Here is a 144,179-nt window from a genome sequence, read left to right as displayed (position 1 = left end):
CCTACTCTACCTGACATTGTTCATTTCAAGCCAACATGTTTCCTCTCTCCTCACTGTATTTTCTTTAATCAACTTTATTGAGGTGTGACTTTACATAAATAAAACTTTTGCCAATTTTCAGTGTACAATTCAATGAGTTCTGACAAATGTGTACAGTCATGTAACCACCACCTCCATCATGTAGAACACTTACATTATCTCTCACCCTTTTGCAGTCAACCTCCTATCCAGGCCCCCGACTCTTGGCATTCTGTGATCTGTTTTCTAGGCCCCCGACTCTTGGCATTCTGTGATCTGTTTTCTATCACAAGTGTTTTGTCTTTTCTAGAATTTCATTTAAATGGAATCATTCTGAAAGTACTCTTTTGTCTGGCTTCTTTCACTTAGCATAATGTCTTTGAGATTCATCCATATTGTTGCAGGCATCAGTACTTCCGCTCTTTTTATTACTGAGTAGTATTCTACTGTGCAGCTACATCACAATTCCTTTGCCTAGTCATTAGTTGATGGCTAGTCCAGTTTTTCGGTATTACAAATAATGCTGCCATGAATACTGGAATACAGGTCTTTGTGTGGATGTATGCTCTCATTTCTCATTAGCAGAAAAAATTGCTGGGTCATAGCGTCAGTGTATATTAACTTTATAAGAAATTGCCAAACTCTTTTCCAGAGTGACTGTATCATCTTGCATTCCTATGAATGAGAGTTCCAGTTGCTCCACATCTTTGTCAAATCTTGATTTTTTTTATCTTTTTAATTTTAGTCATTTGAGCATGTATGTAGTGGTATCCCCTTATGGTTTTAATTTGCAATTCCTTAATGACTAATGATGTTAAGCCTATTTCCATGTGTTTATTTGCCATTTGCATATCTTCTTTGGTGAACTGTCTGTTGTTCAAATTTTTTGCGCATTTTATTGTTTGTTTTCTCATTAAGTTGTAAGAATTCTTTACTCCAGATACAAGTTCTTAATCAGATATAAAGTATAAAATATTTTTCACAAATATTTTCTCCCAGTCTCTGTCTTGTCTTTACATTTTGTTAACAGTGTCTTTTGAAAAGCAAAAGTTTTCAATTTTCATAATGCTCAATTTATCAATATTTTATTTTATAGTTTGATCTCTGTGTGTGTGTCCTATTTAAAAAGTATTTGTCTAACCCAAGGTCACATAGATTTTCTCCCATGTTTTCTTTTATAGTTTTAGCTCCTACATTTAGGTCTATGATCCATTTTGAGTTAATTTTTGTCTGTGATGTGAGATGGAGATTGAAGTTGTTTTTTTTTTGCACATGGATTCTAATTACTCCAGTTCATTTAATGAAAAGATTATGTTTTTCTCATGACTGCCTTTGCATCTTTGTAAAAATTCAGCTGATCATGTATGTGTGGATCTATTTCTGGACTCTATTCTGTTCTATTGATCCACATTATCTATCTGTATACCAACACTACAATGTCTTCATTATTCTAACTTTACACTGAGTCTTAAAATCAGGTAGTATAAGTCAGCCAACTTGGTTTTTCTCTTTCAAAATTGTTTTGACTATTCTAGGTAGTCAAAACATTTTGCATTTTTATATAAACTTTAGAATCAATTTGTCAATTTCAACAAAAAAACCTGCTGATCTTTTGATCAATTTCTCCCCCATTATGTTTTAAGCTCCTGGAGGACAAGGAACCTATCTTACATTTCCTCATGGTTCCTGAGTAATGGTCATTTATCTGCCTTGCTGGGGAAATGAGGCTATGATTGCAGGCAGGGGAGGCTGAGGGCAGAATGGGAGAAGGTAGATCTGAAGGAACACAGGCAAGGAATGGTGTGGCGTCAAATGCAGACATGAAGACAATGAATGGAAACTCTTGGGTGGGGTCAAAGTGACTATTGTCACTCCTAGTGTGTCACCCTAGGAGTGGCACAGGAAAGTGGTGAATAGAAAGAAAGGAAGGTTTCTCTCATAACCTAGGTCACCGTGTTTCACGGTCAGAAAAAGTTCCAAGATGTTTAGAACTTGGTTATTCTAGAGGGAGAAACTGGGGTTCCTGGAGGCTGGAATCTAGTAATCAATCACGGTGAAATGGAATGGAAGTTGACTACATTTCTATCTGATTTCCCCTAGAAAGAGTTAGAAAGGTCTTAGAGATCATCTAGTTCATGTTTTACAAGTGAGCAAAACAAGAACTGGAGAGACTGAAGTCACAGAGTTAAACAGTGAATTAGTAGCACAACTAGGACTAGAAAACAATATAGGTCTTCTGTCCCCCAGGTCAATGACCTTTCCACTATATCCCAGCCTCTTTAAGAAGTTAATCAGTTAATCAGCTCTAAGCCGTTCCAGAAATTCAGAGGCTGGTCTACAGGTCTCCCGTGATGCTTCCTCCCTTTCTGTCCACCCATCAGCAGAAGCCATTTTCAAGAAACCTTAGTGGCTTCTCCTCAAAATCCCCACTGGGACCAAGCTCCCTTTCTCTGTCATTCACTTCAAACCAGCTTTGTCTTTCCCAGGTACTTTGGTGAAATAGGAAGGGCTCTGAAGCAGAAGTCAGGAAACCTGGTCTCTGGACCACCTACTACAAACTCACCAATCACTGAACTTTTCCAAGCCACTGTTTTTCTCCTCCATCAAATGAGAATGATAACACCCACCCTCTCTGCTTGAAGGCATTGTGAGGATACAGTGAAAATAGAGCAGAAGTACCCTCAAATGTCTAGAAGGTGGCATACAGTGGAAGGTTTAGGGATGGAGATAACACACTCCAAAAACATGCTTTTTCTGAAAACTCATTTTCAGAAGTAGGAATTACAAAGGAGGTTTAGGGGCTTGTCCTGCATGTACACTATCTTCCTTCAGTTGAACTCCCTAGCCACTGTAGGAAAACCTGACTGAGTCCTTTCATTCTCAATGTGTGTAGAGGTTTGGGAGCGGGGGGGAATGTACATCCCAACTCTCTGCCAATCTCTCCATCTCCCTCTCTCCTTCTGGAAAGAGGCCTTTCCCAGAGATATTTGAGCTCACCTTTGCTCTGGTCTTGGGGGACCCCTCCCACTTCCAAGTAACTGCGCAGCTCAAGTCCTCAACTTGCAGCACCCCTACGCCACCTCCCAAGTCAGTCCAATGTCCTGGCCCATCTCTCCAGAGGCCTCCAGCTGTACCTCTGATTTGCCTCAACAGCTGCCTCAGACAACACAGGGCTTAATTCCCCACAAGCCTGCCATGCCTAAACTGAGGTTGTTCATCCCCTGAACAAAGTTTTGAGTGCCCCCCCACCCCCCAAGTATTATTTAATGGGAAAGAGCCATAAAATCATCAGTAATCACCACCTTGATACCAAGCATTGACCATTCTAAAAAATCCCAGATAAAACTCCATCTAGCCCCCAGACACATGCTCCTTTTGCTTGCCTTTCTCTCCCCAGAAACAAGATTCCCCCATCTCCACTGAGACTGAACACTGGTCTCATGGAATAGCCTTCTTCCCAGTGATGCAGGATTCCACTCCCATTCCTGGAAGGCCCCAAATTCAGTACGCCTGAAACTGACCCTAGGCTTTGTTGATCTCTCCTGCTTGGAGCAATTTAATTACTAAATTAAGGTAATATCATTGTTTTTCTAACCACAAATGGTGTTAAAATGATCAATGTCACTAATGGATAGCTGGATCTCCCTCCACCACCTCCTCGCCCCAACATCCTAACACCCCCCTCCCTACCAAGGAGAACCAAACTGTCTCCTCCTAGTGAGAGTGTCACATTTCCATGCAAATTGAGTGTCCAAAGTGAATGGGGAGGGGGCAGTGCCCAGACTTTCTCCTCGCTTGAGTATTTGCATAATAAAATGCGTTAACAGCTTGGAATTAATCTTCGCTGCTACCCTGGACGGTCTAAAGAACTATTTTCCAGGCCCTGCTATGTGAAAACTCTGGATGGCATTTGTAGGTAATGGAGCCTCTGTATATTTTTCTAATTACCATTACATTTTTCTGTCTCTAAAATGTGGCCCCAACCTAGAATATCATAAAATGTTGTAGGTGTCTTAGGCTATTTTTATTATATGAAAATACTTAAGCATTGAATAAATTACACCACGCATGCCTCTATGCATGAGGATTACACTGGGATGAGTAGAGGTTTGCATGAGTGGACAGAGCACAGGCTTTGGAAACCAAAATACCCTGGTTTGAGTCTTCCTTCATGGATGATTTAGGGAAAGTCACACATCCTTGCTGAGCTTTGGTTTCCTCTGCTGTAAAAAGGGGATGTGGTAGGCTAACTTCTAAAATGACCCCAATGCCCCAGCCTTCTGGCATCCACGCCCTTGTGTAATCCCCACCACTTGAGTGTTGGCTGGACCTTGCTGGACCTGGACCTTGCTTCTAACAAAAAGAAAATGGCAAAAATAACAGGATGTCAACTCCAAGATTAGATTACAAAAGACTGTGACTTTTCTCTTTCTCTCTCTCAACTTGTTTATTCCAATGGAGCTGACTGCCATGTTGCAGCTGCCCTGTAGAGGACCACATAGCAAGGAACTTAAGGCAGCCTCCAGCCAATAGCCAGTGAGGAACCAAGGCCCTCAGTCCAAACAGCTCATGAGGAACTGAATCCTGCCAAGAGCCACTGAGAGAGCTTGCCCGGTTGAACCTCCAGAAGACTGTAGATCTGTCCTTACCTTGACTGCGGTCCATGACAGACCCTCAGCCCAGCTAAGCTGCACCCAGATTCCTGACCCACAGTAACTATGAGATAATAAATGTGTGTTGATGTAAGTGCTAAGTGTTGGGGTGATCGGGTATCAAGCAATGGATAACTAATACAGGAGATCAAACCATATAAGCTACTTCACAGAAATGCTTCCTCCTATGAGATAATAAGACTTTAAATAATGAAGCACCACGCAGACAGTATACTATCATTTGTTTCAACACAATAAGTAAGTCATTTTCCTAAATGCTTAACTTGCTTTGTTTGAACAACCAGAGGAAGTTCTGCTCTCCTCCACATGTCCCCTTCCACATATTTTCCAGGAGGTTTTATCCCTATGACAATGTCCACTTTGGGGCTTGGGGTTTGTTTTGTCTGGATTGTGGGCAGTACCACCTCACAGAAGATAGTGAGTAGACAACAATGGGAAGTGAGTTGAGAGTAATAGGAAGGCTGTCCCCACAAAACTACTCTTACCTGAGCTTTGTCACTGACAAACTCTTACCACTAATAAATAATAGTGATAAGAATCATAACGATAATAGCTACTACCATTTACTGAGCAACCACTATGTGCAAGGAACTTTGCAAACATTCTTTCAGATCCTCACCACAACCCTGAAAAAAAAATTCACAGGTTTTAAATCACTTAGCATCTAAATGCTAAGCAGTTAGATGTCAGAGTTGAGGTTAGAAGCAAACTCTTCTTATGTGTATTTATTCATTTTCTTTTATGTATGTGTGCCTCGATAAACTATTTTTTAATAAAAGGTGAGAATTTGTTTTGTATACTTTTTTTCCCACTTAACACTGTATCATGAACATTTTCCCATGTCCTTAAGTTTTCGGGGAGAAAACACTATTTTTAAAGGCGGCATAGTATTCCATTATCAAGCAGACTTACCCTACCCTTATTAATCAGCATTTAGGCTGTTTCCAGGGGGTTTGCTATCATAAATTATACTGTGATAAGCATCCATGTACATACATCTGTCATCACATCTCTGATTATTTCCTTAGGATAAGGCCCTACAAGTGGGACTACAGGGTCAAATAAGCGAGCGTTTTTAATGCTCCTTATGCGTGTTGCCAAATTGCTTGCCCGAAAGGTTGTACTAATTCATACTCCCAAGGAGATAAACACTTAAATTCAAAAGCAAAGGGAGTTTTAAAATGTGAGATAAGCTATCACCTTGTTTAAAGGAACAACTCCTTAAGTTCCCTGCAAAGGCCCTCTGAAAACCCCTGTGAACCCCTGGCTGAGGATACATTGTTCCACCTTCCTGACTGGCTGGTTAAATTCCCAATGTCCCAGATGTCATTTCACTTACAACTGTAGGAGGGGATTGGGTGGGGTAAGAGGGGAAATGGAAGCATTTGCATGATAATAAACCTGAAACTTAATAATCATGCTTTTACAAAATGTGTATATGGTTCTTTCTTGAGGCAGCTTTTCCAGAATTGGATGACCTTCTCCAAGGGGATAAGGATATTTTTCCTTGCCAGATCTTAAGCTAGGGCATTGAAATTATTTCTATACACATACACAAAAAGGAGGGAGCTGAGGTGCAAATATTTAGTCACCCAAAGAGAGGAGAAAAGATATCACAGTGGCATTAATTATCTAGATAGTACTAAAGGCCAAAAGAAGATTCAGGAAAAAAAAATTTTAAATGTTAAAATTCTCCACCCCAATTTGTTATGCATTGACATAGCCAAAGACTCACTGGCCTATTTTAACCTTTGAACATTTCCATTTTGCTTTTGTAAATAGGGAGAGAGAAAGGAAAAGACTATTCACAAAGACAATGGTGGAAGGATGGCTATGAGAGAGAGACAGAAACAGAGGAGGGGGGAGAGGCTATTTCAATTCTCTGTAGTTACTTGGGTTTTCAAACCATAGGCTAGGTCTTAAGAAATGGAAGTCAGCTTCACACACAGGCCAGGTAGGACAGGGCCTGGCTGGTGTGGTTTTAAGAGGCCAAGAAGGTTTCGGTATTCTGCTATTATTTGAAACGCCTTGCGTTGGTCAGGGCAGGCCAACTGCTGTAGCAAACAACACCAATATCAGTGGCCTACCACAATAAAACAGTATTTTTCACTTATATCACAGTCTGATGCAGGTTATCCAGAGGGTGGCAGATGAAGGAGGGCCTACCTCACACTGTCATTCAGGGACCCAAGGAAACATGAACTAAACCAAGACCACATCATTCTCATCCATCCAACTGACAAAATTTGAATTTTTACAACAAAAAAATAACTGTATATAAATTGTATGATTCAAATAGATTTTAGAAATTATAAAATCGCTGCTCAGAGTTCTGTGCCACCAAAGCATAGAGAGAAGGGAGGCCCACGTAAGAAAAGCTAGGAGTAGAAGTAGAATTAAATAAAAGGGAAGAGACTTAAGGGAACCACCTACATTGCTCCCCAACTCAGAAGAAGTTTAGAAGAAAATGAGTCCAAGCCCCAGAAAGAAGTTGTCACATCCTTACAAAGAGTAGCTATTGGCAACAGGGAATAGTTGTGCCAATATAGGCTCTTCTAGACTCTTACAGCCACTCTCAGAACCCTCCCTCTAAGAATAATCACCTAAATCAGGACATCTTGGATCCTGGGCATGAAACATGCATACTCACCTCCTAAGTCTCCTGCTTTCTTACAGTCACATGTTTCTTACTTAGCAGCCCAGTCAGAGCATCAGTTTTGGAAGGGAGATTACTTATTCCCAGGCCTAGGGTGAGGGATGGGAGGGTATGTGAGAACTTGGGGAGAGGCTTAGTCCCATCAGACTCGTATGGATCATGCCTCCTGCACTGGGCAGGTGAATGCTGGACTAGGAGGCTGTGGTGAGCAAGAGGTGGTTTCAGGGACATTTGGTGCAAGATCAATTAGACCAGGGCCAAAATAGCCTATGGGATAGGAAGTGTCTCAGTTACATAGGCCTGGGGCCTGCGGGGAGAAGACATTTCATCACTTAAATTTCAGTATTTGTCTAACAGAGCCCTGGAGAGATTTCCAGGGAATACATAATTGTCAAGAGAAACTGGAGCTTTCTAGAATGTTTCTATATCTCTCAGTGATATCTTCACTGGCCCTGGTTGAGCAGCACCTTCACACTAAGTTGGTGGACACTGTCCTTCTCAGGGTGACCACCTCGTCCCAGTTTGCCCAGGACTTTGCCAGTTTTAAAACTGTCTCAGTCTCAGGCAAACCAGCATAGTTGTTCGCCCCGGTTCTTCTACACAGTTTTGCTGACTGCATCGACCAGGAGCTGTTTTACCTAAAATGACAAAGGATTTGTACTGAACCACTGACATCCTCATCTAGAGGAGTCCAGATAAGGGCAGGTGAGGGCCACTGTCTGACTGTGGCACAAAGCAGCATTATCTATACCCTGAGGAGGGGAGACTGGATTTACAACTTTAGCCTCTAGTCACAGACTTGGGAGGGAGCGTGAAGATAATCTAATACAACCATCCTGGATGGCACATAAGGAAATGGAGATGGAGAAATCTTAAGGAACTCTCTTAAGCCTACACAGCAGAACTGTCCAGGGCCAAGGCTTCTTTTGCAATCTGGCACTCTTTCCACCATACCACACGAGTCCGTCACTAGAACACCCAAGCAACTGAATTAATGGGTCCTAAGAGATGAACCTGGACACCCCTCTCAAATCCTATGAGATGTATGCCCATAGTCACCACCAGTGGCAAAGGAGAGGATGGTGGCGGCAGCCTTCTCTTGGGGAGAAGTGTGGTGGATAAGAGGCGACACCACCTTGAGCCTCCTTATCCTTCTGGGGCTCCACCTCCAGCCTCCAACCTCTCCTGACTAACGTCAGAGGCCCACAACACCCTGCGCTCTCATCCCATCCTAACTCCTCGGGGTTATCCAGGGATGGTAAACAGGCGAAAAGAGGGGGATGGGTGGGCATGGGGAGTAATAAGTCAATCACCACAACCGCCTCCCTGAGAATCTCTTTAAAGTTTATTTGCAACTTTTGAGAAGCCGAACAAAATACCTTGCTCAGGTTGACTCCACAGAAACGTCATTTTTGTCTTCAGAAATCAAGCCAGCAGCCAAGTAACTACTTCTTCAACCAATGAAGCACCTTCTTACAAGTGTCTTATTTTTAAAGGGAACAAAAACGGTTTTGATCACACACAGAAAGGAGTGTGCAGCTGGTAATACATGCCCCTTGGGAACACAGGGCTTTTAAAATCATTACTCTTATGGCTTTTCCCATTATTATTTCAGATTTATTAAGCCTCAGCTGTCTAGATGTACCTGTAGAAAGGTAATTTGGGTTGGGTATCATTTTAGGAGGCATATGGAAATTGCCATCAAAGAGTAATTATTTTATATTCTCACTCCTCCCAGTTCTCTTTCTGGACTTAGAGACAGGCACTATTAAGACAGATGGGAGTAACACAATGCAGGTTACTTCTACCCCCTCCAATACTGGGGGACTGAAAAGCCACTTCGGGTAGATATATTTCAACCCAAAAGGCTGTGACATTGCAAAGTTAAACCATCCATTCCTGTTTACCTCTGCACTTCACTCTCTCCCAAGTCATACCTTGTTCTAACTCTCCTCTCTATTCTCTGTCCCTGCAAATCTTTGCCATGCTCTGAGACCCAGCTTAAGATCCAAGCTAAATGACCTTTAACAAGTCACTTAACTAGTTCAAGCCTCAGTTTCTTTATCTGGAGAATGGCAATAATACTTCACGGATCAGAGGAGCAAATGACATACACGTAAGAGGTGCTCACAAACAGAGCACGCCCTTTACCTTCACCAAGTGCCCAGTGAGACGGCATTCATTTATTGTCTTAACCAGTTTGTATTCCAGAATCTTCTTTTTTAGAACACTGTTCATGCCATATTTTAACCAGTGGTCTACCATATTTTGATTAGGACAAAGTGTGGCCTATCAATTGTGAAAAAGTTTCCAGAAACCAAAACTAAGTCCTGCAGCAAAAAGGCACGTGGAGGTCATGGTGTAGGTATGTGCTGATGTGCCTTCTCATATGAGAAGGAAAATTCCCAAAACCTGTTACAGGAAAATGTTTGCATCACCTGCCGTGGCCCTGCTGTAGTTCATTGTTATTTTCCTCGAAATACCTCATACTGTATCCTGCATGTAGGAAGACATGTAGGCACTCCATTTGCGTTTGTAAACTGAATTATAGCCATGGTTGCAAAGTGTTGGGAATTTAACTAGTTGGGGTGGGAGGGAAATGTTTTCAAAAGCCATTTAATTCTTTGTGCTCTAAACTATATTTCAGTAAAACAGAACTCCAAAAGATCACCCAAAGCTGCAGCCAAAACAGCCCTGGGCCAAGGATTGTTGAATGGTGTCCTTTAAACCCTGCCTCATAAATACTCCCAGCCTAATGAACCCATGCCCCCAAAGAGCCCCTGAACTGGTCTACTAACCCCAATACATGTTAAATTTATTATTTCTAAACAAGATAAAAGACCCGATTGGATTTATTTCCTTAAAAAAAAAAAAAAAAAGGCACGCCTTTCCTGACCAAATTGAGACCTTGAGCTGGTTTATTTGCGCCTACTTGCCTGTCATTTAGGCAAAACCTCCTTCTATAACTTCCCTGGCGTTTTTAAGAATCACCTTCCTTCCCTGACTGGCCTAAGCCTACTCCTCTCACCACGGATGGCTCACAGCTGTGACAGCCATTCACTGAGTCTTCCTATGGCTACGCCAGGTGACTTCCTACCTGGCCACCCCTGAGCTGTGTTCTCTCAGGTTACCCTCCCAGGTTCTCCCCTGCAGGGAGGGTCACATAGAATCTTAGAGTCAGAAGTGACTTTGGAATTCATCTAGTCATTTTACAGATGAGAAAACTAAGGCCCAGAGAAGAAAATGAACCGAAAGAGCAGGGACTAGAGCCCAGGTGTCTTGGCTCTGAATCCAGCGCTGCGCCACCAAACACCCGGCCTGAAGGCGTCCCCAGCAGCCCCTCCCCCGGCACACATTCCAGTGGGATCGCTTAGGAGGACCGGGGATGTGGCCTTCAGTGCTGCCAGCCTGGCCTCCAAGCTGTCTGCCCGGATAAGCTTCGTGTGGCTGCCAGCCTCCATTGCCCATCGCCCTGCAGCCTCCAGGCTTGTCTCAGCTGACTTCCCAGCACCGTGCATTCTCAAGGTCAGACTCCTTCCTTCTTGAATAAAGTGAGCTGTACAAAATCTGACAAACTAATCCATCTGGGGAAAGGAGACTAATGACTCCTCCTAGATAATATGAGAATGTTAAAACAAAGGCCTTCTAAAAAACAAACAAAAAAAGGCCTTCCGAAGGAAATGGCTTGCCTGTCCCGACCAGCACAGTAACTTTAAAAGAAGGCATTTGAAACGTCAGGGGTGATGGAGCAAGCTGCCTGCCCTCTCAGAGGTAAGAGGTAGGAGCCGGCCAGGCCCAGACGTGGCCCAGAGGATGCAGGTGGTATGTAAATCCACCGGCTCTCTCAGCCTGCACGTGTCACCGGCAAAGCCCCCATGAACAATTCCTGGGAAATAACAATAGCATCTGGGTAATAAAATAACGTCTAACCTTGTTTTCCTTTGGGCTTCGTCTAGTTTCACTTGCTCAAAGTGGGCTGCGTGTAGAGGCCTTGTACCGGTCCCTTCAGACCAGAGCTCCCGGTAGGAAGCGACTGCCACACCTCAGCTCGGCCAGACGAAGCGCTGCGCACGACACTCAATTCAAGATGGCGGCAGCAGACCGAGTGCAGAGACGCTACGCCCCGCCCTGAGATCTGGGGCCGTGAGCAGCGCAGGCGCGCCGGGAGCGCGCCCCGGGAGAACTCCGCCCCCGCCCCCCGCTGACGAGATTCCCTACAAAGCAGCCCCGCCCATGGCCTTTTGGGCAGAGTATGTGCTCTAGAGCCTGAGCTTGCACCTCTCCGTTCTCGAATCAAAGAACAAAACTTCTGAACCAAACTCGGTCTCCTTCTATTGGCTAGACCAATAGTAGGTAGGAGGACCCTTCTCGGGGCCCAACTCGAAAGGGTCGGTAACAAAGGGAATCACTGAGAACCGCAGATCAGTATCATAACCCCAGTGCTCACAATTCTCCCTCCAGGAAAGGGTCTGTCCTCAATTCCCATCACCTCACAATGGCAGCCTGAGCACGTTAGCACTTTCAGGAGCCACCCCCTACCCGACACATCACACTGTATCCAACATTTATCCCACCAAGCACCTAGCATGCGTCGAAACCCTGGAGTGGGCATGTCCAGAAAGGACAAGATTAAAAGCCCCAAGGAAAGTCTGCAGGATGAGTCCTAATCCCTGCCTATTCTCCTAACCAGTTCTGTGGCCCCTAACAAACCAGTGGACTTCTCTGTGCCTCAGTTTACTCACTGGAGAAATGAGGCTAATGGCAATACCTGGGTAGCATGGGGACAAAATGAGAAAACTCTCCAACAAAGGTAAAAGTAGTTTTCAAAGGTACGATTTTCTCATTACGTTATTAGTAATAATATAATTACTTCCTTGCCCTCCTCCCAGACAAATACATTTATTTGGAATCCTTTCAGAGAAGTCCCAGATTTACCAGGTAGTTTGTATGAATTAGGCTCTCCTCCTGCTTAAATTCTCTTGCAGTTAAGCCCAGCCTGTACCAATTGATATTTTTATAAATAAGATAAAAAGGGAAGAAGATTTGACCAGGGCTCAGGACTCAGACAATGAAATCATTTGGTGAAAAACGAATTCCAATCATCTGCCTCCATCACCAAGCAAATGCATGCTGAATACCACCTGAATGCAGGTTACAGCAAGATCCCAAGGTGTGGGGTCCTTTGCCTTGGTCTCAGAATGTAACTTCAAGTCCCTTCAGTTCCTTTGCTTTTTTTTTTTTTTTTTTTTTTTGTGGCTCTAAGAATATGAGAAGGAATTATTATATACGTGTGTATGTGTGTGTGTGTGTGCGCGTGTGTGTATTTTATACCTTTTTAAAGCATATATTGACTTTGCCTCATCTTTTTTCTTTTTTCCAGGTGCAAAATATAGTGATTCAATATTTTTATACATTACAAAATGATCACTACTTTGTTTTTGAGGCCAGTTCTTGGCCTTCAAGTTCTTAAAGCCCAGTGGTGACCAGACAAAACTCTTGCCCATGTTCCGTTTTAGCTCAGTACTCACACCTCTTCTGTCCACAGACTTGAACCTTCAGGGTCTGATAGGTGGGGAGTTCTTCGGGCAAAGGCTGTGATTATACCACCTGTGGATTAAAGGCAAAAAAAGAGGGAATTCTAAATAAAAAAGAAATGACCACACGAATTAACAGACCAGGTGTGATTTAGAATCTGTCTTCCCTGATCCAGCCTGAGCACATCTTTGAAAGCCTGATCTTCTACTTTTCCTAACGGGCAGTATGGGCAACATGAAACTTTTAGAATGGTAAAAGTAGATTTCACAAACTAACAGTAAAGAGCCCGGCCCCAGTAGAGTACATTTTACCTGTCTTTGGAATGCCCCCATAACTTGAAGAGGCCCCACTTCTTACGCTTCCTTAATTCTCAGAAATTATTCAAAGGTGAGAATACAATTAGAGGGAGCAGCAAGCAGGAAATTTGATGATTTTTCCCAGTCTCCTCTCCAACAGAAATCTTCTACCAAAGCAAATGGCTCTGAGGGCACAGTTCATCTAGAAAGCACTCATATCAACCACCAGCCTTAAAATGGACATAAATATCAGGTCAGTTTCACAGCCATTTATCCCACTCTTGGGATAAAACACATAAATAAACTGGAAATGGACACTTCTCCCACCCCAGGGAGGTGATCCCGCCCCAGGGCTCCAGGCACACTCTCTCCTAGTAAAAGAAAACCAGCCCTCCTCTGGCGGAACCTGTCTGGGATGGTTTCCTGCAGTAGAGTCAGGCCCCGGAGATCACCCTTCTGCCCCCCACAGGCTGCAGACCCCTGGGTAGAGCACTTGCTTCTGGGCACTTTCCTTTCCTTCTGCCCTCTTCCATTTCCATGCCACTGTCTCTCCCACACCAGCCCTGCCCTTTACCGCAGCGGTCCCCAACCTTTTTGGCACCAGGGACCGATTTTGTGGAAGACAATTTTTCCATGGACTCGGGGTGGGGGGATGGTTTCGGGATGATTCAAGTGCATTACGTTTATTGTGCACTTTATTTCGATTACTATTACATAGTAATATATAATGCAATACTTATACAACTCACCATAATGCTGACAGGAGGCGGAGCTCAGGCGGTAATGCGAGCGATGGCGAGAAGCTGTCAATACGGATGAAGCTTCGCTGGCCTGCCGCTCACTTCCTGCTGTGCAGCCCAGTTCCTAACAGGCCACGGACCAGGGACTGGGGACCCCTGCTTTACCCTGTGCTTTCTCTGCTTGCCTTGCCTCCTCTTTTACTTCTTCTTATTTTGTTGTTGTTGTTTGTTCTTGTTGTTGTTTTATATTTGGGTTTGGTTTGCCTGCTTTTTTTAAAGTTTTTTTTTATTGTGGTAAAATATGTATAACATAATATTTAATCTTTATCATTTTAACCACGTGTAAGTGTACAATGCAGCGGCATTAACTACATTTACAATTCTGTGGACCCTTCACCACCATCCATCTCCAGAATGTGTTCATCATCTCCAATCTAAACTCTGTGCCCATTAAACAACTCCCCTCTCCCCTCCCCACAGCCCTTGGTAACTTGTATTCTGCTTTCTATCTATGATGTTGCCTGTTGTAGGTACCTCATATAAGCGGAATCATACAACGCTTGTCCTTCTGTAACTGCCTTGTTTCACTGAGCATAATGTTTTCAAGGTCCATCCACACTGTAGCCTGTGTCAAAATTCCATTTCTTTCTATGGCTGAATAGTATTCTATTGTGTGTACATAACACATTTTGTTTATCAGTTCATCTCCTGATGGACACTTGGGTTGTTTCCACTTTTTAGCCATGGTGAGTAATACTGCTATGAACATGGATGTACAGATATCTGTTTGAGTCCCTGCTTTCAATTCTTTTGGATATATACATAGGAGTAGAATTGCTGGACCAAATCATAGCTACCTAGCACTGATGAGATGCTTCCAAAGTTTGTTCCAGGAGAGGACACTGAACCAACTTATTGCCTTGGAGGGAGGAAGAAGCAAAGCAGAGAACTTGAACTCATCAGAGAAATAGTGGTCTACAGATCTCACTTTATGCCATCCTCACACAGTACTGAAACATCTACCCTGGGACCTGACTTGACTTCTAACTAGCTGTGTGATCAAACAGCTCTGAGCCTCAGTTTTCCAGTCCATGAAATGGAAGTAACAGCACCTGTCCTGCTTGTAACATATTACAGGGCTACTGTGAGCATCAAATGAGAGAATGCTTGTGAACTGTTTTATAGGCCAATAATTACACAAATGCAGTGGTAACAGTAGTAAGAAAATGACTGGGAATCTAAACAGAATTACAGACCTTCATGAGCTACTTGTGCCTCCTCCCAAAACCTGGGGCTGCTTCCCCGGCGATTCACTGCTATCATTTAAGCATTTCTCTCAGGTGCTCAGCAATCATTCCTTCTGATCCCACATGGCAGAGTCAAGCACCTAGGGCTCTCCTTTCCAAAGGAAGCACCTGGAGAGATGGATCCTCAAAGGCCAAACAGGAAACTGAGGCTAGAGCCTGGATCTGAACTATCAGAAAATCATGAGCATTTTAATCTGCACATTTGAAAGCATTCATTAACGATCCCATCCCCACGCCTTCGTCAATCCCCTGCCCATCTGAAAGCACTTAGATCAATCTGATGGTGTAATCTGAACTTCGAGAGCCTCATGAAAAGTATCCTCTTTGATTTTTAAAAATAGAAGAAAAAAATAAGTAAGGTACTCACTCCAGAGACCTGGATGCACATGGGCTGTCCTGGTGATAACACAATGAGTAAAATCCATCCTGGGAGAGTAAATTATCCCACCGAAGGTCTTGTTGCCCCTTCCAAAGGGCCACTTACATCTGGGCATCTCTACAGAGAAGTGTGTGCAGGCACTGTGCTCGCTCCAGGGAAAGGTGCAAGTGTGGGACAGGGACAAGTGGAGAGATAAGACATTTAAATGTAATGCTCCAATTAATAAAGCCCTAGGAGACAAACTCCTGGTATATGAAATAACCTGGGTTTAAAAACAAAAAACAAAACCATCATTGAATAAGGCAAAGTTGTGCTGTTCCTTTGCAGCTGCAAGACTAAAATACTTCCTTAGATACTTCCACTCCTCTTGCTCAGGGTGAAGTAAACTGGGCCCCACTCATAGCTAAGAGTGGAGTCTTCAAAATTCATGTTCTTCACCCAGCCCTCTTCTCTGTTTTAGTTGAGTTTAGTTGAGTCTGTTGGCCCAGCCAAACCAAGACAGGCCCATCTCTTTACCTGTCCAGATTTGAGGATTGATTGGCTGGTTATTCTTTTTTTTTTTTAATAAATTGATTGATTGATTGATTGATTGATTGGCTGTGTTGGGTCTTCGTTGCTGCACATGGGCTTTCTCTAGTTGTGGTGAGCGGGGGCTACTCTTCGTTGTAGCACGCGGGCTTCTCATTGCGGTGGCTTCTCTTGCTGTGGAGCACGGGCCCTAGGTGTGGGGGCTTCAGTAGTTGTGGTGCACGGGCTCAGTAGTTGTGGCTCGTGGGCTCTAGAGCACAGGCTCAGTAGTTGTAACACATGGGCTTAGTTGCTCCGTGGCATGTGGGATGTGGGATCTTCCCGGACCAGGGCTCGAACCCATGCCCCTGCATTGGCAGGTGGATTCTTAACCACTGCGCCACCAGGGAAGTCCTGGCTGGTTATTCTTCAACTCATTCACACTTAAGTGTTACCTCAACCCAGACTTTGCAGTGTAAGCATTTTCTCTCCTAATTGTGTTATGAAAGGATTTTCATCTTACTAAAGGAATTTCAGGTATCGGCAAGTTAGTGGGAGCGGAGTTAGCCCAAGAAGCCCCTAAAATCATTGAAAGCTTACCTGGCCGGCCTTGGGGTCAGCAAGTTTAATCATCTAAGGTGGCCTGGGGGGTCCCTGTCCTCCACCCCTTTCCTCTCCTCCCTGTCTCCCTAACTTCTGCTCTCAAGGAGGCTGCTGACAGCATATTTCTGGAGAGGGCTAGGCAGGGGCAAACCACCCTTATGTTCAAAGCTTCTTCTAGGGCTTCAGCCAACACTCTCAGAGCAAATGTACCCCCTCAACAGACCCTCTGTTCCCCCATGGGCTGGGCGCCCGTTCCATCTCCAGCCAACATCAATGGTATCTAAGGTAGTATTTAACAGTGTGTCATGCTTGTGCCCTGACAACCTCCAATTTATCCCTATGCTTCCTATGATATTTTTCCCCTCTAATCACAAAGATTTGACTCTTCCTGCCCCCCCCCACAAAAGAAATAAATGTTTGGAGGAACCTTTCTTCATTATACAAACCCTAAATGGTAGATGCAAAATGAGGGGCTCATGCAATAGGTCGGAGCATGGGGTTGACCATACTTCTCAAAAGTTAATACAGAACACGACTCAGTATCTCTGGGGAGGGGCTGTAGGTTGTGTATTTCTAATGGACTCCCAGGGGATGCCCACTGTCTGTGACAGCACTTTGATCCACTGATAGCACTTTGAGTCTTGAGGGGAGAGATCCCTTCCTGAAGAGCCCCCAGGTGAGGAAGGTGGTAAGAGGAGGGGAGAGCTGAGGACCAGTTTTCCCATCTATTGAGCCCCACAGGAATGGCCACCTGGGAGATGCGGGGTACAACCTCACAATGTCAGCTTGAGAGGGAAGCATAACTTACTGACTCGGTGGGGGGGGGAGGGGAGGGGGGCGGGGCCAGGCTGGAAGCAGTGGCAGGAAGTCCAAGTACACCCTGCAGGCTGTTTGTGCCACCCGAGGAAAGAGGAACTGACCTTTTTCTCACGGGGAAGTGCATCTTCTCTGCTCCAAGCCACAGGCTCACAACCATACTATCGTGAGTGAAGTTCCTGCGATGACCACTGGGCGTGGGCCTGCCTCTTCTGGCCCCCACCCACAGGAGCTCCCTCCCTACTGGCTTGGCTAGCCCATTCCACCGCCCTGCTGAGAACCCGGGCTTCCCACCCAGGAGCGCAGCCCCACTTGCCTTCCCATGCCAGTGTTGTACCTCTAAGCCCAAGCCAGGAAAGAAAGCTATGTACAGTGACACTTAAATTAGATCCTCACAATTCTCTCTCAGTCTTGGCTTGCCCTGTGCTTCTTTATCACTTTTTTTTTAATAGCTAAAGTTACTCGCCCTCCTTTTAAGTAGATTGTGCAAACGGCATAGGCCAACTTCTGATATATTCCCACAAGCAAAATTAAATACCAGTAACATGTGTTTTAGTGAATTGGGTTCCTCAATTTGCATCTTATAATAAGGATGTTATCATACTGGTTTATGTCTCAGCTCTTTAGTTTTTATCTCTCTGGGGCTAGATTCCCCCTCATGAGTTCAATATAAGTCTATGAACTAATGCAAGTTTTAAAATGCTTTTCTTCTGTGTTAACATTAACACCCTTATGAGTGAAAGGGTTTTACTCCCCAAAGTGTACAGAATGTTTGCATTCACTGGAGGATGGGACGGGATATTAGCCTCAGTGACACCCATGGCTGCTCTTAAGTGGAAGGAGTTGAGTCAGTAATCCGGTCTGCCCCTGCAAAAAAGCCTTTTTCACCTCTTTGCACTGAGACATAATCTCTGGTGTGTTCATTCCCTTACATTTAGATTAATTATAAAACATTGTCACCAGAATATTAAAGTAATGTTTAATACACAGAAGGGAATAAGGTATTCTGGAAAATGCATAATTTCTCTATGATGATTTTGCAAGTTGCATGCAATATGATCTTTTGATTGCCAGCTATAGAAATATTGTGACTAAGCTTTCACTAGCTTTTTATTTTTGCAACCATCCTGTCATAGCACTTTGAAAACTGTAAGCTTGGCCCATCAAAAAAAAAAAAAAAACAAAAAACTAAGGGTGCCCATGCTAGAGAGTTCTCTTGGCTTGGTTCCTAAAGTGTGTGGTGAAAGGGGAGGGTTTGCAGTGTACAGGGGCAACTTTCGCTTCACCAGTGCTAACATAGTTGGGGGGAGTGAGGGAATGACCCCCACCCTCTGTATGAGCCCGACACACACACACACACACACACACACACACACACTCTCTGTGTCCCTGGAAGGTGTCAACATTCCTAAATGGAAATCTTTTTTTTTTTTTTTAATTTATTTACTTATTTATTTATTTATGGCTGTGTTGGGTCTTCGTTTCTGTGCGAGGGCCTTCTCCAGTTGCGGCGAGCGGGGACCATTCTTCATCACGGTGCACAGGCCTCTCACTGTCGCGGCCTCTCCCGTTGCGGAGCACAGGCTCCAGACGCGCAGGCTCAGCAGTTGTGGCTCATGGGCCCAGTTGCTCCGCGGCATGTGGGATCTTCCCAGACCAGGGCTCGAACCCGTGTCCCCTGCATTGGCAGGCAGACTCTCAACCACTGCGCCACCAGGGAAGCCCCTAAATGGAAATCTTAAGTCCTCTCGCTTGCTTCAGATTTTACAAGCTCTACTGCAACCACACCCCCAGAAGGCAAGGTCTGAATCAACACAGAGCCACAGCAAGTGTTCCTTGCCGGCAGTGGCTGAAATGGGACTGACACTCCTTGGGGGGACTGCTCCTGGGGATTGGATACCTCAGCCATCTCCCTCTAGGTCACTGGGCTCCGCGTCCTTGGCTGTGTTGGTTAACAACCAAATATGGTTACCAGCGGAGGGCTCCTGTCCTTCGAGGTCTCACTTCTGGTCTCTGCAGGTGAAACTTTTCCACTTCATCATATTTTTCTAAAATAATAATGATAGCAGGAGGAACATTCCAGCCTCCACTCCCTCACGTGAGCCCTCACCGTGCAAGTCAGTGTCCCCATTCCTCTGTCACACCACCCAGAACGCTGGTAGAATTCTTTGAGCTTTTTAAAGCAGGAATGAATTTTTAAATATGTGTTCTATTTATCCATGCCACCTAACGGCAATACGCCCAACACCTGTCATCTTGTTTCCGTTCTCTTCAAGGCTTCCTAAGCCTTTCTGACCCCCACCCTCTGCTCTTCAAAAATATACTGGATGTATATATGAAAAAGTAAGCCCTCTCACCCCAAAAAGCTCAGAGTCTGGAGGCTTAATTACCTCTCCATTTGCAGCACAGAGGCCCCTTGGGTCAGAATTAAATGTGATTTCCAGTAGGAGAGGGGATAGGTTTACTCTGCTCCTGCCCTTCCCACATCTGTTCTGTAGACACAATGACTCCTTAGGCCCGGAAAGGATAAACCAAGCTTCTCTAGCCCAGCTTTGTCGCCTTGACCTTTAACTCCAGAAGAAGAAGGGTGGGAGCCCAGAGCGAATACAATTTCTGAAGATAAGACTCTAGAAACCTGGGGGTGATGAATATCAAAGATCAAAGCCCAATAATGTCCTTGAGATCATCACAGTCATTACAGACAAGGGGTGCTTTCCTGTCTGGCTGTGTGTGGACAGGCAGCACACACAAGATATGAATATGCATATGTTGTAAACAGGTGTATACGTAAGTAATTAGAGGTGAAACTGTACATGTGTATATGCTTCCTGTACAGACACCGTAATTCCGACTCCCAGGGAAAATGGAAAGAGCGATTATATGCAAACTATTACCTTAAACAGTTGTTTGGACACTTGTGTTTCCTAACCAAGTATACATGATTTTCAGTGATTATCATTTTGCTGAGGTGCCGACATGGAAGAGGGGATACCTAGCTAGAGAAGGGAGTTTTGTCCTCTGCTCCACAGGCTGCATCTCACAGAGGCCTTACTTTCCTCCTTGTCCCCCATCAAGGTCTGTAGGGAACACTTAGCTTTTTCAGTTATACTTTATTTCAGTGGGAGGGGAGATATAGGCCATACTGGTAATATCAAAATGTTTTCACATCTCAGGGGAATGTTTCCATGTGTGTTGAACCCTTTGGGAATCTCCTGGCCATTCACTTAGCATGTATTTACATCCTGACAATCCTCCTGAGGGGTGGGTCCAGGGCTGGGGCTTGTGGCTGTGGACAGGTCACAGGAGTGGGAAGGGGGTTCCGGGAGATACTCAAGGGTGAAAGGGAGAATTTGAAACCCAGTGCCAAAAATTATTCTTTATGTGCCTTAAATGTCCTGATTTATGACACCAGACAGTCATAGACCAGTCTTGCTTCCAGAAGGGACAGATAGGCAGGGGACATGAGGCATGGAAGGATACCAGATTATATGACTGCAAAACAAAAATACAAAGGTCTCTGTTTTTGAAATGTAAACTCCAAGAGAGTGAAGCCCCAGCCTGCTCAGCCTTACTTTATACAGAGAACATTTCTCTGATTCTGGGTAAACATGCTTGCTTACTTCTAATTCATGCCTTCATTATGAAATTCATCTAATTTTGTGGCCAAATGACAATAAAATCATATTATTACAGGACATAGCATGTATCAACAAGCATGCTGCAAAGAAAAAAGCAACATAATATAACTTTTACAAGTAGTCAAGAGAATTAAAAAATTTGTAAATCTTCTGCCCCGAAAAGGAAAATCCTTGGAGCCTACTCTTGTAGCTTTCTGTTCTTTTTCGAGTTGAGTTTATCATTGTGCTTGAGATGATGGTAAAGTACTAAATGCTTCATGAGACATGATGTTTTCCCTTTGTATTATAAACATGGTCCATCTCTAGGAACTAACTGAACTGCTTGAGCCTCAAGGTCTTCATCTTTAGGCTCTTCATTGGGTGGGCTTCTAGCAGCAGTCAACATATAAGGAAGACCTTTTGTGGGCTTCCACAGACAGTCTGGAACAGCTCTAGACTAAGGCAAGGGGGGAATTTAGATATACCATTGAACAATGTGGTCATTGTCTGCTTGAATGTGATGAGGATGACTACATAATTTGACCCAAATACTATACTCATAGCAGAGCCCTTCCTCTAGGAAATTGCCAGCACTCTCAAGGATCACTTCCTACTGGTCTCTTGGTCTCCTTTGCGTTCACCGTCAATCCATTCCATACCCTGCCACACTCTTCTTAAAACTTTTCTATGGACATGATTTTGAAAACCTTTTTACTGACTATCATACAAACCCCTTAAGCCTATCATTAAGGGCGCTCCATAAAATGGCTCCAAATTAGTTTCCAACCTTACTTTCCATGATTTTCATAGACAACCCTTCTCTTCCTGCCTTACTGGTCTAGCCCTCCAAGCACCACAGCACTGCCTTGAATTGCTTTGCCTCAACTTTTCTCTTTATCATCTAAATCCCAGCCTGCTTTTGATGACCAGCTAAAAGCCCAACGTCTTTGTGGGTCCCAGAGACATTATTTTCCTTCATATGCCTACAGTTCATGTCTCTCACTTCTGAATTAATCATATTGCACCTTTTAATTGTTTTTTGTTTTGGGGTTTTTTTAAAAAAATAAATTTATTTTATTTTTTTTTTAAAATTTTTGGCTGTGTTGGGTCTTCGTTGCTGCGCATGGGCTTTCTCTAGTTGCGGTGAGCAGGGGCTGCTCTTCATTGCGGTGCACAGGCTTCTCACTGCAGTGGCTTCTCTTGTTGTGGAGCACGGGCTCTAGGCGCACGGGCTTCAGTAGTTGTGGCACGTGGGCTCAGTAGTTGTGGCTCGTGGGCTCTAGGGCACAGGCTCAGTATTTGTGGCGCACGGGCTTTGTTGCTCCACAGCATGTGGGATCTTCCCGGACCAGGGTTCGAACCTGTGTCCCCTGCATTGGCAGGCAGATTTTTAACCACTGCGCCACCAGGAAAGTCCCTGCAGCTTTTAATTGTTAATTATCTGCTTGTATGTTTATAGTCTTTATCCCCTGCATTAGGGCCAATCATAATCCTTTTGAAAACAGGAGTGGAGTCTTATAGTTTTTATAGTTGCCCAAAGTACATAGAACACCACCTTGCACATGCAGGTGGAGAAAACAAACTTAGCTTCTGTTGACGTTCTGAGAAAGATCACAGGACTGCACATAGAGAAGTAAAGATTTCTTTGTCATGTTCCTTTTATATTGAATTAGAGGCAGGTAATCAGTTACAGATCAGCTCAGAGGGTTGAATACATGGACTTATCCCCTGTATAGGTCACTTACCTTTGATCACGGTACAAGAATTTTGTTTCTATTACTACCATCCTTCTAAATTATCTGCTGTTATTTTTTTCCCAATAAGACTGGGCCAGATGAAGAAACATCAATGTATACTTATCTCCACCGTCTGAAAACAACTTTCAAGTGTGCATCCTACTGATAAGGTATAAAGAATAACATTCCCATTCATTTGGGAGCTCTGAAGCCCCTTGCCTGGGACTGCTGTCTAGGCTGGCAAAGTGAATTATATATTAGCATTTTAAAAGGCCCACTGTTCTCACCACATCAGCTTAACTAAGACTAGTTATTTAGGAAGATTCTAATTAATTTAATTCTCCACTGGTGGCCATTTCTGATGGGCAGTGACTGTGTCTTTTACCTCTTTGCATCCCTTCCCCAGCACTTAGCTCTGTAGGTTGCTTATAGCAGGGACTTAATAAATATTTGTTGATTGAACAAGTGAATGAGCCTTACTGCAGATGCACAAGTGAATTCCTCAGATACGCCTCACAAAATCAAACTGGTCCTCCCAGCGCCAAGAACGGACAGAAATGCAAGCACCATGGGAAATACTGACACTGGCCTTGCTCAGTAGTTAACAGAACCAGAACCCATTAAGCAAAGCCACTTTGGGTATGCTTCCTAATCAGTTTAATTAGCACTGTTGTCATTTTTTTCATATGATACCCCCCAACTTTGGCATACATATGGTGACAAAACTGTAAAATGAGATCCTGGAGGTCAGTAGGTAGAGGATATGAGTGAAGATTCCTAAGTCATATCACAGTGGCAGGACCAATTGTATACCCTTGGACAGGTCACTTTAGTCTCTCTAAGCTTCAGTAAAATGGAAATAATGATAGTACCTACCCCACACGATGATAATGAAGAAGAAATAAGAACTTGAATGGAAAAGTCTTATTGTTGTACCTAGAACATAGTAAATTCTCAATAAACATCAGCTGATATTATTATTTCTACTTTAACCTATATTTTGCCCTTTACCAAGCTCTGGGCAGTCTGCCAGCTGAGGATGAGAAGAGTTAGGTTTTCAGTCAGAGGTCACATTTTGGACATGGCCTGGCCCTCAATCCCCAGGCAGCAGAAGATGTGTGGTACTTTGCGACCCTTGGTGAGATGCACAAGGCCTGTGGGAGAGGGCTGTCCTCCAGTGCTACCCTCCAGCAGGGAGAGGGGTAGAGAGGGACCTCCAACCCTAAGGTGCACCAAAGTGATAAAATTCACCCTGACCATTGCAAATGCAACCATTTTCAAAATTGGGGCATTTTTAAAACATGATCACAGCTTTAGATTTCAAACAAAAATCACTGCAGCTTTTTTTTCTGTGACATAAACTTGTAAAGGAAATGGGTCTACTAACCTAAAGCAAAGGAAAAGCCACTCTTAAGATGGACCCCAACCCCACTTCCCCCCAGTCATCAAGACTGGTTGTTGGTACCCCCATCCTACATAGAGTGTAGAGCCTTCGGATGGCTTGTACTGTGTGACTGTTCTGTGCTGCTCTTTGATAAGAGGTAGGAAGCAATGTGTGTCTTTGCTTTTTCGGAGGGAGAAATGCGGCTTGAACGGGGTTAAGCACAGAGGGAGGACACCAGGTGGGTGAGCAAGACGAAGATAAAGCCAGGATTACAACCCAGAGTTGCCAGCTCAGAGACCAGCCCCATTCACCAGCCTGGACCAAAACCACCAGGAGTCCATCCCTGGCCCATCAGCCTGTCAGAGGGAAAAGAAAATGTACTCTCAAAGAAGCCAAAAAATAAAAAGGACTCCACAAATAAGGCAAAGTAGCCAAAGTAGCCGCCAGCAAATCCATACAAAGGGGACCCCTTTAAAAGAAAATCTCCCGTGTTCCTGAGTTCTGAACTTTGGGTGAGTTTCCGAAGAGGAGTATTTGCATTTTCGTTTTTCCCCTTAGTGTGGGGAAGCCAGCAACAGGTAAAAAGTCAGGCACTCTGAAATAGGGCATGAGCAACACTTCACAGATCTTAGCACCAAAGGGAGAAAATCTTCATGCACCTCTCCGTAGGTTTGCTTTCTGTGTGTCGGAGAAGAGAGGACAAATCAGCAGGGACAGCAGAAGTTCCCTGTTTGCATTACCGTTTCAGGAAATTCAGGGAACTATCAGCAGGGGGAAAAAATCAGGCAAATTACTTCCTCTCAGACCATCCTCAACAGAGATATTTGATTTGCTGTTGCTCTCTTAGGCTTCCTGCTGTCCTGCTCCTATTTCAGGGATAACTTTGCCTGTGCAGGCTCGAAACAGCTGCTGCACACAGCAACTGCAGCCCTATCGCGCCCCGAAACATTCAAAGTCAACCCATGTCCATTCGAAGAAGTAAATGTGAATCAAAGGATGGTTGGCAAGAAGAGAAATGGCGGCAGAAGAGCTGAACAGAGCAGAATTTGTACATCTCTAAACAGAGCCAGGAGCCCCTGACCAAAGGGGAAAATGACTAAGAGTTCACCTTGTGCAGGAAAAGACTGTGCAGCCTAAATAGCATAGTAGGTGGAATAATCCTCACAACCCAGAGTTGTATACCATTTCAGTCAATCTTCCCTTTACTTCATTGTTATTTCACTGTCTTTGAACTCAAAATTAAATATCCCTAGTAACAGGATTCAGGTCATGCTATTGGCTATTTGAATTCTCTAACAGGATGTGATGAGGCCTCGAAATGCAAATTAAGTGGGTGTTTCCCTTAAATCCTGCCTAGAGAATGGAACAGATTGTGAGATCTATTTAAGACATTTGAGATGAATTTGGTTTGGTGAGTAGCTCTTTTTTATGCCCTTTTAACTTTAAATGCTGTCTCCCAGCAATTCTTGGTTCCTAAAATTCATTTCTACCATCAGAGGGGTGGATTAAAAGAGGAACCTTTCTAGGTAGTGACATAAATGTGCCCTGTCATCAGGATGCCGCTTAGAAACCCTTGAAATATGGGACACGCTTACATATTCCCCACTAGGACTGGCATCAAAACAAGCTTTTGATTTCATTCTTAAGTTCTTCTGTAATGCACACTTTTCCTGCCATTCCTGCTTCTGAATTTAGTAGGTCACAAGGGAGAGATTTGCCATTTGAATTCCTTTGCACAGGAGCTGGAGGCTTGGGTTCCAATTCTGGCTCAGCCACTAACTGTGTGGTTTCAAGCTTGGCGCTCACTTTTTTCAAGCTGTGTGATCTTAGGTCCTTCACTTAATCTTTGGGCCTCTGTTGCCCTGATCTGTAAAATGAATGATTGCTGTGGTTCCTTTCAAGTTTTAGTCTATTCTTGTCCTACCTAATTTCTAGAATCACTAGGAAAATTGATTCTATCATGTCTGTAAAAGTACTCTATAAACCTTAAGTGTTTCCTGGGAGCATTTTTTAAAATATAAAGCAAGGGGAAAGGTAATGGGATTTAACAATAGGTATCTTAATTTACACTAAGATAGGAAGGAAAAGAATTACTGCTTCTGGATTTTGCTGGAATTGAAACGTTCTTTAGCTTAATGTAACCCTGGAAAAGTGCAAACTGAAAAGCGCTGTCTCTGCTAGGAAGTCAGAGAAAAGCGACATAACATTATTGTTTCCCTGTTGATTAAGAACTCAGGATGGATCCTTGAAGAAGGAACGTGTGCTTGCAACACACCTTTTTTCTGAACTTCCAACTGAATTCCATATTGACTTTACAACCAATATGCATATTCCTCAAATCTCTTCCCTCACACTACAGCCAAAAAGGAGCCAAAGCTATGTGACATGTAAGAAGAGAAACAGCACCTGCAAAATACTTCCATTCTGATCCTCTCTACCACTGCTTTCTGGGGACCCTGCTTTATAAAATAAGAATTCTTCATAGGAATAAACATTAACACTGAGAAAAAATATGTTAATAGGAATGATCATCTTCAACATTAACTTCACTGTCTAGCCCTCAAAAAAAGAAAATTATGTCAGCACACACAAAACTTGAAAGGTATTTCTTACCACTCGATAGGTTTGGCTCTAATACAAATACTCTGGAAAACTCCAAGCAAAAATGCCTAGGAAACATTCTACCGAGGTTTGGGGCACTCAGTTAGACCTCAGTAAGATCCAAGTTTTCTCTCCTTCCCTAAGATTTTTCTTTACCACCAGTTTTGATACAATCATTTATTTCTCCAGCACCACCAGTATTCAAAAGGCCAGGTGCTGGGTGCTGTAGGAGCTACTGAGTCTCTGCCATCATGGACCCAAACCCAGCTAACAGATCTTTTTGTTTAGTGTGACAATCTGGACAGACCACAAAATTGATGTTCATAGACCAGGCTTGGGAGGGTAAGAACAATGTCCCATATTTGGTCCCTACCCTCCCAAGAACCCGGAACTCTGTCCTCTAATCCGTGCTCGGTGCATGCTGGGCAGCCAATTAATCTCTCTGCAATTTGAAGTTTCACTCTCGGGAGAGGGCACAGTGAGGACCCCAATCAGATTTGTCAGTCCCTTCTGCTGCTTCCACCATTCACGGAGAAACATGACCTTGACATATCACACGGGGAGATGTCTTCCCAAATCATCAATCTTGCGTGGGTTTTCAAAAGTTCTAGCCCTCACATAGCACCATCATTTCATAATGAATTTTTATTTTCTTTCAACTAAAAAGGATATGGGGGAAGCTATGTGGGGTTTGGAGGTTTTTCGTTTGTTTGTTTTAATGAGGGATCTTTCTTCTCCAAAAGGGGGAAGAAGAAAAAGATATCCTTTACCCACTCCCCCTCTCCTCGCCCCCAACCCTCCCCCTGCCAAGCCCACTTCTAGAGATATCCATTTATTTACAAACTGACTCCAAGAAATAAGAGGTGGAGGTGGAAACACAGACCAGAAATGAAACTGTAGTGAACACCAGGGCTGAAGGTGTCCCAAAATCCAGGATTGTTTGTTCTGTTTCAGTCGGGTCTCCCTTTTGAAGCAGAGTCACTCTTTCTAGGTAATGGCAAGGAGCTTAGCATGTTCAGTGAGGATGCTGTCAGAATCCCTAATAGTCGTAGGTTTCAGTAACACAGAGGCAGAGCATGGGACAGGGAATGTTCCTTTAAGAAGTAACACTTGTCTGGAGGTCCCATCTCACCTAGATGAGAGGAACTCTCAAAAACTCATCCAGGCCACCTAGTTAATCAGGGTTATTTATTTGTCATGGAAAAGCCACTAGGGAAAGGAAATGATGGCAAGAAGGGCTGCTTGCTCCAAACTCCCTCTGGCAGTGTGCACAGCTGTTGGTAGGAAGAGACACTTTTGTGTGCTTTACCAGTGGACATCCTTGATCTCTGTGTGTGAGCCATACATGTGTGTGTTTGTGAACATTTATGGCTTGTGTGCTAACACGGGGAGAGACAATCCCCTTGACCAGCCACAGAGTTCAGTGGAATTAACTGGATGAGACATCAGAACATCTGGCTTCTCTGCTCTCCTTCTCATTGACGTGGTCCTGGGCAAGCCATTAACTTTGGTGAGCCTCAGTCTCCCCATCCGCAAAGTGGAAGTCGTGAGATCTGTCCCAATGAGGATCAGATGAAATAATGCACGTGAAAGCACTGTATAACCTATAAGGCAGCACACATCTGTGAGGAGTCATTGTTTATGATGAATAAGCAGGAAAGAATCCGGATGCCAATTATTTTTCTGTCTTCTCACTAGGCTAGGTAATCTAGCCAGAGGGTGAGTGGGTAAGATTTTCCCCACTTACGTTCACAGCCAATATGTAAATCTATAATACACAGGTGTCTGAGTTCTATTATTTATAAACCTATTTTAATATGCTATATTGTTTCTAGTTCTCTTCTGGATCTCCAGGCAATAGAAAACACCAAACTTAGAAAAGTTATTTGCAAATTAACTGGGCCAGAAGGAATTTTTATCACTCATTTGTAGACCTAACTTATTTGTGTCACTAATTTCTAAGGAATGGGGCACTATTACGATTACAATAGCGTGTTCTGATGTGGACCTCTTTCCTCCTATCATTTTTTTCCCCTTATAATTCCCCAAATTTCCTGGTGTGAGTAATAAAGAAGTTTTATGTTTGTGTGTTTGTCTGCATTAAGATATATTTGCTGAAGTTTTGGGAACCTAAAATTAGAATATTTAATAAACAACTACTGATATTCATCACCTTCTTTGGGATTTACCACTAACCCAATGACATTAGCTTTCTTGAGCTAGATTAAAAGACAAATTCAAATCCTGCATGGTAGCCACCAAAAGCATATATTTGAAAAACAGAATTCAGCATGCCATATTATGCATTATTTAATGGTATGCAAATTATGTCAGTTAGGAAAACCACACTTTAGCGTTAATAAACAGCAACACTACTACTACATTAATTATGATATTGCTATGATTTATTCCCAAGTTTTGCATTTTGATTCTCCTTGAAAATTTATGCCATCTGATAAGCAGTAACCTATTTCCCCTCCTACACCTCCTACCCATTCCTCAAATCTGTTCCTCCTTCCCACCCGATGGGTGTCTGCAAAAACGGGTACAGAAATACAGTCTTAAGCAGCTGCACTGCATTGTCTTATAAGCATTAATAATTAAAGAACAAGCAAACACCACCTAAAGCTCCAACATTTATTGTGTCAATGTTAAGCACACTTTTTAAAAGACAACATAGAATGTATAGAAACAAGGGGTCTGGGGGACTCATGCTCATTTCCACAATACGGGGAATTAGGTTGGCTGGTCTCAGAAGGGCCAGGACGGCACTCAGGACAGCGATGGTCCATGGGCCCTCAAAATGGGACTGATTCACTGTTCCAATGTGGGTCTGTTTTTTTGTTTTTACTTTTTATTAAAAAATATAAATAAAATGGCACTGCAGGCCCGGGCAGGAAGGACGCTGCAGGACTCTGTCTTCGCACAACGGCTTCTTGGAGGCTACTGTCAGAAAACATCACAAACTAGCAGGATGACAGACCACGCAGATGTCGGCTGGGCGGCACGCGTCCACCCCGCCCCTGGGGGTTCAAATTTTCTCAGAACTTAAGGGCTCTCGAGCTTCCATCCGAAAACTGCCACACATCTTGAGCTCTCTGGGTACTACGCCGAACGGGGGTGTGTGAAGAACCTAGAAAGAGGTTGGAGACAGAGGAGGGGGAAAAAAAAAGTACAGGTGTGACTTGGCCCAGTCATTTTCTGTTCTCTAACTAGCTTTTTAAAATTATAACTTAAATCAAGCACAGGTTGAGCCACCGGCATCTTAAACATGATTTCAAACTCAATCTCCCCCACCTCCCCCAAATCTCTGACCTCTGAGTGCCTTCCCCATGCCTCCCTCCCCGCCTTCCCCCAAAGGACCCAGACCCCCTCCCCGATCATAGGACAGTCCTAATAAGCTGGGGACACACCTGGAAGGAAACACTTTCCCTTATGACTGAGAAAACTGAGTAGGAAACAGTCCTTTGGTTGAGGAGAACAGGGGAAGGAGGAGGGAGGGGGACATTTCCTTAAAATAATAATAAAATTATAAAGAAACAAAAAAATCAAAATTGATGTAAAAGCAGCACAACGAAAACATGAAATGTCATCAAGTTCAACGTCAAAGCAGCCAACGATTTACAAGAGGCGAACAAATCTCTGAAGAGGAAACCAGAACTCAAAATAGTTGCTCCCAAATGGCACCAAAAACTGCCTGTAGTTTCTTTCAAACATGCAGTTTTCTTTTCTTTTTTTTCTTTTTTGTAAGGGGACAAGGCAGTGGTGAAGGGAAGAAGGGAGTGGTTATTTTCCTCCAGGGTTCCTCCCTTGCTTTGTACATTGACTCGAAGCAGCAGAACTGGGAGTCCGGATGTGCCGAGGAAGAGGGCTACGACTGTGGCATTCCAGGCCTCGTTGCCATGGCGACCCGAAGCAGGGGCCTGGGGCCTCCTCTCCCCTGACTTGGCGCCGCAGGAGGCCCAGGGTCTGGAGCTCAGCTGCTTTCTCGAATCCCCCCCCTGAGCAGTGGAGACCTGGGCTGAGGGGCCTGCTGTGTCCAGGTGGGCTCCTGGGAATTCCATTCCCAGCCCAACCCTAAGTCACTGTCGTTGAGGCCCCTTTCGCTGATACCCCCATCAAACCCCTTTGTCAGACCTGCTACCAATATTTAAAATCCTAACAGACAAAGTATAGCTAGCATGGGCATGTACCACATCCACTGTTATTTAAAAGCACAGCCCCCCTATGGGTTTGGGGGTCCTGCTTTAAAGGATAGACTTTGGGGAAATGGCTTAATTTGCCTTTTCTGCCATCATAAAGACCTGATAAATGCTCCCTTTATCACTTTACAGAAAGGGAAAACAGTATTTGGATCAACCATTGAGTTGCCTTCAGCCAAGTTTAGGTTGTTGAGTACAATGGACCCACGTGAACTGTATTGGTCTCCTCTCCCATGTGAAAGGGAGGAATTGATCGCATCCCATGATCATGAATGACACTGGGAAATAGAGAGAGAGAGAGAAATAGGCCCATCCCCTTAAAGGCTGATTCACTGGCCATGTGTTTTACTAAATGAAACAGCGGGCTAATGGGATAACAAGATGACAGCAAGCAAAAGAACAGACCCACCAACCCATGTCTACAATTTGTAGCTAAAGCAACCTTGGAATAAATGTACATAATCCCAGCTCCATCTATGTGTTCTGAGGTCCATGTCTCTAAAAACGGGTTCATTTATTCTTAATTGGGAAAGCTGCAGGGCCTTAGGAGACACTTAGGAAAATTTGCTAAGTGGCTAATGCCTTTTAAAAGTTAACAGTCTTTTAAAAAACATTTTTCCAAGCAGGTTTAAAGAACACTGCCAATCCTATCCTCATACCAGCAAAAGTCCCACAATTTTTTTTTTTTTTTAAATGGGAAGTAGTCTGAAAAAAAGAGCATAGGATGTGTACATTCTTGAACACACCAGGCCCAGGGACAATGGAGTAACAGAATCATAATGAAGAACACACGACTACAACACAGTCATAAGAAATCATGTTTGTGTGTATGGAGCAGGGGAGGGGTTTAAAAAACGAAAACACTGTTATTTCCTCCCTCACTCTCTGAGAGTAAAGTGTTTGAAGCAGGACAGAATGGGGCCTGAGGCTTCTCAACTCCTTTCCAGGAAGGCCTGAAATATCCCAGTACCTTTTAACAAACTTTTAGTGTCTGTGAATAAACCAGCTCATTTCCTTATTTCTCCAAATGAAATGATATCTAGCCCCCACCGCCACTTCCTTTCAAGTCCTCACTTCAAGCATTATGAATATATACAGTATGAACTTATTGCATATACACAAATGGTATTTAAATAAACAGTTCTATCACAGAATGCCCTGGGAAAAACTCAGCTACTTCACACTTCCTGCCATTGCTGGTACAAACGAAGACCCAAGCGTTCACCTCACTTTTTAGCAACCTTTAAAATATGTTCGTCTCACTCTTTTTGTAGGTCCTAAGCAGAGAGGGGAGAGTTACTGGTTTCAGGATGAAGGTAGTACATGTACTGGAGAGTGTCTGGGTTAAAATCTGTTAGAAATAGTATTTAGTGTATTCCTGTTTATTAAATTGTTCTCAAAATGAAGATAGAAAGGAACATTTTAAGCTTTAGGAGTTCAAGTATGTAGAGAACATTGCATTCAACACGTCAGGGGTGTCACATAAACTTAAGTTGAGAATTTTGAAATGTGTTCATGTCCTTAGTAGTTCCTCGTTTTAAAGCTTTATCATGAATTCATCCTACTGCTGGAAATGTTTTTTGTTATTTTATATTAAGATTTTTAAGTTTAGGGTTCCAGATACAAGATGTCATTTATAAGTTATATTCTTGTTGCCTAGGTTTTCAGGCTTCTATTGTTCACGCAGCTTCAGAAATTATATTTTATAAAAGGACTTCAATAAGTCAGGAGACTGAGAACCCTGAAGAACCTGTCTCCCAATAAATTTATTTAACTTTGGGACCATGTAAATCAAACATAATCTGTGATTTATCACCAGATGTTTGCACCCTCCCCATTCCCCATTTAAGAAATTTGAGCATACAAGCACACAGTATCCACCATTAATTCTGTCTGTCAGGATGCAAAACCTAATTACACTAAGAGCATCATATACTGAGAAATTTAAATGAACACTGTACATAAAACCTGCACAGCTGTACTCATAGCTCCTAATAAAAGAGTAATAGGAACACACAGCGGTTTTATGGACATTTAATATGGTGGAGCAGAAGTCACCATGTCTGAAACTGGCAGGGCACTTGAAGAATATTTCTATCTGTCTTGAACAGCATTCTGGATTCACTTGTGAAGTTAAACTCATCTAAAACACATACATCACCCCTCACTTCACTGCCAGTTATCAAGTTCTGCAAGTACCCCCTCATTCCATCCCAGCTCCTGTACCATTAATGCTCTCCCAGATCATCTCTTACCGGATTCCTCTCTGCCTCCACTCTCTGCTTCCCACCCAAACAGACTTTAAAAAAATACACTTACTTTCTCTATATTTTAGAAAGATAAAACAATTCTTGCCTCAGATAAAAGGCATTCTGTGAAAAGGCCACCTCACAAGGCACCAGGGCATAAGAACTGAGCAACAGAAATGCTACCACAAGACAACAGAACGGTTTTTGTTTTGGTTTTTACAAAAAGAAGAACAAGGTCGTATCCATTCATCTACACTGGGAACAGGGAGACAGTGTCACAGAGGTATGTGTTTTAATAAAGCAAATAGATGCTGCAACATGCAGTATTTGTAAAACTGACAACACAGATTTCTAAGGAGGGGTTTTTAAAACAGACCTAACTTGCTTTTCAAAGACGTTGCTTCATTTTATAAATCTGTTGGTAGGCCAAAAGATAATTGAAGGGTATTCCCACCCTCATTTGCTATCAACCAGGAAGACCCTATAAAAACAGCTACAACATCTGTCCCAACTAGGGTCCCTAGGATCTCAGAATCACAAAGCAAACCACCATATATCTCAGGAAATTAGTGGCTGATTCCACAGATTTGGCCAAAGCTGGCTAAACTCCTAGTTACTGCTTTCTTTCTTTATTTTTTTTCCCCCCCCTCTCTCTTTTACCTGATGCTTTCGTTTCTGGATTTTTAGATTTGAGGGGTGGGATTATTTTTGGTATGAGGAAAGACTCTTATGTGGAAACAAAAGAGCTGATTAAAAAAAAAAAAACAACCTTTTTACATTATGTTCTAAGATAGGGCATGACGGGAGAATAGAAAAGAACTTTTAGACAACAAGAACAAAAAAATCCAAAGGGAATAAAGGTTTAAGATGCTATTATCAGTAAGTTTTTCATTTATATCTGAATGGATTACTGCTAAGAGATGGAGGGGAAGTTTTTAACATCAGACTGAAAACACTTTCCATTTCTCGAAAATTATTCTAGAATTATAAAGTCTAAACTATTTCCATGGCTTGAGATATGTCTATTTTAATATAGTAAGTATTTTATGTTCCTTTGGGGTATAATACACGCATCAAAATGCCCATAGAAATAATCTTGAAAAAGACTGACTGGCCTTCTCTTAAAACCTGTTATTTTCTTGAAAGTAATTTACAGAGTGTGTCAAATGAGGACACAAGAAGCTTACATTGTGTACTTTAATTTTTTTATTTTTTTCAATAAAGGGACAAAATGGGTGTATGAACAGGTTAATGCAGACAACTGCCAAAAAAACACAGACAGTGGTTTTTCCAATAGAACTTAACAAAGACCAGAAACAAATACAATAAAAAGCCAGGTTGTAATGACCTTTGGTCATCCAAATAAAAAAAAAATAAAAACAAAGAAAAATAAAAGATCAAATTAAGTGCCTCTGTTTTGAACAGGGCACATAAGCAATAATAAATAGTGACTCCCATAGTAAAAGATAAAATTTCAAGTTACGACAAACAGCTTTCATTACAGGAATAGAAAAGGCCAATAACAAAATATTCTGCATTGCCATTTACAAAAAAGTATTGACTAAAGCGGGCTTTCTCTTTAATATGCTTTGCATATGAAATTCTTTCCAATCTAAATATAAAGCACCATTTAGTTTTTGGCAATGAAAAAAACTGCAAAACATTGGTTTTTTTTTTTTTCCTTTTTTTTTTTTCTTTCTTTCTTTTACTGCATATGAAGGTAAGATGCTGGAATGTAGGGTGATAGAAGGAAAGGGACAAAAAGCACACTACATAACAAACCAACGTTATTAGCTTGCAGTACTGCATACAGCATGGCAGCAGGAAAAAGGAACAAAAAAGGATATGTACAACCCCTATGACAGCCATCCGTGTGACATTCTAGCAGGCTCCCCCAAACCGCCATTATATGGCTTCTCATCTGTACAATGTCACACTTTTTTGTTTCTCTTTTTTTTTTTTGAAGCATACAAATAATTTGCACTATATTATCCTGCCAAATTAAAAAAATATACTGTGGCAGCCTGTCTTTTTTTTTTTCCACTACCAAAAAAGGTACATTGATACCTTTTAAGAGAACAAGCAACAGTTAAAAATACAAGCTTCAATATAAATACTATAGTGCCTAACACTAGATGAACATTTAATTCAAATACCATTCTAGAAATACAGAAAAAAGACCATAAATGTGTTTTAGCATAGGAATCAACATGAGTGTGCATTTTCCTATATTTAAGTACTATATAATCTTAAACCTTTCCCCAATGTATGTTTTTTTTTTTTTACAACCTGAAGAGCGGTGTGTATCCAAGGCATAGAATTTCCACTACCATTTTTAAATGGATAACAAGTCTTGTAACACCACCAAGACAATGGAACCCTAAAATGCAGTTCCCCCCTAAACATAATGAAGTGTTTTTTTAAAAAATTCTTTTTTTCTTAACATTTATATTTAAAAAAGTTTTGTACAAAAAAATCCTTGCACTGTAGAAGCGAAAGCAATCATTCATTTCTATGTTAAGTGTATTCTGTTTTCCATTCACAGCGCTTGCAATGTTGAGTCCGAGTAAGTAAGCTCATTAGTCAAGTAAATGGCGGGCAAAGTTTTTTTTAGTTTTTTTTTTTAAATGCTCATCAATGAGATTGTGTTCAAATTATTTTTTTCAGCATTCTTGCAACTTTTCCCTTAAGTATAGACCTGTAAACTGGGAAAATTGTACAGTGCACTTAATTGTCCTATCTGAGCAGGTTTATTTTATACTCAACCTCTGTATCTCTGATTAGAGAAAAGATACAGATATTACAGGCAGAGTCAAGTGCTATTTGAACACCAACTGGGGCAGATGCTAGCTTAATAAAAAAGAAAAAATTAAAAAAATAAAATAAAAACAATGAATCCTCTTTCATGTTAACACAAATAGCACACAGTGTATGGAAAAGAAATGAAGTACAAATTTTAGGGAGCACAGACATATATACTGCTACTCTTAAAATTCTTTCTCTTCTTTTTTAAGAATGTCACATTTAAACGCAAGTCTTAAGAATTCATAGTTAATCATCATTGTATCAATATTAGCTTATACACCTGTTCTAGTTTAAAATGGCAAATAGTACCACATTGTGCTAATAAATCACATATTTTTTTCCTCTGTTACCCTCTGTCAAACCTTATTGTCAGTCTCTCCTTTTTAACATGCTATTCAAGGTCTTAAAGTTTATCGTTTGATTGTCCATTTGACAACCAAGTAGATCTGGATCTATTTCTTCTGGTGCCAGAATTTTTTTCAAAAGACATTATTTAAAACAAGTTATCTTCATAAAATGAATTCCTTACTAATGTATTTAATCGTGTTCCAGAGCTTTTGCACGTTGCACATTCAATTTAATCATCATTTAAAAAAAATAAAACTTTGGGCAAAAGAGCCCATTTCTTTTAAGCTCTCACCAGGAGCAAAATAGCTTTTATACTGGTATAATCAGTTTTGCTTACAAGATTAAACGAAAGGGAAAATGATGATTAACTAGGACATAATGGGTCATATTTTTAGGTAGCCATTGTTGTGAGAAATACAATATAGAATTATACTCTAGGTCCTAAGGTTTATTACCTCACCCAATGCTGAATTAAGCTACAAGTTTATAACAAGTAGAAAGAACCATCAATGTGGTTTTAATAGATCCAAGGCACTCATATTTTAAAACCAAATGATAGAATAAACTTGTTTTATTTTTCTGTTAATTTGTCAATTCAAGGCCTTTCCTTCATCTCTAATTGATATATTTAACCCTTTAGAGACAGACATTTAGCTTGTAGAGATTTGCTTTCAGTGCCATCTATTCTGTCTATAGAGGGTTAATCCAAAGACTGTTTTCCCTCCTCACGTTATAAAAGAAAACTGTACATGATATGTATTACAGAATGTATGCAGCATGGTCTTTTTCTCTCTCTCTCTCTTTTTCTCTCAGAACGGAACTGGAAACAGCAACATGTTTTCTCAGCAACGAATCGGGGACAATTTAAAATAGCCATAACATACCATACATGCTGTCTAAGTTTAAAAAAAAAAACAAAAAACATACACAACATGTAAATTATTGCACAAGAGAAAGGCTCAAAGTTTGCGTAAAATGCAATAGTATTGCCCCATACAGATCATGCATTCAAACGGTGAGAACATAAAGGAAAAAAAGAAAAAGAAAAAGAAAAAAAACAAAACAAAACAGGTGTGCTGGTGACAAGCACTCTCATATTCTTAGCTTCCGTTACTTCTGTTTGTTTGTTTGTATGTTTAAATCACATGGGACTAGAAAAAAATCCTACAGGGTGTGGGGCTGGAGGGCGATGGGGAAAGGGGAGGGTGATGAAAAAAGGATGTGGCAGGTGGGAGTGAGGGAGGGGTATTAATATACCTCTATTCAGTTTTTATATCATTATTCAACACTCGATCACTGTGCCATTTTTTCATGTGTTTCTCCAGGGTACTGTACACGCTAAAAGGCATCTTACAAATTTCACATTTGTAAACGTCCTTCCCCACCTGGCCATGCGTTTTCATGTGCCTGGTGAGCTTGCTACTCTGGGCACAGGCATAGTTGCACAGCTCGCATTTATAAGGCCTTTCGCCCGTGTGGCTTCTCCTGTGGACAGTGAGATTGCTACAGTTCTTGAAGACTTTCCCACAGTACTCACAAGTGTCGCTGCGTCTGCCCTCTTTTGAGCTGGGCCTGCCCGGGCCCGGACCACTAATATGGGGCGTGCTCCCTCCACTTCCCGTGCCGCTGCGCCCCGAGATCCCTCCGTCCAGCTCCCCGGGCGGCGTGGAGAAGCGCAAGCTTCCGTTCTCCGAGGAGTGCTCCGACGAGGAGGCGAAAGGCGATTGTCTGGAGTCTCCGAAGCTAAGGAAGGGATCTTTGAGCTGCCTGGAGGCCGCGTAGCCGGCGAGCCACTGCGAGTACACATTCTCCGTGTTGGGCATCGCGGCCGGGGGCAGGTCGAACTCCTTCTCGAGCTTGATGCGCTTGGAGAAGGGGCTCAGTGAGCTGGGGCTGCCCAGCAGCAGCTTTTTGGACAGGCCCCCCGAGGCCGACTCGCCCGGGGAGCAGCCGCGGCCGTTAACAGTGCCATCGTCTATGCGGTCCGACTCACCGGCCACCGAGTCTTCGTCGCATGTGTCCCTGTGGCCCTCGGCCTCGGCCAGGTGGCCGCGCTTATGCTTCTCGCCCAGGACCTGGTGGAAGGCCTCGCTGAAGTGCTGCATGGAGCTGAGCACCATGCCCTGCATGACGTCGGGCAGGGCACGGCCCTCGTCGCCCACGCCCACCACCGCGCCCCGCGAGCTGTTCTCGTGGTGGCGCGCCGCCTCCAGGCTCAGCCCGAAGCCGTAGTCCACCCTCTCGCTCTCCGTCAGCTCCTCCTCCTCCTCTTCCTCCTCTTCTTCTTCTTCCTCGTCGTCCTCCTCTTCCTCCTCGTCCCCATTCTCCGGGATCAAGTTGGGGTCGTTCTCGCTCTTGAACTTGGCCACCACGGACTTGAGCGCGCTGCTGGCGCTGCCCACCAGGTCGCTGGTGCCGGGTTCCGGGGAGCTGGCGGTGGAGAGGCCGTCGTCGGACTTGACCGTCATGGGGGACGACTTGTGCATGTGCGTCTTCATGTGGCGCTTCAGCTTGCTGGCCTGTGTGCACGCGTGGTCGCACAGGTTGCACTTGTAGGGCTTCTCGCCCGTGTGGCTGCGCCGATGCACCACCAGGTTGCTCTGAAATTTGAACGTCTTGCCGCAGAACTCACATGACTTGGACTTGACCGGGGGCTGGGAGGGAGGAGGGGCGGATTGCAGAGGAGGGAGTGGGGGCGTCGCCAGGAAGGGCGGCTTGCTACCTGGCTGGAATGGTTGCAGTAACCTTTGCATAGGGCTGGGCCGGCCTGGGGACAGCGGTGGGCTAGACGTGTTCCCTGCCAGCTCTCTAAGTCTCCTAGAGAAATCCATGGCGGGAGGCTCCATAGCCATTGGATTCAACCGCAGCACCCTGTCAAAGGCACTCGGGTGATGGGTGGCCAGGGCCATCTCTTCCGCCCCCAGGCGCTCTATGCGGTGGGGGTCCAAGTGATGTCTCGGTGGTGGACTAAACAGGGGGGGAGTGGGTGGAAAGCGCCCTTCTGCCAGGCCGGAAGCCTCTCTGGATACTGATCCTGGTATTCTTAGCAGGTTAAAGGGGTTATTGTCTGCAATATGAATCCCATGGAGAGGTGGCTGGGAAGGACATTCTGCACCTAGTCCTGAAGGGATACCAACCCGCGGGGTCAGGGGACTTCCGTGTTCGCTTTCTAAGTAGATTCTTAATCCATGAGTGTTCTGTGCGTGTTGCAAGAGAAACCATGCACTGGTGAATGGCTGTTTGCAAGTTGTACATGTGTAGCTGCTGGGCTCATCTTTACCTGCAAAATAATACAACACCAACATCAATGTTTAATCACCAAGGAGGGCATCAGCAATTGCTTATTTATGTTCCACCTCCAGCCTTCCCTGCCCCCAGCCCTCAACCCCACGGCCTAAGCCCTCACTGACCTTACCCCTGTGCCTAGATGGTGCTGGCACATCTGGAGGTTGATGCCCAATAAATATTTGTCAAATCAGTCTTCCTGCCATTTGACTCAGTTCTAAGAATTTTAAATCCAGTCTTCAAAGCAGAAAGATCTAGACCGATTCAAGCTTGAGGATGAGGATCCCTACATTCTAGAGAAATTCAGCAAACGTCTTTTGAACTTTCCAGTCTTTCACCAGCTGTGTTTTGAGTCAAGCCATTTCATCTCTGTGCCTCTGTTTTCCTCGCCCGTTAAGTGAGGGATTTGGACAGCCTGGCCTAAGGGAAACTCCTGCTTCCTAAATCCCCCTGGGTGGCAGGTGAACTTTCTAAATAGGCAATCATTTCATGGAGATATGAAAAAAGAGAAGGTCAACTCATTACAATTCTCTATGGCCCTAGAGATGCTTTTAATCTTAGCCTGAAACACACTAATTGTTGATATTGTTAAAAATGAGAAGGTACTCATGAAATAATTACGTGGAAGAGAGACTACCAACATCCTCACAATCCCAGCCTGTGTGAGGGTCAGTTAGTCCCAATTCTGGTTCCACAACACCCCACGGGGATTCCCATTTTTATCTCAAGGGCTGTTACAAAAAAATCTCAATAGAGAAATTTAATTCAGATTTAACCAACAGGCCGTATCAAATCTTTAGGAGTTGTCGCCCCAGTCGAACAAATGCGAGTCTAGAGAAGTTAGGTGGAGTGTCTAGTGCCAACTTAAGCAGACACAGCATCCTAGTTTAAGAACAGTTAAAGCAGCCAGCACCATGAAGGGCAGCATGCTGAGAAATGCTACACTAGCCCCCTCCTCATTATTTTGAGAGGCTAACAACGTGAACCAAATTATACAACATCCTGCGCCCTCAGCTGAGCCTCAGCTCCAGTTGAGAAAGAAACAGAAAGATACAGTTCAGCTAGTCAACTCTTTGGCCAGTAGCCAAGCCGTCTGGAGAGGGGCCCTGCTTAAGTCACATTATTTCTCTCTCGCTGAAAAGAACCCGAGAGTGGGAAATGCCGCTGTGGCAAAGAGGGGCCAGCTTGACTTCCCAATCATTCCTTTTCGGTGATAGCTAAACTAAAAAACACATATAACAAGGGAGTAACTAACAGTTTACCAGTCAACTCAGCATTAAAAAGGGCTCAGATGCTGGTGGCCAAAGGACTAGGATGAGAAAAATCAGTAACTTCCCAGGAATTCCAAAAAAAGACACTGTATAAAACACAAATGAGAAATACACTTTAGTCCCCCTTTTTAAGAGGAGTTCCTTAAGGCCACAGATAGTATTTGTCAGTAACTTTTGAGAAAGGAAAAAATTCACCATGGAGTTAAAGAGTGGGAATGAGGAATTAATCAATTATGATTCCTCCATTTAGCAAGTCAGAAAAGCTGGCAGCGTCTTCTCAGGAGCCCCAAACACTCATATTCCAAAACAAGCCAGCCTCACTCAAGCACTTGTCGGAATAATGGACTCCCTGCCCTGACCTTGTAATTTACTTTACAATGCATTTATAATCTCACTCAATATATCCCACTCCTGGGTAAATCTCTTTAACAAGATTAGATGATAAGATACCAAAATTAGGTTTCAAACATTTGCTAATGTGGAGGGGGAAAAAAAAGGCAGAAAGATTTTGAAAGAAAACGCTGACATTAGTATCACATTATCTGCCTATTTTTGTTTGCCTCCTCTCTTCAAAGGGAAATAAAAAGCATCATTGAGAGTATTTTCATAAATTTTTTGTTGTTGTTGAACAATGACTTGGGTCCTAAATAGGCAGGAAAAAAACTATCTGGTTCCAACTACCGTGACCCTCTGTGGCTTTCTCCTTTGCCTCTCTAGGACTCTGTGTTATTATCATACATTTAGCCTGACAATCTGAATTGGGTAAGTAAAAAGGAGATTTGTCAGCTGAAGCAAGTCGTTAACACTTTCATCACTACAAATGCCTTTAAATCATATTTTACCTTATAATATTCTATTGAAACCCAGGACTGGACCCATAATTAGCGACACTGGTTTTGCATGCACCATGAATGCAGCCATTGATAAATGCCGAAATCTATATAGCACTACATCAAGGATCTCATCTGGATCCTTTTAAAAAGGCTTAAATGAGAAAAGTCCATTTTATTTTTCTGCACTGAGCTTCCTAAAATTTTGTTTTCAAAGCCAGTTACGTGATCATGCTACAATATGTTAACACTGTGCTGTTACCCTCCCCTCTCTCTCATACATCAGGTCAGAGAAAATGGCATTTTATCTTATAATGAGCATACAACATACAGTTTTCACTACCGCATTTTAGTATTCCCATCAACTAGATATTCTAGATCATGAGGGCAGCTAGTGTAATCATAATGTCAATGAGAAGGGCTGTTACGATTGAGACTAAAGATTACATGGAAAGAGCTGCTTTGAAACTGGTAATTATTACCAGTCCACTAATAGCAAATGATGCATTACAGTTTCACCATATAATCTGTATTTCACTCAGCTCATGCCAGCGCACCATATTATATTACAGTGCTCACAGATTCTAAATTCCTAAACTGCAGTCATCAATAAATGTGTTACTTGCCGTAATTTGTGAAATTACTTTGTTCATAACATCTTTGATGGTTTAGAAAGACCAGAATTGATTTCCTGTGTGGCAAAATTAGGGCTACATTGATTTATTGACGTGTAAAATATAATAATATTCTTCATTTACTCTGATGAAAATCAACTTCTCAATTTGAGAGCCTCATTGGGCATTCACTGGGATTGTTTTGATTTAGAGCAATAAATGGAGACCTGGCCCCGAGCGTGGGATCTTGAGGCATCAAAACGGTTAAAATCAGCTATTAGCTCACCTACAGCTTTTACTTTATTTCATTTTATTGTATGGAGAGGAATAACCCCATTCCTAGTTTGTCACCAAGGCTCAAGAGTCATGATTTAGAAGAGTGACGTCTTATGAGGGACCCCTGGCTCTACTATTTACTAGCTGGTAGCTCTGGGACAGTCATTTAATTTCTCCAAGTCTTAGGTTTCCTATCTGGAAAATGAGCATAAAAAACAGTACCTTAAAGAATTGTGAGGCTCAAATGACAAACGTATATAAAAGCTCTCTGTAATCTATCAGGTCTAACACGAATGTGAGTTTTCATTATTACCAGGTTTGATTAGTTACCACGAATGATGACTAACCACACGTTACACACCCACAAGGGCTTCTGGAGGAAAGACTGGAATCCAGAATCTGGGCTTTCCCAGGCCTAGAGGAGGCCCCGGTTAGAAGAAAGCAAGAGGGGGTGATTTTAAGGCCCTTGCCCATGGTCCACCCAGCAGGGAGGCCACAAGGTCAGTGCTAAATGCTCTGAAAGCCAAGGACAGCTGGTTAAGGCAGCTGAGTGGGGTGCGGGTCAGTTTTGCTTCAGAACTTTCTGGATCCCTACAACCCATTTCCACATACCTTGTTCTGGTCACTCCTAAACTGGTCCTGCCGGCATGGGCACCAGCAAACTAGGCTCCCTCCCATTGCCGGAAGCAGGGAGAAGACAGGGACTCCTTATCAGGCCACTGGTTTCCCACCCCGTAGATCAAACTCCCTGCCCTCAGGAGGATCTAGCGCAAGAGAGAGAACTCACTCCCTTCCTACCCCTTCCCTCCAAGGGTGGCTCTGTTCCCACAGCCAAGTAAGGGCCCCAGGCACCCCCAGTAAAACGAGGCGAGTTCTCCCCACCCAGTCAGCATGTAGGGACTTGAAACCATGAGTCCAAACCCCTAAACTCTGTACAATCGGTGACCTAACCCAGGCTTCTGCCCAGCTAGGCTTGTGGGTGCGGGGGGCAGTGCGTGGCGGGGAGGTGCCTTTAACCCCTGCACCACCCAGCCCTCAGGACCTGAGGGCTTGTGAAATTCATACAATAACTCTTTGTTACCTAGGATTACCTAGGAGTTAATTAAAATAAACAACTAGCTTGGAGTCTGATCTCAGGGTGCAGGCCCTGCCCTGCAGACACCATTCACAAGAAGGTTGGGTCTAGTTGACCTCCCATCTGAAAACCAGTCACCTTTAAGGCCCCAACTCCTGCATCTTGCTCTCTGTTATTCCCCCTCCACGACACATCATTCCCTTTCTTTTTTTCTTTCCACAAAAGGTTATCTTTTTCATTTACTTTAAAAATAAAAATATTTTCCTTAAATACAAATTAGATGCCACACTTCTTTTCTTCTTGAACCTGCTTTTTTGTGTTTGGGGTGGAATCAATCCCCCGGCCCCCTCCCCCTCCCCCCCATCTGACTTTTTAGCCATGCATGACTCATACCATTTATTCCTACAGAGAGAAGCAAACTATATTACCTTCTAAAATAACATCTTTCAAAAACATTTTTTTCCCAAAAACATTTTTATAAACATACAAATCTAAATTTCATAAGAAGGTCCCCACTATAAAAGTTGGCTTAAACAAGCAACTGGATGGTGGTAGTCGTAGTGATGGCAGGGGTGGGGGGATGGTATCTTTGAATTTTAGCAACAATGCTATGCATTTTTCTCTAAATCTAGGAGAAAAACAAATAGAAATTATATATGTATGCACATATATAATGTACGATGCATATATAAAAATATACCATGTTTAAATACACACGTAAATGCATATATAACATGCATGAGGATAACTCTAGAGTAACTGTGAACTGACTCCTTTCGGTTCTGGCCTCTGCTAAAGACATATGCCATGGAGTAAATTCGAAGTCCTAAATGAAGCCATGGGAGTGAACGTCCAGCAATACAATGGGCCCTGAACACGCAGACGTATGCAGTCACCAGCCATGAAGCCACACAAGACCCTGGGAGAAGACCCGCAGGGATGAGCTGCTTTCAGCCCCATGCCTTCAGTAAGGAGACAGAGAAAAAGGGGAGGGAAAAAAGCCACTTGGGGCTGAATGGATTGGGGGGAGCTGGGTGCCAAGTGAGTAATGGAATATACATATGCAGATGCCAACGTATTTTGGAAATAACTCCTTTCAGTACTTAAAAAGTAAGGGTAATTTCCAGAAACTCTCATCTCTACACACATGGACGTTTGTAGAAGAAATAATGCTCAACTTACAAATACCCTGCGGGGCATATTCTGCACTCATCCCGGGCGTGGGGATTAGAGCTCCGTGTGTAGAACGAGGGGAGGAGAGGCCCCTCCAGTGCAGAAGTTTATCTGTGAAAGAAACCCAAAATCAAGCACTAAAGCTATAAACAATGTGCATCTTAAACCACAGAATATTACATTTCAATTCCATTAAAATAGATTAACATCATTACAACAGCCTTGCAGATAGTTAACAGGCCTAAGGCCTGTATCAAAAGAACAGTGGTGAGTTCTTTCCCACAGTTCTGTTTTGTTTTTAATTTTGGTCTTTTTTGACAAAAGGGAAGGGATTTTGTTTTAGGTATGGGGCAGCAGGGTGGGGTGTTCTTTGGTTCATTTGTTTGTTTGTTATTGTCTGATTATTGTCTTATAATAAGAGATGTGTAAATAGCAAGGGGAAAATTGGTAATATGATTGGCAGCCTGGTAAAATGGGGGGATTTATCTGCAAGGCTGGTTTACATGCATACATTTACTTTACTTAAACACAAGCTCAAGCAAAAAACAATATGGTAACAGGAAATGAGTAGATTTGTGAATCTTTTCTTCTAGAACAGAGTCCCACTCTGCCTTTCCTGTCCCACTCTTCCCATTCTGTTTTTATGACAGCACCTTCAATGATAGGGAAACCTCGGGCATCTCAGGACTTGGAATTCTCTCCATGGAGTACCCCATGTAGACATGGCTGCTTACAGCACAAAGCAGTGGGCAATAAAGATTAGACTTCCGGGGTTGAGATAACTTTGGCCAAGTCCTCACATTAAGGGTAAGGAATCCTACCGTTCAATGACAAGGAGCGAAGCAGCATTCCAAAAATAGCAGCACCCTGAAAAAAGTGGCCCACCTTCTCTATTCTACTGCACTGGGTTGCACTCTGGTGAGGAAAAATGACTTCTCACACTGATAAACATAAATCTAGCCGTAAATCAAGCAGTTCTAGCAGTGAGATTTTTGTGAGAAAGGAAATATTTGGTTTGTGCAACCTGGGGATTGTATGGTTTATGTGGTGAGTTCCTAGCTTTTCCAAGTCCACCTTGAGCTAACCAAGCATGGAGAGGTCAACCCTGAGAAAGACTGGAGGAGACATGGAGCAGGGACACTCCATGTGTCCTAGAGGCTTGGAGTTTGTGATGATTGGGGGAGGCGGGAGAGAAGAAAAACAGACTTTGATGGTGAGTAAACAGAGTATGTTTTCCATTAGCTTAATATTAAGAGCACTTAGAAGAGTTGTTGTTATACTCTAGGATAGCAGGTCTCAAGTGTAAAATACATCCTGTTCTCCTTCTATAGATCACGCTGCCAAGAACTGCCAGGGCAGTCAGCACAAGGTTTCCTTTCATGAGGAGCCTGGTGGGTGACAATGGCGTGTTGCTCGTGGAAGCCCTTACACAGAGGCATAAATCTGTTGTTACTGGGCCTGCCCAGGGAGGCTCCGCCTAGCCTGAGACCATCAACAGAGGCATGTCCTCCTCCCCGACCCCAAACAAAACAAACACCACAAAATGAACCAGCAAAGGCAGGAAGACTGGACTTAAAAAGCAAGCATGTCTTCATCTAACTGCTTATGTTCTATGAATTGAGAGGCAAGGGTAAAATTAACTACAGATTTAGTCATAGTGTTTTTCAACGAGAAATCTGAGAATCCATTTTTGCACTTGTTCTTGCCTCAGCTATTTAATAAGTTTGTTTGTCGCCAAGACTGAAGTCCATTTCTTAGGAGACCCATACAACTGAGTACTGTGACCCCAGCATAAAAGCAACAAGGTACTTGGACCCTCACACTGGGAAAGACTCATTTCATATTCCCTGCCACTTACTCTGGGAAGACCCTGAGGTGCCTCAAATAGACCCCCAGCAAGCAATGGGAGAACCGTTAACCTGGTCCAGGCCTGACCACTTGCATGCGTCTCCTGTTGGCAAACTCATCTACTAACCCATGGGCCTAGGGCAAGCTGAGTTTCTGTGGGTAGCAGCCTGGCCCAGTTCCCCACAGCACTAGGCCACAGGGCAAAGTGAGGGCTCATCAAGGAGAGTGTCTGAGTATCTGCCACCATTATTTGGTTTTGGGTTTGGTTTTGAGTTGTAAAAAACCTTAGAGATCATCAAGTCTAATGCCTTCATTTTACAGGTGGGGAAACTGAGGCTTTGAGAAATTAAGTGACTGTCTCACAGCTATAATGATGGTTAACCACAAAAGTGAAGATCAGAATTAGTCTCCTGACTCCCCAGTCCAGTGCTCTTTTCTGGGATATCCATCTCTCTCCTCCCCTCTGTCGTTCCCACCCTGGTCTGTACTGCTCAAGAAGTACCAGTGAGAAGGGATCTCTTTCTCTTGACCCATTCGGAGGAACAACCTCTCTTGGGCAAGAGTCCAGCCCAGAGGTGCTGAGTGGACCTTTCAAAAGGTCCAAATGAACTGACTTGGTTTCAAAATTGGAAAACACCTGATCTACTTCCTGCACCTTGCCTCACCCCCAATGTTTTCATCCTCTACTTCTGCTTCCCCTGCAGAATCAGCCAGCTGAAGAGAAACAAACCATTCCTATCAGCCTAACAAGCTACTGACACTGTCTTCGTGAGAGAGACTCATACTTGCATTTCTCTTCCTCCACGAAGAGTGTCAAACCAAAGACAATGGGGACCCCAGCTGATTCTGCAGCCTCTCCCGCCAAACACATCTCTGAACACGTTCTCATTGGTAAGTAGTATCAACATTCCCACAGGAACTGGAAATGCTGAATTGTTAATAGCTTCCCTAGGGTTTAACTTCCTGCTACGATGCTTTCAATTATTCCATCACACTTTAGGCAGAGTAGAGTCTCACAATTAATGCTTCTAAACATCACCCTCAACCAGCAGCTCTGCCTTCCCAGGCTGCCCCTGACTGAGGGCCTCTTCTCCTCCCACCTGCATTTTCCTTCTCCCCAGGGAGAGGTGGGCTCCGGCGGCTGGCAGGGAAGTGGGCGGTCTAGCTATGCTCTCTTTATTGCCTTGGTGGTTCTCTCAGGCCAGTGGTTCTCAAAGTGCAGACCCAAGCCCAGCATCAGCATCACCTGGGAGCTTGTTGGAAATGCAACATCTCAGGCCCTTCCTCAGAATTACTGAATCAAAAACTGGAATTGGGGAAGTGGGTGTAGAGTAAAAGAATCTATGTTTAGCAAGCACTCCAGGTGATTCGTATGCACAATCCAGTTTCATTAAGTGCTGTCTTAGCATGAGGGGAGGAATGGAAGCTGGAAGCTTTGATGTTCTCCTGGCAGCCAGAGATCCACTGGCTATGAGGCTCTCGTCCCTTCTGTCTGGGACTCACCTCCTTTAGGACCAGAGCAAGCTTGGGAAATTCCTAAGGATCCCTCCATGCGGAATCCAAGGTTCCACCCTCCCTCACTGACCAGGACAGGGAACAGGCCCAGACTCAAACAGGGAACGCTCTTTGCATAACATCCAAACCAGCTTATGTCAGGCAGATGGTGTCCTCACTGCTTCCATAAAAGCGGAAATGTTTGCAAATGCAGCTATAGCACGCTGCACGGGTGCAGTAAGCACTGGACTCCTGTTTCCCTTTCTGGACTCTCAAATGTGTTGCCCTCTTCTGAATTAATCTTTTCAAATGCCTTGTACTCCTCTGGTGAAAAGCATTTTAAGCTGTTCTGTTTCATAAAAGTCTCTCCAGACCCAGCATTTCCACTTTAGGGCCTCTGAAATGCCTTATGCATTATTAGGTTGCAATGTTTCCTTATGGCTGAGTAACAAATAATTGATCTTATCTTTCAGGTCTCATTAAAAAATCTGCCACAAATTGGGAATGGTTTTGATTGAATGTTATGCATCGGTCACTTTAGATTTCTATATGCACTGGGACCAACTTTTGACACAGAGCTCTATAAACCAGGTGGGATGTCCCTGGAATTGAAGATCATTAAATCAAGTTTTAGGTTTCCCCAAGAACATCTCAAAGGTTCCTTTACTACTGACCTGTTATTTGTTTCTGAAACTAATCACTGGGTGTGTCATATAGCCACATCACTGTCTACCAATCAACAAGTAATACCGCTGATCTACAAATGTGCTGAAACAGCTGAGCACAAAGCATTATTTCCAAAACACTGAATGACTGCTCCGGGTGCTGACTTTTATATGAATTAAAAACCCAGGCCTCTCTAGAGGAGTAGATACACGTATAGATGTTTGCTGTTCACGAAAATGTATATGTGCATTTATGTATTTCTTTTCTTAAACATATGTTTCTAGATAACTTCCCTGTTTTCCCAGCAAGATGGGGCACAAAAGAAGTAGAGCCATCCCCAAGAGGAAGGGTTACCCTGTGAAGCGTGACCTCCCACTCATCTTGCGTCTTCAAAAAAAGAGAAGATGACAACCCACTGTGATGGGGAGGGATCTCTATATTGGTGACAGGCCAGAATAAAGGACACTTACCATCCCTTCTAGCTCCAACATTCTCAAGTCCCCTCTCTGCCCTCAGCCAGTAGCCAACCTACAGACTACACTTAAAATGCATCCCAAAAGTTTGTAAAGTTCCCTGAACGAACCAATTCCAGTTCTATCAATATTACTGGATCTAAATCACAATAATAACAACAGTGCAGCTAGTCTAGGATAGAGGCTTCTTTATCTAACTGGAAAGCAAATCCACTGAATCTCCTTCTAGCTCCTGACCCTCCATTTAAGACAGATACCAGCACCCATCTCTCAGATCCTGTGACTTTTTAGAGTATTATAGAGCCAACATTAGCAATGCCTGTGTCTTGAGTTGTCAATCTGAACTGAAAATGTGCCAGCTTTATCACTGCTCACAGACTTCTTAATTAACCTTGATATTGTCAAAATTGCATTCCCTTTTGTTCTAGAAATGAGCATTTACGTGTTTTCCCCATCACTATGCTTTTTCACTAGCTAAGATTTTACCGAATCATGATGCTCCGTATACACAAAGCAAGCAAGAATTCTTCAGACATCACACTATAGAATTTCTTTGCTGAAACTTGTTCATGGTCCTTATATTCGTAGAGACTTCACCAATGATTTTCATCTCATCAATCACTCATTGAAAAACTTTTTTTTCTTTTTTGACCAAGTCTATCATCTCAGAACCTTGACTACCTAACAACACATTACTAATTTCACCTTTTAAGAGTTCTCACCCTAGGCATCCACTCTATGAGTGAGGAGGAGAGATGACATCTTTCATGCCCCTTTATCTATAAAAATGCAAAAAATGCAAGCCGCCAATCTGTCAGGCATAAACAAAATTTTCTGCAATCTCTGTCTTTAACATAAGCAAAGCATATAATTCAAAAAAAAAAAAAAAGGAACTTGCTTTTCTGAAGAATAAGTAAGCCAAAGACATTGTATTCCATCTTTGTGTTGAAATGCAGATTTCCCACTAAAAGGCAAATCCTTCATTTCAAAAGGTTGAATAGGATGGTACTTAAAAAAAAGAATTCCAACTGGTTAAATTTAGGGTGTTGAAAAAAGTTCATTCCAATAATATTTTTTGGCTCTGGGCCCTAAGTATTTTCACTTGATCATGAATTAGATAAATTTTTATTACATTTTAAGCTCTTGCCTTAGAATGGTGGAACTTCTGGAGGAGACTGGAAGGGCAGCTCATAAGAAGACAAACTGTCTTAGGACAGTTTTTTTTCCCTTTGTTTAACTGTGTACCTCACTATGCAAGACGTGTGTACCCAGGATAAATTCCATTCATTCATTCTTTCACGCATTCATTCAACAACTGTTTACTGAGTGCCCGAACTCAGTAAACGATTGTATTGCCCGAAGCAATGGGCTACCTCTGTGGGCAACGCAAAGAAAAGTCAGACACAGACTTCCCTACAGGAGCCTCCATCTAGTAGAGAAGATAAGCCTGGAAAGGAATCGCTCTGCTCCAAAGTAGAAAGTGTGTCATAAGAGAGGTACAGATAAACTGCAACGGAAATTCAAAGGAGACAAATAACTTCCATTTGGAAGGGAGGAGAGTGGCTTTAGGAAAAAGGGAACTTAGGAACTGGACCTGGAGAGCCAAGAGGAAGGACTTTCTAGAAAAAAGAAAAAAGCAGGTATTGATGCCCAGAGAGAAGCAAAGCTCGAGGTGTACCTAGAGCAAATGGGGCCCAACAGGTAGTACATTTAAATCAAAATATTACTCACCAATCCATCCTGTTGATAACAGAGGATATGGTCATCTAAATAAACCCTCTGAGGGCTTTTGTGAAGGATTCACCTTCCACAACTTCTTATTTTCAAACATCACGTTTTCTTACAATAATGGATGCAGCCACGTGAACGCTGGTGAAACTCTGAAAGGTCATCTGTCCTGTTTTGTTTCCCCCCCACCCTGATTGTTTTGCCCCCTGATGAGTGGCGAGTGGTCTACCAAGGCAGAATTCACTGTGTTCTATTCCTCTGAGTCAGACAAACAAGTGTTGATAGCCACGTTCTTCCTGCAACCCTGCCTCCCCAGTTTAAATAATCTATTTCAGATGTAGCACTGCCAGTTTCACATGGGCTTGTACTTGCTGACACATCTTCAACAAATGACTGTGCAAGAAAGGTGGAGATTTTCCTATAACTCTGTGTCTCTTCAATCATCACCTTGACCTTCCCTCCAAATTTCCCCTCTTTCTTCTCTTCAGAGCCACGGGAAGAGCGGGGGTAACCTTACTCCCACTCTGAGTCCTTACTGGAGGAATTTGTTTGTGTGTGGTGGGGTGTGAGGGAGTGTACATGTGTGGGCACAGGCTTGCCTCTACCTGAGGTTATTTTTCAGGTTATTTGGGGGAATTGGGGAACTACTTTTAAAGAGGCCTTGCCCAATCCATTCCTTCATGGGTCCCACTGAAACTCTCTCCAGATTCCTTTCTTCCTTTAGGATGTTAGGGACTCATTCCTCTGGAGAGACTGCTAGAACAAAGTCAGGAATTTAAGTTCTTCAATCCCAACTCTGCCATTCCCCGGCTAAGCATGACTTTGAGTAAATCCCTTCCCCTTCCTGGCCCTAAGTGTTCTCATCTTTAAAAAGAGAAGACTGGATTAGATGGATGAGTTCTTTCTCCCAGGCCAGTCTTGAGTCTCCTTGAGACCAGATCAAGGGCAGGAATCTTGGACGCAGTTAAGAGACCTACTATGGGCCATCCTAGAAGCTGGCCAGGATGGGCCTATGCCCCTTATGAACTTGCAGGGATGAGAAAAAACCTACAGGCCTGTGTGGGCTGGGTCTGGTCCCCAGGCTAATTCTCAGACTCAGAGAGTAGGCCTGGTGGTGGTTTTCAACCTCCTGGGGCACAGTCTTGCAAAGCTTACCTGTCTAAGTTTCAAGCAGGAAACCTAGGTGAGTCCTGAGCCAAAGAGACTGAAGGTCAGAGAGAACCAGGAAGAAACTTCCCACAAACTCAGGCTAAATGTCAAGGGGAAAGGTCTCTGTTGCCCGTGCCCGAAGGCCAGTGGCAAAGCTTGGCCTCATGTCAGAGCCTGGTACCCACTGCACATGAGGGCACACACAGGACTCTAAGAAAAGCCAGAGTCCTCTCCCAGCCACCCCAAACCAGGGAGGCAAGGCCCCAGCGTCCTGTGGTCCCTGCCTCAGCCAACCTGAAGGGTTCCTGGAAAGCCATGTGTAAACTGAATTTCTGTAAACTGAATCACATTTGCTAAGGGACGTAATTTCAGGGATGTTTCATCACCCTTCCAGGCTCATCGAAAATTGGCAGGGCTTCTAACACTTTTACCTTTTAAGTGCTTCTTCCCCCACCCCCTCCCCAACCTCTCTGTCAAGTAGTTAATGATCTGTAAACAAACACTTTAAATTCAGTGGGGGAGCTCACTATTTAAAGGAACCCTGCGGGGAAACCTTTTGAAAAGTTAACAATCTTTCTGTAATGTGAAAAATCACCCTCTAATTTATCAGTTTCCATTGATGAGATTTGGTGTGTATTGGGCTTTCTTAAAGTGGGGCTCAACCGCTGTACCTTTGTGGTTAGAAGAAGAGGTGAGGAATGAAAGAAGCTGAATTCCTGAACATGTTTCTTTTGCCCAAATCATCCAGTCTCACGCAACAAGCATTTTCAACTGAGGGGAGGAAGGCCTTTGGGCTGTAAAGGTGGATCCAATGAGACTGACCATTTGCTCAGCAAACGTTTAATTCTGATAACACCAGCCAGGGCAGAGAAGGACTTCTCTATCAAAGCAAGCAGAACATGCAACTCCCAAATTCCTCTGAAGAGGCCACCCCGAGCCTTTTTATCTGCGTCAACTACCAAACGTAATTTATGCCTCCGTATCTCCATTTTCATCAGTCTAAGAAAATATCGGAATAAGTTTAAGAAAACCAAGCTTGGCACTTATGAGAAGACCCCGGATATTTTCAGGAGTCCCTGGGCCTTGCGGAGGAGGACCTTTGCGGCATGTGGGCAGTGATGCTGCTGGAGGGGAGAGGCATGGTTGGTGGATGTGAGCAGGCCCAGAGAGCTGGAGAGTTTTCTGGTTTTATCTTCCAGGGCTGATGTGTGCAACCTTCAAAGGAAAAGGGCCCAGAAGCACGGGTAGCCTCCAAGCCAGGCCCTTCTTGAGAAAGTATGTTGTGGCCTCTGTGGAGGGTTTTATCTTCTTCCCAAAGCCTTCTCCTCACATTCTGACCCCACAGTCATCCTGTGGGATGAGGGAAGGTGTTATCCTCACCTCCCCAGGTGACAGAAGATCTCAGAGGCATCTTGCTGCAGGTAGTGAGAGCAGAGCTGGAACTCAGAGTCCTGCCCACTGACTTGGGGACCAACCTTTGCCCCTCGTCACCACTCACTCATCTCACTCACCCCACCTCCGGATGGGGTGAGGCAGAGTGTCCGGGCACTAGTCTTACAGCCACTTGCAGGCAATCACTTGCCTTCCTGGGATGATAAAATAGGGTGTGAGTGTCCAGGGAAATGGGGAAGGCACACTCTATGGGCCTAATGTTCTGTGACAATCTTGGCCAAGAGATTCTTAGAACCAGAACTGGCCATTCTCCAGAATTAAAACCTATTATGTCCTATGGTTAATACAGAACTGCTCAGAAATTATGAGAACTAATTTAAGGCTTCAAAGCTCTACAAACTTAAAAAAAAAAAAATGGTCTAGCAGGTCAGGCTCTGACATTTCTTCAGGAACAAAACTAGGCTGCCCTCTTGCCTGAGGTGAGATTGAATCAAGGAAGGTTCTGGGGCTTCGAGGCCAGGCCTCGTCCCATGGCAGAGAGTCCTTCTTTCAGAAACAGGCCTCTGCCCGCCCACACGCCCCTCCAACTCCTGCTGCCACCTGCTCAGTCCCTCAGCACCTTCCTCCTCCGAGCCCTGGCCTCAGACCCAACCTCTCCGACAGCCCTGCAGAACAAAGGAGAGGCAGACACAGCCTACTGACTGGTGGCCTATTTTCTTGGCTTCAGAGATATTTTCCTGGCTTTTTACCCAATTTCAAATCCTTCATTTATCCCACTGACCAACCTGGAAAGAATTTCCTGAATAAAAAAGGAGATGCGCATGTGTATCATCTGCAGTCATCCGAGGGGCCCCAGTCCAGCCGCAGGGTGGGTGCTGCTGGCTGTTCTCGGGCTTACTAGTTCTGTTGATACAACGGGGGCAACACCCAAAGTTATCAGACTCCTCCAAGCTCCTCAAACCAAGAACACACCATCCCTTCCACCCACTGGACAGGTCCACTTGGAAACTCAGCTTGTGGAGACCTGGCCTCTTTGGACCTTGAGGCCACCGTCCCCTTTCCCGTCTCCATAGACATCAAGGGCCCCCCCCCCCCACAGGGGAGTCCCCAGTATCATTTCCTGTTTTGAATCTAAGACTGCCTGGGCAATGAGGCCTCAGCTATACTCTATTTCCATGCAGCACCGGCAGTGAGACTGACCCGGAGCCGCCCATGTCAAGGTCTCCCAGGTCCACTAGGAACGGAGGCACTCCCCTCTCCCTAACAGGCCCCTCAGGCTGAAATCCTTTTGCTTCCAGAGCCTAAACTTTCCACTGCTGGGTAGGAAGCCCCCTCTGTCACCGGCCCACAGATCTCCGCCACCATCACGGCCCAGCCCTGTCAGGTGGTGGGAGTGTGGACAGCAGGGCGGGTGTGTTCAAAGAGGCCGACCAGGCAAGAACCATCCTGTACTCCTGCCCTGGCTCTAACGCAATGAAATGTCTTCTATCAGTGTAATTCAAGGCAGAGTCAAGGGTCTGTCACCATTTTAAAGAGGCTTATTACATGGCCACAAAAATTTGCCTCGGGCTCAAACCTGGCATGTAAGGTATCAGCGTGGGACAGGTTCTTTTGATTTGATTTTATTTTCTTACAAAATCTGAAAATGAAACGCTTCTGTCCCTCCCTTCCACCAACCGTTTTTTGATTTATGGGGAGGAGGAAAGAAATCTGAAGTTGACAGGTTGGGACAACTCCACTCAGCTTTCTCACTCAAAAGCTGCTTTTGTTAAACCATACTTTGCATTTATGGCCTGCGGCTCTTGGCTGACACGGCTGCTCCTCCAGTGCGGAGCAGGCTGCGGACTTCCCCGGGAGGAGGCCCCACTGAGATTCCGTGCCTGCCTGCACCCAGGGCGGCAGCATCGTGGCTCAGGGGGTGAGGGGCACCAAGGCCCCGGGTTAGACAAACGCAAGGCCGGTGAGGGATATCCCATGCTCTGTCCCCAGCCTTACACTATGTTTGGGTTCAGGGCTCCGCGCGATCATTATGTATCCACCACAACTGGTCCCAACTAAAGTCCAAGCCTTCTGAGAACCGACAGCGTGCTGTCCACCTCTCCTCGCCTGGCACCATTCTGGGCAAAGAAGAGCCCCTTAATCAATACTCGTAAATCAAGTGCTGTTCAGTGACCTTTTCTTCCTGGAGGGCGATTCTAAATGACCTGGCTGGAAGGAGCTGCCAAGGACCCGGCAGTGACCAGGGGAACCTTGCCTTCCCGGAGTTGCTGAGGTCTCTCCCGTAAATGATTCACTAACCAAGGAGCCTCCAGGTCAGCCTTGACCTGGGAGATGATTACAGCCCCTTGAAAGTGGCTGCTGGCCCATCGGTTCACTGTACAATTTTGACAACCTGTGATTGTATATTTACACAATGGTCGTTATGGACAATCAAGTTAATAATTCACTTTCCAAATGCTGTGTAATTATACAGTTAGAAGAGTTACAATAGATGTCAAATTTCCTTAAGTCTTCTGATGAATTGGTCCCAATTACCTAGTTTGGGTCCCTTTCCTCTCCCTCTCTCAATTTTTTTTTTTTTTTTTTTTTTAGTAATCTCCCACACTTTTCTCTATTCTCATTCCCCACCTACACCCCTATCTTTCTGCCCCGAGAGAAAGAACAGTGTGAAGTCCTGCAGTTCAAGCAATCCTATTTAGAACACATAGTTTTGCTCCACTAAATAAGGCTAGCCTTGGAAGGCTGTCTGGATGACCTCATCTGCCTCCCTGCCTCCGATGCAGGAGAATGCCTGCAGCAGCCCACAGCTCATGCCCCAAGTTGCACCAGATCCTGGCACAGCCCCGTGGAGGCCCAGAGAAGAGAGTGCAAAACCCTGGAGTGCTGGCTGGGGCTTCCCAGCCAAACGACTGGCATGTCCCTGCCCAGCCAGAGCTCCAGGCCCAAGCCCAGCCCCTGCCTCTGTTTGGGACGCGCCGGAGAACATGAGAGAAACACGTACACCCTGAAAACTAAAATGAGGCAGGGATCCCAGGAAAAGCAAAAACATTCAGAACCCTGGGCCTCCTCTCTGTTTCCTAAGAGCTAAATCTGGCCCTTCACTCCTCTTGTTCTGTGGTCTTCACACATACACCCCACCCACCACAAGCATATAACCTGCTTTCAAGGCTCAAAGCAATTTCTGCCCCCGAGTAGGGCAGTGTGGTCAGCTGACCCGGATCACCCCAAGCTGCAGGGCCTGGCAGGGAAACCCAGGCAAGACGTGAACGTCCTTGAGCACAGCCGGTGAAGGAGGAGAGGGACAAAGGTGACAGGAGGTAACTGCAGCAGAGACAATATTTTTTCTCCATTTCAATGAGTTTGATTTTTTTAAGTCATTTTTTGGATGCCCCACCCCCTACACCTTTCTCTCTCCCACATGCTCCAGCACACACACAACCCAGGGCTCCTGTGTTTTAAAAGGTCTTCTCCCACCCCCTCTCCCCCATCCCTGCCTCACAGATGAGATTAATTTTCTAACAGATTCCCCACCCCAAAATTTTATGTTATGGTGGGAAAGTCTTTTGATCATCGTGGTGTTCTGGAATCATAAGAGCTAAGCATGCTCTCTGGAAAGTGAATTGGGAAAAGCCCCATAGAAAATTCTCAAATTCATGAAACCCACCTTAGATACAGAAAACATCTCCAGAACCTCCAGTCAGTTCTAATCTTGGTGTCAAAAGAATGGGGATGGACTAATGTTTCCCGGCTGAGGGCTTGGCTATCACTTTCAGATCTAACATCCTGTTCTTAAGGGGCACTCCTGATGCCCAGAGAGGGGGGCAGACCTGTTCAAGGGGGGATTTCTATTCGTTTAGAACATTTGGGATTGCTCTATGTAGAGAGTTCGGTTTGGCTGGAGTTTTTGTTCAGGTTGTGGTTTCTTTTCTTCCTTAAAAAAAAAAAATTGGAGCTGTATTTGTTTCCTGTTGGTGGTGCGGACAGAAGGAGGGTGTGTGCTGGAGGAGGTGTGGGGGGGGAAGGCTGATGGATGGAGCAGGGCCGAGAATACCCGGAATTGGAGAAAAGCGAGAAATGGAGATTTTTCTTGGCCTCCAAACAGTTGTAATTTCTACTGCCACTGCTTAGATCCTGGGCACCAGGCAGAGAGAGTGGGAAAAGGGACATGTGACAACTTTGCCACAAATCAGGATTTGGCATTTAAATCCACAGGAAGCAAGAAGAATAGAGGGACATCTTATTTATAGATTTGCAGATGAATTGAATGAGATAACCAAAATGCACTTCTCATGTATCTGAAGGAGCAATTCCATTTTCAGACTTGGAAAGTTTCCCACAATTGAGTATCACCCGACCTCAGCAACATGCTGCATCCCAAGGTTAAGATCAGCTTCCTAAAAACCGGGCAGAAGGCTGCTGCTTAGGTGGTAGCTCAAGAATTCTACTTTGAAGGACAGGTTGGTACCACACTACATTTAACTGGATTCAGTTCATCTGATTATACAGTGCCTTGCTTTCTGGAATATGTAATCATCTCTTTCTGATGACATTTTAAATATCCAACTAGACAAATAATTGCAGCAATAATTGATAGCAGAGTCAAGCTGGAAGCTCACTGATTGGCAGAGTCCCTACCAAAACAAATCTTCTTTCTTTCAAACATTACAGGAATGATGCTTAAATCTAACTTTTGCTGATAAATGCTCAAAATCTGATTTACTGACAAAGACACGGCAAGAAAACCTGCATTTCAGCCTGTGATTATTTTGTGAGCCGTTTGAGAAGACTCAGGCAGCGTGATTTATATTATTTTATTTCCCATGAATAACTACAAGGATAGTATGGGTAGTTGGGGAGAATCAACGGGGACAAGAGAAGCGCTGCTCTTAATACTGCACTTCCTGAACGATGTCGGCCAACCCTCAAGGTTTACAGCCCTTTCCCCCTCTGATGTGTGTCCCATGTAGAGAAATGGTTTTGACAAGGGGAACACCCAGAAAGGAAGGCACGCAAATGATCGGCTCCACGCAGGTCTTTGAAAGCTGGTTTCAATCAATGCCTCAAACCAGGACTTAAATTCCCCTGCCCTGTGCACAGAGCCCTGGATGGGGTCAGGAGGCCTGAGCTCAGACAGATCCCCAAGGGATCTCAGGCAAGTCCCCAGGGACAGATGAGGTCCCCTTCAGCCCCCAGCCTGTTTCTCCATCCAAGGTAGAGCCCCAAATCAACTGTTGTCTACATCACGTGTTTCGGTTGTAATATTCAAGTTGTTATGGTTTGGGGCACTGCTTTCAACAATTCAGACCCTGTGGAATGCTGCGATGGTCAGAAATAACTCACGGAGGAGGCTCGTCTCCGGGAAACATCAAATGAACGAGCTGGCATATTAGCAGACATAGATTACAGTAAGGAAAATCTAAAACAGAAGATGTATCTGATTCTTCCAGCCAGTGACAAAGGCAAGAATTCAGGGATGGGGTCTGAACATTTGCCCAAAGCACTAGCATGAGAATCTCTCGTTCATTTTGCCCCCCATTTTTCCTATTTTTTCCCCTATTTTCTTTTCTTCTTCTTGTTCTTTCTTTATTCCCTTCCTTCTTTCTTTCTTCTTTTTCAGACGGGGGGCTAGGGTGTGCTTTTTTTTTCCCCTCCTTGAAACTGAACCATTATAGGACAGTTCATCTCATAGCTTCTGTTAAAAATCAGGAGCTTGTTAGATGTAATGATTATCTGCGCCGTGACACTTAGTGCATGTGAGGGGGCTTGTCGAACAGCTTTCCTCTAATTTGGATCTCCTCCGTTAATTAGAAAGCCCTCAGAGTTTCTGCAAATGCAGGTCACTATCGACAGCGCGTGCCTCTGATGCTTCGCCTGTGACAGTTGTAAGGCTCTCCTTCCAGGAGCTGGCAGGGTTGTCCAAACTCTGACAGTGTCAGAAAATTCAGTCACCACAGCCGCTTCACAGTAAGTTACAGGCACGGTGACTGTCCGTACAGTCGGTTTCCCCACAGCCAACGAGCCTGATGAAATCTGCATTGGAGTCCAGCTAAAAATAGCCCAAATGTCACTCCTCTTTCCCCCGCTCCCTCTTTCCTTCTCTCTTCCCCCTTTTCTTCTCCTTTCCACCTCTGTTTCTACATCTCCCTTCTCTTACCTCCCCTCCCTTTTCTCTTCCAACGGAGTCCTCTGCCATTCAAACGGGTCCCACTCACCAGAAAGGGAAGTAGGTTTTACAGATAAACCAGGTTGCTTTTTATTGAAACAGCAGTGATTGTGGAACAGAAACCCTCCCCCCCCCCTTAAAAAATACATATTTCCTATTTTTTTTTGCTCTGATCAGCAGCTGCACCTGGTGAGGTGGAGGTCAAGTCTATACTCCCAGCATGGCTCACACGTTTTTTCTTAAGGGAAGGAAGACCTTGTAGGGGGAGAGAAAAGGAGGAGGAAGGAAGGAAAGGTTAACAACTCAAGCCAAAATGCATATGGGGCTGAGGTCTTCTGCACTTATCACCATGCAAAGTGAGACCTCAAAATTTAGGAAGCCTTACTTAGGAATAGCTCATTATGTGCTGGTCCGGGGAGGGGCGGGGGGAGGGTGTTGTGGTGATGTGTCCATGACCATGTGTGCATAAATTTGCGTTTATTTCATCAAGTTCATCTCAATTTCATCAAGTTCAAGCCAAAAAGAAATCCTCTGTGGCATTTGCCTAAGACTTGGCCAAAAAAAGAGACCAGTATTTGAATCAAAATAGGAAATATAAAAATTATGTGCACACCCCCCCCCACCCCCAAACAACAAGGGACAGCCCGGAAGAACAGCTATCCCTTGCCACCATAGTTCCCAAGTGGACTGATCTCAAGGTCAAAGTCCAATTCCCTAAGCAGACCTGCACACAAACGCAGGAAGCTGAGGGTACTGGGAGCCTGGTCTTGCAGTTGCTGGCTTATGGAATGCAACGGGATGGAATGGGGTGGGATGCCATAGGTCAGACTGATGAATTCACACAAACCCAGAATGAGCTAAAGTCACTGCAACCAGGCAGGGTGGAGCAAGGTAACCCCAGCAAGAATCCCAAAGCCAGCCTCCTCAACAGGCACAGTGGGCAGCTAACTCCAGGCTTCCACCGACATCATGCTGCTGTCAGCTTGGCCACTGGCCTCCAGACATCAGTCCCAGGAAAGCCCTTGGTACCTTTAAGCTAACTCAAAAAAAAAAAACAATACAAAACAAAACAAAACAAAACAAAACGAGGATCATTTAGATTCTGCCTGTGAGGGGACATAAGAAAAACCCCAGACCTGGGAAATAATGTGAAAAGTGGCAAAAACCAATCAAGTCATTTAGAAAGAAAAACCCTCCCTCCAACGTCACAAAGCTGCCGAACATTAGGTTCCTAGGAAACTGTCCCAGCAACCTAGATATGAGAAACAACGCTTGCTATTCTGAGGTGAGAAGTGAAGCTGTCTTTCACTCGGGACAGTCAAACATGGTCTATAAATAGCAGCACTGCCCCTTGTGAACAATGGGCTGAGTTCAACCCAGAGAAGGCAAGTATTTCCCTAAGGTCACACAGCAATTCCAGGTCCCCCCCCAGACAAACCCTTTCACCCAATAGATGGCTTTGTCTTCTTTTGGAAATACATATTGCTACATCAGATCCCCATTTTCGGGAGGCTGGGGAATGATACTGCACATTTTAGTGTTACTTTCCCTACTTTCTTTCTCCAACCCTCTGCTCTGGTTCTCTCCTTCCACACACCCACATGTGCTCACACACGCACGTGTGCACACACACACACACACACACACACACACACACGAGATGTTTAGTATATATAGGGATCTATTTCCATACCTACCCAAGTTTCTAATACCGTTGCTTTGTCAGCAGATCAAGAGTAAAGGACAGTGGCAAGCTGTTCTCCATTCTGAAATGGATTAGACTGAAAGGCTGCTGAAAGTCAAGACCTCCTGGGGAGGTCAGTCCTGGGTCTTTCATGGTCACAGCTCTGCAGCTGGACCATGGCTCATTTGCAGAGAATGCCTTGTGACTCGCTCTCTCCCCTACACATCAAATGGAGACATCAATCACAGCTCTGCCAGCCCACCTTGACCCACCTCCAGTTGGGCACCCGTGCCTTCTTCCCACACAATGAGAGAGACTGCAGTGGCCAAATACTGAGAGTCCACTTTATGGACACATGTATCGTTAAGTACTGAAGTGAGTGAGAAATTCAAGAAAGCTATGCTTAGACTACACATGCACGCTCATGTGCACGCTCACACACACACACATTTTGCACGGAAGTGGGCAGCATGATGGATTAGCTGGTAGATTATTATCAGACACATGGAAGCTCCAACTCGACAACAGGACTGGGTCTGGAATGTCTTTCAGGAAGACCTTTATAGCATCAGACTGTTGACCAAGGCATCATTAAAAGCATTAGGTGGTGGACCAAGGCATCACGGTATGACAGAGAAGCAGCCCATAGTCTCAACATGACCATACCCCTACAAGGAGTGGCATTTCTGCCCAACACCCTGTGAAGCCACTCATCTCTCAAACCTGGCCACTGCTCTCGCCCTGTATTCCCCCTTTCAGGTATTCATCCCTTTCCCTGCTAAAAGAAATGGAATCAGAACAAATTAAAATTTAATTTTAAGATTACTATTCTATCAGAATTAAAAGGACTCAGGAAATTCAAAGCTAAGGCAAACGTCCCTCCTATAAATCTAACTTGACTATTCAGACAGTTCAGAGTTCTACGAACAGGGCATCTGCCCACCTTCGATCAGTTACTCGCCACGAGCCTCTGCCACAGGCAGGAGGGGGAAACCCAGGCTACACCTCTAAGTGTGTGAAGTTCTAACCTTTTACCCATGTAATGATCTACTTAATATAATATTTTGTCTTTAATCAGAGAAAGAATAAGATAATTTGATATCCCATAAAACTCCCTAACCTATATTTTGCAAGTCAATTAGGCAGTCCTTTTGCGTTATTGTCAGCACATCCCATGTTGCACCTCCAGTCAGGCTTTCGGGTATCTGCGGCCCACAATGCCCCACACTGAGAGCGTAAGAAGAAAACTCAGCAGGGGGCAAGGGGTGGGTGGCATGCAGTGGGCAGTGACTTTTTCGTCATCTGTATGGAAATTGGGAAATCGTCTTCTCAAATGGAGATTACCTTCCCTTGGGATCCTTCTGGAGGTCTATAAATAATAGAACATACTAATCAACATTATATATTAAAAAATGAATACAGAATCAGATTAAGGAAAAACTAAATTATACCATTATAAAAGCCAAAGTTAAAAAAAAAAAAAAAAGAGGCATGAAAAAGATGTCTTAGCCCATCCCCTTCAGTTTGCCCTACTCTCTGGCAGCCAAACCTGCCTTAATAAGGGCGTTCAAAGTAACCGTTTCTCACTCCCTTATTTATGAGCAACGGAATGCAAAAAGCAAGAGGATTAATTTCGATGCAGCCATTTCCCTATCAGCTATTCTAACTAAGGAAGCTGCAGAAAAGTGAAGACTGGAAATTTATGAACACTTTATGAGAAATCTGGATAAGAATTTGGTCTAAATATATGAGAGGAACATGGACATATGGCATAAACATAAGACAGGAATGTTCCCGACTCCAGCTGTCCAATGATGTCTACCTCTAAGCGTCTTATGACTCAGTTTTCCCATCTCTAAAATGGAGTCCCCTAACCAAATCTGGGGAAACATTATAAAGAATAACTGGATGTTAAACTCTCACATAGAGACCTCTCTTTGCTATTACTTTTGAGCTGGTTTTAAAAAAACACAATAATAATACTTATAATGCATTCTCATTGTGCAGAAACATTAACATTATCCTGGAAGAGTCTGTCTCATTGGCTGTTGGAAGACACTGTTTCTTTCTTTCCTTCTAGGAACACAAGGAGTGAACTTGGCTATTTCATCAAAGCCTGTAAAAGACACCTGAGTCATCATTTTAACTAAACAATTTCTCCAAGAATTCAACCTACGCGAGGGGGAAGAAGACCGTCTCTGGGGTGTGCTGGGAAATGCCATTGACTTCTCGCTGATTCCTGTCCTTTGTCCTTGGCAATCCAGTTATGACCTGACAGCATTTAAAGATGACAGTATTTGAGGTAATAGGACAATGCCGTAACAAGATTACAGCAAATGTGAAAGGAAAGACACACGTAGGTACCGTCATTTAGGTAACGTCACCTATGATCAGCTTTTGTTTCATTTTTTTGCTGACACAGAAGTCAGTATCAATTATACAATTCAGCGTAAACCTTGTTATGGCTGTAAATAGTTGGCTTCCCTGATGAAAGGAAACATTTGTATTGCAGGGGGATTCAGTGAAACTTTTCTAGCTTTGGTCGATGTGAAAATAATAACAAAAAAAATTTCAAACCAGTAGCCAGAGTCAAAATCAGCCTGAAGTCACTACCACCCCAAATTAATTTATCTTGAAAGAAAGAAAGAAAAAATTGCTGTTGGTCATAAACAATAGGTGACCAAGAGGTTCCTGAAGGAAGTCTTAGACCCTAATGAAACTGTTGCTTCAGAGAGTTTGGGGAAGATAAAGTGGAAACACCTAACTACATTCACTTCGGGGAGCTGGTCAACAGCAGTCCCCCTGCCAACAGGGTCCTTGTTAGTCATTTACACCATTTCTCATTCCATTTCCTTTTGGTCATTTGGCCCACAGCACATCCAGATCCATATAATACCAGCTTTTGGAATTCGGTTCTACTCTACTTTCTGATTAATTTCTGCCACTGTGAGCTTTTCCCCAAAGCCACCAAGTCTCCTAGAAGCTGATATTCCTTTGCAGTGCGCAGAGCTACCCTGCCTGCTGCTAAAATGCCCTCCTCATTGTCCAGGACAAGGAGCCATGCTGTATGCCAAGAGACCAACCGCAAACAAAAAAACTTGTCTGACCAACACCTGTCGCAAAAGAAAATTCTGGCTAGAGGAGGAAGTACCATGAAAGAGGCTGAAAAGATGTTCTGGCCATTTCAAATCCTAACAGAGGCTAGTCCTCCTCTAGAACATTCTGGGTTCACTAGGATCTCTGCTTTCCTTTTGACTTTCTGTGCGTCCCTAGCTAACCTCATGAGCCCCTAGACCTCCTTTCCCCTCCCAAATGCCTATCTAATACTCCTTTTATCAACTCTCCTGTTACATCATCCACAAAGTTTCATTCAAATTCAGGCTAGCTTAAAAAAATCCCCAAAGCAGGAGGGTGCTATTAAAGAGAGTTCATAAGGATATGAATTTGGTGCCTGCCTTATTTCATCACACACCATCTGAATGATAAATACCATCATGAAAAACTAACCATGCCCTGAACAATTCCCCACATGGATGGTCTGGAGGAGAGGGACAAGGGTCCACTGGGAACCCAATGGGCTCTTGATTCCAAACTTCATTCCTGTCCACTCCCCACTCACAATAGGGGTGAAATGAAAACTTTCCGAGACTCTACACTAATAACAGACTGATTTGCTAGTCTCCTACAATGTTTGGTTCCATTCTGCTTGTGAAAACCCTACAGTCAACCATTCCATCCTCTAGCACATATCTGTCAAAGGGGAGAACTCAGAATGAAGGACATTAAAGAGAGAATCCCAACAACCAGCCCCATCCTTCCTTGGGACAGAGTCCTTAATTTATGTCTTCCTAGAATGCTGCCTTCGTCCTTTGCTCAGAACATTGACAGCCTCCGTGGTCTACAGGATATGGTCCAACACCTTAAGCGTCTATTCCAGAGCTCCATAGTCCCACCCTAAATTTTTATTCCAGGCTTAGCTCCCTCTATGCACCAAGGAAAATACTCTGCTTAAGTGAAAATCCCTTCCTTTCTCATTTCCTTTCAGGCTTTCCTTCTTCCTCTTCGACTTCCTGGAATCCTGTTCATACTTCAAGTCCCAGTTAAAGGTCTACTAGTCACCTTAGCATAAAGAATCAATCTCTTCCTTTCCCAACCTTAAGGACCACTCATTCCCTGCACCACCTGGACTCATAACCAGTCCTTACACCACTGGTTAGCTCTCTGTGCCTCTACTTAATTCTACGTCTTTCCAATGTGCTTCTTAAGTGTGGGGACTCTGACTTCTACTTATTTTTGTTTTACTTTAAAGGATCCAGCATAGCATGTGATATATGATATACACATATCCTAGGAACTCAACAAATAGTGGTTAAATGACTGATTTGCCTTCCTAAAAGGAAAGTTATTTTTCCAAGTATCTTTTCTGTTCATAATGACAATTTGAACCATCTCTGTAGCCACAAACAGTTCCCTTCTGATATCTGCTTGAATTTCCAGATAAAAAAAGGCAAGTGGCAGTAACCTGTTATGCTACACAAAGATTAGCATTAATATCCACCCTCTTTAAACAGCCACCCCACACCCTAGAGAAGAGCAGAAGTGAAGCACATGCACCAACCAGAATGTGTGCCAGGTTGATTGAGTCTGGCTGTCAGTTACCAAAAAATAACATCTTTACGGGAAACCCATCTTTAAGCTTGTACAACCCTCTAGCTCTATTTCAACCTTGGTCAGCTGCAAAGAAGTTAAGCTCAGCAGAAGCACACCCTGAATGCAAAACACTAAGCTCTACAAACATATTTTTAATATTCTTTTGAATCCAGCACCACTAAAAAGGACTTCGCTTTGATGCCAGCGAGCAGGAAACATGGATGATCTTGGCCGCCTTATCTATTGGGTGTGGTAAAGGGAAGACCCCGCCAAAACGAAGGCAGCAGCTAATGTAACTATTATTTGAAATGTTGCCTTCAATTCTCCAGGCTGGGCTGACTGTTCATATCAAAGCCCCCTAACAGTCAAGTCCCAGAATAAGGCCGTGTGGCCAGATGCAACCCAACACTACACATGCACAGAAGTTTTCCACGTAAGGACTTAAATCTATGCGGCCTTAGCACAGAGCTGGGTTCAGAAAAGGCATTCTCCCCACGTCTGCCAGATGAATGAGGAAAGTTCAGATATCACATGTATGCTGACTACCTTGGAAACTGCATGAGAGACAATTTGGAGAGGAAGATGGATGTTAAAAACAAACAAAAACTTTCACTTTACAGGAATTCACTGGACAGTCACACAGTTGGGATCTCCACCCAAGGAGAAGATATATCAATGAGTAAGCCTGACTCAGGCATGTTCTCCCCTTTCATCTTTTAAAGCCCTCTAGAATTCTATGAAATAAACCCCTCCTCTTACTGTCTCTCGCCTCAAACACTCACAAGTGCTCACGCATTTTTCACATAAGTACATGTGCTCTGCTCGTGGTGGAAAACATCATCTCAGTCTGCTTCTGTCTCTCTCCCAGACGTTACCAACTTCCATGAAATCTCCGAATTCAAAGAGCATTCTGAGTTCCCTAAAATGTACTTTGGTGTCCCCCCCACCCCCTTCAGAGACGGCTGGAGTCTTGAGATGACGCAGACAGTTAAAAGGCTAGAGACAGACAGACAGCCTTCCATGATAGTCCAACTCAAGTGGCTGGTTTTCATTTTTTAGCTTTATTGAGGCATAATTCACATACAATAAAAGTCACCAACTTAAGTGTACAGTTTTATGAATTCTGCTAATTGTATACAGTGGTATAACCTTCACCAAAATCAGATAGAGAACATTTCCATCACTCTAAAAAGTTTTCTCATGCCCCTTTGCAGTCAGGCCCCTCCCCTAATCCTCTGACCCCATTTAATCTTATATCTACTACCCATCACTGTAGTTTAGATTTTTCCAGAATCTCACATAAATGGAATCACACAGCATTAAACCTTTTCTTAATTTCTTTCACTGAGCAGAATGATTTTGAGATTCGTCCATGTTGTTGGGTGTATTACTATTTCATTTTTTTTTTTTAAAGATTTATTTATTGATTGATTCATTACTATGTTGGGTCTTCGTTTCTGTGCTAGGGCTTCCTGTAGTTGCGGCAAGCGGGGGCTACTCTTCATCGCGGTGTGCGGGCCTCTCACTATTGTGGCCACTTTTGTTGCGGAGCACAGGCTCCAGACGCGCAGGCTCAGTAGTTGTGGCTCACGGGCCTAGTTGCTCCGTGGCATGTGGGATCTTCCCAGACCAGGGCGCGAACCCGTGTCTCCTGCATTAGCAGGCAGATTCTCAACCGCTGCGCCACCAGGGAAGCCCGACTATTTCATTCTTATATTGAATATTCCATTGTATGGCTGTACTACATTTTGTTTATCCATGCACCTATTGATTGACATTTGAGTTGTTACCACTTTTTGACTATTGGGAACAATGCTACAATGAACATTTGTGTATATGTGTTTGTATGAATTCATGTCTTCATTTCTCTTAGATAAATATCTAGAGCAACTCAAGTTTTCAGAACACAGAAAAGGTTTTGAATTTGAGAGTCCAGGGAGTCCCCATTTTGTCACCCTACAGCCTGCCCCATCTCCACCCCATTCCCGGAGGAGTACAGCTCCAAAGCCTGTATCGCAGCCATCTGTTTGGTTCAATTACCAAATGTCATCCTATTCCAAGCAGAAACCTCACCACTATTCTAAGGGAGTGATGGGAAGTGACCCCAAACGATTTTTATAACAGGCATTAATTTGGACTGAGACCCCTGCTGAGTCAGGGGTAACTATTAAATGTGGTGTTGAGAGCCCTAAGAGCCCCCCTAGGTCAGAAAGTGGGGTGGTTGACCTACTAGTAGACCTGGTAGTTGTACAGCAGCCAAGGGTCCTGGAGATAACTTCTAACTTGCCAAAAGGCCTTGGGAAGTTAGACAACACCAAGGCCTCCCTCAGAAGGGCCCCCAGCTGCTGGCCAGTGCTGTGGACAGCAGAGAATCAGGGGAAGACGTGAATATTCCCCCTGCCTCCCCTCCCCGACCCTCACTGGCCGTGTCAGGGCAGGGCTGGGGGTCAACAGGTGACCAGGAAGCAGAAGGATCTGTGAAGGAGCTGGAGCCTTGAGACTGGAGCTGCAGTGGCCCCAGGCAGTGGCAGAGGCAGATTGAGGGAAGACACAGGGAGTGGAGGGGGAGTGGGAAAAAGAGGGGGCAGCCACCTTAAATAGAAAGACAACAACTCAACGGGAAGAAGCTGAAGGAAACAGAACAGAGACTGCTACTGGCAATAAACTGAGAAAGTGAAGCCCCGTGAGTGAGGCATGCCTACATCACTTAAGACGCCTGAGCAGACCCGTACTCCTGGGGCGACAGATCCCTTAGCTATATAGACTAAGGAAGCATGAGGCAGTGGGGAGGATGGTGCTGACAGTGGCACAGGAGCGTGGGAAGATGTGAGGCTGGGAGCTGGGGGCCCTGGCTTCTCATCTGTGCATTGCCACCACCTGGCCGGGTGACCATGTTGGGTCTCGTCACCTCTGTGGACCTCAGTTGCCCCACGGTAAACAAGGAAGTTAGAATAAATTATTCCTAATTCCCTAATTTCTTATAAATCTTGTGCCATTTTTGCAGAGATGGGAGTATGGGGAGAGGAGAGTGGAAATGGCCCAGAGCTGGCTGAGATGAAATATCAAAGGGGAGGAAGAGTATTCATTCTAACTACCTAGTCTCCAATTGGCAAAGCCAACCTGGGGGAGATACAGACTGGTTCTGTGATGACAAATACTCCTGGCTCACTCCTAATGTTTCACCACCAAATTTTATTTCTTTAGCTGGAATTAAATAATTGACTCATCTGTAAAATGGGAAGAATAATAGTATCTGCTTAATAGGGCTGTTATGAAAATAAAATGACTTAATATTTGTAACGTACTTAGAACAGAGTAAGTACGTACATTTTATTGTGAAATAAAACACATGCCTCCTGGTATTTATTAGTTACACCTCAGCAGAAATGAGGTCATCAGCCCCTTTCCCAAGAGGAAGTTGGGATCAGTAGAAAAGGAAAGAGGGAGAGAACAGATCAAGGAATGTGAGGCTGGGGGGAGGGGGTCAATTGGGAATGCAGATTCTAAGCTACTGTGCTGATAGGCGCCTGTATATGACCAATGGATGGACAGATGGACAGATGAAAAACGGATGGATAGTGATGAGGTGGGGGGAGTGCAGACAGGGGAGCCCTCACCTCCTTTACAATTTGGGGAGGGATGATCTAGTCCACCTGCCATGGCATACAAATCATTTTATTCCCATTGAGTAATCAAATCAAATTCTCCACCGACAAGAGACCCTTTTGAAAGAGGCCACCTAAGCGAAAGGCCACGGACCTGGAGATCTCACTCCTCTTCCACCCCTCCCTCACCCCCACCCCAATCAAAGGCCAAACCCTTCCATGGGGACTTCGATAAAAGCAACTGTTGGCTTGCTCCAGACCAACTTCTAAAGTTGTGTTGACCCTGGTGGGTCATGGCTAAGAGGAGGTGCTGTAGCTACTTTCCGCCAGTTTGGGACTCTGCACTGGAGTCAGCAAACTGCTCATACCTGCGCACACCTGGGCACAGACGAGCCCTGTATCTCTCCTCAGCCGTATCACTCTGGATAACTTCCAAGTCCTGCCTAGCTTCCTTCCTTATCACAGGGATGGCATGCGCAGTCCATCGGTAAATCAGGGCGGAACCCCCTAGAAACGAGCCCAGTTTGGCAAGTGGAGGTAGTTAGGTTGTATTCCAGGTTGGGGTGCAGAAATTTTTATGGTCCCCATGGTTTGAGAGCTTGGGACTTCCCAAAAGGTACAGATACATAAAAGACGTTTGGCAGACTCCCTTCCTGCTCAGACACAGGCACTTCAAGACTCCTCCCAGCCCAAACCCACTGCCTCCGTGGGAGCCTGGGGCAGAGAGAGACGGCACACGTAGGGCAGACTGCAACTCTGGGTTCTAAACGGCGCTCCCGTTTCTCTGAGAGTCTCTAAAATTTCAAGGATATTTTCATTCTTACTAGAATATTTTTTAAAACACCTAGGAAACAATCTACAAATCTTGGAAAGATTGCCAGAAAAGGAGGGCACAAAGTAAATAGAAGGAGACCAGGGCCACTCTCCTGCGAAAACTCAATTCATGATAAAGCTTTTAGGATAACAAAAAGGGGGATGATGGAAAGCTCTGCATATACGGAGGAAATGGATTAGGGGAACATGGATTTGCTCTTGAAATCCCAGAATGCTAGGACCAGGGAGGGTCCCCCGAAGCTGGAAAAACAAATTAGGATCTGTACACCAGAAGCCCAATAAACCCTTTTACAGAATGCCTGGCCCAAAGAGGTGGGGCAGGCTGCCACAGACGGGGAAGGGTGAGAGCTGACCATCCCAAAGGTGTTACTAAAGGGGCAAGTGCCTAGCCTTCTGAGGCAGGAGTCCAGGCCAGAACCAGGAGCTTTTTGTGGTTCTCTATTTCCCAGCAGAGACAGAGCTGGTGCTGACCGTCTGATGATAAGTCTGTCTAGTCCTCTGGTCACCTCTGACACACGGCAAAAGTGCGCTCAGAGCAGCAGCCAGCAGGAGCTCGGGAGGAAAGAAGGATGACGTCCATCTTCCACTTTGCCACTAGTCTGCGACTCAGATTCGAGCCAGTTACCCCTCCGGGAAGTCTGATGAGTACATCTCTCCCCCTTGTACAAACCTCTTGCCTTACAGATGTCTCTCCCCCGGCATCCAGTGGGGGCCTGGGTCATTTCTGGGAGGCAAACTCTGATCATACAGAATTAAATTCCAGGACAGCCAAGCCTCTGCATTCCATCACAAGCTCTCTCCGTGCTCCCAAGAGGAGTCTTAGGCCAACTCCTTCCTCCAATCTCCCTCACTGTGCGCCACAACAGTATTCCTGAAAAGCAGTATGTAAACTGAATCTTTGTAAAGCAAAGCCCATTCTCCCATTAATAAATCATAAGAGATGGGTGAACACAACTTAGCACTTAATTTCTGTCTTCACGATACTGTCTTCCCAATTATTTCATGAGAAGTCTTGCTTCCAAAGAGACTACCAGTTCTCCGAGGAACGAAGCATGCTGCCTACTTCTCTCCCAGCGTCGGACACACACAGTGCTTAGCAGACACCCGTCAGCCAACAGAGTCTAATTCTCTTTAGCATCCTCTAAGCTAGAGCTGTGAGTCTATTTCCTTGCAGGTTTCCTTTTCTCTACCAAAGTCCTTCCATGGAGTAGTTAATGACCTGTAAACACTTACTGAGCTAGACAAACATTCCATTGAAAAGGAATACCACTGAGGATCCTTTTGTAAAGTGAAAAAAAATCTTTTGAAAAATGAAGCATCACCTTTTTACCGCTCTGTTTGATAAATTCAGATTTTTCACAATATGGACAAGTATTCAAGTCAAACCCTAGGAACTAGCCAGGGAACTATCAGAGAGCTTTGAAGTCTAGACTCAAAACTCAGCTCCTGAATTGAATTGGCATGTTCCAGGTAGACAAATTCATGGCCTCTAAAATCAGGAAATCAGCTGGAAACTCAATCAGTGCTTACAGTTACCCCCTACCTCATTGCCATATCCTCTAATGGTGATGATAATGGCCATGATGATGATAATAATAATAGATGCCACTGACTAGCACTTTGCAGCTTACAGAGCAATTTAACAAACCGTTCTTCCTTGGAAGGCCTTCTAGACCAGTCTTCTACCCCCTCTTTCTCTGCGCTACCACCTTATCTTCAGCACACATTTCCCCTAGAGGACTCCGTGACCTCTTTTGTCCCATTTGTTTCTTTGCCAATGACAGGACAATGGTCTAGTACAGAAATGTTCAAAAGGGTCCTGTGATTGGTCCTAAATGAAACCACTTCATCAGCCGAGGGCCACCACAAGACTTCTGGGCGTTGCTGAGATGGCCCGGACCCCCAGGGCAGCCCCTAGAGAGCCAGGTCTGGTCCTCTGGGGAGGAAGGACATTGTTTTGAGCAAGGCCGGGGTGAGTCAAAAGTCCCTGGAAGTGGGAGTGAGGGGTGGGGATTGGGTCAGACTCTAAGCCAGAAGGGACTCTGGGTAGATGGGTGTGTGGTTCTTCAAGGGGACACCGCAGCCCTGGGCACAGAGGTGGTGAGTGGAGATAATGCCCATGGTGATAACCAGCAGGCCCTGGAAGAAGAGGCCCTGGACACTGCAGGCTGGGCACAGCCTCCGAGACAGTTCACGGGACACGCGGCAGTGTGCTCCAAGGAGAACCCCTCCCCAATGGTGACCCCTATCAGTGCCGACCAAGCATGCAAGATGTACACCCAGGCTGGGCTGGACGCAGGGGTCCTTGCAAGGTTGCAGGGCGTGCACTTAGGAGGTGGGGAGGTGACAGCCTGCAAGCATTGCATCATGCTGGTACCAGGAAGGCACCATGAAGCAGCGGGCTACTCCATGCCCACTTCCCTTCCTAGAAGTGGTCTGGGACATTCATAACACAGCCACCTCTGGCACTTGGGTTTGTTTTAAAAATTTTAATGGCTAACAGGTTTAGTGAGCTGGAGAGACGTGAGCAGGGGTGATCTGATCCACCCACCTACTCACCAACACGTACAATCAGGAAAGAGGGAAGCAGGCTGATGAGGGATGAGGGAAGAGGGAAAAGGAAACCAGAAGCCAGCGGCGTTACTGAGGTCACCTGTAGGTCCAAGGTCAGCCTGGACTCACCCCCATCGTTTGCCAGGCTGCTGATTCTCCAAGGAGCCTGGAGACTTTGTTGCTAAGGGAAACCTCTTGGATGTGTGTACTAAGACATAGGGACTTTATACTCATATTTGAATCACCCATAAACCTTGATCAGCCTTAGATGATTGTCCAACTCATGGAGAAACCACATGTCTCTAACAGAACAAGAAGCAAGTAGGGTGAGGGGTGTGACGCAGAGGCAGCGGCTCCTCCCCATTTTCCCTTCCTCTGACTCTCTCTGCACACGGACATTGAAAGGGAAGGACACCACAGTGGTAACCCATCTGGGAGATGACCCCAGGACACATCCCCTGGAACTCAGGTTCCTAGGGCTGCCGTCACCTTTTCCCATCTTTGGGCCCAAGCCAAGCTGGAGGACAACGTCTGGCCACAGAGGCTGGGGAGGCCAGGGGGAGCTCGGGCCAGCCACACGTGCTGGGCAAGGTCAGCAGACAGCACCCTTCAGTAGGCCACCGGGGCCCAGGCACACCTCTTCCCCTGCCACACTTTCAGCCCACAGTGCTGAGGCTCAAGTCAAAAGACCACCATGCCTTATGCTTCCGGAGCAATACCTCTGGGAGAAGATGTACATTCTGTAACACCTCTGAGTGAATGAGGGTTGAGCGGAACATTTCTTCCCAGTGGACAGGAAAGGTAATTAGCTCCATTTTACAGGTAAGGAGCCTGAGGCTCAGTGGGGTGGGTCAACTTGTTTCAGGCCAGCCAGCCAACGGCTGAAGGAACTCAGACGTACCTGGCTTTACAGCCTTTCAAAGGGCTGCCTTCTCAAGACAATGTTTGCCAACTGCCCTGCACCAACCCACCAGCCCTAGGGACCACGAGACCCCCCAGGACCAAAGTGTGGACTATAGTGAAGAAACCCGCTCAGCCTCGAGGGGAGAGGCTATTGTGAAACAGCTCCAGGGGACAACACCTGGGCCACAGTGTCCAGTGCGGAAGGGGGGCAGAGGCCAAAGCTGTCTGGTGCTCTGCCATCTCAGTTCTCCTTCTCCTCCTCCTCCCAGCCCATAACCTTCAGGACTCGCGGCCCCACACCCAGCTCCAACAGCTGACCGGCCCCCAGCAGGACGCAGACTCTGAGGGAGCAGGCGCCAACCCGACTCTTCCCCAGTAGGCCAGCCCCTCCCTCCGGGGCACCCACCCCGCCGCCCGGCCCGGCGGCTTGCTTGCCTTGCTCGAGAGCTGGCTTTTGTCTCTCGCCTGGTCTGCTGCAGCTCTCCTCGCTCCTTCTCCTCCTTTCCATCCTCCGCCCAGGCCTGCCTAAGGCTGCTTGCCAGAGCGATTGCATGTCAGGGCTCTGCCCAGGGCACTGAGGGTTGGGACTCCCACAGTCCTGCTTCTCTGACCGGGAGAGAAAACCCTGAGGCCTGAAAAGGTTTGAGGGTGGCACCTGGGGCAGCAGAGGGGCTGTGTTTAGAGAGGCAATCCTAAGAGCGCAACTCCCCCAGTCCAGAGAGGTGGGGAGGAGAGAGGGGTCAGGTGGGCTTCCCTGGGACCAGTCCCCTCAGGCTGAGCCACCTCTGACTTCTCCACCCCCGAAGGACACCCTGCAGGCTGACAGAGCACGGGCTGGGGAGCAGCCGCGGCCTGGCCAGAGCAATAATCCCTGGCAGGAATGCACACTGGAGCGGGCAGACAGTGTCTCTAGCAGGGAAGGAAAGTGAGGCCCTGTGAAAGACGGGGGAAGAGTGGAAAGGACTAGGTGTACTAAGGGCGCTCCACTCCTCCCAACCCCTGGGGACCAAGTCCAGAGCCAGACTGGAGGCCGCTACCTCTAGAGATAGCACCTACCAGCAGGCCAGGTACAAGGCTGGCAGGTCTGGAACTGCAAACCCAGAGCTCAGAGTGGGGTATGTGAGTTCAAGGCCTGGTGGGTCAGCAGAGCGGGCACTCAAGCTCCCAAATTAGATACTGGAATCTCATCTACCACCACTTCCTGGCTGTGTGACCCAGTGCAGCTCTTTAACCTCTCTGAGCCTCATTTTTTTCATCAGTAAAATGTGCATGATAGTATTGTATTGCCAGCCTCCTGGGGTTGCTGTGGAAACTGATTAAAATAGTGTCTGTGAAACACTCAGCCCAGAGCAGGAACTCAAGACCTGCTAGAACTCAGTAACCTTGCCCTGAGGGCTCACAAGCACTCCTGGGTCTCCAAGTCCTCATCTGTAATACAGGAAAAGCCTTAACTGCTTGTCCCAATCAACAACAGAGGTCTCCGACCACCTCAGGAGCCTCTCCCAAACGAGAGCTGTTCCCGGAAAGGAGTCAGTGAATATCCAATTTTGCACTTATTTACATCCTCGTTCCAGAAATACTACCTTCATTCCACTTGATATGTAATGGCACCCGATTTCATTCATTTGTTCCAAACATGTATTGTTAATGGTGGGGAGAATTAAATGAAATGAACCTCATTCCTTGGCTTCAAGGAGCTCACAATCTACCAGCTCTAATCCTTAATGATCTGTAAATAGACATGTAAGTGTCCCAGGAAGCCCTGGGTCCTTCAGGGAAATGAAGGACACCTTTGTAATAGGATTAGTCACTTCCAAATGGTTTATATGTTCTCTTTAGGTGCCCACTTCATCTCTGAGCGGCAAGAGATAAAGGCCTTTCCAAAAGACCACACTGCTTCCTTAATTACAGCAATGTGCTCGTCTCACATGAAAATTTAAGAAGGGGGATCAGGAAAACACATTCTGAGAAGTTATACCAGCCTCTCTGCATTCCAGAATGGCCTCTTCTAGTTATTTTACTAGTGAATGATGGAATGGGGTAATATTCTGTTTCTTTTTCCACAACTTGTGCTGCATTAGGTGAAATCGCAGGCTAACAAGGTTTCAGGGAGGAAAAGCCAGATTGAAAATAAGCGTCACTCCATGGAGAAGCTTTAACCACCAGAAGTCCTGGAAACCTGACAGCTTTGCATGTTGCAACCACGCAACTCAAGACTATCAGAAACATATAAATATTTGTACAGACACTTATCAAAGTAACAATCAGCTATCAGGTCCCTCGAAGTGAGCTGATGTGCTTACAGTTTATGGTCTTGATTTGCAAAAGTCGGCGAAACAAAGCCACACACAGCAGATCTGCTAAGTTCCAAAGTCAGAGAGTAGGTAAATAGTGCAAGCATGTTGGCTTCCCTCCCTGGCTCACTTCTATGGGCTGTGAGCAAACGGAAAAATAAACCATCGGAAAAAGTCTTGGCCTAATAAAATTACACAGACAGAATGACTTCTTCGTGGAATTCAGAAGGGTAGCACAGTGGGTCCTTGCTAGCACATGTTTATGCTCTGCCGTGATCACAACTCCTGGCGCTCAGGTATTGCTCTGGAATTGTCCCCAGTCAGCTTCCTCCCTTCATCTCCCTCCTACATCAGAAAGTATCGTTCACACCCAATCCCATGCTTTCTAATAGTAAAATATGCCTTTAAATGATACCAATCAAAGAAAACCAGTTTGGCTCTGATCATGGTAATATATAGTAGAGCAGAAAAAGCACTTAGCTGGTACCCGAAAGACCTAAGTCCTGTCACTGAGAAGCTATGCGACCAGGAGGGGGCACTTCATCTCTAAGAGATCCAAGTGTCTCATGGGTAAAATGAGACAGGGGAAGGGGTGAGCGAGACTGAGAGGACACTGGCCCATCCGGGGCTCCCAGAAGAAACAGCGAGGCTTGTCGCTCACTCCCTTCCAAACACCTACCCGTGCTGGGGCCCGGGGCCCATCCAGGGTGCATGCCTACTCACCTGGAGCAAAACCAGTGCGTCTGTCATCTTAATACGCAGGGAATGTGTTTAAATAAGGATCAAAGCCAGTCAGGAAGGTATCTGTGGGGAAGGGAGCAGACCGAGCCCCACTCACTGCATCTGCCTTAGGGGTGGGAGCAGGGGAGGAGGTCACCTCCTACAAACCAGGTCACCCCCCGTTGCAGGAGGGGGGGCCCACAACCCCTGACCATGTCGGCCCCATTCTGAAGCCCCAGCAGTCTCCAAGCGGTGGAAGGGCAGACTGAGGTCCAACCAGGAGACCCAAGACAGAAAAGGGGGGCAGCTGCAAAGGAACCTCACTTCTCCAGGGACTTCGACTTCTTATTAAAACCCTCACCCACGCCACCCACCGCCAACCGGCCAGGCGTTCCAGGACACAGACTTCTCCCTGTGAGACAGCTGGCTCTTGCTTCCTTTGCACGACAACACGATTTCCTCTCTACCGGCTCCTCCACTATCCCCGGGATGGGGTGCGAGCCTCCCACCTGCTAGCCAGACTCCCCATGCACCACCCAAGGCCAGGAAGGAATCTGTGGTGCTCAGGCTTAAGCGCTGTCCAAACTCCAACACCAGTGACTGTCTCACGGTTCACAATTGGCGGTTTCCTCACCCAGCAGTTCCTACCCAGCACTGGAAAGCCTTCATCGCATACCCAGATGGCTCTGCCAGGAAAATGTGACATTTCGGGAGGGCTAATTTAACCCAACCCAAAGATTTGGGAGACAAGATATAAATCCAATGCCCATTGAGAGGGATGGTATTCTGGCTCTTTGATTTATCAGAGTTTAATTCTTTTTGTAAACTTTTAAGAATTAAACAATAATTTGCATTCGTCTAAACCTTCTGAAAATTGATTGACTGTTTTATTGATTTTTTTTAAAAGGAAAGAAAAAAGGAAGGAATGGAGAGAGGGAATGAAAGACACTGAGTGTCAAGGCTCAACCAAACCAAAAAAGGAAGGAAGGAAGGAAGGAAGGAAGGGAGGGAGGGAGGGGAAGGAGAGGAGGGAGGGAGGGAGGAAGGAAGGAAGTGAAAGACACTGAGCGTCAAGGCCCAACCAGACCAAAACCTCGCATTTCTCACCGCCTGCTGGAAGCATTCACAGCTTTGGGTGGCATATTCTGACAACTCTGAAAGTATCACTGAGCCTTCACCACCTCTCTGCCACAGGGCCCTGGTCTCATTTTTGACTCGCACTTGCCTGGCAGGACTCCCCCCAACAAAACAGAAGGGGAGCCTTCACACAAAGAGACCCAGCCCCTGGGGCGCACGCTGCGCGGTGGTCTCCCCAGCCCCCCAGGCACAGTCGCCGGCTGGCACGCATGCGGGGGCAATGATGAAGCTGCACAATCTTCCCGAGGCCTGCTGGGTCTACCCTTCCCTTTCTAAGCCTCCTCGGGGCTCACCCAGCCCAGCCACCTACTGCCAAGGCAGAGGAGGCCACCAACCTGAATGCCAGCATGTTATACACGCCTGAACCCTCCATCCTACCAGCCCACTCTCCCAGAGGGGAAGGTAGAATAAAACAAAGAAGTCACCCTCCGACTACCTGAGTTTTACACTAATTTTCTTCTTGAAATGGGAGCTCAGCATCCTGGAACCCAGGAAAAGTAAAGTCTAAAGCAAAAGGCAAACAGAAAGTCAAGAGTGCTCTATGCCTGTCTCCCCCAAGCCCTCCTCCTCAAGCCTCCGCTCAGCTCTGAGGGATAAACGCAAGAAACAGGTGCTGCTGCTGCCTGGGAAACGTACCTGAGGTATTTACTGAGAAGCTCCTCCAAGTTAACATTGCCCCTGGTGCTTTGGGACTATGGCAATAAATTCTTGAAATTATATAGAAAAGCTGAATGTCTGGCACATTTTGGTCCCTGCAAACTCTCAAAGATCAAACTAATCCCTATCACCTGCTTCCCCTACCAGTGAGCACGGGCACACAGCTTCCCTGCCCCAGCGCCTCCCAAGCCCCGCTGTTTGCCCTGTGGGCGGGCTGTGGATGGGAGGAGGGCCAGGACTGCGGAGGCCTGGGTCCAAACCCGAAGTTTCGCCCTGAAGCTGTGTGCGGCCAGACGCGCCCTCTAGCACCCTGGGTTTCAGATACCACCTCCCCGGGCTCGTCACAAGGTTATTCGCGAGGGGAGACTCAAACATGACGCTGCGCATTCCAGGGCTTCTTCCAGAACCATAAGCACACACCGTGATTTTACTTCCAGCCCCCTTATTAAGAGCACAATGGATGTTTGAAAGGGAGGGGCCCGATTTCTCATAAACCCCAAAAGCTAGAGGGTTGGCAAGAAGGGAAGGAACAGAGACTGGGAGATGGCTTCAAGGTCGTCCTTTACAGCCCCTTTCTTCCAGATTCTTCCAAATGCCTGCTGCAGCAACAACAGCCCCAAAAGAACACCCCGCTTTGTCAGGACTTGTAGGTGAAATGTGTTGGAGCAGCTGTCAGCTTGGGGAAAATCACTCATCAGGTAGTCAACCGAGTGGGGCTGCTTTCAGCTGGACAAACACTGCGGCCCCACCGGGAAGAAGACCCTTCCCGTCCTTCCCTTGGAGGCCAAGCCCACCCTCCTTTCCCTTCTTGTCCCAACCAGCAGGCCTCCTTCCCCTCAAAAGCACACCTCCCACCCTTCCTTCCAGGTCCCTCAACGCTCCCTCAAGGAACAGAGACCTTCAGGCCACCAAGGCAAGACTGTGGTAAAATCAGAACCCCTCCCGCCCGTCCCACCTCCCAGGACGCGGGACACAAGGCGGCTTGCTCTGTGATGAGGATGGTAATCCTCCCTCTGGGCCTTTAATTTCAGACCAAGTCATTCATGACTGACTCCTAAGGGGAACGAGCCAATTACAGACACGGCCAGGAACAACTTTACCTGAGGGAGGGGGTCAGTATCCCCAAATCAACAACGGGCAGAAGAATTTGCACCCAGGAAACAAACACCCAGGAGTCGCAGCAGACCTACCAGCCGCTGCACGGGAGGCGTGGGACATTTGGTGAAGAACCCACGTAGGGTGTTCCAGGGTATGGGACACCACACCGGGCTTCACAGCCTGGGTGAAACCAGATGGTGTCAGAAGACAGTGAATTACTCACAGGCAAAGGATCAGTTGTGGGCACACCTGAAAATACCTTTGTGCTAGCCCTCATTTGATACCCACCACACTACATCACGGGTCCAAAGAGCCTGACTTATTAGCCACATGCTGGCGCTCCCATTTTGTCCAAGGCCATGGAGGGAAGGCAGCCGACCAGGGGCTGGGGCTCTGGGCCCTCATTTAAGTCCCTCTGTAGCACAGAAAGTCATCTTCACTGGCAAGAGCTGTGGGCGAACATGCCACATCTTATGCCCCAAGGCTCTGGCAGCGGCTTCCATCCTGGGCTGTAAAATCCCTTGGAACCCTGAGACAGCCCTCCTCGGATTCTGGACAGAGCTGGCTTGTAGTGCCACGGAAAGAGATCTAAGAGTGCCAAGCCTCGGCCGTCCAAGGTGACAAAGACCTCACAAGAGTGTGTCTCGCCTTTTCAGGCTCAGAGAGCTGGCCCAGGCTGGCCAGCTGCCTCCCAGGAAAGCCCTGGCTTACATACAAAATGACCCAAGTGCCTTTGTGTGTCTCTGCTCAGAGGACTAACGATAAACACAGCGCACGAAGGAAATGGCCGTGCCCAGCAGCCTCCTAAACTGCGAAGGCAGCGTCTACCCCTTATGAGGGACCCCCTCATGTTTCCTTCTAAATGCCTGATATGTATCCATTTTCCTGTCAGCCACTTCAAATAATGCCTATAATGCTGAGATTTATACATGTGTACTTACAAATGTTATTTCATTATAGCTTCTGCAAAACTACCTTTCCGCCTAAACATTCAATTAATGTAATTAAATTGCTACCTGATGGCATTATCTAATTTAACTTGGGATCCAAACTATTGAAAAGCATGTGCCTTTTAACACCCTGACTGGTAAGGCATGTGATGAACGGAGCTATAAACATGTTGGCATAACTGAGCTGTTTAAAAATAAATTAGCAAACTATAAAAATAAACAGTTACATACATATGTACTCAATTATGAACTAACTCTAATTTTTGTTCTGAAATACAGTCTTTGACCTTAGTCATAAACAAGCACTATTAGAAAAACATAATATCTCAACAGACAGGAGGCCAAGGATTAAATGCTCTTCCAGTTCAGCAGAATGCAAAACAAGGGAAAAGAAGAAAGGAAGAAAGGAAAGAAGGAAGGGAAGGGAAAAGAAGGAAAGGAAGGAGGAAAGGGAGGAAGGAAGGATGGAAGGGAGGGAAGGAAGGAGGGAGGGAGGGAGGGAGGGAAGGGAAGGAAGGAAAGGAAGGAAGAAAAAAAGGAAGAAAGAAAGAGAAGGAGGAAGAGAGAGAGAAAGAAAAAAAGGCTTGTCCTTCTTGAAAAGCTGAAAAAATGTGTACAAAACATACAAAGACTGCTGTGCTCATGCTGATTTGAAGCTGCTTCTGTTCAAGCCAGAAAAGTTAAAACCTGGTAAAGTGCTTTTGCATTTTCAGATGTTTTGGAGTCTCTCAAGAAAAGAGGGCAGGCAAGGGGGAAGCACCCAAATGCAGCTGTTTGAACAGCTCACTGTCTGCATAATAGTCTGTTACACAGGGCCACCTCCCCACCTGAACTGAGCTTGCTGTCCTAAGTCTGCTACTGCCTCTAAGTCCTGAGCTTTTCTAAGACATATGGCAGAAATGTGGAAATTGTCTTCCAAATAGCACAAGACAGAAAAGGGGGGTGGAGGGGGAGGAAGAAGCAAAATCAAGCTGTTGAAACTGTATACAGGACACGTTTTCACTCTAATCCAGTGCTCCTGTAACAAAGGACAGCATACTATGGGATAATTACTATGGATTATTATTACAGTTTCTAAAGCAAAAGAACAAAAAAAAATTCACAAAAGACCTATTACACACGCAGATTTTTAAAGCTTTAAAATCATATGGTCTTCGGTGTTGGTTCCTATGGAGTTACGAGGTAATGCCCTAATGGAGCAGGACAGATGCAGACACAAAAAAGAAATCACAATAAACCTGAAATTCTCTCATGTCATGGTGCTTACTGCCCTTTATTTCACAAACAAAAGTAGTTGAGCAACAGCTAAGTAGTTATTCATCTCAAAGAGCCAAACTAACATGCTGACTGCCCCAGGGTTGTCTACCCCCTCCTCCAAACACGTGCAAAAAAATATATAAATAAAGAATAGGAGAAAAGAAAGAAAGAAAGAAAGAATAGGAGGAAACGCAAACTCGGCCACACTTGCCCTAGAACGTGGCGGAGAAGGCTTGATGTGAAAGAGGAGCCCAGGAAAAGCTTGTTGGAGACACAGAATTCCGCCCAGGCCACTCTCCCTGCAGTGGTGAAAGGGGCCACACGCAGCCCAGTTACTGAGTATGACATTTACAAAAACGAGGAGGTTGTCAGTTGCTGGGAGACAAACATCTCAAGACACATTTCTAAAGGAATGTGGAGATAAGGTATGGAACAGCTAGTGTGGAACTGTGTTGGACTCTTCCCTTTCTGAAGAGGACTTTCCTTTCCTCCAGGATGGGAAGGATATGATTGATGGGCAAGGACAGAAATGGGTCTCGAGAACTTCCACTTGGGCAAACTGGTCCAAGAGGGGTGTGGCTATGAGAAGGTTCAGGGGGAGGCTGACACTCACATATCTGGGACCGTGGGAGTGGCTAGAGGCCTTGGGATGTCCCTGAGAATCTCTTCGACAGCAGGGCTCGACCTCCAGGCTGGCAGCCTAGACTCTTCCATGAGCTCTCCCTTGAGTCACCTATGATTCCAGAATAATTTGTTCTACATGTAGCAAAGCCAGCACCATAAAGGAGATGGAAAACTAAGGTCTGACTTGAGGGATGTTAAACTCATGCTCTAAATGCTGTCACTTAAGATCTTTATTGAGATTTGAGGGCAAAGGCACTCTTCCTATGATAAGGAACCTGTTGCTGACAAGATGCTCACCTGTGAGCCCTAAAACCTCGAAGACGCCCTCAAAACAAAGGTGGCTCAGACAGAAACGCTGGCTCTTACTTCTTATCAGACTGCTAAAATCACCGGCTTCTGGACTAAAGATTCAAGCTGAGGCCAGGGCAAGAAAGCAATTTGTTTTGATTCAGGTCCTTGCAAATTATCCCCAAATAATTTACTTGGTCTCAGCTTTGGCCAGCTTGGTTGTTAGGAGGATTCCAAGAATGATTTTACTTTTCCATTAGAGGGCTCTCCACTCTCCTTTCAAGGAAAAACACTCTATCGGCCAGCCAACTTCTTTCCAGGAATGAGGAAAGGGAGGAGGAGGACCAGGGGAAAGGAGAACAACGGGTTTCCATAAGAAATTCCATACCCGGGGCTGACCAGCAGATCTGAGCACAGCAGAGCCACAAAGACTTCTTCACAAAAGAACTCTCTTGAGGTACAAGACACAGCAGTGGATTCCTAAAAAGCCTCAGGCATCTGAAGAGGGTGCTGTCCAGGGCAAGAGCTTATATACCCATTTCCAAATCCCATGGTTCTCCAGGAGCCCCTGATGGTTTACCTGAACTCTGAGAAAACAAGCTCCGGGAAAGAAATGCAAGAAACAAAGTCAAAAGTTGTCTCTGGTAGCTAAAGAAAAATAGAGAAGGAAACTGGGTAAAAAGTTCAGAAAAACACCTTCCCTAAAAAACTACAGTTAGAGTTTGACATGAGTCATCTTGGCTACAGGCAGTCTGCTAGAGCTCTCCTAACTGCCCCACAAGGGGCGAGCCTTCCTGAACAGGGCAAGTCAAACCCTCACCCAGGGCCCTAAGAAGAGGAGGAAGGGGAAGAAGAGGAGGATGAAGGGGAGAAGTTGGGGAGAGGAGGGGGAGGAGAGGGAGGGGAGGAGGGGAAGGAGAGGGAGGAAGGGGAGAAGGAAGGGAGGGGGAGGAGGAGGAGCCGCCCACAGCTTGAACTGGGCATCCCATCCTCCCGAGCACCTCCAATGCCTTCCCCATCTCGGAAAACAGCAACTCTACCCTTCCAGGCACCAGACCAAACATCTTAGGGTCCACCTTAACTCCTCTCTTCAACGTTCAATTTATCAGCAAATCCTGTTGGTTTCACCTTCAACATATGTCCAGAATCCAACCCTTTCTCACATCCCTAGGCCCCTGATCCCAGCTGCCATCGTCTTGCCTGGATCTTGGCGACAGTCTCCTGACTGATTCTGCCTCACCTCCCCACAGTCAAGTCTTAAAAGGCAGCCAAAGTGACCTTCTGGAAACTAAGCCACACGATGCCATTCCTCCAGTGGCTTCCATCTCCCGTGGGGTCAAAACCAGAGTCCTCACAACGGCCTACAGGCAGGCGCTGGCTGGTCTCCTCCACTCGCCTCCCTGACTCCTTCAACTCTGACCGCCAGACCCATTCTGCTCTACAGCCAGGCAGGCTATGCACAGGCCTTCACATCTGCTGTTCGCTCAGCTTGGAACCCTCTTCCCCCAGAAACCCACATGGCGATTGCCTCACTTCCTGGGAACCTTTGCTTCTCAGAGTGGTGGTCCCTAACCACCCTGTTAAAAGCATGTTCACCACACATTCCCCATTTTGGAATAGGGAAGCAGTTTGGTCATCTTCTGACATGTTCTATAACTCATCTGTTTATTCATTTATTGTCCATCTCCCCAGCGAGAATGTCCCACAAGAGCAGGGTCATTTGAATGCTTTGATCATCACTATATGCCTAACACCAAGAACAGTTCCTGGCACGTGGCAAGTGTTCAAAAAAATTGTTGAAAAATGAATGAGTGAACCTCCAGAATTCTAACCTGCCAGGAGGCCACTCAACCCAGGCAGCCCGATCTGGGTGCACTTGGGCTTTGGAGTCTGAGGGTGAGCCAAATTCTATTCTCCCCCCAGCCCACACAGGCCCTGAAGCCCAGGGGGAAGAGCATCTTGCATTAGAATATAAATGGAGGGGTTCAGCTGGCTTGGGGAAAAGAAGAATGGGGTGGGGGGACTCGAGAGGGGGCCAGTCAAGACCAAATTAGAGTCTTTTCCCTAAGGCTTATGAGGACTCACTAGAAGGAGAAGAGGCTTTGAGCCTGGGGAGGCGCCAACCTTCAGAGCTCCCCACCACCTCCACTCAGTGGTCCCCATACACTCCTGGCAGCCAGCCACCCATCCAGGCATACAGAGACGTGAGCACTCACATCAGCGCAGTGCAGGGGCCCTGGGCCAGGCACAGAGCCCAGAGAAGCCAGCTTCCTGCACGGCGTTACTCTTCCTCCACCTGTGCTTTCAGGCTCTCCTTCCTCCTGGTGGGGAGGGTGTGGAGGGGGCCACAGTGAAGGGACAAATCCCTCACACCTGAGAGCCCGGGATCAGCCAGGAAAGCTAAAGTACCTTTTCCCACCCTGGCGCACATTTTGACAGGTGAATAAATGTGCCCCGGCAGGCAATAACAAGAAGTCTGAATTTAAAGAACTTGCCAATTTGAAAAGTAATGCCATTCTCTGTGACTCCACTCTATTCTGTTACCAATGAAACACTTAAAGATGCTATTCATGCAGACATAAAGTGCTAATGGCCACTTGTTAACATGTTTCATAATGCTAATATTTCCCTCTGATTTCCGACAGTTCTTTTTTTTCTTTCTTTCTTCTTTTTGGGGGCTATTTTAAGTTAACAGAGCGCTAACCTGATTTGAAACTGAAGGCTTAAAGAGCTACACTCTACATAACTGCACTATTAATGACAACCATAGCTTTACATGTTGCACCATTTCATGAAAACAATCATCACTCAGTCAAGGGTTTTTCCAAGCCACAGAAAAGCTGTAATAAGTTGAAAATACAGTAGGCATAGAAGAAGCTTGTAATGTTAGACACAGTTCCGGGGAGGGTGCCTTTGATTCTCCTCTAAGCTTTGTGCACTCTGTCTCCAAGAAGAAGAGGGATGGTAAAGTAAATGGGAATTTATTTTCTCTTTCCAAACCAATACACAAATAAGAATGTGAGGTGCTTCATCTGCTACACCCAACTCACCAAGTTGTCCTTCCAGTAACGGGATAAGTGTTCAAAGGCAAAAGAAGGGTTCAGTACTTAGTACTGGGCCAAAGACACAGTAACTCTTCCCAAGAAATACAAGTATCTCAGTGACTCCAAAAGAAGTATGCAGCCATCTGGGCCTGCAACTTTATCCAAACAACTTGGAAGGATAAGAAACAGTGGCTTTGGGAGTTGCAAAGGAAGCTTTGTATGCAGCTTCCCTGGAGAGCTGTTAGAAGAGGAAGCCTGCTCACCTGGGATGCTTTAAGGGGGTGATTCAGAAGGCACCTAGACCCCACATCGAAGTCTGTGGAGTCGCTAAAGCGGGCTGCATGACGTGCTAGAGAAACCATGGACTTGGGATTCAGAAAAACCTATTTGGGTTGTGGCTGAGCTCTGCTACGTAGCTGGGTGGCCTGGGCAAGTCACTTCACCTCTCTTGGCCTGGGTCCTTTAGATTTTCTGGCTGCGTGTCTGGCTCTCAGGTGTAAGGGATTTGCACCCCTACACACACACACACACACACCCTTTCTCCTAAATGAGAATGCTTCACGAGCGGGAGCTTGCCTGGTCTTGCTCACCTCTGCCATCTCCAGCGCCCAACACAGTGCCAGGCATTAAAGTAAGTGCTCAATAAACACATGTTGAATTTTAACAATGAGATTAGATGGCAGCTTCACGTCTCAGCTCTAATTCTTTGATCCTGTGGAAATGAAAGCCTCCAATAACTTCACATTGCTTATCTCATTTAAGAGGCTTCCATGATGTAGGCACCAGGGCGTCCCTAGGTTACTTAAAGTTGGTTCAGAGCCTGGAGAGGTTCACAGTCTGATGAAGTCGGTTTATTTTCTTTCAGTTTCTCAACTATGAGTCACCTTTAACCAGGGGTAGAACAGGCAGGTTTTACTGCAGTGCACACCCACGGTGAAGGAGTACACTTGACCACACTGCCAACCCACATGGCAGCCACTCAGTGACACAAGGAGAAAGGACTTTCACCTGTGAGCTGTCTCAGAGATGAATCTCACCCAAAAAAGAACACCCAGGGCAAAAGCTGACAAGTCACATTTGACCACACCACCACCCCTGGTTACCCCCGAGACAGGCAGAGAAAGGACGGCCCACAGAACAGTCCCATTTGGGGGAGAGTTTTGAGGACTCGCCCAACCCCCCATGAAAATCCATGTAGAGTCTCTGAAGGGTGGTGAATGACTTTCTCATCCAGCACTGCTCTTTGCAAGGGCCTCGCCTGGGAGGAGGAGGAGAGAGTAAGGCGCTCACATGCTAAGCAGGTCTGAGGTACATCCCAATACTGTCCCCGTGTCCAATCCATGCAGTCAACCTCGCTCCACGAAGGGCGAATGGGGGAGAAGGAGGGGACCAGGAATCTGGTCCTCGGAGGGGCTCTAGGTGGAGTTCCTGCCTCCGGGGGCCCACTCCTCGGTGGTGTTCACTGCCAGATGCTGAGGGAGATGCTGCTTCCGTGCCCCCCCAACTCTGCAGCAGAAGCCACCGCCCCATGCCCTGAAGCCACACCACCCCTGGGAGTGCCTTCGGCAGGCGTGGGCACTGGGGCAGCTTCTGGCAAGAACTCCTGCTTCTCTTTTGTTGGAGCATATCTTCAAGTCCTGCCAGGATCTTCCCTGTCCTGCCCTCTCCTTTCCTCCAGCCTCAAAGGACTGGCTGCCCACTCTCACCCACAGCAGAAGCCACCCTGGCCAGGATGGCAAAAGGGCTCCCACAGCAAATAATACCCCCATAGCACCAGTATCGGGAAATTAGGAGCGAGATCCAGCTCTAGAATGGAGCACAGCTGGGTCAACACCTACAAAGGGGTCCCGGGCTACCAATACTTTGGAGCACTGCCAGCCAGCAGTGCTCCAACAGCTCTCCAAGGGGAAAGCTTTCATGCTTGGCCACCTCCTGCAGGTAGGAACAGGTAAAAAAGTACCACAAGAAAGATCACAGCTCAACTAGAAGGCTGTGGGCTGCCCTGGCCACTGATGGGACAGGAGTCCTGAGACTGGCCCTTCTGAGGAACCCACTTCTGGACAGTCCTGGGACTTGGAGAACAAGCCACCTAAACGTAGAATTCAGTTGAGGTTCTTTTTTATTATGAAAGAAATCTAGTTGGTCTGGATGACTCTCTTCCCAACACATTGAAGACGGTAACACGAAGCGAGAATTTCCCTACTCAAATATCAAAGGTCTTGCATACACATACACCAAAAAAAGAGAGAATCACCCAAAGACAACCCAGCGTGAGCCAGAGCTGCCAGAAGGAGAGCAGTACACAGTCCCTCTGAACGCAGCCGTACTCCCTTCTGGTAAGCTCCGGGCTGTCTGCAGGACAGGGGATGTTCCCACACCCCCAGGGGAACCCCTAGCTGCCCTCCCCGTGTTTGCCCAGCCCTGAGGAGCCTCCCCGCACCCACTTTCAGGTGAGAAGGGGCGGGAACTACAAGCAGAGACCTTACTGCTTGGCCAAGAGAAAAGGCGAGCACAGAGTGAAGGCCATAAAGATGCCATCCCCCATCCCAACCCCAAGCTCTCTCATCTTCTCCCCAGGGAAAAAGGAGGCAAACAAACTTGCCCAGCCTCGGTACCTTTCCACTTCAGGGAGCCAAGGCATCCGACTCAAAGCCTGGCCTTTCCACTTCCAATCAGTCAGCCAGAACGAAGTATGAATTAAATCCCATAATGAACTAGCATTATGTGGGGTATGAAAACATAAAAAATAAAACACAATCCCTGCTCTCAAAAAGCTTATAGTCTGGGGAGGAGAAAACACCAAACCCACGAGGCAACATGGATACTACAGATGCCTTCTCACTAATCCCAGAGCGACACTTTCTCCAAAGAAAGCGACCGTCAGGGCTGTGCCAGGTCCAGGCTCAGACATTCTTAGTTACCTGCAGAAAGGGCCTTGGAACTCCAGCCCAGGGGGAGACAACAGAGAAACAAGCCTTCAGTGCATGTATGTGGGGTTTGGCTACCTCCTTCTTCCCTGAAACACGGCCCAGTGCTTTCAGGAAAGGAGAACATGGCAATGCACAGAGGGATATGACATGGACACAGGCGTTTCCAACCGACTTTTGATCACGCAGCTTCCCAGATGCCCCATTTCTGCTCCTGACTTGAGACTGGAGGCAGAAGTTCCCAGACCACGTAGCTCACTGTGAGGTCATACACTGCGGGGATTACCGAGTCACCTCCAGGCTGGGCAGAACGGGAAGTGAGCACGTCAGTCCGAGAAAGATCCAAGCAGGGCATGTTCTCCGGGCTCTGCTGGGTCCCCACTCACACAGGGGTCCTGGGCTACAAACACACTGGAGTCTGAAGGGCGGGTGGCCCCTCTTCTCATCACGTTTTTTCCATCTTAACTGATTGAACTGGGGTACAAAAAAGGGAGGCAGGGACTGAAAATGCAGCCTTGTGGCTATAAGCCTGCGATTACTCATGTCATGTTTGTGTGCTCTGAAATGCTTTCCCATGTCTGTAATGCTCTTCATATCATCCTACACACTCACGGTCACCTCTACTCACCCCAGCACACAGAAAAGATGTGCTTATGATGTGCACTTAAGACTCTGTTTTACTATTAAACACAATGACCAACTCCTATTATTTTAACACAGGTTGTGCTGGAAACTCAAAAAAGACTTAGCTCTGCTGGCTCGTGGGGAATCTGGGCTCTGCTCCTCCAAAACCTATGTTCTCCAGATGTCAGCGGAAAGCTATGAACAGCTCTCTCCCCAGCAGCGAGTGAGGCAAGAAAGGCCACTCACTGTATTTCTCAGCCTCCGTGAAGTTGTCAGTGGGAGAGGAGCCAAGAGGGAGGAGGCCCCTCCAGAGACAGGATCATAACTCTCCATCACCTGGTGAAGCAGACAGGTGGCCGGGGAACTTGGGACAGGAGGGGAGAACCAAGTTCAGTGTAGACAAGGACAGAGAAGGGTGTCTGGCAAGGGAGAGGTGTGGCATCCACACGGTTGAGTGAAGTTTAACTGCACTTAAAGATGGCTGCCGAAGATCTAGGGTTCCTAGTGGACATCAAGCTGAGCATGAGTCATCAATGAAGCGCTGGTCTTTTAAAAACAAGCAAAGATACCCGACTGCAGCTGTAGGAGTAAGGAATGTGGAAAACTAAGGCATCTTGTCATTGCACTCAGCAGTAATTAGACTAACGTTGTGAGTAAAAGATCTGGGAGACCAGGAAGTTCTAAAGAGAGGGACAAAAATAATAAATGGGTTTGAAAATAATAGATCTATGAGTTCAAGTTTAGGGATTAGAGATTACTCAGGAAGGAGCCTGCGGCAGGGAGTAGAGCAAAGAATTCTAAAATATGAGGGGTTTCAGCCCAGAGCTGGTGATGAGATCCTCTGTCTTCTCTGGAGTGAAGAGGAAATGGGTTTAAACTGAAGCATAAGGGATTTAAGGCAGATGACAGGAAGGATTTCCAGATAAGGAGAGGTGTCTTTAAAAATAGAACCCTGGTGGGGGAAGAGGCTGGGCCGACCACTTCTCAGGACCCATCAGCACTGAGAGGGGCACCACCACCCCAACTCCATCTACCCCATCTGTCCGGTGATCCGGATACAACGCCAAGCTGTTCCACGCGCACCCGGTGCAAACTTCAGAACTGCCACAACACGGGAGCCCTATCAGGAAACGGGGCGGGAAGGCCCACTCAAAACCGGGCAGAGGACATGGAAAGGAACAAGGCAAAGCAACACGACCACCCTCTGCAATGGCCCGGGTGGTTGGGTGTTTGTTGTTTGGGTTTTAACCACGGGATCCCTAGGTTAGCATTGCCCAGAGAGCTCCGGGATCTTCCCCCAGCAAAAGCTCCAGTTCTGAAAACCACTGCAGCTGTCATGCCTAAAAGCGTTGGGAGTAGCACGGGTCTCTGAGAAGAAGTGCAGGAGGGCCACCCTGGGTCCTGCTGGGCCAGGAGAGTTGGGACAGAGGGCCAGGGATGAAGCCAGGGATGAAAGCGTGAGGCCCCGGGCTCCGTCAGTTCTATCACTGCCTGGTGAGTAGACTTAGGCACCTGACTCCCCTCTCAGCCTCAACATGCCTCACCTATAAAATGATACAGGAAACAAGAGGACTTCACAATTCTACATCTACACAGAAGATGCTCAGTAAGTATTTACTTCCCCCTTGCACGAAGGAAAATGTCCATGCCCAAAGACTTGTACCATCATCGGTGATTCTGCAGATACTCTGGTCAATGAGAAACAAGAGCCTTGCCCTGAAAGTCAATTTCAGGGAGAGAGAAATTTTTAAAAAACACTTTAATTACTGAGATTCCGCTATCTTAATTTAAAAAGACAAAATCAGGCCCAAACTCCCTCCGACAACGCTGGGCCTGACATCATCTTGCCTGGTTCCCTCCACCAGCATCCGCTCCCCCATCGCATAAAGCACTGGAGGTGAAGGCGGCGTGGATCAGACTTTCGGTTCCGCATGGCTGTGCTGCAGCCGGTAGTGAAGTGAGTCCAGAGAAATGTTACCACTTATTACTAATAAAATGTATTTACTTTGGAAGTGTCTGCGTTAGAGTAGACTCAAGATTGTGCCTGTAAAATGGCATTCCAACTCACCTGAATTTCAATACACTTACTCAAGTGGAGAGTAAGAGGTGGGGCCCAGCCCGGGAGGACATCGCACGTGAGAATGTCAGTTTCTCACACACACGGACCTGGCGGACAAGGTGAGAAGCATCGCGCTCTGTCTGAGAATCGCCACACGCCGGCGGGGGCGGGGGCAGGGGCTGGGGTGGGGAAGAGCCCACCAGAGAATGCTGTGGAAATATTCAGAGGATGCTCCTCATCACAGAGTTCCCTTAAAAGTCCATCCAGAGCCAGACGTAAGACGGGGTGCCACAGGGCATCCTGAGGACCCAGCAATGACTCCTCAGGCTCAAGTCAAGCTGGATGGACCCCATCAACATGCTTCTTGGCAAAAATCGACACAGTCGTTCATGGCGGCAGTTCAGGGGGCTGCTTGTTGCTGACCTTCCGTCATTCCAGTTGAGACCTGAAGCCACAGCACCCAGCAAATCTGTCTCCCCACAATCCACAGCAAAATGAGAGCTATGGCAGACATCTCTCAACCCGGGAGAGAAAATGAAGAGTAGTGGGATTTCCCAATCCTGACACTCTGGTAGGTAATGCCAGGCCAAGAAGATTCTTGTCTCCCAAATACACCAAGGGCCCTATCAGACACAGGCTACAAAAAAAAGCAGGTGTGAAAGTGGAGCAAGAAGGACCGTGCATGTTCAGAACGTGGGCATCAACATCTTTAAGGCATTTTTCAGACGTAAAACACAAAACATTACACCTGTCAGGTGCTGTGCCCTGAACTATCTCCAGGCAGCTGAAAGTCAGTACATCAGACTTCTAACGATGTGAAAGTTAAAGATTAAAAACACGTTGGAACGCTGACTTCACGTGGTGCCCAAAACGCGTCTATACCCTCTTAGGAGGGATGGGTGTGGAGCATCGTCCGAGAAAGATGACAGCATTCACGCCGCAGAGAGAAAACAAGGTCCCCCCTTGCTTTCTTCCCTTCCTGCCGTCCTTCCTGCCTTCTCCAGGAAATGTCTCCCAAAATCTGACATGCTTTGCAACAGCAGTAAGCGAACTACTCCAGAGAGTGAGGTTGGAACCGCTGAAATCCTGGGCAGATGGCTGAGGCCAATTCTGTTCTGACACGTGAGGTCAAAGCCACTGGTTTAGACATTCACGTGGCCACGGGAATGTGCTTATTCAGACAGGGGCTCCAGGTCACATCCGGTGTTCTCCTGAATTACTCCAGTGACAACAGAAACCCACTGGCTGCTAAAAGACACTTTCGTTTGGCACTGCCATTTGCCAACCTATAACTTAAGCACTCATGGCTACGCTTACTTAACTCTCTCTTGACATAGAGCATAAAAGTTTGCATCTACTTACTCTCTCCTCTCTCTGGCAGAAAACTCATGTCACTGGTAAGCAATTATTGTACCTCCTTCAAATAACTCAGCTTGAATTTTCACTTACAGCTGATGTATTCATGCACAAATGCGTATTGGTGTTATGGCTTCTTTTTTCCAAAAATTGAAAACTGCAGAAAGCCAAAGATAACATACTATACCTTGAAAGGCATGGCCTATGGGCAAAAGCCAAAAAAAAAAAAAAAAAAGAAAAAACCTTGCAAAATTATTTATGCAGGAGTATCATTAAAATTTTCCTCAAAAGTTCCCAGGCAAATGGGTGCCTCTTTTAATTTTTACCCTTACAATAAACTCTTCTGCAGGTTTTGTTTATTTTGAGGAAACATTTCACTTTTTTTTTTCCAAGACATGAGGTGTGAATGATGCAAAACAGTATTTGGATATGTAAACTGAATTATTTGCATAATGTATTACTAATCAGTGAGTATAAATTCTGGAGTCTGAGGAACTGAAATCAAGTGCCACAGAATTTTTTAAATCTAGATGATAAAAGTAAAGAGCATTGCCCTTCTGTGGAATAATGTACACATTTGCATTCTGCTTCTAAGAAAGAGAAATTATCCCCACAGAGTTTTCGGAAGCATTTTTTAAAAGTGATGTTGATGTGCACTGCTTTGCTCTGACTCAACAGTACAAGGCATAAAGGTCCTAAATTCACAGGCACAACTGCACCAGGCACAAGCACCAAGGAGAAGATATTTGCGTCTAAAAGAGCAAAAACCTTCCTCCCACTCCCATGGGGGTCTGCCTGCTGGACCTACAGGAATCCGAGACATAAAGCAGGACAGGGGGCAGCCAGATATTCTGCCTACATCACCCATCAGATCAACTTGGTCACCACGCTGCAATAAGCCAGACGTCATCCACACCCTTCTCTGCTTGTTTCCACTGGTGTTTTTATGCAAGCTTAGCCCCCTCTTTGCAGAAAAACACTGACATGGATGTGCAAACAGTAGAAAGATTATTCCAGCTTCGTGCACTTCCTTTGCCAACCAAGCACAATCAAACCAAGTTGGAGAAACTATTTGTCTGAACATTTTTTTGAAGAAGGAATGAAATGGGGAGAAGAGAAAAAGGAGGTGTAGCCCAGCAGTCAGCCCCGGACAATGGCACCTTCCCCATTCCCTCAACGATGGCCTATCAGGTCCCTAATCACCCAAGAGTCACCTGCATGCTCAGAACTCCCACAGGTGCACCTTTGAGCACGTGCACACATGCACATGCACACACCGGTCCTGGAGGGTGCCAGGATACATTTCTCCAACAGCTGCTCCTATTGTCTATTGCCAGTGAAGCCAAACCAGCCTAAAATTTAATTTAATCTGCTATAAACCAAAGCTGCCACTTAGATGGCAGCTAAAAGCGCCACTCTCAAGATAACTGAGTGACACTTGCTAATAATAGCCTCCGCATGAAGCGAGCAGGAGCAGACATTTTGTGAAACCAGGGGGACCCGTGCCTGGGAATGGCTCAGAGAGGCTGGTCTCAGCTTCCAGGAGGCAGGTGACTGTCCGGGCTGTTGCTAAACAGGAGAACGCGATGCCCCTTTGTGACTGTGCAATCACTGCACCCCTGCCTTTCATCTGTCGGGGGCTGTGCCCCAGTCCTCCCTTGACTAGCACTTTTTGTCCCCTTCTTCCTTAGAGTGTGGCAGCCTCCTGTCAGGCAAACCACGCTTCTCTAACAGCCAGGGCTCCCGCGGCCACAGGAAGGCCCAGGAGCCTTGTCTTCCTCAACACTATCAGGGAAGTGGCCACTGCCCACCTCCTTCTTCCTAACACCCGCCAGGATGAAAAGAGGCACCGGTGCTGAAACTTAGTCAAACTCCACCTCCAACTCTTCTTCATGCACCAAAAAACCCATGGGCTCTCTTTTCTTCCAGGAGCATGGAGCGCACTGCAGATGCTAAGACGACCCCCTTAACAGCGAACCTTCCAGATGCAAGACTTGGGCTCACAGGTGATTTCTTCACCACAGGACCCCTGCCTCTTCACTGCCTCTGAGCCAAACCCTGGGTGAAGAAACAATACCCACCGAACAAGGCCATTTTGCTCTTTACCACTCAGGCAGCGCCTTTATTTTCGGGAAAATCTCACATATATACCAAAGTAGAGAGAATGATAAATCAGCTCGCGGGTACGCATCATCCAACTTCAACCACTAGCAACTCGCGGCCAGTGTTGTTTTAACTATCGTCAACCCTGCCCACTGATTATTTACATTGATTCCAGACATCCTATCAGTTCATCAGTAAATACTTCAGTATGCATTTTTAAAAGATAAAGATTCTTTTTTTAAAAAAAACCACAAAACCATTATCACACCAAAAAATAAATAAAGTGAAAGTAATTTCTTATCATTAAATAGGGAGGTTACTTTAGACTCTGAAATACTTCTTTCCATCTAGGTTATGCTTCGGAGAATCCCTTTCACCAAGGTTCGAGACTGGAGCTGCCAAGGAAAGCATTGGGAGAATCACACTCTCTAAAAAGGGTCACAGACTTCGTTTAAAGCTATCTTGCACTTTAGCCCAAACTCCTGCCCCTTGCAGTTCCTTGCCCTACTGGGGGCCAAATGCACGCTCCGAAAGTCCTCTATGAGGGTCCTCACCCCTCTCAATGCCCACCAGCCCCCGAGCCTCCCTTACTCCCCACCAGGTGGCTCATCACCGCATCGGGCAGGCAGGTGCACTCCCAGTGTTCAGAACCGGTATTTATTTTTCGTTGAAGAAAGTGTTCTCTTGGACAGTTCTGCACAGAATTCATTCACAGAGCATGTCTTCGATATACAGCTGACTAGATATGTCACTTATGTTCCAAATGGGTTTTCACAGGTCAAGGTTCTACAGGCAAGAGCAAATACTATTTTTAGACAGGATAAGGTCACAGTGCTTTTAAAGACAGTAAGGTCTACAATAAAACCTATTGATCAGTCTCTGGAACTACTGCTCCAGAGAGACACGGAGATTGAAACAAAAATTGCCTGGCCGTTTTCTCTATAGACTCGGTGAGTAAAAGCTTGTTGGACTTAATATCTTTCAGGATATAAAATAAGTAAGAAGTAACTGTACAGATTACTGAAGTCCATTTAACCAGATGCAGAGGCAGGTCAGGGGAAATATGCTCCTGGTAGAACTCTGAAGAAGGGACTTCCAGGCAACAAGTGTTACAGCCACCGAGCAAGAGAAAAACCAGCCTTCTCAACTCAGCGAAGGCAAAAGGTACAGGCGGCCATACGTGATTTCAGCTTGAGATTATTGTCCCTAGATTTGCAACTATGCCCTTCAATCCAGGGCTATGTGAATAACAGACCCTCAAAGACAAACAGTATGAAGATGCTATTTGCCTAAATCAGAATTCGATGAAAGGAGGTATTCACATGAACAATTTTTTTTAACTTTTATACTAACTTAATGGAATCATGGTAAATCTAAAGATCTTCCTACTTTCTCAATGTTTCTCTCTATATATGTATATATAGAGTATGTGTGTGTGTATATATATATATACAAGCACACTGTATATACACACACTATATATACACACACTATATACATGTGATGTATGTATATGTGCATTCATGTAGCATGTATGTATGTATAAATGTGTGTATGTGTATATATATGCCATGTCTCATGATGATAGTGTCGCTGTATTGGGGAATTTTTTTTCAAAAGACATCACAAGTCTTTTATAGGTGTACCACACAAGACTCCAGTAAGAAAAAATCATTCATTACCAGTGAAACTTGAGAAATAAACTTAGGAATCATACACACACACACAGGAGCCAAAGCAAACGAATCATCCGGGCACAGAAAGCCACTGGAAAGTCATTTAACTAGCCCAAAGATTCATGAATTTACCAAGGTTTTAGAAACAAACCCTGAAGTCAAATAAGACCTTTAAATAAAGACATTAACATAATGGACTATCACATCTTAAACTTCAGCCAGAGATGTAAAACTCCGAAGTCAATGATGCCCCCATAAATACTTCTCCATTGTCAGCACTGATTGTGATTGTCTTGGAGACCCGGGACCACAGGAACTACTGTGAAAACTGTAGGGTATCTTCATTTATCATCTGCTCCCATCTCACAGTCCAGCTCGCAAACAAAATACGCCATGGTAAACATAATCCATATATCACATTGTGACACAGCTGACCCCATCAGTAGGCCAAGACTGTCCTAGCAGCAGCATCCTATCAGACATTAACAATACAACAGCTGATACATTTGCACAATACAATTGGTGGGGAGAGAGAGAGAGAGACTATCGGGCTATGAAATCCTAAACTTCATATCTGAATACATATTTTGTCGCCTATCTCTTTGGCATGAATGTTATCGTGCTTTCTCTTCAGGTAATAACCGAAGGGGAAAATAGTGCCTCTAGGTGGCTGCCATTCATTCCATCCGTCCGTTATATTCATTTGGCTTAAGTTAGAGCTAAATTTTTTCCTTTTCACTGTTGGGGTTTTTTTTCCCAACATTTTTTTTTTTTACCGGAGACAGAAGAGCATACAAAATCTGAAATAGCTGATTATCAGTGCCCTAATAGAGCACTCCTAATAAAAAAAAATCCCTAAAACATTATAAATTAAAGAGGCAGTAATTTAAATAAATTACTTTTTTATTGAAGCTATAGATCTCAAGAGTGCCTGTGTCCTACCAAAAACACGTATTTCACAACTGGTTCATTTCCCCCTTGTTCTTAGCACGTGGGATAATAAAAGAAAGTTTCTGATAATCATTATCCAAGGGCTAACTTTGAATGTTGGCTTTCAGCATGCTTCTGAAAACATCATTTTATATCTAATTTAATGCCACGTATCAATGGTATTTGCTGGACAGCATGGAAAACGGAAACATCCATGCTAAAAGTCAATGGTAAACACCAAGTTTAGAAAATGGATTGCAAAGATCACATGTCCCAGAAGCAGCCATATGCTTTTACCTACATGACGAATAAAAAAAGAACATTTTTCCTTCAATTTATGCTGTCTTCAACACTAACAGAGGGAGAGTTCTTCTAAACATGTTGCATCGGATGCCTTTAACAAGCAAGAATTTGTAACTCGAAGAACTCAGCATATGTAGGCTATGTCCGTACAGAGAAACCAGCTCTGGGGGGAGGAAGGAGGAAAATATCACTGAATTCAGTCAGTTAATTGAATTTAAAATACCTGGTTGTTTGAATTCAACTGATTTCTTTGTCAAACGTATTTCTATTTTGACACAGCTACAGTTGCCCAAAAAAGCAAACTTGGAGAAAATACACATTACACTCTTTAGAGTTTATCAAAAAAACAGCTTGCTATAATTAAAAGATGGAGAAATCTTGTAAGGCTGGAAACTTCTGTGAATTATCACCATTCCATTATACCATGCTTCCATTTTGCTTCCAGCAATTGGAAAGTTTCTCTTAAGCTTTCTGCCGAGGGATCATGAGCCCAAGCCTTCACCTCCAATGTAGCTTCCATCTTTGAGGCAAATCAAGAAAATATTCTGGCCTCTTTGCAGGTGAGCTCCATTCAGCAGCTAGACTCCAAAAAGAGCAGGAAGGAGAGGAAGCTGGGAATCTGCCTGTGGTGTTCAGAGTATGCTAGTATATGACGGGGGCTTAAAGACCCAGCTGGTCCAGACTACCCATTTTACAGATGAGGAAACTAAAACACCAAGAAATGAAGGGAACCCAAGGTCTCACAGCTCAGGGTCAGAACCCAGGCATACTGGTTGCCAGACCAGTGTCTTTCTACTATCCATTAAAAGTCAAAGTTTGGTTCTAGAAAAATCCCAGAAGACCTGAATCCTCACCATCCCCCAAACCAGTCTTGGTAATTTTTCCATCGCCTTCATGGAAGAGTAAATGTCTAGTACAAACTTTTATTGTATCACTCTCTTTTTTTTTACTTTACTGTTTGGTAATCAAAAATAGTTCATCACAATGCTCTCAACTGAACTGTCTTCCTCTTACAGGCAGATACTGTAGTTTCCTAGTAGCAAATAGTGGCAGGGCTGGAAACCAGAATATTGTTTTTGTTTTTTTTTTTAAGATTACAGTTTTTCTATAACAATGATTTCACATTCTAGGTGCAAAACAGGTATGGTTTCTCTCACTGTCAACTCCTACAAAATCTAGACTGGATCAAATTTAGAATCTGGTTAAAATCCCATATTTTAGGACAATGTGTTCTAACTGAAAGCTCTGGGTTGGCTATATTGTGCTTTTTCTTTCCCCAAAGATTTTTAAATAGTTTTCATTTTTAAAAGGATTTCAACTTCGAATTGTGCCGATGCCAAAATCTCTATACATCTAATCAATTAATAAATAAGACAAACAAAGCAGCATATGTTTATCCTTTACCATTTGGGGAGTGTACATTAATTATCGCAGACTGTCTCCTATATGCATCTCCCCCCGTTGCAGACAGCAGTGCTCAAAAGGGTCTGCAAAATAAAAATGTATGGAGTAATTAAATGGATATTTATAATTAGAACTTAATAATTTGCATCAGGGACAAATGAGCTCTGATTTTAATCTGCAGCGCATTTAGATTAGCCCAAAGATAGTGTAATTTGATGGTTTATAGGCCTCCTCTCAGATTAGGAAATAACACCAAGCCTTCCAAGACAGCGCGTCTGTGTCAGGAGTGTGTTAAGGAAGAAGATGCAATGAGAATGTTTGACAATGTGAAAGCAGCCATAAATTACATGACAACTGTGTAAAAGTCATGATGAAACAAATAAAGGGCTGACCTATAATGCGTCTGATTCACTGTGACACACACAACTCCCTGCACTAATCTCTGCCCAACCAACACATTCTTAAGCGGGTAACTACTTAGCACCGGGAACGCAGTAAATTATCACTAGTCAACAGCATTGATTTTTAGTCGACATTTCAATCAGGTTGTAGTAGAAATACTACCTAGCTCATCCAACAGCCTCTTAACCAGTCCACTGCCCCTCTGCGGTCTCTTCAGTTATGGCTTTGTTAAATTTCCATCGCTCTCACCATTCAATATTTATTATAGCGTTGCCACATCCAGGCACTTGGCCTGAAAGGTCACCGGCCTGCCTCTTGGGACATTAAATTCGTGCTTACCTTAACGAAGGCAGAACCAAAAAAGAAAAGGAAACAAAAGGCCACCATCAGAGAGCTGGCCTGATTTTCAAGAGAATGGAGGGAAAACTGGGGGCGAGGGGGGGAATAGGGGCTCTAAAGCAATGGTATTCTTTTTTTTATTACTTCAGCTTTTCAGTCTAGGGGTCCCAGCAAACAAAACTCAGAGCTTCTCTTCTGGGGTGCTCAGTCCTGAACCTGGGGCATGTAGAGACGTGGGGAGCCAGGCGAAGAGGTGAGGGGGAAGGAAGGAAGCACGGAGCTAGTCCCAGGGCTGAGTAAGAACTGAAGTGAAAGGTTTGGAGTTCTCCACCCACGTGTATCCTCAGCAGCCACCTCCATCCCCACCGCCCACTCAGCAGACCGCCTGCACCCGGTGCCAACGGCAACCTCTTGGTGGTGGGTCTACCTAAACAGCCTGCCTCGGTGCAAAGAGAACGGTTACCAAGTGAGCAGAGGTCCCAGGTGACACTTGTTGGTGCTGAGGCCAACTCTTCAGCTCCCCCATGGGGCCTCCGCACACAGTAGGCGCCTCCTGACTACCCTATGACTCTAAAATTATATAAATGGTGGTCTATGGTGGCCCAGCCAATCTGAAAGGATGGGTAATAAAAGGAAACCCCTGCCATTTGGCTTTGGATTACATTATGTAATCCCTCTGCAACGAACCTCAGGTCTTGCTTCAGCAAATATTAATGGTGTCAGAGCAGCCTGCGGAGTGCCTGGGGGAGGCCACCATGCAGCTGAAAACTTGCCTCGGGGAAAGCCACATGTGGATCATATGGAGTTGTTGACTGCAGTTTCCATTCAAAAATTCCCTCAAGTCTCCTCGCCTGCTTTCCGGACTCGCCTTACCACAGCGCTTGTTTGGCCAGAAATGAAAACCGCCTTGAAGCAGATTATTACCGCTCAGGACCTCCTACACACACACACAGACACACACACACACTCACATGCACACACACACACACACACACACGCACGCACACACTCTCCCTCTCACAGTGTAATTCTGATTCTCCGGACCCTTTAAAGGTGCGGTGAGTGAAGAGAATGCCAAAGAGACAACAGAACAGACCTGCTGAAAGCCAGACTCCACCAGCCCTTCCTTAAAAGCGCTAGCTGGGTTTCTTGGTCAGCTTTCCAGTGTCTCCTAACCAAGTCACACACACATAGTAAAACCCCCTCCCTCATCTTCTCAGGACCCTTGCCCGACTTGTGGATCACTCTGGACAGAGGGAGAAGTGGCTACTTGCAAAGCAGAATTCCTCACATTGCTGCTCTTTCCAACAGCTACCTCGAAGACTCCTCCAATACGCCCAGGACAGCCGCCCAGGGACTGGATGGGAACATTCTTCTCCTTCCCAGAAGACTGAAAAACTCAACCACAGAACCCACAGGAGGGCGAACAGTCCAGCACCAGAGCTTCCCGCCCAACTGGTGCCCCAACACCACTGCAGAAAGCTGCAGACCTCGTGAGGAGGTGGCAGACGGTAATGACTAGAGGCTAAAGGATAGAATCCTTAATACTGGGAGCCCTTAAGGAGGGAAGTTACTTAACCCTTGGTGAGCCTCGATTTCCTCCTCCACCAAATGGGGCTAATAGGACTTCCCTTCTGGGGTTGCTATGGGTAGAGTAACAATGTGTTGGATCCACAGTATGGCAGTGGCAACTCTCGGTGTGCATCCTGTGTATTTATGCCTTCTCTCATTTACCCCTTGCATAGACCCTGGCAGGGAGGTTCTTTGAGTGGTCTCCATTTCACAGAGGTTAAGTGGTTCACCCAAACCCTCCCGACCAGTCAGTGGTGAAGCAGGACTCTGAACCCACAGCAACTATGTCAGACACCCAGGCACATTCTCCTGGTGAGGCAGCACATGTCTGCAGAGAGAGAGGCCAAGCATTGAGGGAACTGCCGATGGAGAGAAGCCCCCCCACACCAATCGCCCCACCACACCAGATCTGCAAGGGTTCCTGAGCTTTCTCCACCCAAGGGCCCTTTCCCACAGGAGCCCACCTTGAGGCAGAAAGAGGCTGTGAGCACTTTAGAACCTTCCCTGCCCTGTTTTCTCATCCCAACCAGCTCACCCCACACAGGGAGAAACTATATCGAGATCCCAGTCCTTAAAGGAGAAAAAAGTTGTAAGCCATGCGTCATAATCATAGTAGTAACTAGCTTTCCTCAAGTGTTCACCTGGGAAAACAGGCAAGCATCCTCATATAATGCTCACAACGTCCCATGAGGTGGGTCCTGTGACACGCCCCCCCACGCTCCCATTTACAGATGAGGAAACCGGAGCTTGGAAAGATGAAGAAATATGCCCAAGCTCACACAACCAGAAATGGCAGCACTTTTTTGCCATTTTATTCTATGTACTCACAGAGGCTAAAAAGGGGGGGAAAAAAAGGACATACACATATTTTTAAGAGTTTATTTCCCCTCATTCAGGCCCTCTTCCTTTTCTTACCACGCAGGTTACAAAGACAACCTCGGTGAGAGAGAAGACAGCATCTAAGGGCTTGGCTGAGTTTTGGGGGTTATGTGTGGAATGAGCCCAGGGACCTCCAAATTTTCCCAGTTTCTATTGGCTCCCAGACGAAGACGGGGAAAAATATCCACCTCCCTTGTGAGGCTTCAGCCTGGGGAAGTAAACATGATTTTATCATATTTTACATGGATGTTCACGATGGTGCCTTTTCAAGTCCATGATGAGAAAAAATATTTTTTATTGTGTGAACTGCACTTTGGACAGGCCTGCAGACCACTTGAAAACCCCAGTGTCCCCTACGTGGAATTCTCTGGACCCAGCGTTAGCCCCAGCAGCCCCTCTGCTGGGAGCCAGAACATGCCTCCTGCCAGTGAGTAACAGGGAAATTCAATTACCTCGCCACTTGCGGCAAGAGGGCAAAGACTGCACATTAAAAGAGCCAAAAATGTCAGGAAGTTATTGGGCTGATGACTCTTGCTTGCCAACACTCCTAAGTGAATACATAGTGTCACAATAAACTAAAAAACACAGAAACAGACCAAAGAAGATAAGATGATCGAGAACAAAACAAGCCCAGACACATGGGTTTGCCACCAGCCCTGCTTGGGAAATGCTGTGCTTCCAACAGGGTATTGTTTTCCCCCCACTCCTGGCCTTTCCTGGGCCTTGCTTGTATATGATCTTGCTCAGCCACCAACAGATCAGTTCACAGGTCCTTTCCAACGAGGAGTTTAACTTCAGCCATTTAAAAAAAATGGGTTCCCACCGATTTCCTACCTGCACACGCAGGCCCACCTGCCATGCCCCTCTCTGGCTCGGCACACAGATACTCCGGCACACGCACTCACACACTCTGGTCTCCTGAACACACCAACCCTTCCGATCCCCAGCCCTTGGGTTACTGGCGTTATCACAACTCTTTTTTTTCCCAACGGCAAGCCAGGAAAGATGATAGAAACTGTGTATGTAGCCAAAAGACTAGCCTCAACTGGTTCAGAGGGAAAAAAAATTGAGCTGTGTATGGTTTTCTTTTCTTGCCTTTAGCCAAAGACCTGGGAGCATTTGATGTACAGTCGGCAGGTATTTTAAAAAAAGAAAGAAAGAAAGAAAAAAAAAAAAAAAAACCCTACCACTGAAAAGGCCTGGCTGCACTGGGGCCCTGACACGCTCGCATCTAAAGCTTGGCCCTCGGCCAAGTTCATCTGTTAATGGACGGCCACAACCAAGGCCTGCACCTCCCCCACCTCCCCGACTCTTCTCTGTTCTCCTACCTCTTTCGAGCTCCTAAAAACTAGACATCGATTATGTCTGCACTTTTCCCTTTCTATTCAAGATAAACAAAGTGCTTCAAGTTCAGGGCACACCCTGGGACCCTTGACAAAACAATCTATCATTCTGTCTGCTAAACCAGTCTGGCTACACCACAGCCAGGAGAGAAATGCTCCCAATGTACAATTTTCCCTTTGTGCTCCTTCCCTCTTGCTACTAACCTCTTTTCTTTACCACCTTCTCGGGAGCATATGGACTTGACCACTTTGCTTAAGGCCGTCCCGGTAACCTCAGAAATGAAAGAGAAGAACGGAGCTCCTGGCTTCCCCTCCTCCTGGCCCAGGTTTTCCTGCTCCCCCTGTGGCCCCCTCTTCCCTTGGACACACACGTGCGTCCCGTTAGACCCACACAGTCCTTTGGACCCTTCTCAGCACAGACACTCACCCAGAAAATAAATGAAAATCCAGGGACTGCCCCTTCTTTTGCTCCCTGCAAGAACATTTTAAGTGAATTTTGTTTCAAATCATATCCATTAATTTATCCTGACTCGCAATTAAATGCAAGTATACTTTTTACAACCGGTACGGAATGTATTAATTACAACTACAAATGGTCAAATGAGAGCACAGTCCCTCCTAAAAATATTAATAAAATACATAATAAATAATATTAATGAAACAAAAATAGATTCAGAAGCCTTAGCCAGGGCTTTTATGATTTCACACAAGGGGAAATCCAGCCAGTGAAACTTGCTACACATACTTTGGCAGGACTCTGGCCAACCATCACCACTGAACTCTGAAGAGCGTGTCTGGCTACGGGGCGGGGTGGGGGGGTTACAGCAGTGCCCTGGTGCTGGGGGTTTTGTGCAGATGCCACCTCGAGAGGCTGATTGATGGCCACGGTGCACAAAGCAGGGCCCAAGACATCTCACACAGCTTTCGCATGTGGCTGGGAAAAGTTACCCACAGGCTGCTTCCCCTTCCTAAGGCAGCCCAAGCTGTTACTTCAGGGCCCACTCCTCCCCTGGAAGGACAAACGAAATCCTCTAGACCCAGAGAGAAACGAGCCCTGCTAAATTAAGGGCTTAGGATTCGCACCCCATCAGCACCGTTTACTGCACCAGCGCTGTAAGCTGCCTTGCTGCCACGCCACCAGGCCCCTGCTAACCTATCTCCACATCCCGAAGCCCCTCGCTTCACCCCCAGCACTCCCTGCCCCCTCCCTTCCCCCCAGATCCAACACACCCACCACACAATCGAATCTAATTAAGATCAGGAGAAAATTTGCATTTTCTTTTCACTGTACCCCCAGTAATCACAGAAGTTCTTCAAATTTTGAGAATTTTGTTCCTCTGCTAATTATTTCCCTCATTTTGCATTTCAAGGCACAAAGACAGTCTATCTCACTGGTGGTCTATTAATAGTTTGAAGTTTTGAGCATCAGAAGGTAGGGTGGGTTTTTTAAATGTTTTCCTTTTAAAACTATTCTGTCATTTCCAGTTTTGTAAAAAGGGTTTTTTTGGGGTTTTTTTTTTGTCATTGTTGTTAGTGGTAATGCTGTTAATGTTTCTTCCAAAAGACAGCCTCGCTGTGCCATTCTGTATATTATGATTTGGTCGCCCCCTTACAATGGTTCCTCTCTGCCTGCTTTACTGATTTACAGAACCTTGGTATGTGAACGGCAAAAAAAAAAAAAAAAAAAAGAAAGAAAAGAAAAGAAAAAAAGAAAGAAAATTCCTTGGCCTAAGTGTATGTTTGCTGATCAAATTTCAGATCATGTGTTGTTCATTATTATGACTTTGCTTGAAAAACAGTTTGCCACAGTGAGATGGATTCGCTTTATATGCTTTCTACCCCTCCACTCCCTTTAAGTACTTTGAAAAACAGTATACTTTTTTTAAGGTACATCTAAAGCATGAACTGGTTTGGATTAAAACAATGTTTCAATGTCTGTAAATCCCCTCAAAATACATTTTTAAAAGACTTACACAAAGCCACACATGATTTGGAAGAAGCTAATGAGATTGTCCCACCAACAAAATTTAATGGTGATTTAAGAAATTCTAATACTTTTCATTTACTTCCTATAGAGTTATTTGTGTACTTGACATTTATACAGTCTCTCCATTATATAACAATCTACTCTTGGTACACTAGATGATGCCAATCTACTAGAATGAAATTTGTACTCCATATAAGCAGAAGTTTCCAGTCGGTTTTGACTTACCATTATGTTTCAATGTAAAGTGTTATTATAGCTGAGTATAAGGCACAGCTACTCCATGCTCAGGGTTTTTAACTCTAATACTGTAATCTTTCTTGCTGCTTCTAGGGCTGTGTCAGTGTTTACATTCCTGGAAGTTAAATAAACCGACATGGCAAAACTCCTGGATAGACTGAATAATAAGGCTTGTGATGACTAAATTGTTTACTTTTTACCTTGTTAGGATCCCTTTCTTGTAAAGTTTGGGGGAGAGACAGAGAGAGGAGGAATGGGGGTGGGGGTGTGATATGATAGAAAGAGAGAGATTTACACACTGGCTTCCATATGTCACAAAGACCTTCCTACTCACAACCAACGAGAACGAAGCAGCCTGCCTAAGTTAGCTTTGCCTTTTTCGATTTGTTTTGTTTTCTTAAATACCGGGTCATTTGAATACCCCCCTGTCTACTACCTTCCCCCCAATAAAAAATATGAACATTTTTTTGCCCATTTTCAAATAGCAAATTATCCATTAGATTTCATCATATCTTAGTAAAGCAATTACATCAAGAAAATGATAGTGCGTGTGGAATCAATTATGCATGCAGTTGGCCGGAGACCAAAGGCTGTGAAGTCGGAGAGGGCAGAATCGCTCGACACACACAAATAAAAAGCCCCTGGATCTCACAGATGGACCCCATCAGTTCATCTTACTGCCTAAAAAGTTCATGCACTTAATAATTTATTTGTGTTCTGGATACTGTTTCCCAGCTGAATATTAACAACTTTGAACTGAAGCATGCTTTTAGCATGGTATGGCTAGAAGTCACGGTAGGGCAGTGCTAGGGTCCCTCGGAGGTTAAAACTGTAGTTATGTTTCTTACACACTGTTCATTTTCCATCACAATTTATTTTCTTTCATTAAACATTCCTTTTAATCAGAATATCAGTTTCAATGTTCTGATTCTGCTTGTTAACCAGTGATAAACTCCTAAACCAAAGACGAACATCAATAATACAGCACAGGCTATTCAACAGCAAAGGCAAACACCAAAATCACAGGCTCTCAAAAATCGGAAACCGTTCGTTAGCACCTTGTTTTCACAGCCAGGGCACTTGTGTACCTTGAGGGAGGCCCCCGGTAGCCCAGAGACCACGATTTACTTTAGTGACGAGGGGAGGACACAGAGAGAGCAGCTGAGAGCAGAAGCCCCCAGGAAAACTTACTTGAGCTAAAAGATAAAGAAGTCAGCCAAACCCAGGCCCAAGACGTGGAGGTGCAAGCCATCTATTCAAAGCAGAGACCCAAAGCATTGTTAGAAAGGTCTGTAGTTTGTAGGCGTCTCTCTTCCAAAAGAGCCTGATGTCTTAATACACTGGAATAGTCAAGTCTCTCCGCCATCAAACTGCTACCAGTGAAACTGCCCAAAAACTTGCATGAGGGAACAGGGACATACATATTTCTGTACGTATCTGGATGTGCCTCAATCATATACCTAAATTTTACAGTCTTCTCCCCAAATGAGAACGACTTCCAGCCAACACTTCCACAAACTGTACTTAACGTTAGAAGAAAACGGATAAAACATATGTAATTACTCAAGGTTAGACATCTAATTCCTCAATTCACTAAAGGAAACTTGGCAAGAAGATGCATCATTTTGCTCCTTTCTACTGGGGCATCTGAGGAGGAGAGCCACTGAGGCAGCTAATACACAAAACATGATCAAAAGTGATTAACAACAGCTTCATATGCAAATTGCATTAATGAAGGAGTGCAAAGTCATCATGTAAATTAAATATGTCAAATCTCTTGGTGAACTTTCAATCTTGAGAAGAAAAAACACGGCTTTAATTTTTTTACATCATCAATTTTGCAAGATTGAAAATCTAAGAATCTTGGTGCTATAAACAATTTTCACCTTTTTTTTCTCCTTCAGCAGGCTGACAGGCCAGCCTGATGTGCACCGAATGTACATGTTAATAGGCCAATCAAAAATGCAAAACAATTCGCAATTACTGGAAGGACCTAATGGTCATTAGAATTTACAACTAGGTAATGAACTGAAGTCTGCCCACACCATGCATATTCATAAAGCAATTTAGCCTTTGAAGATTAAAGAAGTGCTTAAAATTCAAATGAGCTTTAGCAAATTATCAGTAAGATTCATCCAAAAAGCAAAGGGTTTTTCTTCCTATGATTTCCTCATTTTTTTAATGCAAAATTGTTATATCTTCCAGACTGAGCTTAAACTAAACATTGAGCTTCTAGTGAAGCCAAGGGGCTAAGAGACAAACAGAGGCTGCAAACATCGTTACGGACTTTGTTCATAAAACTAAGCCCTTAAGAGCCAAACCTATCTCTAAACATGGTAATTTATCAAAAACAGCCCAGAGTTGCTCCTAGGCAATACTGCACAGTCCTCCAACAAAACAGATTAACGCAAGTCCCACCACCCTCCCAAAAAGCCTTTTTCCCCTCAAGTTGAGTCTCCTGTGTAAACATCCACTATGGTATAAAAACAGCTTTTTCATCGGCTTGGAGTGGCATTCATTTTAGAAGTTTCTGCTTCCAAAGAGAAAAGAGCAAGGAAGGAGAGGGTATGAGGCAGAGGAACGAGATCTGCTTTACTCCTGAGGAGTGAAAATCTTGTCGTTGGGTATGTGTCTTCCTGGGGGTTCCCCCCTCCTGCACTTGCAGCATTTAACCCAAGAGGAACAGGTCAGACAGACATCAGCTGACATTCAGAAAGTTAGGGTGTCCACCCCCCCCAACCCCAGTTGTTAGAGAGCATCGTGGGAATTTGGATTTTCACGCTTCCCAATTATCAGTCTGGAGAAGAACCTAACTCACACCTTGAATGCTAACACATACCTTACTACCCTCACGACATTCAAGAAATTCTAGTGACAGCATTTCCAGTGAACGTCTCCCCCACTGCCATCCCAAATACTCAATCCAGGTCAAAGCACGTTGGTTATATGTAAACCCTTTCTCAGCTGGTGGACAAGTCAAACTGAGAATAACAGCTTTGAAAGGACCATGTGCCCGTGCTTATTGCTCCAAAGCTGGACCCAAAGGGCTCTCTGCTTTGGTGACTGTGTTTGAACCCCCATTGAAAATATTCTAGTAGCTTCTCTCTGCCACCCTTCTCCCCCCTTTCTCCACCGCCCCAGCCTCAGATGTTTTCCTGGAGTTGATCTTACCCAAAATGTAGGTATATCAAGGAAGTGGGAAAGAGGAGGAGAGGGAAGGGAGAAAACCTCAGGTACTATGCCCGATTCCTTGACTCTCTTACCCATGGGACCTGCTCAGAAACGTGCCACATTTTAACGTTTGTTAGAAAGAATAGGATGCAAAGCTGCACAGAACCCACATTCACGACCATCTGTATGAACCACAGGTCCGCAGTCCTGACCAATTCCATCTGACACTAATGTTACTCTACATGAGTAGGGTTCAATGAGGGTTGATATGGGATGTGACAGAGTAAATCAGAATTAGATTAAAAACAAAAGTTTAGAAACCGATGCTACACTGCAGAGCAAATGGGACTTGAAGGCCAAATTTCCCCTAACTGCCTTCAAGTCATTTTCCCTATTAGAGCGTTTGCCTGCCACCCCCCTGCTGGCAATGCCGCAGTCACATCAGAAAGTAGAGTGGAATGCATATAGGAAGGCTTGAGACGTTCCTCTTTAGATACAATACCTATATATTTAATATATAGCAATTAACTTCTGGTCAGGAGTCTGCAGGCAGCAAGCTGCCCCAAGCAGATAGTGGAGGAGGGGGCCCGGAGCTGGGACAAGCACAAAAGACAGGTCCAACAACAATGCCTGCTGTCAGCAGCTGAATTATTTTTATACAGGAATTTTTATCTCTATTGTACAAACAAGTACGTGTCTGTGCAGACTTGTTAAGCAATCCACTTGTATGTAGAATAAGATTTTTTTTTCTTTCTTGCTACCAGTCACACAGCTCTAAGATCAGAAGAAATACATAGTCTTTGAAGCTGCTCAAATGTTTTAGTTAAAAGGACAGCAGTTGTTTTCAAAGATCCAAGAGTATCTTTATCAGAATTAAATTTTTCCTTATTGATTTTTTCCCCTTAGCATAACAAAAACATAACGTGAGAAGGTTACGATTTATTATTAAAATTTTTCTCAGCCTTTAAATTGTTCTTCAGTAGCCAGTGTTCACTTTTAAATGTAAAAGAATAATTTTTTTTTAATCTTAGAATGGGATGGAGTAGGAGAGAGACACTCATAAAATTTAAAATTTAACATTGGTTAATGCATTGTTTTAACTATGAACTCAAAGACTTGGGAGAGGGGGCTAAAATGAGCAGTAAATGGCTCATTGTAAGCTGCCCCGAAACGTAAATAAATCACAAAATCATGGTATCCCCTGAGTCGGTAAAAGGAAATGCTTCAGATTTTTTTTTTTTTTTTGACCCAAAGAGAAACTCCATATTTAAAACCTAAAAAGCAGACGTGGCATGTAGTACCCTGTGCTCCAGCTAAGGTAAGAATCCAAGCTACACCTTATTTCCCTAAAAATTGACAGATGTGACTTTTTTTCTGCAGCTTTTTATGCATCATTACATATCAAGAAGATGAACTAATGAATATAAATGTAAATGCCCCGATGCTTAGCAAAAGGCTTCCCTGTGTTTTTTAGAAAGTTCCAAAATAAAATAGAAAGTGGAGAAAGGGGGGACACCACAGCACCTGTGTTCTTTTTGAAAGCACCTTTGCAGGTTTCACAATAATTCCATTCTTCATTTTAATGGTAGTTTTTAATCAGTGGACTCACCTCTATCTAAAACTAAAATCAAATTGTAGGTGTAATTGTTCATTGCCAATGCTAGCAACAGCAAAGATACAAACAGAAACTCATTGTGAGTGACCACAGGTCCCCAGGTACCCCCTTCACCAACACGCCTGCTTCAGGTCCCCACTGGGAATTCCCTGGCGGGGCCGATTCAATTCTGAATAACAGGCTGCCAACCCTATCTGGAAAAGGGTGTGCACGGCGTCTTCTCGCCTCTTTTAGAGGAAGTTTAAACCTAATCATCTCACCTTCAGTGGGTATAATTTGCTGTTTAGCACACCAAGAACTTGGTATTTTATCTATCTAAAGAGATCAAAAAGAAAAAAGGAGGGCAGAGTGGGAGCAAGCCGTGGCCTGGCCTAGCCCCTGTGCAGGGTGCTAGCTCAGAGCAGAAACCTGTGCAGGTAAGACTTCCAGCGGCATTGCATCAGATCCGATCACATCAGTCTCCAGGGCGAACCGAGAGGTGAAACGCTCCGGTGCCCTGTCTGCAAACTTCTCATTCGCCAGTTCTTGGCAGCTTATTTTTCCGAGTGTTTTGTTTCAGGAAACGTGTGTATTTTTCTTTGTATGTTTTGTGGATTTACCACAACTGGTTCTGACAGCTGTTGATACTCTTAAATGAACACATTATAAAAATCCTCTTTAAAACCTCAAGCAACAGTGGACTCAAAAATAATGGTAAAATATTTTAATGGAGTTCCAGTTGAGAGTTGGTTAAAAAAAAAAAAAAAAAGTACAAATGAAGGTACAGAAGTCCTTTAAGTCAGCGCTAGATTTAAACTGAATGTGTGTGTGTGCGTGTGTGTGTTTAATGGGGAAAGAGGGGTGTTGCAAATCACCACAAATATTTACACTGTACTCCCTTTGTTCAAATCACATACTTTTAACAGGAAAACCTGGAACTGTGGCTATTTAAAATTTTAAATATTCAAATGCCTGTAATTAACCATATGAAACAAATTATGTCACATTTCTCCATACCAGAACATGCAAAAAAATTTGGGTGGGGGATTGGGAGGTGGCAGAGTCGGGGAGACAACTCCAAGAGGAGGAAAGGATGATGTTTTCATTTTGCTATAGATCAAAGGAGAACAAGAATGGAAACTGTGGCATATCCAGCATTTTTACATCGCTGTCTTTCACACCGGGCTATCTAAGTTTACACAATTCCCCAGACTAGCTGCATACTAAGCTGGCTGTGTACAGCTTTATTATGGTGCGCTGGTGGAAGAAGCATTAATATTCCAGCTCCGCATCTGACAGGGCATTTACATGCGCCCATCTGAGCGGCACCTGAGAGATCTTCCAAGGTGCAGTAGCTGTGCGCCTATTGTAAAGGCAAATGAAGCTCACCTATTCCCTGCTGGGGTCAGAAGTGACCTCACCACCCCCCATGCCTCAAATCCTTCCCTTGCCAACCTAACTCAATGCCATCGCAGAATGACGAATGAGCTCAGAAATAGACCTTAAGTTACTAACCCTGCTAAGAACAGCAAAAGCCTTTGCTGAAATGTTTTAAAAATGCATAGGGAGTGCAGCTGGCCAGTAAAAAGCAGAGACACAAATTCCAGTGAACCCAATATGGAATACGTTACATTCTAAAACTGATTAGAAATACAGTCTGATGTTTACTGGCTTCAAATTGAGTTTGGCATCAAGCATACTAGCTTTAATAATGCTGGCATTTTTTTATTATTATTTTAAATCTGCCTTTGGTCTTTAGGAGCACAAGAGCTCAAGCATTCTTATTCGTCAGGTTACATTTCCTAGAAATTAAGTTTGTGACAGAAAATGAGTCTACTAGCAATAATATGGTCCGTGCTCAAATTAATTAGGTCATTGTTGTAAAAACTACATGGCAAATTACAAAGGTAAATTTACTGATATTGGCCAGAGCTCTAACCCCTGGAAGTAAAGGGGAGAAGCAGTTTAAGGATGCTTATTTACCTGGGTAGGAGGACAGAACAGAGGAGGGAGGGATACGATGCCAATTTTCTACTCATATTACAAATAAAAATACTAGTTATTATCCATTAAATTATATAGTCTGAATATATTTTATGAACTTTATTAATATCCTCCAAATTGACACATAAAATTAAAACCTGTTCGATTTGAGATAGTGTTAAAAATGGGCCCTAAGTTTAAATCTTTTTTTTTTAATCCTTGTAATAACAACACTGCTGACATAACCATGACCTAAATGAAATCTGAACAAGCAGAAAGGTACTAAAGATCCTTGGTGATTAAATCTCTTGCTAAAAAAGTGGCAAGGTGCCAGGCTGGGTCCAGTTTGATGCTAAGTGACTTTTATTGCACAAAGCTGGTACTACTGTATGTAAAAACAGACTTGGGCTTCGGGTAAATTTTGTCAAATGATTTCTTTGTGCAATAAGGGTGTGAACAGAGCAACCAGAGTAGATTAAATTAACATCAAGTGACGCAATCTCGGTGCATCTCCCTAGCTGTGCTACTTCAGTTAAATTTCATATTTTCCCCCCAAACGAAAGCCGAACTTTCTTTCTTTTTTTCACTGACTAGTGTACAAGGCCACCATTCACCTATTCTCCTTTTTGAAATACTTTCACTAAGAAATCACAAAATTCTGAAAAATGCTTCCCTAGGATTTGCACGTTTGTTATATACTTCAATTTAGTCCCCCCCACCCCGGCCTTAGCCAAAATGCACTAAGGCTGCAGTGTGACAATAATGATTTTCCAGGATTCTAAAATGTGCCATTAATATGCATCCAATTCACCTCTTCCCTGAGCTTAAAGTTTGCTGTCCTGACGCTGCCTGCACGTGTCTATACTCACTTGCATTTTCCAGCCCATGGGCAGCTCCACAATTAAATGCCACATTCACCAGGAGAAAGGTGTGCAAAACAGATTTCAGATCCTTTAAAAGTAAAAGGCACAACTTGCAATACAACGAGGGTGATTTGAGAAATTACAGCACTGTTTTTTAAGCTTTCATAGAATAAACACAGAGAATGGGAGGGAAACTTCCCCCCTCTGCTCCTGTTCTTGAAGTGAATACATATTTGTGTTTCCAATAGAAGGCCATTTTTACATTAACTGTCTGTAACAGCAGGAGACAGAAAAACTAACACAATCTCCACATCACACACAGGATGATCTTCATATCACGTGGCCCTATTCTCAAAACTATTTATAAAAGACAACTAGGAAAATGCACAATGCATCTTTTCTGTGTCACGGAAGGGGTAACGTCGGAAGAACTTTGGGATTTTTGGGATCTTCCACATTGTAGATTTTTTTTTCTTTTTGGCTTGCCGAAGTAAATTTAGCAGCCATGCGGGCCACTGTGTTTAATTAAGCTTTCAAAAGTCCTCTGACAATGCCAACAATTGTAAGACACTTCTGCGGCTCAATCATGCAATCGCTGTGACAGTTCTATTTACAATTTGTCTTAGAAAGAGTTTCTCTCACATTGTACTTTGACAAAACATCCAAGCTGCCAGTTCACAACCTTTCTCTGTCTTATTTACAAATACATCTTGTATATAGGACTCCCAGTCTCATGAACATGAGCCTTTGGGTAATGGTCCCACAAACACAGGCTCCCAATGAAAATCCTAGGTATTTATTAGGAAACAATATTCTTTAGTCTCTGGATGTGAAGGTTAAATAAAATGTTCACCAGTAAACTGGGGTTTTGTTTGTTTGTTTGTTTTAGCTGCCATGCTAAAAATTCACTTCAGAAGTCAGTGGTTTTTATTCAGAATCACACAAATAAAGAGAAATGAAAAATAAGAGGTTATAATAGGATACTATAATTTATAGTCTCATTTACAATTATACCATAAAGTACATCTTCCAGTTCAGTCTGAGATAAAGAATTCAAATGGGTACAAAAAGAAAAGGCAAGTTGAGTTTCTAAATTCTGAAAAGCATGAGTATGTTATACTTGATTTACCTTTAAGTAACATGCTTATATATTTCTGGATTGAATTAGTATTTCTCCTCTCACAGAGCTTCTGTCTTACATATTATCATCTGGGTATGAGGTGTATTGTCTAGGCAAATAATTTTTAAATGCCCTGATATCACTGTCTATGTTCATGATTTTAAGGAGAAAAAACGTTATATATCAATAGCAAGAGACTTCACTACACTTTACAGGACTAATCATATTTTCTCCCATTCTCTCAAAAAGCTAACTTTATAACAGCCCAACCCTAATTTAAAGATTTCTATGTGCAATAGCCAAAACCTCAAAGCTGACACTGTGGGATAATATTTTTTGGCCTTTTCTATAAGTGAACAGCAGCTCCACAGTCACTAATCTTCAATGAATATTTCCCCCTCATAAAATATGAGTCTAGAAAACAAAACACAACCCTAATTAAAAGCCCTGACTGCCAGTCAAAGGTTGCTGATATCTGATGGTGGATATTTGACACATAACATTGATGAACTGGGCCCTGCACAATACAACGTGCCCATTTCCAGTTAAATTAGTACTACACTTCAGTGGTCTCAGTGGATCACAGTCACACAATATTTTGAATAAAATGAAAAAAAAAAAAACCTGATCAACATATACGTGTGTATTCAACCAAGTAAAAATCATCCTTTCTAAAAAATACTCGGCTTTGAGAGGCCTATGTACAGCCAAAACCCACACCATCTTACTGAAGTTTTAAAGAACACTCAATCTCCTATGTGAAAGCCCCAAATTCTAAGCTTTATTTATCTCAGGAAGAAGATCTGTCACTGTCTGATTCCAGCTTCCTGCCTATAAAACGGCACAGAGCACACAGTAAGCTCACATCCAACTTACATCACTTTAATAAAGCCTTTCCTACACAGCACATTTAAATAACTACCTTTTACATGGTTGCCAAACATATTCTTCTAGAGATTCATCAATATATCTCTTTCCTAATACAGACCATTGCTTCTCCTTTCTTTTTGTGACACAATTCAAATATCTACTGAATGATTACTCTTATTGTTTCCTTCCTCACCGTAAAAAGAAAAGCAGACTTGGAGTTGTGAAGACGTGCTCTAGAGAAATGGGCTGGGAATACACAGCCGTCTTCCAGAACTTCGCTTCAGAGGCACCTAAGGGCCAGGGCATCTTAATTTATGTGTGATGGCAGAATGTTAATTTCACCATAGGAAACTCTTAATTCATTACCGTGAATTATGAAAAGTCGTGACTCTAGTTACTGACATCTCGCTTTGCGATGTGACCACGCTATTTATGTTCAGCCAATTCCAGGGTGGGAACAGGTGATTAAACACAATGAAAGGAATCAAGACTTTGTAATTATTCGTGAATGAAAGGTTTACCTCACCTGGGTCGCAGCACTGGTGCACCCACTGAATATCTTAGATAGCTTAGGTAGCTCTTCATCTCAGTGTAATTACTCAGCATTAGTCCTATAAAACATATTTTAAATGTGCTTTTTGGGGGGCTTCTTTGAGCTCTCTTACTGCACTAGTCCTTAAAAAAAAAAGAACCTTTATGACAACCAGAGAGTTAAGGAAAATATCTCTTCTTCTTCCCTACGTAGATTTACAACTGTGACAGTGAAAAGCCTTCACTATAGAGCCTTCCCCCCAGCTTTTAGATTTCTCCTCTAAGTACAGAGGCACAGAATTTTCAAGCTGGTTAATCTGAGACTGAATAACCTATTTGGGACCTCAGTAAGAAGTGTGGTTTTAATTCTTGCTTGACAGACACTGTGTTTTGTCTTTTAAACGAGCAGCTCGATATGTAAATACGATGTTACATCACGCAAGTGTTACTCCATATTTGGTGATTTAGAAAGGCTTTGGATCTCCTAAGACGACAAATCCCCTTCCGCTTGCTCTTGCTTCATTAATCATGCCTTACACTTCTGTTCATTTTCCTTCCAGTCACAAGACAGCACATGGAAATGGTCATTGCCATATCCTGCTGGGGGGCAGGGAGGGGTGGATAAAATCCTAACCTGCATGTCATATAAGCTACATGTGGTGGATTCGAGAAAAATATTTTGTGAATGCAGCTTCCCTGGCAGCAGATTTCTCATTTCACTAAAGAAAAAGTATCTGAGTGCTGTTGCAAGCAGCATTAAAAAAAAAGAAAAAGATAAAGATAAAATGCCACGTTTGATTTTAATGATCAAATTCCAGAGGGGGGGGGATGAGAAATAATATGACATTTAATCCCCTCTGGACTACTGACCCACTACAGTTCAACTCTGTGGTCAAACTAGGTTGAAGGGACAAGTTCCAATCAATCAATTGATTCTATGCACTACCCTTCCTAAAACTGAACAAACCCTCTGCCTTTTGGGGGCAGCAGCAGGGGAAATACAGGGGACTGACCAACCGACAGGCATGCCGGTTTTGTTACCACAGAATCTGCATTCACTTCATCTTGTACATTAAATCACCGTTGTTTCATTTTTAAAAATGTTTTAAGGGTCACTATATAGTGTTGTTGTTTACCACTTAGAGTAGGGATTTAAGTCCCTATGTTAGCCATTAATTCCTTTTCCCTTGAGCTGTTGAGAAACCCACACCCCTAGCTACCTTTCTGCTAAAATTAACCAAAGGAAGCAGAGCTGTTCAATGTGTGTATATATTTTTCCAAGAGAATTTTTACATTATGTTATAGCAGAAACAGTGGAAGTCTGGACTGGACATTTGTAAGGGTGACATGTGGTTGTGTAAACCACAAACAAAATCAAGATACATCTGTCAAAACCACATCAGAGACAAGAGAGAGCACAGAGAAGCATTTATCATTTAGCTGAGGAGGCAGGCTGCAGGGAACAGCCGTTCCTGTCAAACCAACCTTTTGAAATTTCCAACATGCCCTTAAACTTTTCGAGTAAGCATGTCTGTGCGCTTCAGCAACTGCCCTCTCTACTCTGGCCTGGCCAGTCGAAAATGGCATCTTAAAGTCAAGGTCACGGTGTCATCCCACCACGGGGCTGTGTTTAATTACAGCCCCATATGGGCTGACAGCCAATATGGATCCAAGGCTAGCCCTGAAACTCAGTTAACTCTTTCCAGCCCCTCCAAAATGCCCTTCCAACCCACCCAACTTCCTGGAAGCATTGAGAACAAACTGCACCCCTAGGGAGGTCTGATCAGGTATTCTGACTCAAACAGGTCACTGGCCGAACTACAAATGCCTATACAGCCACTTTGCCTCTGACTTGTCACCAAGGCTGGAAATGGACCTTGGAAACTGGGCTAGGTGTAGTAAGGTTCAACACTTAAAAATGAGAAGGGGAGAGAAAAGGAAAGAAATTCAGAATCAGCAGATCCAGAGAGAGGGTATCAGGTGTGTGTAACCTATTCTGCCTACATCTGACTCGGTGAAGTGGAAAATATTTATTTTTGTGTGTTCTGGACATAAGCAATAGGAATGATTATTTTAACATTACAGGGCTGTCATGGACAGTCACATGGAGAAATACAGAAAGCACTTCACCACTCCTTAGTGCTTGGCTACAGCGCCTCTGAAAATGAAAAGAAAACATGCAAACAGCTTTTCTCCTTGCTTCTCATTTACCTGCTATGTGTTCCTGTTTGGGGCAAATTCCTCTAGATGACGTTGATAAACAATCGTCATCCTCTGGCGTGACCTGGATGCCAACCTCCACGGGATTGGATGCTTTTTTCATCTCGATTGGTGAAGGGGAAGGTGGCTTATCCACAGCTTTTTCTAAGCAGAGGCTGCCATTGCATTGTTTCCGTTTGTGCTCGATAAAAATAAGAATGTCCCCCAATGGGAAGTTCATCTGGCACTGCCCACACGTGAGGAGGTCATGGTCCCCTTCTGGAGCTCCCAAAGGGCCGTGGTCTGGTTCATCATCTGTAAGAATGGCTTCAAGAGGTTCGGCTGTGGTTGAAGAAACAAAAGCACAATTATTAGAGTGCCAGAAAGGAGAGAATACGGGGAAATACATTCTCAACCCCATCCCATCCCAGCACATTATGTAAAGGGTTTCTAGCCTCCTCCATTTAACGCCCAGAAAAATGTAAGCATCTAAAATGTACACGGATGTGGAAACTGTCAACAAGAAAGCAAATTTATCAATGAGGCAAATCATCATATATTTAAAGAAAACTGCCTGACTTGCATACTTCCAGAGAAAACACACATACATATACACACACAAACACACACACACTCACACACCCCAAATGTGTCTGGTTTGTAAGTTTAGAAAGAATGTGACTGTTAAATAAATAGTTAATGCAGAAACATAAAGTAAGCTTAAATAATAACTACCCCCCAAAAAACTGGTAAAAACATGGACTGAAACCAAATTTGTTTCTTTTTCGTATAGAGTTAAGTTGTCTGTTGTGCCCAAGAATAAAAGGAGAGGTGAATAAACACACACACACACACCTTTTGTGTGTGAACATATATACTCTAAATATACAGAGACATGGCTTCATAAATTAGAAAGCTACTACATCACACAGCAAATGTGCTACATTTACACTGCCGTAATAAGAAAAAGACTGCATTCACCTGTGAAACAGATCTAAATAATAATCATAACGCAGCATAATTCACACTGCCAAAAACCTTTCTGATCTCACTCTCAGCAGTGCCACAAAATCAAAGAAATACCAAATTCACTGGCAATTCTTCTCAGACACATTAGCTAAATGGGATACTTTCGAGTACTTAAGAAAATAAGCCAATTAGTCATTTTTTCATTCTGAAAAAAGGAATGTCTAAAATATTCTAAACATGTTTGCAGTTGGTGGCCCCCATCACGTAAAAATCAGAATGGTCAAGCAAACGCCACATTTCAGATCAAGGCTGAGAAGTCCTTTCTTTAGACTTGAAATACTTTGCCTAATGTTGTCAAAGTTGTCTCATTTTCTGAATGAGCTGCAGAACGCTTCATTATGGGACTATTTCTGCACACATAATCACCAGCGGATGGTATAACAAGGTAGATATGTCTTTCATTCCTGTTTCCTTTTTTTTTTTTTTTAACCGTGCACCAAAATACTCCAGCATCTATTCGAACAGCTTCTATCATTTTTTAAACTTACAAAGGCGAAAAGAGAGTTGGTAAGTCTCTGCTCCTGAAACCTTATGCTTACTCTATCACACACACATAAAATTACAAAATATGAAACATATCCAGGATGCTGCCAGTTAATAAAACTGAAGCAGAAAATGTACAAGTCTTAAACAGTTAATCAGTCTGACCTTCTTTAGCAAGCTGCCAATTTCACATTTAATGAACTTAAAGCCACAGAGAATCAAAAAATAGATTTTAATTTGAGTGTAGAATATTGGAACAGATTTTGATAAAGTGCAAAAATCCAGTGAACTCAGGTTAAATTTATTTCAACCCTATCCAGACTGAATATTGAGGGGGAAGATCTGGAGTAACTCCCAGATGTGCTGGGTGAAATAATATTGAGAGAGCCCTGCCTAGCTGCACCTGTGCTCAAGTAGGACATGTCATAATTTCTAGCCTCTGGTACTCCTCCTAATTTAACATAAGGTCACCACAGGAATATGAAGGTTATATTCCTACTAATAAAGACAGCAAAGTAAGCACTTATATTTCTTTGCCCAACATACTGACCAAAAGATAAATACACATGCATACTTTTCAAATAAAAGGACACAAACAGAAAGCTTTTGCATTGTGCTTCTATGTCATTTTTCTCCTATTTGCTTTCATTGTGACCAAGTGAGGAACTGAATAAGGAAGTCATTCTCCAAGAGCCCTCCTATGTGAATTAAGAATTTTAAGTACACATTAACAAATGTGGCTTTTGTTGTTGTTGTTCAGCATTAACTACAAGTTCTGAGGTTTACAGATTGAAGAAAGACTCAGGAAAAATACTTCATTTTATTAAAGTTAGTAGTACATAGAACCTTTGCATAAAAACATGTTTTTAAACTCCACCGTTAAGATTTGTTTTTTATTCCCAAGCCCTGACACATTTCTGAAAATGGAAATATTATTTGGGAGCAAAAGGAGATATTCCCCTAGTTATCAAACAGTTAAAGGTAATGTGGTACAAAACAGACTTGGTTAAAGTCTTCTAAATGTAGTGACTGAACTGATTTACAATCAAAACCAGGAAATGAAGTGGTAATTCAGAGGTTGCTGATTACACCTCCACATTTCACCTAATTAATTTTATAGGAGGCAAAGTTCTTGAAAATAACAAGATGATCAAATGTACAGATATAAAACCTATAACCTCAACATTTTCTATGCTCTTAACATAAATTATTGCTAATTAACAAGAATTATATCCTAATGTATGAAATACGGTTAACATCAGGCTCCCTGCTAAACATTTGGCTAGTGGTGTTCAGAGAAATACCAAAATGTGTTATCATTGCTACTATATTATTAAAAATCAGACGAAGTGGGGCACAAAGAAAATATGAAAATACAATTCTCTGGCTGTAGTCTACTGATTTGCATTGACATCTTTTCTCAGTGGCAATCAACATTTCCTTTCTGGGCTCTGATAATTTCTCTGTATTTTAATGCAAATTCCCCTTTCCCTAAAAACATTCCTAACCTCAGCCATTTTACCCCCTCCCTCAATTCAATTCCATCCTTCTTCACTCCCACAAAACCACCATTTCTAAGCTCCGGCCTAAGCTCTGGCTACAAAGCGGGGAGTCCAGGATTGAAGTGGAAAGGAGTGGGCAAATAATCATAATAATTAGCCGCGAATTCTCTACAAGGGGAAAAAGAAATTGAAAATAAAATGCTTCTGCGTTCAAACAGCAAGACTGACTGAAACGTCTCAATGCCCCAGCGGCTGACTGAGATCTCCTTCCTCTCTCTGCAGTTGCAAAGGAATAAATTTAAAAAAAAAAAAAAAGCCTTAGAAGAAATGTAGGGAAGGAGGAAGGAGCTAGCGAAACGAGGGCTGCTGGGGAGGGGGAGGGGGAGGGGGAAAGAGAGCTCTGCCTTCAAGTTTGCTTTCCAAGTCCTTCCCTTTGATTGTCTTAACAGGGTAAGGAAGCAAACCGAGGCTGAAATGCAGAGAGAAAAAGCAAAGAAACAAAAGCGAAGGCAGGGGCGACAGGCCGGGGGCAGGGCGCCCGGCGGGGGTGGGCAGTGCGGAAAGTGAAGTTGGGCGCCGGGACTCTGAGGCACAAAGCGAGCAGCGTGCTGGCCGCAGGCTCCGGCCGCGCTCGCTGCGAACACGTGCAGCGGCTGCCGCGGGGCCGTAGGGCCGGGAACCGGGGGCGGGAGGCGGCGGGCAGCCTGGGGACCCGACTGCTGCCTCCACGGCGGTCCTTCCTGGCCGCGGGGTGACGACGGTTCCCCAGGACCACCAGTTGGAGAAGTGGGAAGTGAGGCTTGGAAAACTCGGCAGGTTAACCTGGTGCTGTCTCGGTATCAAGGCACACACCAAAAGCGCGGGTCCTGAAATTCATTCTGTGTCCAGAGGCTCACACTTTTTACTTTGAGGGATCTCTGCAAATGCGTTTCTCCCGCAATTCCCGGCACTGGTGTGCGCAGCGCGGCGGCGGCGGCTGCGGTTATTTATTATTAATGACGGCGCTTGCCCGCATCATTATGATGATAACTATTACTATTGTTGTGATTTCGGGCTTCAAGGCGAGAGCTGCAGGAGGCGGAGGAGCCGGGGGGGGGGGGGGGTCGGGCTGCAGAGCAGCCCTGCAAGCCCACTGTGGCCGCCTCGGTCCGTGCTTTGCATGGGGGTGAGGGGGTGGAAGAAGTGAACCTGGAGACTAAGTGCAAACTTGCCGGATCCCGCCCTTTGGCCTTGCCCCGAAGCCGGAGAGCGCGCACTCCCCTTTCCTCCCTACCAAAAATGCCCGCCCGAAAGAGAAAGAAAATTGCACCCCGCTCCACTCCCGGAGCCCGGGGGTGTCGGCCGCGCGCTTCTCTGCAGCCCTGGCAAGAAGCATTTTTAAAGTCAAAATGAAGAACAAAGACATAAGGGGTGATGGGAGGGAGGGGGGAGAAAGGGAATTCTGCCTAACCGTCCGTTTCCCCCACCCCCACCCTCGCAAAGCTCTTCCCTCCCGGCCGAGAAATGCAGAGCGGGGGTGGGGGAGGCTCTGGTACAGGTTCAAGTTCGCTGAGCTTTCTTGATCTTGTTCTGCCTCCTAGCGACCGAACGGCTCAGTCAGCCCAAGAAGCGGAGGATGGGGGCGGGGAGGGGAAGGGGGTCCTGAAGACCGGAATGGCTCCCGCTCCCCCCTGCGCACCCAGAAAATCAGAAAGGAGCGACCACCGCACGCCCTTCAAACTGGTTCCTCAACGCAAAGCCCGCCCTGAGACACGGCGAGAGGGGGATAACCCACCCAGCCTGGAATATCTCCGGATGGGCCCAGGGTGGGTGGGGGACGGGGGAGCAGCCCGGACTGCACGCCTCAGTCCGTCCTTTGAGCCCCCAGTGCATCCTTCCGAAGAAGGGCCCAGCTTTCCCGAGTGCTGCGAACACTGCCCTTCCTTCCCGCCGGTACCTGGCCGGGCTGTAACTTCACACCGCCGCGCGCCGCGTCTGCTCCGCATCCGGCGCGGCCGGGGGAGTGGGGGGCGGGGGAGAGCAGCGAGGGAGGGATGCGCGGGGGTGGGGAGAGGGAGGGCCCCGCAACGTGCCCGGGCGGGGGAGCTTTCGAAGTGTGTGACAAGTTCCAGGGCCCAGTGAAAAATTCAATTCCCTATGCGCACCCCCCCCAAACACACACACCCCTTTAAAAAATACAGAACTGGGTATAGGGTGGTCCTTTAAAATTGCAGCAAATATTAAAATAAGGGTCATGAATGAGAAGGGGGAAGGAGGTAGGCCCTCTCATTCCTTTCTTTCCCTTGCAGCCAAACTTTCCTAAGTGCCCACCGCCTGCCTTTCCAGGCGCATTCTGTTAGCCAGGAGACAGCAACCCACTTACCCACCCACCCCCACCCCCAATATAGACTCACAAGGGCCCCCCTGACCGACACAGGCCCGTGGTAGAGGACAAGAACTCAAGGGAGGGGTGCGTGGAGTCCCAGTGTCGAACACTCCCCCAAAGCATACTCGAACATACTACTCCCGTACCACCTACCACCCACCCCCACCTGGCTTGGCCGCGCTCAGGAGCTGGGGGCTGGTGGCCTGTCCCGGTGGGAGGGGGGCAGGGAAAGCACGTGGTGACCTCTCCGCCGCCCCGAGCTGGGGGCTAGAGGCGTCGGGGGTAGGGGGCGGACAGAACTCGCTTTTACGGCTGCTCTGCAAAATAAAAATGCTTTGCAAAGCCGAGTTTCTCTCCAGCCGATTTCACAGTAGGGTTGGCAGGGAGGAGGTCTGGGCATTATGCTGGGGGGCCAGAGAGGACCCTCGACCCGGCTGGCGCTGAGTCGCTGCACGGCCTGCCGCTGTGCCAGCGGGCGGGCGGCGGGCGCCGGGTGGGCGATCCCGGGCGGGGCGGGGGCGCGGCGAGGCCCGGCGAGGCCCCGGCGAGGCCCGGCCGCAGCCGCCGCCCGCTCCCGGGCTGCCGCGCCGCGCTCGGTCCTCTGTCTGTTTGTTGGCAGGAGGCTCCCGCACACGCGGTGCTTGTAAACATTCAGACACGAGATTTTTCCCAATCAAAATCCACTTCCACTTTTTTTGAAAATCTTCCAAAAAATAGTAAGAGGAGGGAGTTCCTCGCTCCCTCTCTGTGCCGCCGGCGCTCTAAGTTTGCAACTAAAGAGGTTTTGGTGAAGGGGATAATTGTATTTTATCCCCTCTATTAGAGATTGTGAGATTTTTGCGGGGAGGGGGGCGATGGGGGAGTCAAAGAGGAGAGCGTGGCAGAAAACGGCCGGCGGAGCGTTAGGCTTCTGTTTTGGGGCAAGAAATTTTGCCCTGTTTTATTTAATTTAATTTAATTTTATTTTATTTTTCACGTTTTCTCGCCGCCCCTGAGGTTCGGCCGGGAGGGGCGGGCAGCGGCAACCCGGGCGGCGGCGGCCAGAGCGCCCTCCCTCCCTCTCCCGCTCGCCCCCGTCCCTTGCTCCTGCCCTTCGGCGGCGGCTGCGGCGGCGGCGCGGGAGGGCAAGCGCGAGGAGCCGGCACAAAAGGCAGCGGGACAAACACCCACCTCGGGCCGGAACAAAAGGCGGCAGCGCCGGCCGCTGCTCCCGTCCTTCCCGGTTGCCCAAGCTCTCCCTGCCGCCGCGGCCCCTCTCCAGACTCGGGAGACTCCAGAGCGCCGGGGGCCCCCTCCCACAATCCCACTTTCTCACTATTGTGGAGATGACTACTTTCCTCCCGGTGCACACTTGACCGTGAGCGCGCTGATGTCCGTGGGCCAGTCTCACCTCTTTTCTCCCTGGGAATTGTTTTTTTAGACTTGGGCTCCCCACCCCCCCCGTTTTTCTCCCTCCGGTGAGTGGAAGCAGCCCCCCTCTCCCCTCCAGTTCCCTCCCTTAGGTTTGCACGAGAGTTGTTAGCATCCACAGCATTGTCCATTATTTTGCAAAACTGGAGGGGAAATCATTGCATTCCTTTTCGAAAAGCGAAATAAAGCAGAGGAAAGCAGGAAAGAGGAGCAGTCAAATTGTTGTAAAATTAAATAAAATTAAAAGGTTCGTGCTATCTCAAAAGTGTACATACGGCTATGGTTCGGGATGGGATGAGATTAGGGTTTTTTTTTCCCCCTCTCCCTTTAATCTCTTTTATCCCGACGCTCGGAGGTTTTTTCTCGTGAAAAAAATTTTAAATGCATGCACACACCCCTCTCTCCCCCTCTCTCTTGCTTCTCGTCCTGCGCGCTCTTGTGATTATTAATAATTATTATTACTATTATTGGGTTACTTACGCGAGAATTCCCGTTTGCTTAAGTGCTGGGGTTTGCCTTGCTTGCGGCGAGACATGGTGGACTGCGGGGCGGGCGGCGGCGGCGGCGGCGGCGGCGGGCGGACGACGGCTCGGTTCACATCGGGAGAGCCGGGTTAGAAAGAAGGAGACTCCAGAGAAAATATCTTCATCAGTGCCTTTTGACATCCAAAATAAATTAGAAATAATACAAAGATGGCGCAGGGAAGATGAATTGTGGGAGAGCCGTCATGGCTTTTTTTTTTTTAAGCAAAAAAAAAAAAAAAAAGAGAGAGAGAGGAGAGATAGAGGGGGAGAGAGAGAGAAAGAGAGAGAGATGAAAAAAATGGCAAAAGCCCCCCTGAGCTGCAAGTTCAAGTGCGGACGTGACGTCCCTGCGAACTTGAACGTCAGGAGTCTGGATGGACAGAGACACACAAAACATGGGCAGGGCGAGCAGGAGAGAAGGGGAGGAGGGAAGGGGAAGCTCACACCAATGGACACACATCAGGGGCTGGACATGAAAAAGAGACCAGGACAAGCCAATGGCCAGTGCGGGGCGGGGGAGGTGCGGAGCGGGGGGCTCCGCAGACGCCAGACGCGGCCCCCGTGGGAGGGGCGGGCCGAGGGGAGGGGGCGCTGGGGCCGCGGGCCCACCAGTGGCCGCAGCAAGCGCCGAGGCAGCGGCGTGGCCGGGAGAGAAGAAAGGGGTGGCGGGGGCGGAGGGGGTGGGGAGCAAGACGTGCGCCCTGCTCCCCCCCCCGCATGCGGACCCTAAAATGAAAGATTATTTAAAATTTAAAAAACAAAACAAACAAACAAAAAACCAGAGTGTACGGGGAGGCTGCAGGGGCCGGGGAAGCGCGGGCGGAGGGAAGCCAGGTAGAGTTGCTCCCGGACACCCTCCTGCGTGCGCACACCCACTTCCCCTCTCCGCCGCCGCCGCGCTCGCACCCCGCGTGCGGACGCCGGGGGCCGAAGCAAAAGCCTTGAGGCCGCGGCTGCGCTCGGGAAACTTTGCCCGAGGAGAGGATGGCAAAGAAAAATCACCCGAAGTTGAGAGCTGAGCCTCCAACTTACAGCTACGCGGCAGGCAAGGGGAGGCGGGAAGGAGCGCGCGGCGAAGCAGAGTCCAGCTCAAGTTTGGAGGGTTGCGGGTCCGGAAGGGCAGCGCCGGGGCCTCCGGGAGCCCGGGCGGCCTGGAGAGAGGGGGCAAGGGCGAGGGAAGCGGTGCAGGCCAGGGCCGAAGGGCCGGGAGGGCGCCCCCCAGGCCAAGCCGGGGGGCCGGGGATCTGAACGTCCCGACAAACGATAGGGTCTGAATGCAACTGGGAGCAGGGAGTCGAGGCTCTCAACGGTCGCGGAAAGGGAGAGAAAGGCCGAGGAATAAAAAACAGGGAGCCGGACTCGGGGCACGTTCCAGCCCCGGCAGTGGAGTGCCCGGACCCAGGGCGAGGGAGGCGCCGAGGCGTCCACCTCAACGGAGCTGCTGCCGGCCAGAGGACAAAGCCCGGGCAGTCCCGGGAGTGCCAGTCCCTGGGAACTTGCTCCCGGGGCCGCGGGAGGTCCCCAAGCCAGGTCCCAAGGAAAGACACACCCCCCTCCCGCTCCAGAGCTACTGCAAAAGCACCGAGGAATGGCAAGAAAGTGTTTCTTACGGGCAGAGCACAACTAGCCCAGTGCTGTTACCCGGGGAAAGAAAATGGGGAATGAAGAATGAGCGACTGGCTCGCGGGAGCAGCGGGGAAGCCACAGTGATGGGGTGACAGCCCCGGGTCAGCGCCACGCTCCCGGGGCGCCCCGGGCGGAGCCGCACACCCCGGAGCCCGCAGCCCCCCTCTGGCCTTTCTGTAGACGTTCCCAGGAAATTAGGGAAGACCTGTTGGAAATAAACCCCTGTCTCTTTAATGCGCGCGCGCGCGCGCTACTGCTGTCAAAAAGCGGGCTTCACTCTGGCGTGGGATACTTTCAGTTTTACGTAAAATGTACAGCAACAGCACCCCCTGCGATTGGAAAGTTTATTCAGAAACGTGCCCGCAAAGTCCCCCGGCGTCTCCCGCCTCCCAGCCTCCCCGCCTGCCTGCGCCACCCTGTAGCCTCAGCCGACGCCGACGCCGAGACCGCGCTGCGATTCCAAATCCGGAAGGGCACGGGGGGGAGAGGAAAATGGACTCAGGTCCAAGGGAGGCGCGGAGGGTGCAGGGTGGAGGCGGAGAGCCGCGGCCCGCGACACTCCGAGCTGCAGGTGGACGTGTGTGAGTGTGTGTCTGCAGAGCGAGGAGCCTTCCTTCGCTCTCCTCCAAGCGGCTCCACAACCCCTTGTGTCTTCTCTTCCCCCTCCTCAGTCTAAGGGAAGTCGTTTTCGTAAATTCACCTACCCGGCGCGGGGCTTTATTGTTTTAAGCGAGGGCCCCGGGCTTGCATGCGCGCACCCATCTCCGAGCCGCGCCGGCCAGCGGCTGTTTATTCATATGTTGCCTTCATAAAGTTTCAAACCCATTAGAAAATAACTGGTTTGCCTAGCTCGGCGAAGCTTCGGGCCCCTCTAAGGAAGACAAGGAGGTTTTGATGCTCAACATTAGGAGAGATGTGGGCTGGACTGGGTTTGTGTAAATATGGTTTGTTGTTATTGTTTTCCTCCAGTTTAAGGGGGGGAAAACTAAAAACCTGTTTAAGAAGCAGGAAGAGTCACTTGCAGTAAAGCTCTGTAGCGTGTGCGTTACACCATTTCCCCTTTTTCACGAGTTCTTCAGAGCAGGTCAGCATCTCTTTTCCACTACTATTTTTTTTGTCTTGTTCAACTAGCCTTGGAGCGACCAAAAGAATGTTATTGCAGGGGAGGGGTGGGGGGAGCGGGACGTGGAGGAGAATGGTTGGAGGGAAGGTGAGAGGGAAGAAAAAAGTACAACTGGAGGCCTTTGAAAAATAAATAAATAAAATAAAAGCCCCTTTAGGTAACAATAGTGAGTCAGTCAGATTCCTTCGGAACCGAGCTTTTCAAATTTAAATATTTTTTCCCATCCACCCATAAAAGTCCATATATAGAAAAGGTATATAAATGGGTGAATGTGTGTTGTGGAAATATATATGTATGATTTATATATAATGGTGTGTATAAAGCTTTTCAGGGTTGGCTGTAGTGTAAAAAGTAATGACTTTATTACCTCTGAAAGGCTCTGTGGTTCACATTTAACAGTCTTCTGAATTACAATTCATTACACAATTGTGTGCTCTCTAAAACCGGCACCCTATCAGGGCCGCTATCTGTGGTTATTTCCAATAAATAACTGGCAACATTTTATTGATTTTCTTTTTAAAAAAAAATCATAGCAAATTAGGCACTTAGTTACAAGTAGGTCTATGTTACTGCACTTGTTTCAGATTCCAGGGGGTTCCTTCCGAAACCACATGTTAAAACATAACATTTAAAACCCAGTTTTGCAGCTGCTTTCCCTGGGTGCCCATGGAGAGGTAAGTAGCGTCGTTTCCACCATTAACATATATTTAATTTCACCATCATAAAATGCCCAGAGTGAAATAGGAACTGCCCTCCACTCCCGCCCCTCCCCCAGCCTGATTTCACCCAGTCCAGAAAACCAGGGCTGTGTATCGGCATTTGATTCCCTCCTCGTCGCGGACCCCCACTCGCGGTCCCTCCTGCTCGCCGCTACGAGTGACGCCCCCTCCCTCATTGCTGCTGGATGCTCGCTAAAGCGCCCAAAACTGGGGGAGGGGGAAGGTTTGTATGTGTGTTTAAAGAAATAAAAATGTGTTGTTTTAAGAGCTTTGAAACTATTACGTAAGTATTGATTAATGATGCAGGTGGGTTTGTAGAGGGGTGAAAGGTCACTGTAAACGCGCACACTTGGATACACAATAAGTATATTTACTTTCCAAAAGTAGCTTTCAGAAAATAATAAATTATGACAACGTTAAAATTATTTTCTGGCCGTTCGGTTAACTTCATTTGGAGCTGTAGAACCTTTGCTGATTCCACTGAGGAGCTAATACGCTCTGTGGGCTCTTTCCCAAACCTTTGGTGACGACATTGCGTGTAAACTCCAGGCCAGCAGACGACCCTCCCCTCCCCTCCTCCCCCTTTCTATCTTGCCCGCGGAGGAGACTCCCCAGGACTTCCTGCAGTATATATTCTGCCTCTGATCTCGTACTTAATAGCCAAGTCCTGTTTTATGCTTTATAATGTGTTGACAAGTTTTCTAACAGACTTTCTGAAATAATGCACATATATTCACGTCGGTTAGAAACCCACCGTATTTTTAGAGTCGAGTAGATCTATACCCTAATGCAGTGAGAGAGTGTAAATCATAGAGGATTTCATAGTCCTTTCAGTAGTTTTCGGTATGAAGTATGAGCCGCGTGGCCTCCAGACGTAACCTTTTAGAAAAAAAGACAGTGCTTTTATTTTATGGTGTAAAGTGCTTTTAGCTCCAGGGCTCTGAACGTGAATGTGGTCAACAAACAGCTCCAAGAGGGAGACTTAATACAGTACCAGCCTTCGTGCCGAGGATCGCCTGGCGCGGGGGACTCGGGCTGAGCTGGAGAATGAAGGGTTAAAAGGTCTGATGGAAACTGCAAGATTCAAATAAAATATTCACTGTCTGCCTTTAGCGGGAAACACCTTTATAAACTTAAAGATAAATAAATGAATGACTGAATGAATGGTTAATACAATCGCTCCCACCTTGCTTTTACTTCATTCTTCTTTTTTTTTTTCTTCCTAATGTAATTTCGCAAAATAAAGAATGGGCAGTCATCTTGATAAAAATAAAACTTAGGTGTGGATTCATCACTTGGCATAGGTTTTGGGGTTCTTAAGGGTGGGAGTGCTAGGGTGTTGTTAAGACAAAGGAAAATTAACTTTAAAAAGGAAGGGAGGTTGTGCTTGAGGAAGGGGGTGGGCTTTGTGTGGGGGCCCCAAATTAAAAGGTGAGCATGAGGGCCACAGTCCCCTCTTCTCCCCAGCCTTCCTCAGCCCTGACCCCCCTATAACATTTCTTCCTCCTCTGCTCACAGTGTGATCCAGAGCCTGGGACCTAAGGAGGCCCCTGGAGGGCAGTGTCTACACCTGAAAAGGCAGACTTCCTCCAGTGGGGTTCCTGGGGGAACAGTTAGTGTGGCATTTCCCCAGAGGCTCCCTAGGCCTTTAGCTGACTGGCAGGCTACTTCACATACCTGGATGGAGCCCCTCAAAAAAATAAAGAAGGGAGAAAAGAAGGGAAGGAAGGGAGGGAGGAAGGGAGGGAGGAAGGGAGGGAAAGTAGGAAGTCAAAAGCTGAATCTGCTCTAAATAAGTCTATACTTACCTCTAGACTGGGCTGCTGTGTGCTGAGTCAACAATGTGTGTGTGGAGGGGGCCGTGGGCAGCAGTCTCACCACTTAAGTAAGAGGCTCCTTTGAAGACAGCAAGGAGTTCTGGTTAGAACACTGAAATTTAGCTCCCTAACACTGACATCAAAGACACATACGTGCTGGGCAGTGAAACCAGTCTAATGGACCGCATTAGAAACGTCCAAATGCAATGCTGAGCACACAGTAGATTCTCAATAAATGGTTTTTGAGTGAATAAGTGAATAAATCCTATCACCACATAAATGAAACCAACATAACCATACAAATTCTATTAGTTTCCCCCAGAGCCAATAAGGCTTTCATCAGGCAACTCTGTTATAAGAGTACATTTTAGCCCTAAAAGTGATTCCCACCAAGGATGGTGAGCTCCAAAAGATTACCCCAAAGATCAAAACAGCTGAACACTTAAGAATACAATGCAAGATATTTTCATCACCTCCAGCAGCCTACATAATCAATTATCTTCCAAATAAACCAGTGTCAAGAACCGGGTATCATAAGATTCAATTTTTTAACATTGCTTTTTGGATATGTTCAAATCTGGTTTCCCAAATGAGAGCACTTCTAAAGGAAAAAATACAATCAGAAAAAACAAAAATGAAAAATATCTCAAACTTCATTTTCTGTGCACCCTCCCCCAATAAATCTTTAGCTTTTAACAAGGGAATAATTTTTTTAAATACATGTTTTTCACACCCTGTCTTAAAAACAAGCTTCACCTATTTCCCTTTTTTTGTGGGGAGGGGGTAAATAAGAGGAAAAGCAATACACACACACACACACATCTGGTCTGACATTTTGTACAGCAAGTTTCAGCCCAATGTGATTTAAAACAATGTGAGTTAAAAACCTCTTAAAATTTGGGTTTATAATGGAAACACTGACAGACTCTTAATTATAGCAGCCCTGCCAGACACTGCTATAATGAAATAGTTGTGCTTTCATTACTACAGAGGCACTATAGTTAAGGGTCTGTCAGTGTTTCTATTATAAACCCCAAGTTTAAGAGGTTTATAACTTGGGCTATTTAAATGGCACTGGGTGGAATTCAAGTTATCAGTCCAGATGTGAAGTTGTTTTATAAAAGAATAACTCAGTAGAGGAAGAGCTTTTGGAGATATTTCCTCTCTCTCTCCCTTTCTCTCTCTCTCCCTCCTCCCCCCATCTTCTTCCCTCCCTCCCACCTTCCCTTCCCCCCTCCCCTCCTTACACATCACAGAAATGATTTTTACTGGTTTCAGATGGTCTTATTGCCAACTTCCAGCTATGACTTCACTCACTGTCTAAAAGGAAAATTTATAGGCAGCTAGTCCTTTATTTGGACAAGTACTCTTTGCCATTATTATAACTTTTTACTATTTTATTATCCTGGAATACATACACACAACACACACACACACGCACACAAACCAAAAAAAATCAAGACTGTATGTCAAGGAATGCAACCTCATACACATACACAGAGGTATACATTCTGGTGAAAAAGTATAAATTTACTGAAGAGGAGAAATAAAGCACCTGAAATCTTCTTTATCTTGTCTATCAACTGTGTAGTAAAAACAAGAGTATTACCATCTTATTTCAACAATTCGTAGCTTTCCTGATATCATTTGGTTTGTTCAGAAAAGCAACAGCTAGCACTGTGCAGTCAGCACTGGACTATCCAGGGACTCTACACAAACACCATGTATGTCTCTGCTTGACTTTGAATGTTGACAGTTTGATGAAGAATTTATCTTGGATTATCTAATGGACCAGAATTTTGAAATATGTTCTATTAACCTGATATACCATCACCATAATGTATAATGTTTGTTAGCGAGGATATGGCTGATGCTGACTCTATCATAAGGAAAACAAAGATGGTGGTGGTAATCATGGTGATGGTAGCAGTGGTAATGGAGGTGACAGTGGTGGAGATGGTAGTGATGGTAGGGGTTGGAGATGGGGTTGGTGGTGGTTTCCCTAGTTAACACGTCCATCAGAGGGCAGTAGAAATAGGATGAAAGATGAAGCTAAAAAGCTTTGCTTCTCCACCTCTTGACCCTTTAGAAAAGCCATTCCGTAAAGATGAGGTAGTTGATGAGTTAAAACGAAGTTTTCAAATGCATGCTGCTCTGTGTCCCTCCCCCGCACAGCAAGACGTGGCCCTGGGTGGGTGTTTTTGGCAGGCCCTAAGGCCACTGACTTCATACAGAAAAAGACCCACCAAGAACTGTGCAGCAACCATATCTGCATTTAGAAACCTTCTCACTTTCAGAAGAAGAACAGTTCCTTTTCTCTGTTCTCTCTGACTGAAATCAGACCACCACCAAATCAGGCCATCAAGGACCATAGGGCCTTGATCATTCTCACTTCACAATAGCTTTAGTTGGTATCCTCTCGAATTAGCTAGGTGACAAAAGAGAAGCAGTCATCAAAACACATCACCAGGCTTAAGTTCCTTTTCTGCCAGTTTCTCATAAACCCCACAAATGCCTAGGCCCACAACCATTCCAGATGTGTGCCAATCATTCCCAGAGATTACTGAAGAGCTGCGGCTATTCCGGTCCCTTTTCCAGAATTTAAGACACCTTTTTTTCCCTGATAGTTCATCATCAGTATTTTTTTTCCTGCCAAAACCAGCAAAGGAAACTTTTCTGGTAGAAAAAGCTTGTCTCTATTTCATCTTCTTTGGCAGCTTGGTAGAAGATAAACAAATCTCTCTGGTCTCCCATTCCTGGTTGTATACAATTTGCCTGTTTTCTTTTTCTCTTAAAAAAAAAAAATCCCTTGCACAAGGTCAGTTACCCAAGCCTCCAGATTCCTATAAAATGAAGAATCTAGTCCTAAGAACTGTTATTCTTTCTTTCTTTATGGAGCACTGCACTGAACAGACATGACACATGGTTTCTGCTCTTGGATGGCTTTCATTTTTAAGGCACTAAGATACACATACACAGGCACAAGCCCGTCGTATAAAGTTCACAAGTCACACATGCCAAAGCCATACTGATGCACACTATTATCCTTGCTTTGGGTAGCCCTGGCTTCACATTGCTGATATGAACGGTTCTAAGCCTTTAGCAAGGACCAGTTTGAGGGGACACAGCTCTAGTTACTTCTGACACCAGTTGGAGAAAGAACTTGGTTTCTCGGTAAATAATGAGGTTTGGTCATGGGTATATCTGTGATAATTCTATTGTCTTCAGTTTTTATGACATTAAATATCTTAACTACTCTTGAGAAATGAGCTTTCCGTATTACATTTGTTTTCTAGGCAACTTTAGAGACTATTTCTAACATGCATTTGTGAATGTATCATTTCACTTCCCTAACACATAGTAGGCATTTAACACTGTTAAATCAAGGAATGAATTCTACAAATGCATTTTCTGTTGCTGCTGCAGGTGAAGACACAGGTATTTGTGTCTGCTCACTAAGAAATTAAATATGCATATAGTGGAAAATTACATTATTGCCCTAAATTCTACAAATGCATTTTCTGTTGCTGCTGCAGGTGAAGACACAGGTATTTGTGTCTGCTCACTAAGAAATTAAATATGCATATAGTGGAAAATTACATTATTGCACTTTTTAAATAGTTAAGAAGTACGGGCCATTTGCACAGCTATCTAACTATACATTATAAACTGCAAGCCCATTTGCGTCAGGTGGAAACAATTGCATGTCTCTCTGTGTATATTTCATATAGTAACTTATGTCATAAAAGCTATCACCTGACAAGTCCTGGGTTGTCAGTTCTTATGGGGCAGAGCCTCCGTCCTTTTCATCTTTTTACCCCTCAGCACAGAGTAGGACCTTAGGAAATGTCTGGTACATGAATAAAGACTTACAAAGTAGACCACTTAGATTCCTGGGAACTTCAAAATCCTTTCTACCATAGATAAAATTTTTTTTTATTGTTCTCAATTCTCAGATTTTGAAATGCAATAAAATATTCAAACAGCCAAAATCCAAGTACATTATAACACAGAGTAACTCTGAGAGATTACTTCTGGAGCCTGATTCTCCAGATACTACCTTCTTTAAATATCAAGGCCTGTTCTAGCTGGTTCTCATTTGAAAGAGGCAAGGCTCACAGAGCCTCATAATGGCAACTGCTCTCCCACCCATCCCCAAACAGTGATTTCTGTGGCCTTGCTCAGGGAACAAGGGAAATATCAGTATGTGCTCTTCAAATATGATGGAAAGAGAATCCCGACCCTCTCTTCTCAAAAGATTGAATCTTGAACTCTGAGCTTAATTAGTAGGAGAAAACTCAAGATTAGTGGATTTTCAAAATAAACTCAGTTTATGAAAGTAAACATATGAGGGGGGAAAAGGCAAATATGTTAATTATTTGAATATTAAGCACATAAAGGGGTTTTGCTAAAGCCTGTAGATCTTTTACGTTTGTTGATTTAAAGATTCTAGAAAATTAAAAATATGCTCATTTTAAAACGTATGTTTTACAGGAAGTAAGCTCTCCTTAATGGGAACCTGCAACTCTCATTTTTTTTCTTTTATTTTAGCATAAATAAATCAAACTGAAAAGCAACCTCAAACTAAAAAGGAACTGTTTTTTTTTTAATTGATAAGACTTTAGCTATAGTAACATCTTTAGAATTCCAAGCTGGATTGTTGTTATTTCCACTGATCTTCATATTTAAGTGTTTCAATCTCTTAAAATTAATGTGACAAAGAGAAAATGTTAAATGCTGAGCCCAGGCCTGTGTTTTCAGATATCTTACCCTCAGTAAGATTGACATGATATCTGGTTTGTAGAAACGTTCAAAATTAATACGTTTCTGACAATACTAAAAAGTAGTGGTTCATTACTTCCAATTTTTAAATATTCTAGAAGGAAGAAGCTTTTCATTATGGGAGCTGAAGGGGGCAAAAGAGCCCCTGATTTCAGGTGGCATCTTCATTTTTTTACGGGCAAGGGATTGACCAGCAGCAAGGAAATAAACAAACATTAATCCTGAATTATATATTTTTTCCAACATGATACCAAAGGCCTAAACATTGTGAATAAGCTTGCACTGAAATAATAAGATGATGGCAGTAATTATTTTAATGAGAATCTCCCTAGCCAGAATAACAAACAGATATATTGCCTAATGTTACACTGAAAGGTAGTACATAAGTACACATACTGCTGTGGTGACTAATGTGTGAAAAGAGAATCCTGCTCACAATTTGGGCATTTATGTCACCACGTATTATTGATAGCTATATTATTTTTACTACCCTGTGTCTTCATTATGTAAAGTCTAATTGCAGGAAAAATTATTTTCATCCCCTTGATTTTGATAGGCATTTCCATAGAAAGGATGGAATACAGAGAAGGCTGTGTATTGTGGAATTCCAACATCACTCAGGATGTTTGCTGATGATTGCTGGTAACAGTTCTATAAGCACTGTACACTGGCCTTTTAGGAGGGAAGGAAATTAAGTACAGTAGACTTGTGATAAAATAAGGATGAGGTTCTGATGAAGACACAAGGGAACTGGACCACTTAGAATTAAAGCTTCAGCCCCCATATTCCTGCATTCAGGTGTTGCCAGCTGCAGAGTGTGTGAACTCTCTCCCTGAACTAAAACCCCTGATAAACTGGGGTTTAACTGCACCTTGGTCCTAAGGCAGAGATAAGACTAGATTTTTCTGGGTGTAATTGCAATTATGATGCTTACTTTGGTGGAATGCTTTTCAAGACAGTGAGCAGAGTAACAAAAATCTGGCATCCAGAACCAAACAAGCCCTAGTGTCTGGCCCCTGTACAGTTTCCACAAAGAAGGTCAAAAGGGGCTCAGAGGAAAGGTGTATCAAAGGTATCCTTGGAACTCAGAGCCAATAAAAATGAAACTATTCTCTTCTGAGACCTAATTAACTTTTATATCCAAAGCTACACTGCACATTTGTTCATTGCGTATGACTAGGACTAAAAAAATATATGTGCCATGGAACTAGGCTTTTAAGTGATCCATTGGGTGGCTTTTCCATGTCTGTAAGGAATTTTCTGTTCTTTAGAGGTATTCACTCAATGAATAAGTAAATCTATGCTAATTTTTTTCTCTCAAAATGTTAAGTATTTTCCTAGATCTATTTTCAAGGAATCAGAGACTTAGTCCAGTAACTTCCAAAATATTCCCTTCAAATTCTAAAACAAAACCAAAACAAAAATGTTCCAGAAACAAATTTCATGCTACCGGCTTGGCAAGGATTAGTCTCCTATTAGAGCCACTGTTCCTATATGATCCTTTTTCATGTGTTAAAGGAGGATATATATTTTTCTGTTACCTTTCTTGACTGTAAAGCAATCACAGGAACCTGCAGGAGGCACCATAAATATGCAAATTTCTGAGAGATAACTGTTTTCAGTGGTTATGCCTCCAAGTAGTCAGGGAAACAGGAGAACCTGAGCTTCCTACTTCCAAGTAATTCGTATGTTGGTAGTGCCCCCTGCTGCAATCACACGTTGTCCAAGAAAGGGAGAGTAAAATTCGGAAGCATTTAGATCTGGTTAATATGTGAAATAAATGCCCGCTACGTCTGCTCCAGGAACAGCCATACCCAGTTCAGAGTTCCTCCTGCCCATCACAAATTCACTTTAAACACTTTGCTCAGCCTAAAATTGGGAAGATCTGCTTTTAGCTCAATACCTTTCAATATGCAGGTTACACAGGCAGGGATAGATTTTATTTCTCAAAAAACAAAACAAAACAAAACACAGCACATCAAGATCCAAAACAGCACTTTAAAAGAGTGGAATATTCTAAGAATTTTTTAGAGGTTACCTAAGTATAATAAGTTTTGAGTTAGAAGCATATCAAGCTACCCACTAGGACATTAGAGCAGGAAGGGAAAAGTTAAAGTGTTAACAGCGTGTAGAGCTATTATTCAGTTTTAAATGGCTTTATTTATTAAAAGAAAATTTTGTGGGCCATTAGCTCATGGTGTGGACTGGACATTTTGATATTAAAAATGAAAATGAAATAAAATAAATACATGAAACCACCAAGTTACCAACATTGGAAAACTGATTGCTGTAGCTCTAAAGTCACTCCATTACAGATTTCCATATTCAGACTTGGGCGGAGGGGGGCGGGGGTGGTGATAGAATAGAATAACAGGATACAATTCAAACCTGTGCCGGTCTACTGAATGCATAATATGCATTTTTAAATTGCCTGAATATATATTCACATGACAGAATCTAATGGGTTTAGGAGGAGCCCTTGTTCTTGATCAAATCATAAAAACTTATAAACTTGTCTATCACATCAGATCACATACACTTCTATTAAAATTGTTTTTGTCTTCTTGTTTAAATACTACTAGAGTCTGAATAGATAAAGGAAATTAAACCTTTTTTTAAAAAGCTCAGTTAGGTATTAGAAACTCTACATAGGGCCACCAAAGCAAGGCCCGATGGCACAGCTACTCTTAACTTTTTCTGTTGGACCCTCCCCAATCTCACCCAATGCCCCAAGTTGCCCAGTTTTGCCATTTTTTAACATCAGTTTCAGAACTGTATGCTCTCTCCTAGTATAAATATCTCACAGTGGCTACGTACTAGAGTTTGAATTTCAGCTTAGCTTCACACCTCATTTCCATATTCAGATCTTCGCAGCTAGAGCAAAGTTAGAGGACTGAGGAAATTACCTATATAATTTCAGCAATGAGCCTGTCTTTATCTGCATCATCCAGGAATCTTGCATCCTGTCTGTGGAGCCTTGACCTGAGAGCCTGTGAGGAGAGAGAGGGAAGGGGACTGGTAGATACTAGTTACCAGGCAGAACTAATTAGAAATAGACCGTGATATTAAAGGTATCCATCTTTTCCTTACTCCAAAGTTAAACAAGCCCCCATTACTCTATATGATGAGAATTTTTAACACCCCCCCCCAGCACTCTGGATTTTATTGCCACAGAAGGTAAACTGTTAGAAAAAGAAAACCGGTGCACAAAACAGCAGTTGGGAATTGAAGCCCCGTTTTACCAGAACCCCTGCCATATATGTTCTGTCACTCACCTTCTAGACACTCAGTACAACCATTCAATCTATTGAATCAAGAGACTGTTTGATCTTATCTGCATCTGTGAGCTGACTGTCAACCTGCTTAGGCTGCATATTAAATCATCTATAGTAGCTGTATCAAGCTGAGATGATCTGTTAATTCTAAATTTATTAACCCTTGGAGTGCAGTCATCATGTTTAATCTAGTGTAGCCCGCATTTATTTTACAAGATTAAATCCTTCTTTAAGATATGGCTGTGCTGTAGGTTAAAAACAGCTAATGTGGGTTTCATTATGATAATTGGGGGGAGACTGTCTGAAAAATGCTAGTGTGACTACCCTAACAGGCGATGTACGTTATGTATCTGGTCCCAGGCACTCTCCTAGGCTGGCATTTGCCTGTGGGATGAAATTTATTCCAGAAACAGTTCTGTCTCTAAAAAGAATGCAAAAGGAAAAAGAGGAGGGGGAAGACGAGGGAAAAGAGCAAGGCCTCTGACAGATTTCCAGGGGTCCAGAGCCAGAAAGACTGATTTCCAAGGCAGTGTCAACCCCCAATGTAACGCCTGAGGGATGAATTTCCAGAGGCACATACCTGGTGAAAGATGCTAACAAAATTCCTTAAGTGAGTCAAACTTCTCGATCAATAAAGATCACCTATTTCTGGATTGAGTGATTTTTTCACTCCCCCCACCAAAGAAGAATTCCAAGCAATTCAAAATATAAGGTAGACCTGCTAAAAAGAGAAAAATATGTTCATTTAATATGTTAATCTGCTCTTCAGACAAAAAAAAAAAAGATATCCATCTCTTCTACTTGCCCATTACTGATGTTATCAACATATTCATAGCTTTTCTTTCAGACACAAACTGCTAGGCATGCTCCCTTTTTTGGTAACCACGTGCCTGATATCTCTCTAATGTAGCCTAATAACAATTTTAGCATTCAGATGAAGCGATTTCATTCTGTGACTGCCTTTTCTATTAGATTTGATTTTGAGAAGCCCCAGTGGGTGCCTTCGAGGCAGAGATCTATCTGTGAGGCTGCTACCGACTCAATAGCAGCCTGGGCTAACCTTGACCTTTCCCGAGACCCCGCTCCATCTGGTGCCAGCCTGCTTTCCACCACACCCCCTCCTTTCTTGCTTCATAGTCAACATTGATCAAGGCAGAACGGAGCGCCTCGTCTCCTGGAAGGGCTGGGCAGGCTCAGGAGGACAGCACATTTCAGTATATGGAAATGATCAAGCTTCTTATGCAATCATAAATCTACATAGGAGTCTTGTGATTTGATATTTCATTCACCTCCAAAGATTTTTTTTTCTCCCTCCCAACAGGGATTTATAAGCTCTGTAAGAGCTCCCGGACAACGGCTTTCCCCAACACCTGGAAATTATCAAGCTTGCTGCTTGCTGAATGATGCTAACGGCTCTAATGCTGCAAATTCATTTTTAACAACTCACTGGCTTTTATCTAGGATCTGTGTATGTGTGTGTGTGTGTGTGTGTGTGTGTGTGCGCGCGCGCGCGCCTTTCTTTAAGAAAAACCTACCAAAGCAACGGATAGTACCAAAGACACCAAAATAAAATCTGACTTGAATCTCCTACATCTCCACACCATCCCCATTATATATCCGTAGATAGATTTTTCTATCTCTGTATTCTGTCCCCTTTTCTTAACTGCCTAGAGAGGGAGAGATAAAGAGGAAAAGAGGAGAGGGAGGGAAAAAGAGAGAGGAGATGGAGATGGAAAGATGCCAGGGAGAGGTAACTGGATGTAACACTTGAATGGAGCTTGAAAACCTACCTCTCCCCTCCCCAGGCCACATTCCTTCTTTCCCAAAGACCCACACAAATGTCTCCTTCTCCAAATCACCCACTACAGTACACAGATGCCTCCTCTGCCTCACACTCTTTCTTTCCTCTTCTATCTGTTTCTGGGGCTGGGTGGTAAAGAGGCTGACTGAGGCGGAGTCACGTGGGCAGCCCGTGGGCAGCGGCGGCAGCAGCTCAAAAGAAATTGACTGACTGGCCGCTTGGGCGCATTTCAATATATGGAAATGACCAGAGGCTTCTGCAATAAATCAGCACTCAACACTGTCATTTTTCTAGTTCTGCTTCATTTTCCTATTTTCCTCTTCTCCTCACAGAAGCCTCATTTCTTGCCTTTTCCCTACTGTGTCTCTTCCCACCTCCGACCCCCACCCTCTCCGAATCTGGCCCCAGCCTCGCCAAACGCCCCCCCCCCCCCGCGCCTTTCTGTTCTCTGGCTACCCTGTAATTGGAAACATCCGGTCGAGAACGATTCTTTTCTTTTCTTTCCCTTTAAAATTTTTTTCTTACAAAATCGGGCAGCATTTGCTGTCGTGCATCAGATTTCCTCCGACCAGAGGCGCCCGGGATGCGCTCACTTAATCCCTAGGACAGGGGAACTCAAACCCCTTGTGATGTAGAAAAAAGAAAAAGACCGCGGTCCTCATTTCACCTTTCCCCATCCCAGCTCTCGCTGCCACCCTCGAGGAGTTCCCTTAGCAAACTTAAAAGAATATCAGAAGCAACTCGTGTTATGAAATGCCCGGGATAGCGCTGGGTGGACAGCCAGAGAAAGGGAGGGACGTAGTGGGAATCTGAATGGGTTTGCGGGGATGCTGCTTTTCTTTTGCAGATCCTCTGGTGCCCTCCACCTAACCCTGCCCCTGTGCCTCAGGTCTTTTTTTTTTTTTTTTTTTTTTAACTAAAGCGGCGAGTCCCTGAAATCTGCAAATACTCTGGATGTTTCTCAGGAGCTCCACGGAGCCTGGATTTCGTGGCGAGTGCAAAAAGCGAAATTAACAAAACCCCATCACCGCGCTGCGGGGTTTTGGTTTTTGTTTTTGCTTTTAAGTTCCTTGCAGAAGCAAACATTACCTAGCCTCCTCCATCCCCTCTCCCTGCTCCTACTTGAGATTTCTAATCTTTCAACTTGGTTCTCTCTCTTGTCGACTGGGCAGCCTCTCTTTTTTTCTTTCGCTTGGATCTGGGAACAATAGGCATGTAAAGGGTCAGTGGGCATCACCTTATAAAGCTCAGAACCTAATTAATTTTATTAAAGGAGGATCTGTTTATGCAATATGACAGCCTGGGGGAATTAACCATTTGAGGACGCAGACGCTGTTCAGACACCAGAGATTCCCACCTCACATCATAAGCTTATACATACTTCCTGCCCCTTTTGATCCTGGGCGGCACCGTGATCCGGGTCTGGTTTTTTGTTTGACCTTGTGAAGAGCTTGTCTAAATCCCGGGGTTCAGCACAATTCGAAGGACACCCAGAAAATCCATAGATTCCTATTACCAGATGACAATCGAAGTGCCCACCCATTCGCAGTTTGTTGCAGTGACAGCTCAAAAGGTCTTCCTATGGGAACGGGGGATGAACCTCTCACGTGTCCTAAAGTGGATATTTGGTGCTTGCAAAATTCTACTTGGAAATCACATCGTGTGAAATCCAATGTTCCTTCTCAAGAGCACAGGAAAATGTAACTGTTTTTAAGTTATTATTTTTTATTTTTTCCTGCCACTCTGGTAATTTGAAATACATTTTTAATAACCTCCTGGAAAAAACAGTTTAATAGTTCAGACATATTGGTCTTTGACTTAATATCCCTGTATATTCTTTAATTGCCAAAAACAAAGTTTATTTTATTTACAAGGGCTAACTTTATATCTCCTAGGAATTCTAATGTCATAGTTTTTTTTTTTTAATCATCACCTTGGATTTTGTTCAAGAGGGATCTAGAAATGTATAGCATATGCATAGAAATAGATATGATAAAATATTCAAGAGCTCTCTGAAGGAAAATGTGCTTGAAAATAACCCCCTCTTTTATGGAATTTGTTTTGATTTAGATCTATAGATAGTAAAAAGAATGAAAGAAACTGTGAATTACACTGAATATAAGATGTTTATCACTTTAATATTACACTTCCTAGCTTCCATATTACAGAGCTTTAGAATACTCCCCAAACTTTCAGATTGAAGCTCTGCCTTGTACGGTCTGAGGTTTGTCTGGAAAGACCTGCCAGCACATGCCAGCTAAAAATGAGTGTCAATTAATAATAATAATAAAGCTCCCTTATTTCTACACTCATGTAATTTAACAGGTTTGCAGAGGAACATAGGATGACAACAGTTGTGAGAACATTCCAATATATGCAGTTCTAACAGCTTTCATTCTAAGACGCCAAACCTTCTTAAAATAGAATGGCTTAACATTTCTTTTTTATATTAAAAGTCCAATCTACATTTCACATAAAATGTTTTTTATCACAAAAATATTTGTCTCTAACAAAATGCACTTTTTGTTCTACCAAAAAAGCAAACCTCTTGAAACAGATTCTCCCAGTTTTTTGCAGCTCCCCACTGCAATTTTCTGTACTATTTTCAACTGCCCCCTCCCTCATATGAGATACTTTGAATAAAAATAATGACAATTGAAACACTGAACTAGAATGCTATGTTTCCCAATATTGCTAATAAAATTTCTAATTCTTAAACTGCTCTCTGATGGAACTAGGCAAATTGGGGAACTTACACTGATATTTCTAAGTGCAGTTTGTTGTTTTAAAAACATATTGTACTGATTAATAAAAATGTGAAATAATTTGAGTTACAAATTTTGAACGACAAATCGCCATCTGCTCAAATGGGGGAAAACCAAAAATTGCCGAATATATTTTCTCACCTCTTTTTTTCATGATAACATAAACAACATTCCTGAATAATTAAAAAAAGAAACTGACTACACTTAATGCATTTTTATAGTTCAACAACTGCTTGATGAGTCCACCTTCTCAAACGTGCAATTATTTTTTTCTTAATT

The 144,179-nt window shown here is 44.8% G+C and overlaps 1 protein-coding gene across 8 annotated transcripts; it reads right to left on the bottom strand.

Annotated features, from left to right (window-relative positions):
- Positions 1-29,529: 29,529 nt before the first annotated feature.
- BCL11A (BCL11 transcription factor A) lies at positions 29,530-126,406 on the bottom strand. 8 transcript variants are annotated; one of them, XM_057557731.1, is made up of 6 exons: positions 125,949-126,406; positions 118,692-119,021; positions 45,006-45,107; positions 39,610-39,752; positions 38,010-39,072; positions 29,530-30,001 (listed from the first exon to the last, which is right to left on the bottom strand). In XM_057557731.1, the coding sequence occupies exons 1-6, from the start codon at positions 126,001-126,003 to the stop codon at positions 29,910-29,912; spliced, it is 1,785 nt and encodes a 594-aa protein (XP_057413714.1). In that variant the 5' UTR covers positions 126,004-126,406; the 3' UTR covers positions 29,530-29,909. The 8 variants fall into 8 exon arrangements, with proteins under 8 accessions (XP_057413714.1, XP_057413709.1, XP_057413710.1 ...); XM_057557726.1 differs by having other exon boundaries at positions 37,858-39,752; XM_057557727.1 differs by having other exon boundaries at positions 38,010-39,752.
- Between the last annotated feature and the right edge of the window lie 17,773 nt (positions 126,407-144,179).

Source organism: Balaenoptera acutorostrata, chromosome 12 (genome assembly GCF_949987535.1).
Source record: "Balaenoptera acutorostrata chromosome 12, mBalAcu1.1, whole genome shotgun sequence".
NCBI classification, from domain to species: Eukaryota; Metazoa; Chordata; class Mammalia; order Artiodactyla; family Balaenopteridae; genus Balaenoptera; species Balaenoptera acutorostrata.
Note: the sequence above shows the minus strand (reverse complement) of the source record. Positions and strands in the feature narration are given on the sequence as shown.

Coding starts and splice junctions, on each gene's coding strand:
- BCL11A (XM_057557725.1), bottom strand. CDS start 126,003: ATGTCTCGCCGCAAGCAAGGCAAACCCCAGCACTTAAGCAAACGGGAA. Junction 119,022..125,948: donor AAGCAAACGGGAATTCTCGC/GTAAGTAACCCA, acceptor CTTCAACCACAG/CCGAACCTCTTGAAGCCATT. Junction 45,108..118,691: donor CAAACAGGAACACATAGCAG/GTAAATGAGAAG, acceptor TTTCTTTCACAG/ATAAACTTCTGCACTGGAGG.